Source organism: Sebastes umbrosus, chromosome 15 (assembly GCF_015220745.1).
Source record: "Sebastes umbrosus isolate fSebUmb1 chromosome 15, fSebUmb1.pri, whole genome shotgun sequence".
Taxonomy (NCBI): domain Eukaryota; kingdom Metazoa; phylum Chordata; class Actinopteri; order Perciformes; family Sebastidae; genus Sebastes; species Sebastes umbrosus.
In genome coordinates this window covers 25,626,024-25,769,199 of record NC_051283.1, presented here as the reverse complement: position 1 = coordinate 25,769,199, position 143,176 = coordinate 25,626,024, and the positions used below count along the sequence as shown (strand labels likewise).

The 143,176-nt window shown below is 41.5% G+C and overlaps 8 protein-coding genes across 24 annotated transcripts; 4 read left to right on the top strand and 4 right to left on the bottom strand.

Moving 5' to 3' along the window:
• Window positions 1-354: 354 nt before the first annotated feature.
• On the bottom strand, window positions 355-15,344 carry psmb2 (proteasome 20S subunit beta 2). Its single transcript, XM_037795327.1, has 6 exons — window positions 15,111-15,344; window positions 14,442-14,564; window positions 13,702-13,772; window positions 2,853-3,015; window positions 2,343-2,392; window positions 355-576 (listed from the first exon to the last, which is right to left on the bottom strand). Exons 1-6 carry the CDS (start codon window positions 15,199-15,201, stop codon window positions 475-477), a joined length of 600 nt encoding a protein of 199 aa, XP_037651255.1. The 5' UTR covers window positions 15,202-15,344; the 3' UTR covers window positions 355-474.
• A 1,565-nt stretch (window positions 15,345-16,909) lies between these two features.
• Window positions 16,910-19,180, top strand: cdca5 (cell division cycle associated 5). Its single transcript, XM_037795325.1, has 2 exons — window positions 16,910-17,546; window positions 18,427-19,180. The coding sequence occupies exons 1-2, from the start codon at window positions 17,097-17,099 to the stop codon at window positions 18,841-18,843; spliced, it is 867 nt and encodes a 288-aa protein (XP_037651253.1). The 5' UTR covers window positions 16,910-17,096; the 3' UTR covers window positions 18,844-19,180.
• Window positions 19,181-35,118: 15,938 nt separating this feature from the next.
• Window positions 35,119-38,365, bottom strand: LOC119503947. 4 transcript variants are annotated; one of them, XM_037796005.1, is made up of 2 exons: window positions 38,210-38,365; window positions 35,119-36,706 (listed from the first exon to the last, which is right to left on the bottom strand). In XM_037796005.1, the coding sequence occupies exon 2, from the start codon at window positions 36,682-36,684 to the stop codon at window positions 35,593-35,595; it is 1,092 nt and encodes a 363-aa protein (XP_037651933.1). In that variant the 5' UTR covers window positions 36,685-36,706; window positions 38,210-38,365; the 3' UTR covers window positions 35,119-35,592. The 4 variants fall into 4 exon arrangements, with proteins under 4 accessions (XP_037651933.1, XP_037651932.1, XP_037651934.1 ...); XM_037796004.1 differs by lacking the exon at window positions 38,210-38,365 and adding an exon at window positions 38,079-38,196; XM_037796006.1 differs by lacking the exon at window positions 38,210-38,365 and adding an exon at window positions 37,955-38,090.
• Window positions 38,366-44,909: 6,544 nt separating this feature from the next.
• LOC119503689 (claspin) lies at window positions 44,910-58,578 on the bottom strand. Of its 2 annotated transcripts, none has more exons than XM_037795579.1 (24): window positions 58,306-58,578; window positions 56,903-57,005; window positions 55,958-56,376; window positions 55,603-55,752; window positions 55,316-55,378; window positions 55,158-55,230; window positions 54,905-55,007; window positions 53,939-54,516; window positions 53,657-53,845; window positions 53,351-53,514; window positions 53,053-53,246; window positions 52,672-52,727; window positions 52,271-52,467; window positions 51,381-51,927; window positions 50,331-50,364; window positions 50,064-50,157; window positions 49,802-49,947; window positions 49,495-49,656; window positions 49,279-49,400; window positions 48,883-49,013; window positions 48,484-48,604; window positions 47,643-47,719; window positions 46,816-46,977; window positions 44,910-45,445 (listed from the first exon to the last, which is right to left on the bottom strand). In XM_037795579.1, exons 1-24 carry the CDS (start codon window positions 58,333-58,335, stop codon window positions 45,320-45,322), a joined length of 4,041 nt encoding a protein of 1,346 aa, XP_037651507.1. In that variant the 5' UTR covers window positions 58,336-58,578; the 3' UTR covers window positions 44,910-45,319. The 2 variants fall into 2 exon arrangements, with proteins under 2 accessions (XP_037651507.1, XP_037651508.1); XM_037795580.1 differs by having other exon boundaries at window positions 49,802-49,944.
• Window positions 58,579-60,971: 2,393 nt separating this feature from the next.
• ago4 (argonaute RISC component 4) lies at window positions 60,972-90,906 on the top strand. Of its 13 annotated transcripts, none has more exons than XM_037794243.1 (20): window positions 60,972-61,178; window positions 64,398-64,466; window positions 70,429-70,600; window positions 70,850-70,970; window positions 72,335-72,516; window positions 73,164-73,300; window positions 74,351-74,485; window positions 75,246-75,333; window positions 76,402-76,549; window positions 76,673-76,792; window positions 76,977-77,138; window positions 79,613-79,746; window positions 80,785-80,969; window positions 81,132-81,291; window positions 81,869-82,040; window positions 82,330-82,473; window positions 82,848-82,982; window positions 83,076-83,177; window positions 84,699-84,898; window positions 86,610-86,718. In XM_037794243.1, the coding sequence occupies exons 1-20, from the start codon at window positions 61,160-61,162 to the stop codon at window positions 86,716-86,718; spliced, it is 2,694 nt and encodes an 897-aa protein (XP_037650171.1). In that variant the 5' UTR covers window positions 60,972-61,159. The 13 variants fall into 13 exon arrangements, with proteins under 13 accessions (XP_037650171.1, XP_037650174.1, XP_037650169.1 ...); XM_037794246.1 differs by having other exon boundaries at window positions 60,973-61,178; window positions 76,977-77,105; window positions 86,610-90,906; XM_037794241.1 differs by having other exon boundaries at window positions 60,973-61,178; window positions 76,977-77,105; window positions 81,869-82,049; window positions 82,306-82,473; window positions 86,610-90,906.
• A 4,241-nt stretch (window positions 90,907-95,147) lies between these two features.
• LOC119504014 (claudin-4) lies at window positions 95,148-96,984 on the top strand. Its single transcript, XM_037796096.1, has one exon. The coding sequence runs from the start codon at window positions 95,844-95,846 to the stop codon at window positions 96,531-96,533; it is 690 nt and encodes a 229-aa protein (XP_037652024.1). The 5' UTR covers window positions 95,148-95,843; the 3' UTR covers window positions 96,534-96,984.
• Window positions 96,985-96,988: 4 nt separating this feature from the next.
• On the bottom strand, window positions 96,989-99,579 carry c19h1orf109 (c19h1orf109 homolog (H. sapiens)). Its single transcript, XM_037796097.1, has 4 exons — window positions 99,138-99,579; window positions 97,755-97,934; window positions 97,554-97,672; window positions 96,989-97,331 (listed from the first exon to the last, which is right to left on the bottom strand). The coding sequence occupies exons 1-4, from the start codon at window positions 99,407-99,409 to the stop codon at window positions 97,291-97,293; spliced, it is 612 nt and encodes a 203-aa protein (XP_037652025.1). The 5' UTR covers window positions 99,410-99,579; the 3' UTR covers window positions 96,989-97,290.
• A 1,062-nt stretch (window positions 99,580-100,641) lies between these two features.
• On the top strand, window positions 100,642-106,366 carry cdca8 (cell division cycle associated 8). Its single transcript, XM_037793874.1, has 11 exons — window positions 100,642-100,787; window positions 101,072-101,167; window positions 102,171-102,299; window positions 102,564-102,604; window positions 102,755-102,830; window positions 102,984-103,051; window positions 103,214-103,296; window positions 104,292-104,390; window positions 105,052-105,181; window positions 105,820-105,906; window positions 106,025-106,366. The coding sequence occupies exons 2-11, from the start codon at window positions 101,077-101,079 to the stop codon at window positions 106,058-106,060; spliced, it is 840 nt and encodes a 279-aa protein (XP_037649802.1). The 5' UTR covers window positions 100,642-100,787; window positions 101,072-101,076; the 3' UTR covers window positions 106,061-106,366.
• The last annotated feature ends 36,810 nt before the right edge of the window (window positions 106,367-143,176 follow it).

The window sequence follows — 143,176 nt, the reverse complement described above, 5'->3', positions numbered from 1 at the left end:
TTGCTTGAAAACAAATATATAATAATAAACATAAGAGTTCTAAATCACCATTTAAACTAAACATGATTTTTTTTTTTACTTCTACACTAAATACTACCATTATTTCTATGTAGTTTGGTCAATCAGGGAACAAAACTCTATGAGAAAACTACTTTTCCTTTTTCAAGTTACGCCATATGTGCATGCGTGTTTTATTACACGTGTACAAGCATGAGCAAGTGTACATTACACACACACACACACACACACTCGCTGAGTACAAGTGCAAAAGTACACAGCCAGAAGGCTGTTCTCTTTCTATGTGCAGATGAGTAGACTAGAGAGCAATGAGAAAGCACCACAGGGACAAAGAGCTTGTATCTCAACTGTGTGTCACTTTTTATTGGAACAGAAAGAGCAAGGAGGTCAACGGTACAAAAAAAAAAAAAGGAAAGAAACGAGGGCGTGAGGGGTTGGTGGTTAAGCAGTGAGCGGTCACTTGGTGCCGGAGGTGAGCGTCTCCAAGTCATGGATGCCCTCCTTGTCAATCAAACGGACGGTGAAGGAGGGGAGGTTCAGGATGAAGCGCTTGTTCAGCTGGAGGACGGAGAAAAGAGACAAGAAATGTTAAGATAACGGAACGAATGAGCAGAATGGATGTAGAATCATGTAAAGCAGAAAAATAACATCCAACAATAAAGTGGTATGCTGACTATTAAAGGCGAGCCACATTTTTTAGAAGCGTTTTTGACGCCCGTCACTCGCCCGACTCTCCAAACAGACACGCTTCCCTTTTATCAAATGCATCAATCCACAATGACTCCCAAGACTCCAAAAGGACCCCCCGCCACTCTATTTTCTTTCCTCTGGCGTGCTTAGTGAAGTGTAATCTCCACAAACAGCTGTTTAAAAATCACACAAATCTCCCGCTGTTTATATGTTGTGAACTTATTAACAGTATCTGTAATGGTTGATCAGTGCTCGCAGCGTGGCTACGAGCTCGCCGCTTTCCCTGTAGGAAGACATTCCATACCATAAATCCTCTGTATGGAGCACTTTGGTAATAAGGTCTGTTAACGACAACACGCTCTCATCCCAACTAGTCACATAACTGACGCTCTGTCAGGACACCTAGGCGTCACTTTACGGCCGCTGTAATGTTGTGAACACGGGACACCAACAGCGGTCTCCTGGATGAAAGCCCTGTGTTTGTTTGATATCATCTCTAATGAGTACCTTGATATGTATTGTTAATATTTCAATTGTGATTTTGTCTTTAAACAAGATAATCGACATAAAACGATTATTGCGTTTCACATAGACGCTCTTGATTTGTCTCGTGTTATAAATCCAGCACACCCCTTTCTTTTACAGCGATGCACTTTGCCCTGCACGACGGGTCACGGACGGCCTCTCGGGACGGGAGGATCCCCTCATAGGTCCTCTCGCCGGCCGTATTTCCTCAGTGGTGGAGCGCCGCGACCGGCTCCAGGTTGGCGTGGAAGGCGGCTCCCTGCTCTCGGTTTACCGTGCTTTTGTTTGCCATGACATCACCATTAATATTTATACACCCAATGTGTTTATGATTAAATTATTTACAAGAGCACAAAGTCCTTCATTAGGTCTAGCCTCTTCACTTTGATCTTAAGATTTATGCATTTAACTTTTAAAATGTACGCTACAAAATGTTCTTTCTATGATGCTTCCAAAGTCAACAAATAATTGTGATCTCAATATTGACCAAAATAATCTTGATTATGATTTTTGCCAGAATCAATCAGTACTCTATTATGATTATATGGTCTATAATGGGCGTTTAGAAAATATTGACTGTAACGAGCACCTGGATAATTAGGTAAGATGTATTAGCATAACGACACACTGGACCAAAGATGGAGGTTTGATTACTATTATTTTACCTTATTTTCATAGTCTGTACTGTACCAAAAATTTAAATAAAAAGTTTTTAAAAAAAAAAGTGAATCAATAAATAAAACAATGCTGATTTCTTCCCGTGGAGCCGACGTGAAAACTTTTTTTTTTTGTTCAGTAAATTTCAGCCTGGTGTAGACGGTTTGGCTGGCAGCCGTCCTCTAAGCTCCTCGCGGCCGAACGGAGGTCAGTCCGAAGGTCAGCGTGGATCGAACGGACGTCTGGTTTTTGATGTGGATTCCCAGTATTAAGAGTAAATCCATGTGAGCCGAATCAGAGTGAATTGTCCGACTTCCTGAGAGTACACTGAGGCTACTTTTCCAGAGCTACGTTGCTATTGGAGAGGCTGACCAACATAATGAACAATTAAATAAAATGCTTATTATTCTTATAAAAAAAACAAAAAAAAAGGAATCAGTTCTTGAACTCACTTCTTCGATGCACTTCTTCAGCAGATCCACCGCCTCCTCTTGGGTCAGATCTAGAACAAAAAGAAGAAAATGAGAATGACAGAGACATAAATTAGATAGAAATGAAGAGGAAAAACAGCTTTTATTAACGGAGAAGTTAAGTGGATGTTGCAGTGTGGTATTGGGGAGAAAGGGGGGGGAGCATGACGCCATGTGGGAAGAATAACAAGACGAGTTAATTGCTAAAAACATTTGATGCTAGTTTGTCAGATTTATCGGGATGTTTTCGCTACAAACCACCGTGGAATTAACATACAAAGTGGTGTCTTGTTTCTACACTAATCATTTGCCATTAGGTGAAATTATGTTTATTTAACAAGACCCCTTACAGTGACACGAGTCTGTACGGAGACCAGTGTGAGTCACGCTCTGCAGACTGGCATCATATTCTTTATTTCTCTGTCTTGTCTTTCCAGTCAGTCTCACAGGAACAATAAAAAAACATGCATGAGGCATTTCTCTGGAACCGACCTGGTCTGTAGTGCCGGTCAAGAATGGAGAGAGTGAGGAAGGCTCCGTAGCCGTGGGCAGCGAAGGGGGCCTTGGCCAGGGAAGACAGGTGGTCCATGTAGTAGAGACCGGGGCCGTCTGCGTCATCGTAGCCCGCCAGCAACAGGTTCACATGATACGGAGTCTGGAGACAAGAGGAGGGAGTAGAGGTTTAATATTCAGATCTATGAGACGGGTTAGCCTGGGATGCACACTAATTGAATTCAATGTTATTGTTGGACATTACACAACTGTTGAGTGGTATTCTTTACGGCAAGTAAAACAAAGTTGGACGTCATGTGTAATGCTGCGTTCCAGACAACTCGAACATTTCTGACCTCCTACTAGAAAAAGTACAATGAAATGCCGCTCAAAGTCGGAGTTCCTATTTGTAAACTCAGTGCAAATCCATCTACTCCTGTGTCTGACGTCACACAACAATGGAAGTGCACACTGTAAATGGTAAACTATCAAATAAAAGGCAACGTTAAGTATATTTGCCTATATTTAATTAAATAATAATACATACTATCATATAATAAAACCTGTTCTGCGTGTAAATTGATGTCAAAATAGGTCATTAGGTAGCTGGTTATGGAAAACAAACCCTGAAAAGTTATCTTCTCTGCACTGAAGTTGTTCGGTAAAATGTAAAAAATGACCGACACTTCAATTGTGTGTAAGAACCATCAGTTTATCACGATCAGCCATGGTGGTTGTTTACGTTGGACGTTGTGCACCTGGAACGCTTGGAGGTTGAAAGATGGAAATTTGTCTGTGAATAAATGCTACGAGGCTACAACTCGCTCCGCTCAAGCGAGCTCACGACGGGAGCCAACTACCCGTATCTGTAACTCCGGCTCAGACTCTCTTAAGGTGGACCAGCTTTTCTCCTTAAAGTGACGAGTTTTTCTCAGCTTTTTAATCAATTATTAACATTTCTTTTAACCGTTTTAACCGATAGCGTTAATCGGTTTAAATGCTCGATGTCGGTTAACAGTTAAATGCTTAATTATTAACATCCCTAGTATGGCTACGATGGCGTCACTGACTGTACATTTCATCGACCAGCTCACGAGATCAACACATTTTACCGACTGAAAAGCACAACTTCTCTTCCTCATCTAATTGAGATTTTCATTTAATAATTGACTTTGATTTTCCAGCTTAGCAGAAGAGACGTGGAGTGACGCACACGACGGCAACATTAACGCAGCATAAACAGCAGTGAGAGAGAGAGAGCGAGAGAGAGAGGGAGAGAGAGAGAGAGAGAGAGAGAGAGCGAGCACGGGGAGAGGTAGCTGGAGAGTAAAGGTGAAAGGGCGTCACAGGACAGAGGAGGTGAGTGTGTTTGTGTTTGTGTGTGAGGAGGGGGAAATCAGGGTGTCACTGGCAGTGTGACATCTGCTGGGAGTCAGCACCCCTGTTGCTCCCTCCATAGCGCCCTCCCTCCCTCCCTCTTCATCCCTTCTTTACCTCCCTCCCTCCCTCCTCCCCTCTCCACCGCCTTCACCCTGTGCCCTGGAGTAGCGCCAGGGCTCATTAAAAACTTCTAAAGTCGTTTCTCTTGCCCCTTCCTCCCCCTCTCCCCCTTCTTCTCTTTTTAAATTACATCTTTTACGCTTCCAGCCTCTTCTCCCTTCTCTTCCTCCAAAACACTAATTTTCTCTCTTCGTTGTTGCGAGCCACTGTTCCTCATTTTAAAAAATCCCTTTAAACATTTTTTGGGGGGGGATTTCAAAAACAACTTATGGCCTATATTCTTGACGGCGGTAGAAAGCAGTGCAGTGTTTTTTTTTTGGTTCAAATGCAACATGATAAAATGTAATATTGCATCGCCGTCGTGCAGCGAGGCAAAATATGATTCATATGACGCCAGGCGAGTTATGATCTGCACACCTGCCCTCTCATTTCAATTTTATCTCTGAGCCAACCTGCTTATTTCTGTGACTTGTGTGTTAGCGCTTGTGTTTGCCACGAGGGCAATGAGGATCGTTATGCTCCCTGTGGAGCGGGCTTTAGTCGGTGTGTTAACGACGATTTTGAACGCACACACACACACACGTGAGAAAGAGAGTGTGTTTGTGAGTGTGCAGAACGGGCGTGAATCTCAGGATGAATATCTTAGTGTGTGTTTGTGTGTGCTTTAACTCCTCCGTGAGCCTGTGAACGCCCCCAGTGGCGTCACCCCCCATCCCCCACCCGGCAGACACCTGTCTCGCTGGTTACAATGTAACAATAATACGGACTTGGCATCAAAATAACCTTCCCTTCCCATGTCACCTCGGAGGGAACCAGGCACCTTGTTAACCCAGCCACCTGAACTCACACCCATGTTTCGCATGCAAACAATACGCATCATATGTTTTATCCCCCCCCCCGCTGCGAGTCTTGCACTCAGCCAAACAAGGGCACGAAATCAGTGCCACGAAACAAAAGCTTCCACCTGTGCGTTGCTACCGTCGCCTTCAAGCAGACGCAAACCCGCTCTACCTTTTGAGGGAATAGTTTGACATTCTGGAAAATACATTTATCTGCATTCCTGCCTAGAGTTCGATGAGAAGATTGATATCAATCTCATGTATGCATGGTAAAAGTGTAGCTGGAGCCAGAAGCTGCTTAGCTTAGCTTAGCACAAAGACTGGAAACAGGGGGAAACTGCTAGCCTGGCTCTGTCCAAAGATAAAAAATAGTAGCATCTTGCAATTTTTAGGTTGTAGCTGGCTCAGTTTTTAAGCTAGAGTAAAGATACTGATATCATATGTTACTAGAAAAACCTAAGGGTTCCATTGGTACCAACCATGTCATACTAGCTTGTTGTGAAGAAGGCTAAATAACGTTCCAAACTTGCGCTACATTTTGGTGAGGAAAAACTGGCATGGCCATTTTCAAAGGGGTCCCTTGACCTCTGACCTCAAGATATGTGAATGTAAATGGGTTCTCTGGGTACCCACGAGTCTCCCCTTTACAGACATGCCTACTTTATGATAATCACATGCAGTTTGGGGCAAGTCATAGTCAAGTCAGCACACTGACACACTGACAGTTGTTGTTGCCTGTTGGACTGCAGTTTGCCATGTTATGATTTGAGCATATAATTTATGCTAAATGCAGTACCTGTGAGGGTTTATGGACAATATATGTCATTGTTTTGTGTTGTTAATTGATTTCCAATAATAAATATAAACATACATTTCCATAAAGCAGCATATTTGTCCACTCCCATGTTGATAAGAGGATTAAATACTTGACAAATGTCCCTTTAAGGTACATTTTGAACAGATAAATGGATGATTAACTCTGGACAATCATGCGATTAACCGCAATTACATATTTTAAGCGATTGACAGCCCTAATTATATGCCATTTCTGCCAATAGATCCCCCTTAATGCAACATACTGTTCCTTTAAGAAGCTGTAACCAACAAATGTTTGGCATTTTTGCTTGAAAACGGACTTTGATGGTTAATTATCAAAAGAGTTGCTGATTGATTTCCTGTCAATCGATTAATTGTGGCAGTGCTTAGTGTTAATCAGTTAATCAGTGAGCTTTAGAGGTGATGGTAAGCGGGTTTCGTTAACATTGGACATAGCCAGGCATAGCCACTCTTTGTGCTCAGCTGAGTTAACTGGGGTTTCGGCCGGTAGCTTCATATTTAGTGTACAAACATGAGTGTGACACTAATCCTCTCACCTAACTCTCGCCAAGAAAACAAATATTTTTCAAAAAATGTCGCACTATTCCTTTAAGACATCGTCAGTGAAGGATTCAGAGCAAAATCATCTCTAGTTGTGACACAAATTAAGGTCAGGACGCGACAAATCATCCCAAACTCATCCGCAAACTCTCTCTCTCATGTTCCAGCACTCCCTCCCTCCCTCCTTTCCTTTCCTTCCTCCCACCTCCTCCCTCCCTCCCCCTATTTGTGCACCCTGCCCCGGGGCATGTTCTCTTTATTGGCATTTCTCCTCAATCTGCTGTATTAATTGTTCATCTGTGCGGGAGCAGGGGAGCCGTGTGCAATATGGCGCCAGTAATTATTTGTACCCATTGTGTGCCCGTGCTACAAAATATTTTACAAACCCATATGGGGCCAGCTGTAGATCATCACGGCGCAGAGGCTAACTGTTGCTGTGTGGCCTTATAGGAAGAAAAAAAACCTCAACATAAACCGCTAAAACTTTACAGATTGACATAAATTCGACTTCTTCAGCAAACTGCAGAGCAAACATCCACGTATATAGAAAAAAACTGATGACTGCAAGGCTTCTACATAATCTCCAAAAAAAATGTGATATTTATAAACCACCTGCCTCCCCTGTGAGTTCTGCTGTATCTATTTAACCTCACGTCTCAGCCTCCTACACATACCTACACCTGCCAATTCAATATCAATTTAATCTCTATTTATCTTCAATATCATTTTTTTTTTTTACAAATATTATAGTACATCAGACAGCAAGCTAAAACCAACAAGAGGCAGAGCAGATGCTGAGTTTCTACGTCCCCAAAACTTTGCAGTTGTTGTTTTGCTCTGTGCTGAATTTCATGTGTATCATTATACTGATCTGCACGCAGCAGAGTCGAGGCCTCAGGTGATTATGCTTACCGCTAGTTTTTTTTTCTCTCCTCTTTGTCTCCTCTCTAAAGCTCGAGTGAATGCAGTACTCCAGAGGTTAGTGGAGTTGTTTTTCTGGACGGCGGGCTGGTAAGCAGCACACGGTCGTATATGTGAACAGGGTTTCGCTTACTCTGCGCCGACATGCTCGGCTGGCTTTAGCTAACTACACCTCCCGGAGGTCTGCAGCCACTGGGGTATGACATCTTTCAGACTAAAGGACTCATCTGGAATTTATCCTGCAGGAATAAGGCCATCAGAATTAACTATATACCACTGATTCATTTATCAGACAGTGGTTTTTAACCTAAGGGTCTGGATGTGCCAGTGGGATCACGTGATGGAGGTGGGGGGGGGGGTGGTTCAGAAGATGATTTAAGGATGGTAGGGAAAAAAAGATTTGATATACAAAAACAGATCATTATCTTTCCGTTCTGTCTGGGCTAAACTTTAATCTGCTATGATTTAATCAGATTAATTAAAATAAATTCCAACATATGCAGTCAGTTCCCCAGACAGGAACGCGGGAGCATGGTCGTGGACCACAGGCGGTTTTCATCTACCTACATCTGCATTAAATATTGTTTTAGTCAACAAATGGGCTTAATCTATGCCGTACATGTTGCTGGAAATGTTTCTAGAAGTTGTGGACCAACAACAACTCCACAATTGGTCTTTAATTTAGGGCGATCAATCGGTTAAAATATTTAATCGCGATTAATCAAACACTTTTTTACCTGCTGGAAATGAGTTTTAAAAGGGAGATTTGTCAAGTATTTAATACTCTTATCAACATGGGAGTGGACAAATATGCTGCTTTATACAAATGTATGTATATATTTATTACTGGAAATCAATTAACAACACAAAACAATGACAAATATTGTCCAGAAACCCTCACAGGTACTACATTTAGCATAAAAAATACGCTCAAATCATAACATGGCAAACTGCAGCCCAACAGGCAACAACAGCTGTCAGTGTGTCAGTGTGCTGACTTGACTATGACTTGCCCCAAACTGCATGTGATTATCATAAAGTGGGCATGTCTGTAAAGGGGAGACTCGTGGGTACCCATAGAACCCATTTTCATTCACATATCTGGAGGTCAGAGGTCAAGGGCCCCTTTGAAAATGGCCATGACAGTTTTTCCCCACCAAAGTTTGGAGCGTCATTTAACCTCCTTCGCGACAAGCTAGTATGACATGGTTGGTACCGATAGATTCATTAGGTTTTCTAGTTTGAGTCCGCTACAACCTAAAAATCACAAGTTGCATTAAAGAAATGAATGGCTGTCATTATAGCAAACTACATTACTTAAGAGTTAATTTTCCTTGGAATGACATTAGAAGTATAGATGTAAAATGTTCAGTAAATTACATTTTTGTTCTTATTAACATTTTATAAAATGATCCAGATTATTATTATGCAAGTTGTGTAGAGCTGAAATGATTAGTCGCAACAATATTTGGATTTGATTGTTGACTGAACATATTTGAGAAATGGGGTTGTTAGTCGAACAAAATAAGAACTTGATAAAAGTGAAGTTTTGATGGGCTTTTTTTTTTTAATACTGTTTTCTGGTACTTGATAGACCAAATGATTAAACTATTAATATAGATTGATCAATGATGCAAATACTTAACCATTAATTAAAGTTGTGTCGGAGCAACTGTACTAAATTATTTAAGTAACGCTCACACTTGAGACGCTTCTTCAAAGAGAATCATTATTCACCCAAAAACAGGTCGGATTCGATCTCCTGCCCGTTTGTTAAAGAAATGTTACTTCTAGTTGATATTAAACGATTCAAGACTTTAGCAGACGGTTTCACATTCAAATGGATAACACACATTACATATTCTACATACTCGAGATGTTCTGGAGGGGAAAAAAGAAAAAAAACACCATAAAAAAAAAACCTGTTTATACAACATAATTTGCAAATGTCCGTGTACTCTGGAGGTTGATGAATGTGAGAAGAGCATAGCTGGAGGAAGGTGTGGGATGCAGAGGAGAAACTGCTATTGCTTCAGTTTCTGAGCACTCCTGAGAACGCAGCATTAGTAAATCCTGCACTCATAAAACCAAATTCATCACCGTGAGGCACGAAAATAACGATACACTCGCAGCTTATGGCAAGACATGAATATAAATGTTATCCTCCACAACATGTACAACCTTGACGGAGTGAAAATGATCCTGATCCTATAGGTCCCTCCTGTGTGCACGTTGTATATCGTATCTGTGTGCATGTTGTTGACTCCTACTCGTTCTCACACTCCAGTCTGTGTGGTGTTGTCTACTGGGCCTGGTTGTTCCCCCCTGGGACCCCCACACCTCCTCCTCCTCCTCCTCCTCCTCTACCCCTATCCCCCGTTCGATGTGTCCCACATTCCCTTCTCTGCCACACTAATTGTTTTTTGTAATTATTTTCACCCTTCTGCTATTGTGACAGGCAGCGGCTGCATTACTCTTAACAAATTAGCGATGGAGATACAACGCGCGGATACGAGAAGCAGAAGTGACTTGAGCGGAGTGCATTCCCACATCTGAAACCACAAACACCAACATGAACTATGTACTACAAGGTAAAAAACATATGTAAAATGTGTAGGGCTGAAACAATTAGTCCATTAATTGATTAATCAAAGCAACAGAAAATTAACAGGCAACTATTTTGATAATGGATGCAAGCCATTTTTAAGCAAAAATGTTAAACACTATCCTGTTCTAGCTTCTCAAATGGGAGGATTTTGCTGCTTTTCCAGTCCTTTAGATGTCATCTTGGGCAGTGTTTAATTACGATAGACACTTTTTAACCATTTTCTGAATCAAACAATTGATTAATATAGAAAATGATTGTCAGATTGATTGATAATGTAAATAATTAGTTAGCTGCAGCCCTATAAATATGCATCCTAATGTTTTTAAAAGCACACATGTAGGCCTACATGCTTATTCTGTAGATGCTCAGATTTGGGGGTGACAGAAAATCTACATGACGTGCGTTATTAGGGCTTTAGATTATATTTTAATCAAGTTCCATAAAGTTCCTTTAGTGCTTTTCCCCTTTCCTTTAGTGTGTTATATAGTTTTTTGTGCACGTAAAAGGTCTGCAAAGTTACAAAGTCCATGCCAGAAAGAGAAAAGTAAAGTGTGTTTTGAATATTAAAGCATGTCAACGTGTTCTAGTAGAAACACAAAATACAAGTATGAACCTGAAAATAAGCGTAATAGGTCCTCTTTAACACTGATGCATTGAGCAGTTTGGCATATTTTGCTCCAGTTTAAGGATTTTTTTGTATGTAAAGCACTTTGAGGCACTTCAGTGAGTCCTAATCTGTTGTTTTGGTCTTAGTCAACTAAGATTTCTTTAGTCGATTAGTGATTTTTTTATGCTTTTTTTCATGCTGAATACTTATTTTCAAGAAACTTATGAGCACGTCTCTGGTAAACACAAGATTTAAAGTGGTACTTTTGTGTGATTCTTTGTGTAGAAACTACATTTTACAGATCTGTCGATTAAATCAATTAGTTGGCAAAGAATAGCTTTGGGCAAGGACAGCCCTGGTAAGTACAGTAAGTAAGAACAATTCAGAGAGTAAGTCTCCGTGCTCCGTGTTTTACAGTATAAATACTCTTAAATCTAGTTCTTCTTGCACGTGTGCCTTCCACTGTACTGCCTGCCTGGCATAAGAGTGTGTTTTGCTTCTGCAGGGCTCTCAGGTCTCTGCGAGGCCTTAAGGACACACATAATAATTTAAAAAAGCACTGCGCTTTTCAAGACGTGTTCAGCATAAATAAACAAGCCAACTCACAAACATGCAGACGGACAAATTAGCTGGTTAACTTGCCTGGTTGTAAAGCCAAGCTTGCGTTAAATAACGAGGAAAAATTCTGCACCTTGCCATGTTTTTTTTGACAGCAGATTTTGGTATTAAAGGGTTGAAGGTCAAAATCATGGTATTTTTTTTTTATATTATATCCAGAGCAACTGTGCAGTTGGGGTGGGAGACAGCGCTGCAGGCTCAGGTGTTGTCACAGAGTCTCAAAGGGGGTAACCTCCGTCACCACTCACAACAAGCTGACAAATGTACCTGGCTCTGTCAAAATGCATCTAGTGGCTCACAAACAGACATGTAATTACAAGTGAGACTTAATTCCCACCAGAACGTCTCTAGTACTACATCACAGCAGTGTCACGTCGTCAAGACGAGCAATGCCTCTGTTGTGTTTGAGTGTCTAGTTTTAGACAACAAAACAAATCCTTTCAAGCAGAAATTAGAACCCATTTTTCACATGGATGAGTAAACCTACCACATATGGTTACCGTCCCTGCCATTTGAAGTGAGTGTTACTTTAACTTATGGGAATTAATTTGTGATTCTATCATTCGTTCCCTACAGCTAAATGAGATTGCAAATGCTAACAGAGGAATGTAATTAAGTTAAAATAGAAATTAAAAGATTTATAGGTACGTTCGCTCATTACTCCACGATGAATATGCTTAATTCAGAGGGTGACCACTGGTGCAGGGGATTCATTCGCTACCGTTTGGTTAACTGAGGGAATATACAATGATTACAAGTGTTGTAGTGATGCAGCAGATGGTGACGGGGAAGTTGAATTTACATTTGTGATGACACCACGAGGCTGTTATTAAACTTGTTTTCTGTGAATAACAATGTGTGGTCTTATTTTAAAAGATGATTTTCAAATTTCAGTAAAAAAAAATGTATACAAAGGAAACGTGTTTACATTGCTTTGCTGGTAGCTTTTAGTTTGTTTTGACAAAGTAGCTGTATTAAAGTTAAGTTCAATTAAATTTGGCTATGTTCACATGTTAAAATCATAATTAACGCTCTACCCCTATCTATCTAGCAACTGGTTATTTACTATATATGTTCTGTTTAGAAGCCTGTCGAGTTGTGAAGATTATTTTGTTAAATAAATATGTGCATATCACCCGATTTACACCAAAGAGCTTATTTTCTTAATCAGAATTACAATGCTATAATTTTATTGGCTATCGGCCGCGAGGACCCAAAGTGGACTAAACTTTATAAAGTTGACCCACAAAAAGACATCATCTCTTTATGTTGTAGTGCGCAGATTGGAGGTTCAGACAAGAAAATGTGCCCCTCAACCCAAACAATTACTTTGGTTATTATTATAGCCGTATGATCTCTCAGTAAACTGTTCACTAAAACAGACACAGTCTTTCCAGAGCATGAGAAAACAATTCTCACAAGATAAAAACATTACTAGCGCTACTTTAATGGGAAGCTGATGGCTGTTTAAAAGGGCTGAGAGTAAAAGACGTTTAGATAAGACCAGTGCCGACAGGAACAAATGATTTCAAACAAACACATAAATAATAAAATGGACACATTTCTAATGTCAAGCAATGCAAGCTAAGATAAATACATAGCCTTTTTCCACACTTTGTTATGTAGTTTTTTAACGCTTTGGCTATGCAAGCTTGATTGTTAAATCTTTTTTAAAGACATTGTTTATTTGATGAGTCAAAATGGATCACATCAGTGTAGCGTATGAACCCCACAAACCAAGACAGCTAAATCTCTACAGTTTGTGTGAAGGTGAACTACTAACTGCAGGCTGGATGCTCAGGTTTAGAGAGTTTTAAGTGTGCTGTCACACAACACTGATCTGAATTTGTCAACTCATAGTTTGAGCTGTTATATCCCAACTCAATTTAATTTAGGGTTGCACAATTTTGAAAAAACATCTCATTGCGATTATTTTGACTGATATTGCAATTGCGATATGATTTTAGAGGGTATGATCATTTTTACATCATTATTCTCATTTTCATTGAAAAACATTAAAATTATTATGGTGTGATTTTTGTAGGGATCTGTACCAAACAAAGATGTTTTCTTCAGTCCGTAGAACATAATGTGTACACACACGTCAGTCAAATTGCAATTTCGATAAAATTCAGATTAATTGAGCAACCCTAATTTAACTGTATCACTTGTAGTTATAGTGTAGTGAATAGTCTACACTGTGCCCACAAAGCTGGTGTGCCACACAGTTAAAAAGGAGACACATTTCTCTTGATAAAACTACAAAGACAGCTCAAAGTTCATATGGTTTAAAAGGCAACTTAATGTTGATAAGTAAAACATATAAATTCTGTGTTGTAAACAATTAGTACTACAGTATATGTGTATAATGATAGGTACCCTGCTCCGAAGGTAGTCTGCAAGATTCTTTCGCGTGAAGTTTGCTGCTGCTGCTGGACTGAGTTCATAACCTGAAAAAAAACAAGAGGCATTAGACACAAAGTTTTAAGGTCCGAGGATCCTTATTTGTCATATGTCAATTCCAGCAAAGCAGTCATTGGCAATGAAAATCTTTGGTCACAGGTTCCTTCAACGATGCTTATAAAATATGTATATATAAAAGGGGAAATCACACAAGTAAATGTAAAAGCAAAATGATAATCTAAGGCCTAAAATAGTGCAGTTAAAATAAATATAAACATAAGTAAATATAAAATAGTAATGTAAATGTAAATTTGTAATTTTGTAGATGACAATATTTTAGATGGGAAAACTGTATGTAAACAGGATGTAGTATGTATATGCATGATGAGAAGTAATATATGTACACAGAGGTGTAAACAGGAATGTAGTATGTAATAATGAGATGTACTAATATATATATATATACATATATATATATATACACACAGAGGTGTAGACAGGATTGTAGTAGTTTGTAAAGTATATAAAAGATAAACAAGGTGAGTGCTTCTTCAGCACATGGTTTGCCTTCCAATATGACATCATTGTCAATGACTAGACATTTTGGAGTTGAACTTGAGATTTCCAAGGAAAAGGAAGGATAGTTTTACCTCACAAGCATCATGTTTAACAAGCTTAATCACAAACAGAAATAGATCTACTATGGTCCTCCTCACCATTCCTCATCTTGTAGAGCTGCACATTCTTCTGGATGTACTCTGCAAACTGTGCTGTGTCTCCAGCTTCTCCAACACACAGCAGCAAGATCTTCTCACTCAGTTTGAACATCTTGTCATAGTCTGGAAAAAGAAGAAGCAAAGAACAGAATATAAATTGTTTAAGTCAATGTGTTAATACATTATTTAAGTGGCCATTTCCTGACAGTCAGAATGATCAACCTTCAAATCAGACTTCTCTTTCACTTTCACATGTCAGCTTCAGCAACTCATGCTAACCATGCTAACTTTAGTTTTGATATTCAAAAACACAAAATGTAGTTAACTCAGATCAGTTCATGAAACGTATTGTATATATACTGTTGGGTTAGGGTTAGCATCAAAGAAAGACAATATCCTAACTACATAAACAGAATGAGAGATTAATCCTGTTAATGAGGCTAACATTGTGGTTAGCTTTGTTAGCTTCACTTTATGTGGTTATATTGTGATAATAGGGGACTTTAAACATTACACAGCAATACACCATACAAAGAAACAACGTTAAGCACAACTTATGAGTAACACAAGCTGCTTTAAACGTGAATAAGAGCTGTGAGAACATGTGTTGTTAGCAGGTTAGCAGCTAGCTGAATGCTAGGCTAATGCTAGGCTAACTCGTTGTCTCACCGTGTTTCATCTGGATGATGCTGCTCGCTGCAACATTATCAGCTGCGACGAGGACGAAGTCAGGTCCCTGTATCCCGATTAGATACTCCATTCTGTGATAACAAGTATTGATAAATGTATCAGAGCCTGAGAGAGCAGATTAGCCTGTTAGCCTGTTAGCCTGTTAGCCTGTTAGCTGCGGCTGCACACAGATTACACAGCAAAAGTTAGAGAGAGACGTTGGCGCAGGCTGTTGACGCAGACTGGTGACGTCACCACGTCAACTGTGTTACGTTTTTTTACGTTTTTTTATTGAGAACTTCACGTTACAATACGTCATCATACAGAACAGTCCACAACTACAAGGGAACAGACAAGCCTGGATGTTGGCTTACAGTGCATAAGAGTGTGGATGAAGAGAGAGAAACAAAAAACAAAAAAACTAAAAAAAGTAAGGGAATGTGGGAATAGTGCTGATAGTGCTAGGTCAGGGGTCAGCAACTTTTACTATCAAAATAAAATAAAATAAATCTGTCTGGAGCTGAAAAACATTTGAACATTGTGATGAAGTTTAACACAGTTTATAGTCTAAGTATATAGTATATAAGTCTAATGCAGTGAGGGCCAAAGTGCAAATGTACTACGGAGTATTAGGACCACATTGAGGGAAATAAATTGGAGATTTCCAGAATAAAGTCATAATATTATGAGAAAAAAAGTCGTAACTGTACGAGAAAAAAGTTGTATTATTAAGAGAAAAAAGTCATAATATTACGAGAATTAAGTCATAATATTACGAGAATAAAGTCGTAACTGTACGAGAAAAAAGTTGTAATATTACGAGAATAAAGTCATAACTTTACGAGAAAAAAAAGTCGTAATATTACGAGAAAAAAGTCATAACTTTGCGAGAAAAAAAGTTGTAATATTTAAGGAATAAAGTCATAACTTTACGAGAAACAAAGTCGCAATATTACGAGAAAAAAAGTCGTAATATTACAAGAATTAAGTCATAACTTAACAACAAAAAAGTTGTAATATAAAGATAATAAAGTCTTAACTTTACGAGAAAAAAAGAAAATAACACGTACAATTACTACTTTATAATATTATGACTTTATTCTCAAAATCTCAGATTTATTTATTTTTCCTCAATGTGGCCCTAATACTCCCTCGTACCATAGACCTACAACAATGATAAATAAAAATGAAAATGTAAACAAAAAAATTATTTCCAGTAATATTTTTTTTAAATCAACAGGGAGTCACTGGAGAGGAGATAAAGGGCCGCTTGTGGCTCCGGAGCCTCAGGTTGCTGACCCCTGTGCTAGGGGCTCTCTTCAAGGTTAAGGTCCTCAACTAACATTGAAAGCTTCATAGCTTCATTCTTTTTCTTCATATGTTTCAGAAATGAAAAGTAAACACACAGCTCCTTATGAAAAAACATAGACATTTGATCTTGATTTCAGGAATCTATTTTTATGTATAAAAAACTTTCCAAGAGTGATTATGGAATTGATTGCCAGGTCATGTACAGGATCTTTCACAATTGTACCAAATATAACATTTTCCTTTGTTATATTAAAAAAAATTAAAATAAATGCAAGTATTTAACTGATTAAACAGGGATGTTATGAACTGTTGTGAGAGTGGAATTGTGAATAATAACTCACATTTTTTAATGTTTTAATTTTGTAAAAATATGGATTTATTTTTAAGTAACACATACCTGCAATTAAAACAAATATGTCTCTATATAATAGCCTGAGAGAGCAGATTAGTTTTTTAGGCTTCACACAGATTACACTGCAAAAGCATGAGAGAGAGGTTGGCGCAGACTGTTGACGTCACAGCAAAAACTGTGTTACGTCCTTTCTACGCGACTCGGGCGGGGAATTTGAGCGGACTGTTTGTTGGTGTCACGCCGTGTCGGTGATAAACTCTGTCGGGTTGTAAAGTAGATTATACACAAGGATAATCAGATATTTCACCGGGAAAGTGGTCAGTATGATGGAAGAAACGCCTCAGAACATAATGTCTGAATCTAATAATGTTAACGGCTCTCAGAGAAGAAGATCCCCGAGGTTTAGTTCACCTCCTCCGGATACAAATGACACAAAGATGGCCTCTGCTGCTGTGAAACGCTCCATCACTGTGAGGAAGATAGCACCCAGGAAAACAGTCGCACCGTCCGAGAACAACAAGGAGAACCACCAGGAGAACAACCAGGAGAACAACAAGGAGAACAACCAGGAGAACCACAAGGAGAACACGCCGAGGCGGTCTGAGCGCAGCCAGCAGAAGCTGAAGGTTTCCACCCCGAGTCCTGTCCCGGGTTGTGGAGGCTCCTCTTCGGCCAAGAAGAAGAAGAAGAAGGCCGTTATTCTGTCACCGATCCTCCCGTCCCCGCCACCGCCGGCTGTGGTTCAGAGGGCAGAGCTGGTGTCCCACCAATCGGTAGGTCGGTGGTTCGATCCCCGGCTGCTCCAGGTCACATGTTGATGTGTCCTTGAGCAAAGACACTTAACCCCAACCCAGTGTGTGAATGAAATGTCTATAAAATGTCAGATAATGGTAAAAAACAAAGTCATTCAGTGTTTTCCAAAGCCCAAGATGACGTCCTCAAATGTCTTGTTTTGTCCACAACTCAAAGATATTCAGTTTACTGTCATAGAGGTAAAGAAACCAGAAAACTGTAATCAGAATTATGACCTTTTTCCCCTTAAAAAATGACTCAAGTTGATTAATCGATTATCAAAATAGGTGACCAATCTAATAGTTGACAACTAATCAATCACATCTCAGAATACATATGACTGATTATATTATAAGCAGTTTTTTTTAACTGGTGTGTCATGGTATAAGCTGGGATATTACTTGAGATTTCGCTTAAATATATCAACAGACTAGAGCTTCAACGATTAATCGATTAGTTGTCATCTATTAAATTAATCAGCAACTATTTTGATAACCGATTAATCGGTTTGAGCCAATATTTCCTGGTTTCTTTACTCCTCTATGACAGTGATCTTTGAGTTTTTTGGACAAAACAAGACATTTGAGGACGTCATCTCGGGCTTTTGGGAAACACTGATCGACATTTTTCACCATTTTATAGACCGAACAGCTAATCGATTTGTTTTGATGTCACTAAAACTATCACTGAAAACATTGACAATATCTCAAAATGTCAAAGGTTGGCACCTTAGCAGCCTCTGCCATCAGTGTATGAATGTGTGTGTGAATGAGTGAATGCTGACATGTAGTGTAAAGCGCTTTGAGTAGACTAGAAAAGTGCTATATAAATACAAGTCCATTTACCATTTACCCCCAACAGCCGCCAGCAGCAGCAGATCCAGAGGACGCGGTGTGGTCCCAGAAAGTGCGCCGCTCCTACAGCAGGCTCAGCGACAAGTCCTTCGACTCTCGGGACACCATGTTCGGCTTTGAGAAGCTGCAAACACCCGAGGTGTTCCGGAGAGTCGAGCGGTCCAAGACAGGTCTGGAGGTTTCTTGTGCATCCTTGCTGTCTGGTGGTCTGAACTCATTCACATCTTTGCTTGAGGCGGAGGATAATGGTTCAGCAGCTTTCCCCGAGCCGGACCTAAACATCCCCGGAGTGGTCATGGTGAAGGAGAAGAGGAAGAGGATGAAGAAGGTCCAGCAGATCGGCACCACGGAGCTGAACGAACTGGCTGCCCAGATGAACGCAGAGTTTGAGGAGGCTGAGGAGTTTGAGTTGCTCGTGGAGTGAATAATGTGACTCCTACAGCATGTTATTTGTCTCAAAAACACTGACTCTGGAAGGACAACACTCATCTGTGTGCCTCATACTCAAAACATTCATGTTTTTGTGTATTTCCTGTTCTTTATATTGTACATTTGAATTGTTTTGGAGTTTCATATGTTTGGTTAAATGCTCTTGATGTGGTTATTTAGGACGTTATTATGTGGTCACATCATGATCAGTAGATTTAGTAAAAGTTAAAGCATGTTCTTTGTTTTGGTTATTATTGAAACATTATATATGTTTTATTCACTGTGATCAAATATCTTATATTTGTCATGTTAAAGGGACTGTTTGTAAGAATGAGAAATTGGTTGTAACAGCGACACCTGTGGCCGTTAAGTCAACGAAAGTCAACGTCCTGTTGCTCGCCCCTGTGCACGCACTACCTGAATGTGAGCGAGCAACCGTAAAAACAGGCGACACACGTCAGCTAAAGCCACAATATCATTCTATATTTCATCTGCTTGGCAGTAATGTTAGTTAATGTGTTGGAGTTTGAGTCTGAACAGCGTAGCCACACACGAGCGCGCATGGGACACAGACCCGGATTGATTATACGCGTAAGAAGTTACAAACAGTCCCTTTAAAGGTCCAACTTGGATAAACAGTTACACAAAACACATTTTATAGGTTTGTTTTTAACACGTGCACATTATACATGGACGGAAAATATTCAACAGTTTAATATGGATTGTAATCACATGTGGAAGCTGTAGTTTGTAAACTTTGAAACATTATTTGCAGGGAATGGTAGGATCTGAGAGTTATAATGGGACAATTTTATGTAAATTGAATAGACTGAATTGGCATTTTGTATTTCTTCACAACATTTGAATCACTGAACAACAACAGAAGCAGCAGTTCAGAGGTCTGTAACCAGGATACTATACCCTTAAACAATGTTTACATCCACAGGAAATATTGGCGTACAATTTCAGAATAACACAGCACCTATCAATGTTGTTCTTGGGTTAATACTTTTATGCTACATCTGTCCTTTCTTAAACATAAAAGCTTGTAAATAAATATTCAACTTATTAAATCTCCAGAATTGCAAGTAGTCAAAATGCTGTCTATTTTGCAGAAATCCTTTATTCTGCCAAAATTTGTTGTATTTAAAATTTCACACAGCCTTTGTTAAAACAAAAAAACATTCAATTATCTTCTCAGTCTAGGTTCAATAACATTCTCGTGTTTGTTGTAGGGCTGCAACTAGACATTATTTTCATTGTTCATTATTCTCTCGATTAATCTAAGAGCAATTCTATTGCTATTAGGGCTGGGTATTTTACAGAGTTTTGTTATAGATACCAAAACAATACTTTTTAGTATTGTGGAATATCAACATCTTTCAATGTTTTTCTAAAAAAAAATTTTTTTCATTTAACAAAAGAAGCCAAAAAAGAACATTTCCTATAGGTAAAAGTTTTCTTTTTCTACTAAAAGTTAAGTCTAAATAGTGGCAAAATGATCGATTATTATTGAATATTACAGAAGAGTGCAAATCTGAGCATCTGGCACTTTTACGATAAAACCAAAGTAGTGGTACTAAATGTTGAGGTTCAGTACCGAGCACTATAGTTGCTACTATCTCTTAATAATGCATGTGATTTCATGGCGAAATGTAAAAATAGATGAAATCATTACTGTTTGGATTAACATCAAGAAACCCTACTCTTAAACAAAAATTAATTATTTTTGTTCTGTGATGTTGAAACCGTAATGTTTAGGAACAAATAATGAATGAATCAAACTACCAGAGTACCAGTTAAGACTCCATAAATACACACACAGCACAGTCAGAGGCAGACATGACGGTTGATAACCCCACACGCCCCTCCTCTCTCTCGCCCTCGTTAGTGCAAATTATGCAACACATCCACTTACACCTTTAAGAGGCTCTAGAGGAAAACGTTTTACCTGTCCACCACTCTCATTAAATCCAGACAGATCGCCCACTCACTCATTCAGTCTGCCTCATCACAATCACTGGAGACCTTGGTGCTGTGTGTGTGTATGGGAATGTGCTGTTAGTCAGCATGCTCGGCTAGAAACCTTATTAGGGCCCTTTACAGGTTAACATGATCACTAACAAGTGGCGTCATCTCCACAAAATACCAGCTGTACACATCCAACTAGGGCTGCAATTAACCATTATTTTCATTCTCAATTATTGTCTTGATTAATCTATTAGTTGTTTGGTCTATAAAATGTCAGAAAATGGTGAAAAATGTCAATCAGTGTTTCCCAAAGCTCAAGATGACGTCCTCAAATGTCTTGTTTTGTCCAAAGAACTCAAAGATATTCAGTTTACTGTCATAGAGGAGTAAAGATACTAGAAATTATTCACATTTAAGAAGCTGGAATAACAGAATTTTGACTCAAACCAATTAATCAATTATCAGAATAATTGGTGATGAAAACTAATTGATTAATCGTTGGAGCTCTATGGTAATCATAATGTTCCATCAATCATAATTTTGCCACTATTTAGACTTAAATTTACTCAGGAAAAGTTCTTGTTTGGCTTAAATGAAAAAAAAAAAAAAAGGTTTTGTAGAGAAACATTGATATTTCACAAAGTAAGCTATTGAAAAGTGCAGTTTTGGTAATAAAACTGTAAACTACCTAGCCCTAGTAGCAACAGAATTGCTCTTCCCTTTACTATCAGTAGATGAGATTTAGTTGTTTTACTCTCTAGATAACACTAAAAGATTAACAGCATGAAGTTTACTTCCCCAGTTACTCTTTACTGTAGTCATTATTAGTATATAACCACTGCTGTTTTTATAGTGACCCGATTAAAAACCCAGACTGAACTGCTCCAGCTGTCACAGCCATATAATATTAGGTGGAATAAATAAACCTTGAAGATCTTTATTTAAATTTAAAGTAGCAGAGGATGCTGACGAGTCTTCGCCTGTTATAAAAACAAAAACACCTCTGAATAAACTCTGAAGCAGGTTATTTACATCTGCTGAGAGCACGTATACACATGCCGGTATAGTATTTGTGAGTGTGAGTGAGAGGAAGAGAGACGTGGAGGGATAATGAAGGTGTAGCAGCCAGCAGAGTAAATCCACAATTTGCTCACGCATTTTAGGGTGTGCAAAGCGTGCTCTCTGTCTTCTTCCTCAGGTGCCATTTCATCTTCATTTGGCATTTCAGCTCCCTGGGAGAGATAGAGACATGTTTTAACTTTTTCTTTTTTTTGTGCTGGGTGCTGCACAACACATGCATGGTGGCTCGCTCCCTTTTTTGTATATTTTTAACAAGGCATTCATGTCTGCTTGTCACTATGTGAGAGGAAGTTACAAACAGGGTGAAGTAGGTGAAGAGGAGGAGTGTTTTGGAGCTGCCAGAAACAGTTATTGATTTACAATGCTGCTGCTGCTGCTGCTGCCTTTTGACTCTGTTCATGCTGATTTTTGGAGCTTTTACACTCATATTCATGTGTTTTTTTCTTTTTTACCCTCTCTTCTCCTCTCTTCTCCTCTCTCTCTCCCCCTCCCTCCCCACATTTCACTCTCGGCAGTTGTCGCTGGTTCAGCTTGACTGCTTCGTTAGGGCTCATCATTTGCATTCAGATTAATTATCTAATTACCGACAAATGTCCGGCGGCCACCCCACACTCCGGCTCGTCAGCTCTCAGCCTGTAATTATTTTAATCATTTACTTTCATCTGGAGCGTTCTTGCCATTCTCCTGTGTTTAGAGGCCATTCTTAATTACCCTGCCAAGACACTCTTTTCATGAGAGGGAGGGGAGGGAGGGAGGGAAGGAGAGAGGGGAGGTTGGTTGGAGGGAGAACGGAGCAATTGGGTGAGGGAACATGTGTGTGTGTGTGTGTGTGAGAGACCAATGGGGACATGATCCAGAGGCTTTGACAGCACAGAGGAAGCTCCCTGCTCTGCTGGATGCTCTTTCCTCTCTCTTCTTTCTCTCTCTCTCTCTCTCTGCATACACACCACCACCACCCCCCCAACCCCAACCAACTTCCTCATCTCTCCTCTCACCCCCTCCTCCACGCGCCCCGCTTTTTCCCCCACGTTATACTTCCTCCCTTTTTTCCCTTTATCGCAAGCACACACAGGAATCGCCCGTGGGCTTCAGTGCTCTGACTGCTAATACACTGACACACACTTACACACACACACACACACACACAGAAACAGGCAGACAAGAGAGAGAGAGAGAGAGAGAGAGAGAGAGAGTCATGCGCCCTGTTTGTGGCACTCATCAGGATGCACACATCTTTCCACTATCTGCCTGGAAAATCTATACTGCTCTCAGCTCGTCTGTCTGTTTCTGTCTCCCACCATCCCTCCATCCCTTCATCCCTCCATCCCTCCATCCATCAGGCCTGCATGGCTGCACACACTGCTACATGTCTGTCTCTCTTCACCTCTTCTTCTCATCCCGGTGTTTGGACAGGCCTCGCGTCAGGCCTGCTGCTCCCCGTCCTCCATGAGGGGACGACGGGTCATCTCTTTCTCCTCCCCCACCTCCCCTCACTGTGTGTGACCGCTCCATAATGATGCTCTCACTCACCCCTAAAGCCACTCACCCTCCTCTTTCTCTCTTTCTCTCCCTGACTGCTCTTGTTAAGAAAAGCCAGAGTGAGAGAGAGATACAAGCTCTGTAATTGGGCTCTTGAATATTTAAGTCACTGGGGATGAAAGTTTAATGAAAAGATGATTATCTACCAGTTTATCACACCACTGTTTCATATTTCATTTTCATATCCCCGTTTTCCGAGACCGCGTTGTCCGTTCTGGCAGCTGTGGGTACAGTTGTGTGCAGTTGGAAAATACTGAGCAAAAAAAGGAGGAGAAGATGTGAAGAGGAGACACATTGAGGTCACGATACATAGGAGACACTTTAAGGAGACATTTTGTCCACACTTAGGTCCAAGAGTGGTCTTTTGATTCTCACTTTTTATAGGATTTTGTCACATTGACCATCAGCTGTTTCTGCAGTGTAGCTCTGTTGTTTGAGTTTTGGTCCAGTGCATGTTGGAAAATGCAAAGCAAAAAGGAGACAAGATGCACAGTGGACAGATATAATGTTTTTAGTGTAGGAGGAAGCATTTAAACAAGATGCTGGGGGGACATTATGTCAACACTTTGGACCAAAAGTGTCTTCATTTCTTGTTTTTTTAAGGCTGATTTTGGTCATATTAGTCACTGGTTTTCTCTCTACTAAGAGCAATGTTGTTCACTGAATTGTCCCATGAATCGTCGTCATGAGGGGTATACTCTTGTTGCTGGGGGAATTGTCCATTTCGAGTTATGATCCAGTTAATGTAGCCTAAATGTTAAGGCCAGAAAACAGAGGAGACACTTTTGTCAACACTTGGGGCCAAAAGGAGTCTTTTATTTCTCACTTTCTTTGTGTTATTTAGGTTGATTTGGTCGCATTTGTTTCTTCTTTATGACCAACGTTTTTATTGATTTGCATACGTTATCATTTGTTTTCTTCTAAGAGCAATGTTTCTCCAATACATTGTCCCATAAATTGTTCCTACAGTAGCTATACATTGTAGATTTTGGTAGTTATAATCCAGAGCAGGTTGGAAAAAATGGGGTTAAAATGCAAAACGATGCATGGAAGAAAAATGTTAAAGAGGAGACACATTAAGTAGCCTAGATGCAAAAGGATCAAAGGTGTCTTTAACCATAAATCTCTTCTTCTAAGAGCGACGTCACTCACACACATTGTCACATTTATCGTTGCCATGATATTAGATAGCTGTTCATACAGTAGCTGTGGACTGAATTATAATCCAGTATGTGTTTGGAACAAAGTCTGAAAAAGAGGGAAAGATGTCAAGAAGTAATGCTAAAGCAGTCAGAGGAGCGGCCACTGTGGTCATGAATGACAATTACAAGAAGCTAAACGCTAAAATGCACATACTGCATGTAATTTAACAGACTCATAAAGCCATCAAGTCAACATTAGCTACGATAATCTACTGGTCCAATGTTTCCTCATACAACGGTTTGTGTGATATCTTACGAAAAGTTATTCTTCATTCTGTGCGTTTTCCTATGAATGTCCAGCAATATGTGACGCACATGTCAATTTCCACTTCGGTCTTTTCACTTTTGTTGTCACAGGAAACAACTCGGTTAGGTTTAGGCAACAACACTACTTATGCCAGGATCAGACTACACGATATTTTTGACGGTTGCGATGGTCACTATGTGATTAGATGATTGAGAGTCGTAAATTATTGTCATGACTTGGCCGCAACACATGACAGACTATACGTTGGTCCCCTGTTCCGACAATACACACTCTCCCGGCACCGCCGTCTTAATATACAAGGCCCGACGATGTAAAGGGGCCCATGAGGCTCCAGGGGAAAACAATAAAAATATAATTCACAGGGAGAAGCGAATTCGCCACCCACAACGGGATGCTTCATGCGCAAAGACGCAACAGCGGTGTTGTTTTGAGGTAGCCATGTGTTTCTGTTTACAGCTGTGTGCGTCTGTGCTCAGCCGGTCAAATTCACCGCCGTGACGAAACACGTCGTGGAAAGCAAAAAAAAAAAGAAATCAAACAAGCTAGACTTTCTGTCGGGATGTCGTGAGGCGTCCCAGACGCGGCGTCGGTTGTCGTGTACTAAGACACACTACACGAGATAGAAACGACTGATTTTCGCACACGACGCTCATTTATCATTCGAGATCCGCATCTTCACCTTACGACGGCCGTGTCGGGCTATAATCGGGCTGATATCGTGCAGTCTGAACCGGGCATAAGTTAGGTTTAGGAAAAGATCGTGGTTTAGGTTAAAATAACTCTGGAAGTGGTGTAACTTGATGTATGTCGCTCTTTATACTTCCTGGTTCACAATTACATGGATTAGGCTACATAATAATTGATTTTGTGGGATATGTACGAATTAAAGTGCATTACTTTTCGTAGGTATAGCTATGAACGGTGAATGAGAACAGCCTGACTGGTCATATCAGACCACATAAGGCTGTAGCGGCAAAACCTCTAAATTTTTGTGTTATTTAGGTTGATTTGGTCACACCGGCAGCGATCAATTACTTCTTGTAAGAGCGTATACTGTATGTATGTTGTTCCATGAACAGGGCAGAAACAGGATTTTTAGAAACATGATAAAGTCACGAGTCCTCCAACACCCCCTGCACCACTTTCAGGTTAATACCAAAAACAAAAAGATCTCCATTTGAACCCTTTTTGTTTATTCAGTTAACTCTTCATTTATACTTGCTATAAATGTTATTACTCAACATGAAGATTTAGGTGGTGTTTCAAAGCCTTCTCCTCACTGCCGGGAATAAAATGAATCAAATTTGAGGGCTAAAAGTGCTAAAAATACAACAATCAACTTATAAAAATAACCACCATTTGAACATTTTTAATAGAAGGCCCTAACCCTTCTTCTTGCCAGGTTACCAAATTCACAAAAAAAAAATAAGATATAATAAAAAGATACTGAAGGCGTGACCTCAGTGTCATCAGTGGTGGCTATACGACTGTGTGCATTATACATATGTTATTTTTTTTGTGGTATAAATCTGATCTTTTGTCGCCTTCTTTGCATACAAAGACGTGCTAAATTTCTCTGTTTAGACATTAATTAAGAGATACATTCAGTGCCAATAAACACTTTGGCTTAAAGCATCAGATGGTGACTAAACTCACGGATTTTCATCCCATTCTGTCGCCTCCACAAACACCCTGAAGACCGTTCAATAAAAAAAGCACAAGGACACTCTTTCCCCTTTATTTAATGGTGCGGGATAAACAGACGGCTGTTTGTTATTCATTCTCATTATTCATAATGGTGGCGACATTAATCCCCTTTTTGCTAGAAGATGGTGTGAAAAGAGCGGCGTTGTGCCGTACTTTTCGCCAAACCCCAGTGGAATAACGGAGTGCGGAGAGTTTTAAAAGGGGATTATGTTGCGGACCCACACATAGCCTCGGGGCCACAGTTTGGAAAAGGGGGATACAGTTTGTACGACAGAGATTAGAGACCAAGGTATGGTGCAAAAGGGCCATTTCCAGCCTTTACGTGGGTCAACTATCTTCTCTGATAAATTCGTTCTGGTCTTAATACACAGATTTTATTTTGAATGCATGAAAATGGAGATAAGAGGTGATGCTTCCATGAGAGGCCTCTGACAAAAAAGCGTATATAATTTGCATTCTTTGTGTTATTTGATTAATTTTTTGGCAAAGTTGCAGAGATAAATTCATGAGCTGCATTATTAAACAGCTTTCAGACCGCCATATGTTGATGTGTGCGCTTCAAAAAAAATCCAATAACCTGTATGAAAGAAGCCTCTGGGGAGCGGAGTGAGTTAAAGAGTGTGTTAACCCTGCCTCGCCAGTTACTTGGCATTCACTTAGTCCCGTAAGAAACTCGCTCGGAAAAAATGTGGGGATCCGTATCATTCTGGCTGCTTATCAGTTTAATCCGCGATTTCACGGCGCCGAGGCGGGCGACGACCCCGAGCCGCTTGTCGCTTTTGTGGACGGGGTGTCACCGTTTAGCCCTATCTCTCCGCTGCTTTTGAAAGTGGGAGTGGAAAACCTGGGGAGACCAGCTCCATCTCTGGGTCGTCGGGGGAGGGGGCGAGAAAAGAAAAAGAGCAAGTTAAATGGAAGTGACAATCTGCAAACATTCCTGCCGGCAGCTGCGGTTTGCATTCTCCACCCTCTGCGTGGTCATCGGGGGGCCCCCCCCCGCGCGACCCCCTGCGCCCCGGCACACGCACCTGCCGCTCGCAGCCCTCGCTTTCACCGACAGCCAGATAATCTATGGGCGGGTCCGGGGCAGGGGCTCCCCTTCAATGCGCTCTTGAGAAAACCCCTTATGTGTGAAAAAGCCCTCTTTTCTCCGTCTTTTGTCCAACACAGTTTTATGGGACAACATTGGGCATTATGAGGTTTGGGGGATTTTTCACGGCACTCTATAGAAGGGTATAATCCTTTCAGGCACGGGACGAATAAAAAAGTTTTAACCTGCTGTTTTCATATTTATTAGCTGGTTAAAGCAGACGAGGCAGCTGAACAGCACACACACCCTCCTCCTCCTCCTCACACACACAAGCTTCAAGTCCTGGAATCACTGACTATAGACGCTGCGTTTGGAGAGGGTCCTGTAATGGACCTGATTGCTTTAACTGAATTAGTGGAGAGAGTCAAGTGGTGACTGACACTGAGGTCATGAAGGCCTTTCTCTGTTTCAGTCAACAGGTTTGTTACAACACATTATTAGATGTTTTGGTTCATAAAGTTTCACATTTTAAAAGAGGATTTGACCTGTTTTTGTTCCGTTTTTGTCAATTAAAGTTCAGTTTTTTGTCCATGCTTTTCAAATTTAGGCTCAAATTAAGCCAATTGAGAGTAATTTGATTTTCTAAATCTGTTGTTGATGAGACAGTTAATTATTTCAGTTCAATAATTGGGCTCTGCAGGAATGAGCAAAATAATAATAACGCAAAATGATAATTAATAGTGAGACGTTTAATTAAACAGGTACGTTTCCCTTCTGTGTTATTCATATGGGAACTTTCTCTTTCAATTATACTCAACACATTTTTTCTTTTTTTTTTGGTCCTTTGAGATCAAACTCTCCTTTTTTTCGGGAGAGTTTTTAAGCCAAAATATCAGCTTGATTATTGTATTATAACAAACAGTAATAAAGAAAAGACCAAAAATCATTAAAAGCACAAAACTTCTACACATTGAAACACCCACACTTCTCCATTTTGAGCACTAAAATACCTGTGACTTTTTTGGATTAAAATAATATAATATAACTAGTGTTTGTGTGTTTTTGTAGATCACAAAAAAAGAAAAACTTTTAGCAAATCATTAAAAACATTCAATTTCTACACACTGAAACACCCACACGTGTCCATTTCAACCATTAAAATGACTTTTAAAAAAAATAAAAAATGTAATATCACTAGTGTTTGTGTGTGTAGAACGGAAAGAGTACAAAACTTTTAGCAAATCATTAAAAAAACACTCAATTTCTATGCATTAAAACACTCACGCACGTCTATTTCAACCATTAAAACGCCTGTGACTGTACATTTAATGAAAGTAAATAGTTAACATTATTGTTAATATTTTATTATTTTTGTCTGTGATTTTTCACCAAAACAACTGCTAAATGTGATATCATACTCCTCTGACTCTATTTATCTATCTATCTATCTATCCATCTATCTATCTATCTATCTATCTATCTGTATGTGTTGTGTTGTTTCTCCTCTGACGACAGGTCTTTCTATCCAGTTCATCATACACCGGCCTCAGGGCCGCAGCCTCCCCCTCCACCCACCCTCCCTCCCTCCTCACTCCCTTCATCCCTCCCTCCTCCTCTACCTCCCTCTCTCCTCCCCTCCTCTCCTCTCCCCTCCACCACCACCACCACCCCCTTTCTGTCAAAGCTGATTGTTTCCACGCCAGCAGAGTGCTGCGGGCGAACACACTGTCACACTACATCAGGCAGAGGCAAGGAGGGGAGAGAGAGAGCATGATAGGGTGTATATGTATATCTGTGTTCAGAACAAGCAGCTAAAGCTTTCAGCAGGGGCTCTCCCCAACTTTCCTCATGTCAAGGGCATCCAAACACAAGAGCACAGACCTCCGATGGTGTCCTGGGGAATCTGAGAGGACTTTTAGACGGGACAGAAACTGTAAACTATACAGGGGGAGGTAAATCTGACAGCGGGGGAAAGAATTAAAGCTTTTACGCTGCAGCAGCCATGAATGTGCAAAATAACAAGGCCTTGCTTTCATTACAGGGCAGAGAGGAGGTGAATTTAGGCAAAGGGCGTTACGTTTTGCTGCTTTTTGATAAGTGTGTGCTGATAATAAAGGAAGAAGAGAAGCATTATTAAACGTTAATGAGTTCACTTGACCCACAGACTTATTTTTATATCCTAAAACTGGGTCAAAATAACCAGCTATTGTTGTTAGACACAACCAGCTCAACCTTAAAACTGTCACATATGTATTGTTTGTTGTGCAAAAGGATGCAAAAGTGACATTTAGAACTACAAAGGATACACATATTGTTAACAATCAGTGACAAACTGATAAAAAATAAGCTAGTTTGACTGACAAAACTTTATTTCAAATTCTTAGTTGACATCCCAAAGTTTCCAAAGATGCCAAATATGTGTGTAGAACATTTTGAATATTTACTCTTCAATGAAGAGCTGGAACAATCCGATACAGAACATATATATATACATGTTCTACTGTCAGACGGAGAGGAAGAAGAAGATCTTTCTGACCTTAAAGATGCTTGAGGGGAGAATTAAAGGAGGGTAAAGTGGTTCATAGAGGGGCAGCAGCACAATATCACATTTTTCAATGTAGAGCCACATTTCACAACACACTCTCTCTCAAATAATCTTTTTTTTGTTAAACACAAGTAAACATGGGAGGAAATTATATAATTTAACATGGACGTATAATTTCCTACCAGATTTCCTGTTTTTTATGTGTTCGTTCTTTCTTTCTTTCTTTCAACTTGAGCATGAAAAAATTCTGTATCTAAGGAAACTCATTCAATACATGGACATAAAATTGCAGGATAAATGATCTCTTTCATTCTTTTCTGTCTTTCTTTCTTTCTTTCTTTAATTCTTTCTTTTTTCTTTCTTTCTTTCTCAAAAAATATATCTGTCTGTATAGTCCCAGGAAAAGGTACCTTTTTAGTATTTATTATCTTTTATTACGTGTTTTTTATCCTTCTTGTTTTTATCTTATTGTTGTGTTTTTATCTTGTTCTATTGCTGAAAGTTACCAAACAAAATAAATCGTGAATTTTTTATCTTGAGGTCGGAAAAAAGGTCGGCTACACAAAACTTAAAAAATAACTCTAATTATAAAACAACCATCCTCACACAGCTTCCCAATCATTTTTAGCTTGTGACCTCTTACTAAGACAAATCTATACTTACAACCTCGTGTCATTGCATATTGAGTCTACAGGCTGCGACCAGTTCAACAAAAACAACTGAGTTTCTTCTTCCTCGTTCCATCTAAATATTGTTCACAATAAAATACAGTAAAGATTAGAGGAACGTCTGAAAGAAAGTGTTTTCCTGCTTTCTCTATCCTGTTAATCATCCCCTGACCCCTCCCACGTGTTGATCTCAGGTCAGGTAACACTGCGTTATATCATTCAACATGTAGTGGAAAAACAATCTGGTGCATCCCAGTGGGAACCCTCTGATGGATCCCAGGTGGTCCCCCTGTTTAGTGCACCACTGCTCAGTGATCCAACCTGGTGGTGCTCGCTGCATGCTGCCTCCTGGTGTCCCAACACAGACACAACAGCATGAGACGGGCTGACCTGAGAGAGTCTGTGATGGAGTGTCTCCCTCTAGTGGACACTGTCCACTAAGAAGCTGCTGTGTGTGTGTGTGTCCTCTGGGTCACAGTGAGTGGATCTGTGTCCATGAAGTGTGAAAAAACTGAATTTCTCATGCATGATTTTTTTTTTGTTTTGTTTTCAGGAAATGTTTTGTAAAGATTGTTTTGTTGCTGTGTCAGGACACGGGGTCAGGTGATCTGAGGTCAACCCAAACCAGGGATCAGCAAACTGCGGCTCTGGAGTCACATGCGTCTCTTTAGCTCCTCTCCAGTGGCTCCCTGTGGATTTTCAAAAATGGAAATGAATAACTGTTCTTTGTTTACATTTTCATTTTTATTTATCATTGTTGTAGGTCTATGGTACGACGGTACGACGGAGTATTAGTAGGAGGTCAGGTAAATATGAATGTGATTTCTTTAGTGGTACGTGAGATTAGAAAGCTAAATATAATGTATATTTAGATATTTAGGATACTTTCTCTCATTGGGAGGAAAAATATTGAAATCCTTTTCAGACATTGAAACGTAGGAGTGTTGTGACCTAATCGGTGAGGGCTGGAGTCTATAGGGAAACTCGAGTATCAGACGAGGTAATTAGAGACTGAGAGACAAGTATTTCCACCAAAAAAGGGACTTTATTTCATATGAACATCCCTTTTAATGTCATCAAGTGGAGTATTTTAGACGTACTGGATGAAGACGGTGGAACAGATCTGTGGCTGCAGAGCAAACAGGGTAATGTTCGTCCTCCTCCCTTCCCAGTTATAGGAGCACTGATTGAGCTCACCTGGGCCTCGTTGCCTCTAAACAGCACAGGTGAGCCACTCAGAGCTCATTGGCGTTAATGGCAGACATGAACACTTAGTTGTGGAGAAGGTGACAGGGTCACACAATACCCGGCTGTGCTCACCTCTCTGCTCTCCACGAAGTCTTGCATGAAACATACCTGTCATATTCATGTATTGTATTCTTTCCATTTGACTGAATTAGAAGGTGTGCAGACAGAGAAAGACAGAAGCGCAGCTATATATGTGTGTGTCAGTGCGCCCGCAGCAGCAGGAGTCCCGACGGTCACACCGAGGCCAAGAGGAATGTGTTCCGGTTGAGGAGAAGTATAAATCCTATTCACAGTTTACATCCTGTTTGTTTATGCCACATGGATATAATTATTATTATAGAGTTGCCTTTCTGTTGCAAATGTTGGCATAAAGCACCTTCTTATAAGTTGTAGCTAATGGTTTTAGTGTTGATTAATAAACTATATAGATCAATTTATACGCCATCGATAAGAACAAATGTTTGTGAACAACACTTTCTTTGTGTTTTCAGCTCTTTAGTTCATCGGGGAGATCTGCTCATGGGACCGTTTGACCTCTGACAAAGGTCAAAAGAGCATCTGGATGACAATCTATTTATTTATGTAACTTTAACTACTAAGTAGCAATTTATTGTAGAGACGAACGTGATTAGGCACAGATGACTTATTAACTGTTGGGTTATTAGAAAGTGAAAAATATGTGACCCTTTAATACTTATTGACATTTATGGCTGCAGATTTGATGACTTTTAGAAAGATTTTATTTTATCTTATCTGTTAATCGCCAAGAGATATTTCCAAGTTGATCAAATTCATGGCTTATAAGTAATCAATTTCTCAACCATTAATGAAACAATTAATAACACCTTATAAACTCCTTTTAAAGAGTGCCTTAGTAGAAAGAAGCACGGACATTTGGGTTGACTTTGTGTTTTGTTTTGAGGGGATATTACTGAAATGAACACTGTCACTGCTCTATAAATAGTGAGTGTTTCTCCTGAGGTGAGACTGATCAGATAGATATGTTCCTGTGATTAAAGCAGTTTGTTAGTCTCATTTATCTCCATGTGTCATGTGTCTTTGTTTGGATGCTTTTTATAACCTTCTCCTAACTAGCCTGAAATCACGTCTCGGTGGTTTACAAAACCTCCATCAAAGGCCTGTTTGTTCCTCTTTAATGTCCTTTTATTTATTTTTTAAAAGGTGGCTGCTTTACGCGTCGCTTACACGTCCCTATCCCGGTGTTAAACCGTGTTATCCGCGCGCCTTAGACGCGTCTCAAAGCCTCCAACCTTCAAGCCAGAGAACAACGGATCAATATGTAAATGGACTCAGACTTTCTGCGTCCAGGAGAGGCGATAAGCTTCAGAGAAATAAGAGTTAGTTAGGAGGCATAGCCGGGGATTAGTGCAAACTTGCCCCGGGGTTTGGCGCTCTTGCGCGTAACTGGACTGGGCGTCTGTTCAGCGCGGCCGGATAGGAACCTGCAGGGCCCCGGGGCGCAGACAGACAGGCTCCCTGGAGGGGAGTGGGGGGCCCATGCATCACCACGACTCGCTCAGGATGGAGATTATAGGGTGGCAGCGGTGGCTGGTATCTCTCTGAACACGCATACACACATGGAAGGAGGTGAGATGATCTCTGGAGCGCCCTGCGGCACCAGCCGTGCCCACAAAGATTGACGCCTGAGCCTCACACGGCTATCACACAACCCGCAGAACACACACTCCCACAGCCCCCGTGTGATGAGCCGATACAAACCAACTTTGTTCGGCTGACAAAGAGGCAATTGTTAGCTTGGAAAAGGTCATTTGCCCTAAAGGGCTCTCCAGAACAGCTAATACAGCTCCAGCTATAAGGAAGATAAAAAGTGCCCCTTCTTTTTAGTCATATCTGCACTGAGGGAGCTTTGATTAAAAAAAACCTGCTCTCCTTGAAATCAACATGCTGATCTGGAATGAAATGAAAAGCTCTTAAGGGCTCTTAACGTGGTGTTATCAGCCAACTCCTGGACTTCCCCTCACATTTATCTATTTAAAGATCTGATTACGGAAACTCAAATTGCATTAGATCAGGTCTTATGAATGTGAAAAACAAATAGACCGACACAGTCTCACGGAAGTTCGTGAAATAGTCCCGAAATGTAATCTGTTTGATTCACGTACATAGACACAAATTTCCCTTTTTTTCCGTAACGCTCTGCATGACTTTCAACAACGTATTTTGACGCACGTGACAATTTCCGCCCCAGTTTTTTCAAAATAAAACTACTTAGTTAGGTTTAAGAATAGATCGACTTCATTAGGTTTAGGCAACAAATTACTTAGTTAGGTTTAGGAAAAGATCTCAGTTTGGGTTATAGTAACACTGGAAGTGGCGTAACTTAAGTACGAAAGTTATCTGAGAAAAACTACTTAGTTAGTTTTAGGAAAATATCGCGGTTTAGGTTAAAATAACTCCGGAAGTGCTGTAACTTAAGTACTGAAGTTATGTGACAAATAAATCAACTTTAACTTCTGGTTTCACACGGGGCACGAACACCGGTCTCCTGGGCAAAAGTCCTGCGTTTCTGACCTTTTTAAGTACGGAAGTTATGCGATATAAAATACTTAGCTTTAGGAAAAGATCCCGGTTTGGGTTAAAATAACATCGGAAGTTGCGTAACTTAAGTACGGAAGTTACGTGACAAAAACGACTTAGTTAGGTTTAGGAAAAGATCGCGATTTGGGTTAAGTACGGAAGTTAGTGACAAATAAATCAACTTTAACTTGTGGTTTCACACAGGACAGGACCGGTCTTCTGGGTTAATGTGTGGTGTTTTTTTACCCGCCCCGACCTCCTCCCTACACGGCGTTCGCCGCTTTTTATACTTCCCAGTTCGCAATTACGTGGATCACATACAAATTGATTTTGTGCTGACCATCACCAAAAAAATGTGACATTCGTGTCTATGTACATGAATCAATACATAACATTTCGTGACTATTTCACGAACTGCTGTGCGACCGGGCTGAACAGACAACACAAAACAAATCAAATTTAAGATGAGTTTATTTATTTTTTATTTACCTATTATCTCTCTATATATACAGCACAATCTCAGGGTATAAATCATCTCCAACAAATCTACATCATATCTTGAAATACTTTTTGGGTTTTTTTACGCACAGGTCAAGAGACAAACAAGAACAGCGCACAGACACAGAATATTTGTTGATATAAACATCATATTAATCTCACAACAGTCTCGTTGCTTTGACCAGGATACATTTTGGTGTAGATACGGGGGGGTTGAGTCCAGTGTTCAGATGATGAAGATGAGTCTCTGGGTGGGACACCAGTACGGAAGATCATTACAATCAGCAGCATGTGAAGCTTAAAGATGTCAGACAGGATGATGGGAGATTGTCTTTTTCAGGTGAAATGTCTTCAGGTTTGAAGCAAACAGAACAAAAAATGTTGTTTTTAACCACTTCCTGTTTCACTTCCTCCCATCTTTCTCTCTCTTCATGCCTGGCTGACGGCTGCAGCGGGTGTGGCGTTGGCCACGGCGGCGGCGGCGCCCATGCGCAGCAGCTCCTTCCTCTGCGTGAGTATGACGTCGAAGCTGGACTGCAGGCGGTTCTGCTGCTCCTGGATGCGGCCCTGCAGCGTGCGCACCCAGCGGATCAGCGCCAGGCGGCGGTACATGGTCAGCTGCACCTGGTGCTTCTCCATCTCCTGGGCCTTGAAGCGCTCGCGGTCTCGCAGCGTCCACACCGCGTCCATCAGCTCTGGCATCTCGCCGTCCGAGTCTGAGGACCGTTCGTCGTCTTCTGCTCCCTCCTCCAGCAGGTTTCCCAGGTTGCGTCCTGTCAGCGATTTGCGGCTGAAGCTTCTGTGTCGTCCGGGCGGTTCTCTGTTGATGTTTCTGGGTGGCTCGCTCTCCTGGTGGTTGGATTTTGGTTCCCCGACTCCGATGCGGTCAAAGCCTCCCATGAGCGTCCCTTCGCCTTCGTTGAGTGAAGACATGCTGCCGCCGGACCGGCAGCGCTCAGAGTCAGAGTCAGAGTCGCTGTCGCCCCATTCGTCATCATCTTCCAGCGCCGCCATATCTTCCTCTTCCTCCCTCCCTTTGAAACCCAAGCTGCTCTTCCTCCTCTGCAGCTCCATCTTCTCTCGCTGCTTCTCCTCATTCTGGCTCATCATCACCCTCTTCTCCCCCTCCTGCATCCTGCCTTCCTCCGCTCCGTCAGGAGGCACTCGGCCATAGCCGTCGTCCCCGCACTCGATCTCGGGCAGGGGCTCCAGGGGGCTCCAGCAGGGCAGGCGGGAGCGCGGCGACAGGACGCCCGAGCCGTGGTGGTACCCAGAGGACGATGACGACGAGGAGTTCGGAGGGTCGCGACCTAGAGGGCCCAAGTTGCGGGGACGCACCTGGTTCCGGTTCTCGTCTCCTCCTCCTCCTCCGGTGACGTCGTTGTTGTCTTTGCCCGGCAGGAAGTTGAAGTTGCCATCTTTGTCATTCCTCCTGTTTCGCAGCGAGGAGGAGGAGCCATGGTTGGAGCCTCCTTGACCTCCGTAGGCCGAGTTCAGAGGTTGGTCCTGATGGTGGAGCATCACGGACCTCGACTGAGCCTCACTGAAACAACAAGGGACAGAAAGAAGAAGTTAAGAAGAGTTGTTTTTTTGTAGTAACGTATCATTTTGGTATCTGTACCGGGTCAGGTATTATATCGGAACTAGTACCCAGAAAACACCTGATATCTAGAGATCAAAAGAGTGTTTTTAAACCTCGTCTGTGTTGTTGTGTTGAAGTTGTTAGTGGGTAAACTTCCACATCAGAGTTATAACAGCAACCCCCTTTTAATACAACAAGCTATCACATTCATACTGTCCTCACTGTCTCGCTGTTGTTCGTCTCACGAGTTTGACTTCCAGACAAAACACAGCTTATTAATCTAATGCGGTTGCATAATAGTGAACTCTCGAATCTCGCATGATGATGACGCCTTCCCTGAAGCTCCTGAAGAGTCCTCAAAGCCAGCTTGTGACTTTGACAGAAATTTTAAAGTCGCTGCGAGTTAATTTTGTGTACAAGCATTCATGAGTCAAAACCAGCAGCTGCGTATAGACGATACACAAACAAAAGTCATCGGCGGCTGAAAAAAGCTGTGGCACACTTTGGAAAATGTTCATCAATATCTGGTAAAAAAAGAGCTGCATTAAAGATAACAAAATGCAAAAACAATTGGATATACATGCATGAGCCATAGTTCAACCTCCATCCACCCCCAACAGACACACACACACTCCTAGGTCACACCAAACTCCTTGTTTATAATGTCTACAACTACAGGCTGGTCTGCACACTCCACTTCTATTAGCATCAAATATTTACATGTCTCCCCAGAATGGAAATTTCTCTAATCCTGACTTCAGGCTGCTGTCAATCAATCCCCCTCTCCTCTCCTCCTCTCCTCTCTTCCTCATCCTCATCCTCTCCTCTCTAAGCGCGTTCACGTGGTGCTGAAGGACAGCGACCGTCGCTCTGTCGGGAGCGCGCATGCAGCAGACTGATGATCACGAGGATGAAAAAAAAGCCCGATTCTTCTCTGCGTAAAAAATCATCACATTTATCACTCCAGAGCAGAAATTTTACATGCAAAATAACCAATAATGTGTCAGACTAATGCATACCCTGTTTTAAGGAATATATTTACATGCATATATGTGCATTCACACATGCAATAACGCGATGAAAACATGAGAATAATAATACCAAAACAGTCCTGCAGCTGTCGGCTGGGTGTTTCGGATCAAATGAAGCCTGTTTTTGCGACAGAAAACACACAAAATGCGACCAATGGCGTTCATGTTTACAGCTTACAGTGATGAAGGTTAAAAAAAACAGTTTTTCATCCTAATCCATCCAGAAAAACTCCATATTTCCTCTTAAATGCAGAAAAAGAGCAGGATTATTTGATGCACGTTGGGCGTTATGTAACGCTCACCCCATATCTCTATAGCTGTGTCCTTCCTCTCTCTCAGAGCTTCACAGTCTTCCTCTCATCTCCTCTAATAGCCGCTGAGTCAAATGACTGACCTGGCTGAATATATTACCATTATAAGTTTATCTTCTTACCTTTTAGCTGGTTTTGCTGCTCGGTGCTGGAGAAGCTGGACGATGAGCCCTCCCAATTTTTCCCTCCTCCTCCTCCTCCTCTTCCTCAGACCCTCCTATGTGATGTTTATTTTCCTCTTCCTCTCTCCTCCTCCTCCCATCCTCTCTCTGCTGCTGTGGTTCTGGGAAAAATAGCACAGGCTGACTAATAGCACTTCCTAAACTGGGCTGGGACTGCAGGAAACGAGGAGAATGAGGAGAAACAATGTGAGATGGTTGATGTTATTTCACTGTAATTTCACAGCAACAGGCCTCCATGCATAGCTATCAAATTCAAATTCTAATTCAAATAAGCTTTATTGACATGAATGTTCAGGTTATGTCATTGCCAAAAGCTAAATTACATATTAATGAATAATTACATTTCACAAAAAATAATCACAAAATAATCACAATATACCAAATGCATTTAAAGGGACTGTTTGTAAGAATTAGAAATGCTTGTTAACAGCGACACCAGTGGCTGTTAAGTCAATGAAAGTCAGCGTGGTGTTGCTCGCGCTTGTGCTCGCTCTACATAGACATGAACGAGCATCGCTCAACACAGTGAGGCGACACACGTCAGCTAAAACCACAACATCACTCTATATTTGAGCTGCTTGGCAGTAATGTTAGCTGACCAGACGAAGGTCTCTCCATGAATCAATGCTGATCCTAGTGTTGGCTTTTCCTGCTTCAGCCTCCCGACCGCGGCCGGAGGGAACAGGGGAGACACCGGCACCCGGTCAGAGACGATAACGTTTCTCACTGTGGAACCCCGTCACTTCACAAGACACGGGAAACCTCTGTTGGTCTGGAGGAGCCGCAGCATTTATTTCTGCACAAATGTCCACTGTACATTCACTAGATATTCTCAGAGCTACTAACTCTTCTGCAGTGTGTAGTGTGCGCGCATGCACGTGAGGTGGAGTGAGCTGAGTGAGAACGAGCACGGTGTGTGACTGACCTCCGACCGCGGCCAACACTGTTTTGCAAGACTGGCTTCACTAGATATAACTGCGGTTTTGGAGCTTCCGTGTAGTTTGTGTTGGAGTCTGAGTCTTAACAGCGTAGCAACACGCGAGCGCGCATGGGACACCGACCCGGATGATTTATACGTGTAAGAAGTTACAAACAGTCCCTTTAAATATACATTCTTTTACAGATGTAGTCAATCAGAAACATGTTCGGAGCTTGTAGCACTTCTTATTGTACGGCAACAGTCAACATATTTTGCAGCTAATATTGCACATTGATATTTTCTCCCCATATCAGTATGTTATTTTCTGAGGATCGGGGAGATGGATGAACTCATGATATATATGTTGTTTATTTTTTCAAAGAAAACATCTCTCACATCCTTATATCTCTCACAGCACAGTAAGAAGTGAGATTCTGTCTCCACCTCTCTTGTATAACAACGAGAACACATCAGCCTGGCCTCCCTGGGTAGTCTATTCTGCCTGTGATGGCGTGTTTCTATAGCCAGGCCGTGTCCACTCAGTCTGTACATTGTCAACGTTTTTCTAAGTTTACTATCAGATTTGGTTGTTTCGTTCCAATATTTTCTTTTTGTTTTGAGATGATTTGTTTGGACCAGATTGTTTTGTGTCTGTCCTGAAAGCCCCGGTGTTGGGGGGGGGCAGAGCTTCAGGACTATAGCTATCTATATCACAACCCTAACAGCCACATGACGACATGGTGTTAACCTAATTACATCAGGTTTTACAGTGAGTCTTCAGTTACCTCCGCCCTCTGGCAAAAAAAAAACACACACACAGTTTTATAACACTTATACATTGAGACTATAGTGTGTTACAACAACAAACACCAGCTAACTGGGTGAAAAGTTAATTTTTGTTGGGTAATACTTTCCTTTAAAGGTCCCATATTGTAAAAAAAAGTGAGATTTTCAAGTCTTTTATATTATAAAGCAGGTTTAAGTGCTTTATAAATACTGTTAAACTATCAAAACGCTCAATATACGGAGGAATACACACAGCCCGTATTCAGAAAATTGTGCATTTGAAACAAGCCGTGTCCATTTGTGATGTCACAAATATACAATATTTAGACCATTTCACAGTTTTAAACGTAAATATTCTAAATGTGTCCCATTTTATTTCCTGTTGCAGTGTATGTGAATAACATCAGCTGACAGGAAGTAAACATGGACCCACACCGTTGCCTAGCAACGCAATTCCGTTGCAATTCCGTTGCAATTCCGTTGCAATTTCGTTGAAATGCACTAGAACGGAGTGTTTCAGACAGAGCATGAATACAGGTATATTCAGGCAGACAATATGAGGAAAATAAAGTTTTTTTTTTAACATTACAGCATGTAAACATGTTCTAGTAGAAACAGAATACAAGTATGAACCTGAAAATGAGCACGATATGGGACCTTTAACTGACTTTGGTTTACATTGTAGTTAATGGAAAGCCCGACGCTAAAGGGTGCCTCGTCACACCGACAGCCGTGACAAAGCCTCGGTGTTTGACGCCCTGGGAATGAGAACAGACTGGTAAAAGACGGCTGGACTCTTATTGCAAGGTATTTCCGTTCTTTGTTTTCTGTAACATGAAAAGTACCAAGACTTTGGTTTGGTCAGACCTTCAGAAGGATGTCTGTCTACAGAATCAGAGACCGTTTCATTGCCAAGTAGGGTTGCACATACCAGGAATTTGCTTGGTGTTTTGGTGCATAACGATAACAAAGGTGCAAACGTCAAGAGACAATAGTATAAAATAGAAACATTTACAATAGAAAACATCAAAAAGAAATCTGTAAGAATTAAAGTGGAAGAGCTGTGTAGGAATGTGCAAAAGTTCACAAGAATATGTGCATGCAGGGGGGATAGTAGAGATGTATCTCTCTTCATATTGAACTCAACAAGCAAGCAAGGTCATGCCCGTCCTCTGGTGGTGGTTGAACTGCATTCTGGGAAATGGAGGAAATCACACAGTGAGTTCGAAGTAGACAAATCACAACACTAAACACCAACACTTTGTCGACATCAAGCCGAGTGTCAGAGGATGGTTTAAAAAAAAACAAAAACTTATCACAACATATCTACAATCACAGGTATGTTTAATCCATCATAACTGTTACCCACAATGCAACACTGACTGACAGGCAACATCATATCTCTATATTCCTCTCAAAGGGAGCAGGATTGCAGGTTTTTGTTGCGCGTTATGATATTCCTCCAAACTGGTGACTGACTGCCTTTTGTGACTGTCAATCTCAGATCTAAGGGGCACGGCAGTTGAATGTGTGTTAAAGTGTGCATGCAAGTGTGTTTTTTAGAGGTGTGTGTGTGTGTGTGTGTGTGTGTGTGTGGTATAGACTAGAGAGGCTACATCAGACAGACTTAACAAGTGTTCACTGTCTCTCTCCACCCTGCTCTCATCCCCCTGACATGTCGTCGCTGGCGGCAGAAAAAAAACTTGCGTCCTCCTCCTTCTTCTCCACACACACACACACACACACACACACACACACACACACACACACACACACACACACACACACACACACACACACACACACACTTCTATCCCTATATACCCCCCCACCCCCCTTTCTCCTTCAACAACATCCCCATTCAAGTGCATCAGCTCCAGGCGTCCTTCCTCCCTCCCTCCTCTCCCTCCCCTCCCTCCCCTTCCTCCCCCCTCCCCATCGTTCACTAGTAGCCTAAGCACATAAAAAATACATCAAACACAGCCGTCCGCCCAAGGCCTCGTCACACGCAAAATCATCTCTCCCTCCATCTCTCCATCTCTCTCTCTAAAAAAGAAAAACCCAAGTTACAAAAGACAACTACAGAGGACACTGATGGAAGGAGAGATAGGCTGAACTCGGAGGACTGAGGGTCGTCTGTGTGAGGAGGCCTCCTGGGGGGGGGACAGATTATTGTAATGCTAAAACACCAAAACACCCTCTCACACACACACACACACACATAGACACAGGAAAGAGGAAAAAAAGAGGAGCATGACTTACCTTGTGCATAATAAGACCTTGTTTGAATTGCACACAGCCTGCAGCACCCTGACCCACTTCCCTCAGCTCGGCTCCACATCTGCTCCAGCACCAGTCTCGGCTGTGACAGCGGCCGAGGGCGGCCGGCAGCGCCCTACGGGTCCACTCTGTCAGATCCCCGGCTGCCGAGATGCACGGAGACTGTAAAAGAGAGGCCTGCTGGACCTCCAGCTCGCAGCCAAGCTCTCTTACAAAAAAAATCATCCAAGACGTGCTAAATTGAACCTCTAATCCAGCACAGGGTTTTTGTTTTTTTGCTTTTACACACGTAATTATATTTTTTATTTTAGGCACAGATGTGAGCAGACACACACACATACAGTGCAGACGTCATGACACAAGCAAGCACACCCCTTGGGTGCTATACAGCTCATGTTTCTCTTCAATTATTCCACCCTCTGCCCTCTCTCCTTCTCATAATGTGAATAAAGCCAGATCTGTGTCCTCTAGATATTTAGAAGCCGGGCCTCGGTGCCAAAACATGTAACCTTCCTCCTCTTTCAAGTGTGGAGTGAATTGGGAGTTCAGGGGGTGGGGGGGCGGGGGGGGGGGGGGGGGGGGGGGGGGATGGCTTTACTGCGTTGACCTCGTAATTTCCTCTTGGGGTTAAACAAAGTTGTGAAATTGAGTTTGGAGAAGCAGGGTGTATGGTGCTGATGCAGGGAAAGAGAAGAAGCTGAATTACTCTCTAACTTGCAAAGACATTATTCCTATTAAATTCTAATTAGAATTGATTTCTTGACCCGGCAAACAGACCCCGAGGAAGTCTTTATCTAGATTAATTGTGTTGTAATGGCTCAAAAGTAATGACAGAGGCAGCTCCACGCCAAATCATATTACCCCCTTGCCCAAAGCCTCTTTGCCCAAATCTCACAGAAATCCAGTGACACTTTCTTAGACAAACAAATCAAAACTGAGGCGGAACCAACGTAGACAAAAGGTAAAAAGTGTAATCGCTGCTTTAACAACACCAGGATTAAGCCAGCCTGCCTGCCTGCAGGTACGGCAGCTCGCTACATAGGCGGGGCCCACCATGGGGTTCATTCCAGACCCTCCTGGCGTTGGCCCTTAATGATGTGTAATGGGGCCTCCTGCGCCCGCTCCTAACCCCGGGACCTCTCCTCCTAATCACCGTGGCTACTAATGAGATGGAGAGACATGAAAGGGCTCGTTAGAAGACCCCGGCCTATTATTAGCCACTTACCAAATCATTAGTCTCTAAACTGCAATTATGCTTTTAAAAAACCAGGAAGAAAAAGTGAAATAAAGAGTCTCAAAGATTTACAGCAAAGGACAGGTGGAGGAGTGAGGCCTTCACTTAGGGACAATAAGAGATGAAAGCTGTGAAAGTTGTTTGTTGTCTGTTTTCTTCTGTGTATTCATGACATCAAATAGTATTTTATACTGGTTTCTGGTGGCCTTTGGTGAGTGCAGTCCCGGAAGACACTCAAGTCTGGTGATATTAAGCGTGTGCAGGGAATGAAGATGAGATAAGCACTGTCTTATCCACTAGAGGCATGATAACTGTATTTGAGGAGAGGTGGTGTCCAAGGGTGGTATGGGAAACAGTTTCTTTTAAATGTAATGTCTAAATCGCAAGAAGAAAAAACCCAGAAAGGCTTTTTAAATTAGCTATGTCATACATGAATGACACAAATATTCATCAAACACTTCTATTTTGGGTTTCTACTAGAACATGTTTACATGCTTTAATGTTTAAAAAAACACTTTATTTTTTCTCATATCGGCTGTCCTGAGCTCCAGTCTGCTCTGATTGGTCAGCTGGCCCACTCTGTGCGATTGGTCAACCAAACCAAACACTTTTTGGACTCCGCTCTAACTAGCTTTGTTTGAGGGCGTGCCGAACTAGCCGCTAGGCAGGTATTCTGCAAATGTGTTACTTGGTGACATCATCACGTTACGGAACAAAAGGCAGGCACTTCAAGCGAGGCTTTTCAGGCAGTTCAGGAGCAGTGTTTCTGTCGGGGAGTGTAACTCCCTTTGGTGTGGGCTTTGCATCTTTTCAGACCTTTTACATGCACAAAAACACTACATAATACACTAAAGGAAAGGGGGAAAGGAGCATAATAGGTCCTCTTTAAAAAAAGACAAATCCTCCAAAATAAAAGTAGCAACTTTCCAGCCCCAAACACACATCTTTAATGTGTCTTTACAGATGGACCCTGGTCGTATTGTAGTGTACTACCGTTTGCTAATTAGCACTAAACAAAGTACAGCTGAGGCCGATGGGAATGTTACTTTTGCAGGTATTTAGTCATAAATTAAGGTATTGGATAAATGACGCTAGATTAAATGTCAGAGATCACCAGAGTTATGACAATACAAGCCTGAGGGGGGACATAAATGTTTGCACCAAATTTCATGAAACATCCATCCAATAGTTGTGGAGATATTTTTACTCAAAACCACAAGATGATGTGATAAACCTCATGGTGACGCTAGAGGAGAAGTCAGTAAGATTCATCATATTGGGGAACATGGATATCTGTGACTAAATCTCATGGCAATCCATAGACGTTGGATATCATACCTGTTGCACACACATACACCTTGACCACCTGATACCGACAGCTCACATCCGGTCGGACAACAGAAGACAAAAGCAACGTCTTAAAATACACTTTTATTTACATTGTAAAACAAATACATTTAGCATACAAAAACTCCCTAATCATTAAAATCAAATCAATCCTATTTACATGATAAAACATTTTTAAATGGACCTCTGTCAGAAAGTCCAGATTAAGAAAAAGGTAAAACATCAAGAGATGCCTCAGTGTGTGCTTTAGTTTGCCATATGAAGGCAGTGTAAACATGCAAACACACATACAAGCACCCGTATTTGTGTTTGAGAAGCGATACAGAGGACGTCTACCAGCCGCCGACATTTCACCGCCGCCTTCATTGTTCAAGTCTCACTGGCTTGTGAAATACCGGATGTGGCTGGTAAATACTGTTTTTTATCAGTTGGCTTCCCAGCCTGCTGATGATGATGATTATCGTTCAGTTAGTGTGTCGTGACCTCAGTGGTCCAGGAAGTTGAAGATGCTCCTCTGGGGGGCTTTAGTCTGTGCTGCAGGTCTGTTCTCCCTGCAGACCCTCTTTGCTGTCGGGTTCACCGCTCCCACCGGTCCTCTCTTCTTCATCATCTGACGATCAAACATAACACAAGTTAAAGAAATGAATACATTTATTTTGTGGTAAATAATGTATATTTAAAAAAACAAACAATTAAATGCAATATAGTTAATGGTGGATCTTGTGCTTGGAAGAAAAACTGCTTTTTGAGGATGTAATAGGAGTGTGTGGGCTTTGGCTCCACCTAGTGTCGTACATGTAGAAGACATCAGAATCAGTACATGCACCCATCACACTCACATGACTATCACACTGAGCTATCTTCCTCCAAGATCTTTGGGAAGTATTTTGTTTTTGTGCTTATTTTAGAACAGTGAGATCTTGTCAAAGACACACAACCAGACTGGACTGGAAAAAATCAAAGTGGGTGAAGTTCAGCGGCAGTGAATTCTTCTTTTCATTCAAAAATAGCTGGAAAATATGAGTGACTTTATTTGATGTTTGTTGTAATTTTATGAAAAATATTGAAGACTTTTAAAGAACTGAAGAAGAACAGTGAAGCAGCACCACAAAGATCAGCGTTGAGGTTCCCACATCGGTGCAGCCTTTCGGCCGCTAGTTGCAAGTCTCACCAGTTTTGCAACATGACATCATTTCAACTTTCACTCATTTCGAAACACTTCAAAACAAACATTCATCATTCTTGGGATCCGTGCACGAGCACGCCAGAGTCCTGCAGGATTCACAGATTTTTTGTTGTTGTAATTTTGTGAAACATGACGCTGCCACCATTTGCAATCCGTGTGTTAGCAGTACTCGCAAATACATATGTGGAACAATCAATGGCCAGTGTGAGCTACGACTTAATGACCCAGAGTTTGACATGAGAGGATTGTGTGTGTTTTTTTTAGCAATAATGCCATGAAAACACATACTTTTTGTGATGGATTTGGAAAGTCAGATTAAAAGATTAAAATAAGAACTTCTTTGTCTAACATTTAATGCAGGATACTGGGCATTCACATTCTCATATGCAAGACTGCACTCTTCTAACACTCGTTGCATGTTATCTAATAAGCACAACTACAATCATTTTGCTGTGTAATACTACCTTATTATTTGATCTTTTGGCAGCAGTTTGCTTCTCTATTGCGTACACTGGAGCACTGAAGGATCACAACACTGTTCCCCTGTACACTGGTTGCTGTATATGGAGAGAATGACCTCGACCTCGCTGTTATAAGCTAATAACAAAATGTCATAGTGAAATATTACTTTGACCAAGCCCCTTAGTGTATCACAGATATCTGTCTCTTCATACATTGAGTTTTTTTTCTCAGCATGGGTGCACTGTAGGACTCAATGGTGTCATTGTTGATCGCCGCTTTGAGCAAACGGGACGCTATCCTACATCCGCAACGTATATGAGGACAAGACTGACCTGTTTCTGTGAAGCGTCTGAGGTTGACTTATCCTTCTCAGGAGACAGAGTTTGAAACAGGAATCCTCTGCTGTTCCTAGGAGCCAGAGGATTCCCATCTGAGATCGAGGCCAGCTTCTGGAGGACGGATTTAGGCTGACTCAGGAGTGACCCTCTCCTCACCTGGAAGAAATTAATAAGACATTAGTCTCACATTCACCCTGTACAGATCACAGGGAAAATATATAATATACATGGTTGGTAAAATATTTAAAGCTAATTGCAGACATCCACTCACACCCCTCATTCTGATCTTTTTCGGTGAGGTTTTAATTTTTAATTTAGTAGAAGTACAAGGAAAACTGATCTTTATTCTCCACTGGCCACACTAGCTGGTCCTCCAAAGGCCAATAACTCACTGGATCCTTAAGCTTAATGGCTGCCTGTCTGCCAAAGTGGCTGGTAGAGTAAACAAACCTCTCGATTACAGCATTTGGAATACCTATCATAGAGACATGTTCTTGGCATAAGAGCCAGAATAATGGCTTTAAAGCTTAACCAACAAGTGATGAAGTAATGCTGATTTTTATTTAGTCTAGTGCTACCTGTTTTGTTGTGCTGTACAAGAAATAGCTTCTGAACTGTAAAGTAAAGTGTGCAATTATTGTGATTTGTCTTAAATTGGAATCAAGCTTTAACAGATGTGATAAAATGAGAAAATCCCCCCACAAATAGTTGAACAGATATGATATAAACAAAATGAAACTGAAGAATAAAAAGTCAGAAAAGCAAATGGAAACAAAGATTCTCCCATTTTAAACGATTGGGGGATGTTGACGGTGTCGTACCTGTAGGGGCTGCGAGGGTCTCTGGAACGGGTTGAGAGCTGAGGTCTTCTTCTCTGGTTGTGGTGCCACAGGGGGCTCTGGGATGAAAAGTTTGAAAGTTAGATATTAATATTACCAGTCAAATAATAATAAAATAAAAAAACCTAGTCCTGCAATGTTTTAATCTTGATACATTGATGTAAAGGTCTTTTAAAGTTTGCTTTGAAAGATGCTATATAATTATTATAAATCATACAATTTAATAGTGTATAAAAAGCACATGTCTTCAGTTTTCTGGTACAGCTGTACAAATAGTCACCCTTTAAATCTGACTAATGTTCAGTTGTAGAGCCCACTTTTGTCATTTGGATGTGAGGATGTAAAGCGGCCACTAACAAAAAACTCATGAATATTACATGCAGCCACTCAAGTTTTATACACATTTCTTTTTCCCAGGAACGCAAGAATGCCTCAACTGTCTGGAAATAAACGCTCTGAAGTGACTTGCCATTTAGCAATGACAGTATTATTGGCAGCCGTTTCCCTCTTCTGTGTTTAGTTTGCTGGGACACATGACAGTGTTTTGGTGCAATCAGTGTGTGTGTGTGTCTCTGCTTTATCTCTAAAGCTCTGGAGCACATCAGGTGAAGTGACTGACAGTCTTCTCAACTGACAGCGCCAACTAGATCAAAAATCAACACAAAGAATGTGCCCCCAAACTTTGAAATGACCTGTCTGGTGGTTGTGCGTTCTAATGATTTACTATACAAGTCTATTACTGTATGTCTTATTGGACAAAAGCAAGCCTGGGTGTTATTTAAGTTCACGGGATTCTTCTTGTGAGGCCTCGTATCACACCGACCTTTTCTCTGCAGAGTCTTGGCAGTCAGTTTCTTGGCCAGCTTCATAAAATGACTGTCCTCCTCTCCGATCTTCTCATCATCCGCGTCCAAATCTTCCCCTTTCTTGGCTTTCTCTTCAGACTGTGAGAAGAGACACAGAGAGAGGAATGAAGACTAAATAACAACACTCCCCCCTATACAGAGGAGGGGGATGACTCAACCAAGTATGTCCTGAATGCACACACGTTTAGCTTTTTCTTAGTACGTTTACAGATTAACTAGCTTTTAAGACTGCACTGAATTTACAAAAAGTTGAATTTTAAAATCAGTCAATACAACAAATGTATTTTTATTAATGTCTTTTCAGTATTGTCTCTGCATAAGGACTCTAACACACCTTTAATATCCCGACAACATACCTGTTCTCTGAGCCACTGCTCTCTCTCCAGTCTCTCTTTCCTCCTCTGGACCTCAGTTGGGTCCACGTCATCATCTTCCTCCACCTCTTCCTCGCCATCCGCTCTCGTCCCGTCCATGTTGAAACCATCATCTGGAGGAAGAATTCAAAAAAGGAAACTCTGAATGGCTTGTTGGAGCAACTTTGAAGTTAAGTTCAGTTAAAGGCAGGGTTGACGATGTTCTCCAGTCTACACTTGTTAACTACATTTGTTATATTGGTTGAAATAGTCGATCCATTACTTATGAGCTCTGAAAAAGGACCGGAAAAGATCCGTCATCTGTAGCTGCTGTAAATTCTTAATAAAATTCTAGCATATGGTATTATGGGTGTTTAATCCCTCATCCTGTGAACTCACCAATATTTTTCCAGCGGAAGCGTCGAGCTCGTCCCGGGCCATCAGAGTGCAGGTCGCCATCAGCGAGGTAACGCTCCTGGTAGAGCCTCAGACGGCGCTTGTCATCATCCATTATCTGCTTCCTGTAGGAACAACGCCGGTTATGATTGGAGCCACGGTGGAGGAAACTCTCTGTATTTGCATTAAGGCAGTTTAAGCTTGGGACATTATACTCACATGTGGATCTTGTTGACCTGGTCCTGCAGCTCTTCATCGGAGGGAAGCTCCTCGAGAAGCTCATCTTCCTCGTATTCGCTCCCTCTGTCGCCGTCCTCGTCGTCGCTTCCCAGGTCACTGCCGGACTGCTCAGCCTCTGACTCCAGGTAGTCGGCCAAACACCTGTGAACAGGAAGCAAGAAACTATTAACACCTGGGCTACAGCAGTGTGGATCATCTGATAAAAAAATTACTGGAACTAATTTTTCTATAATGTGAGAAGACAATAAAACATAAACTACATAAATAGATTTGATTTTACACTTACATTTTCTTCTTCTTCTTCTTCTTAACCCGTTGTGATGCAAAGACACCCTGCATCTCCTCCTCTTCTATGTCATTGTCTTCATCCTCGTCAGCATCTGCCTCTACATCTTCGTCCTCCTCTCCACCATCCTCATCATCATCCTCCTCCTCCAATAAACCCACAATTCACGTGTCATTAGCATCATAAACACATACATTTAGTATGTTATTTATACTTGGAGTGGAACTTTTATAGCTAAAAACGTAACAAGAGACAATCTCACCGGTTCACTGTGACTTTCCACATCTGACAGAAGCCGGAACTCGCAGTCCTCTTCCTCTTGCTCCTCCTGCTCTTCCTCCTCTGGCTTCTTTTTACTTTATAGAGAGAAATCACTGTGAGAATCTTACATCGTATATTCATATTCCCTTAATCCTTTAAACTGAATTAATAGGGACACAAGGAGAGCAGTTTTGTACAGAATCAGAAAAAGTAAATCAACATTTACATAAATATTTTGGGATAATTTCAGCAGGTCTTTGAACTGTACCTGTCTTGTGCTGGCGAAGCCGTGTGAGCAGAACCTACAATGAGAAGCAAAGGAGACAAAATCTAAATATTGTGTCACAGGAAGGAAAACAATGAATCGAAGGACATATAGAAAACTGCATCCACTTGACTGATGTGATACATCTTTGTAGTATCGTTTGGTTTAAATGTTGTGTTTTATATTTTTGTATTTATGTGAAACGGTGTACGTCTTTTTGGGACGCAGGACAAATTTCAGAAAATATTTTTACAGTCAAGTGAAATCAAATAAAAACGATAGTAATCCCAACCAAAAACATTTAAAAAAGTAAGTAAGAGTTTTCGCATGACTGTCATCTCAACTACAGCTCCACTACTTATTGACAAGTTATAATTTCCCTTCACAATAAGATCTACTGTTTGGTTTTCAATAAACTGTTAAGAAACTTATAGCTAATAGGGATGGAAAAAAAAAAAATTGATACAGCATAGTATCGCGATATTTTGCATGTCAATATTGTATCAATACAAGGACGTCAAGTATCGATCTTTTGCTATACCGTATAAACCATTAACCTCTAAACAATTCGGCCGCTATTCTGTCTTTCAGAGGTTGTAGCGCTCTCAGTCTTAAAGCTACAGTGAATATACTGGTATAATATGAAACTAGAAAACCTAAGGAACCGTTGGTATCAACCATGTCATGTTAGATTGTCGGGAAGCTTGCTAAATAACACTCCGAATTTAGGCTGAATCTTGGCAAGGAAAAACTGGCATGGCCATTTTCAAAGGGGTCCCCTTGACCTCTGACCTCAAGATGTGTGAATGAAAACTCATAACATAAAACAGAGACACACTGCATAATTTGCAGTTGAAAAAAAAGGTAATAAATCGCATATACTCAGCATATAGCAAAATGTTTAAATTCGCAATAAGATCGTGGGGTGATTCCCACCCCTAATAGCTAAGTGAGTTACTATTAGCCAGACATGAATCAAATTTTAACCTGTCTGCAAAACGGATATTGTACGGTGTAGGTGACTCAAAAGGGGGACAGCAAACACTCCCTTACCTGGACTAGGAAACTTCCCCGAGCACAGCCCCAGCAGCTGATCCATGGTGTTATCAGATTCTTCATCCTGTCCTCTCTCCTCCCTCTTGTCCGTTTCCTTCTGCTCCTCTCCGGCCTGCGTTGGTGGAAACGCTCCAGAGCACAACCCGAGCAGCTCGTCCTCCTGTGATGCTCCGAGGCCTACGGCCCTGCCAGAGCCGCCGCTCGCCGCCGTCCCAAAAACACCTGAGCACATCCCCAACAGCTCCCCCATGTTGGCATCCATGGCGTTCTCATCCAGGCTGTCCAGGATCAACTGTCTCTTGTGGGAGCGAGGCGCACCGGGCCGCGGCCCCACATTAAGGAAGCCGTCTGAGTCCAGTAGCTGGGAGTTGGTGTCGTCCTCCAGGGAGAAGCGACCTTGGGAGTCTCCTCCCAGACCAGGGCCAGAAGAAGAAGCTGCTCCGCCCAGCGGCCCCGAATCTGCTCCTGGGGACGGAGGTGCATACAAGTCCTGGGAGTCCTCAACGGGGAGGCAGAGAGAGCGCTCGGACAGTTTGCCTGAACTCTGATGGAGGAAAAAAAGATGAGAAATTAAAGCAGCAAACATGATATATAAATGCTGAAATGATTTTCTCTGTCTTTGTTTTGTAGTTGCTTCTCCCCATTTGTATTTAATGCATTCCAGTTTATCGTGCCATGAGTTTTTAGGAGAGGTCTTTGTATAAACTTATAGCTTCATACCATTCCTGCACAGGCTCTTGATAATGGGAGTATATGCAGGTGCAAGTGTACATTTGAACATGAATGTCTGAGTACATATCAAATGACTGAGCTGTAACCCATTTGTTTAACCCTGTGCAGGTTTGGCAAAATTCAAACCCCCCTGATGATGTCATTTTTAATCTTACCTTGGAGGCAGAGCCGAGGAAGCTGGGCCTGAAGAGGCAGGGGGACGGGGAGCGGAAAATGGAGGAGGAGTTGGAGATAGTTCTTCCAGCGGAGCGCTGGTGATTGACAGGCTGGTACGAGGTTATCATGGATCCTGCCAGCTCAAAGCTGCTGTTGTGGCTGTTGTCCTTCACCAGGGACAGAGAGTCGTCCTCTTCTGGAGACGACAAGGACGAGAGAGAGTGAGTTGCACATTTTTTGCAAAAGTGTTCTGCCAAATAGAGCACTTTCAAGTGGAATGGAGAAACCAAAAACATCATCAGCACTATATTTAAAACATTTTCTCTCATTAATAGATAAGGATAACTAAACATTAGTCTGTTTGAGTGTATAAAAGTGTGGACAAAGTCACTCTACTCACCCATCTTATTGCTGCTGCTGTCCTGTCCAGAAGGACCAGACCTTCTGACACCATCACTAAAAAGGAGAACATTGCAAATGAAGCTTTACTACATATACACACACAGAGTAAACATACAGCGCATACAAATAATAAACTACAACAATTATAAATGATGAAGTTTTTAGTGGTTGAGACATGCCAATATGCAGCTATTCTATGTATTTTACAAGGTGTTTTCCCCTAAATAGGCCAATCAGGTAATGATAAAGTAATAGACTTACTCACAATCTGTCAGTTAAGTTAAGGCAGTTTTGTTATTTGAATTATTTTAAGGTGTATGCTCTAGAGTCACTTACAAAGACACACACACACATAAGCAGGAACTCCAAACAAACTTACCCGGTGCGAGAGCAGGAGTTGCCGGGGAACAGCATGAGTGTGCTATCTGTATTAATCAGGTCAGAGGGTCTGTTCAGCGCCACAGGAGAGGTACTCCTGATACTGTGGGCCACACTGCCCTCTTCATCTTCGTGCTCCTTCTCCTCCTCCTCCTCCTCCTCACCATCATCACCTCCCAGTAAGTCATCTACATTCTGGTAAAAGAGAATAACGGGCTTGATGTGAGTACAAAAGGGATAAATGCACAAAATGTATATAAAGCAATTTCCAAAGCAGCGAGAAACAAACATCCTCTTACCTCTTCTTCCTCAGACTCGTCGGTCATCTCTTCCTCCTCCTCTTCTTCATCGCCACACTCTTCATTGTCTAGACGATGCAGCTCGGCCTTGCGTTCCCTCTCCTCCTGCCTCCTCTGGGCCATGGCGAGCTGCAGGCGCTGCTTCAGAGTCAGCAGCTTCTCTCCTAAGAAAAGACGGGACAGAGGAAGTTGTCCGTTGATGTTGCTATAAAAAGAGGTCAACAAATCTGGTTTCCCAGTCTGAAATACACCTGTCAAAGTTAACTCATTTCCCAGAATCCCTGGCCTCTCTATGTGTATCCATACCTGGTTTGGTTGCAACAGGCTCCTCTGCTCCCTCTTTAACAGTGACCGTGACCGACTCGCTGTGCAGCTCTTCCTGGCCGGACGGGGCGGTGTCCTTACGGACGATGTTGAGCTGCATCGTTCGCTCTCCTTGAGGGCGAGCCGGTGGCTTGACGTGACGAAGGTAACGCACCTTCAGGGCCTCCACGCCTAGTTGAAGAAGAGAAGTAGAATAGTAGAAGGGTTTATTCTGATTTATTACTCTTCTAACTGGGCTGAAATCCTATAAGAATCAGCACTTACCACGGTTGAGCTGTGGAGGCTCGAGCTGAACAAAGGCTCCGTCATCCGGACACAATTTAGCGACAGGTGGGGGGTCCAGTCCAAGCATCTTCAGCCTGGAGAATTTGTCCTTCTTGGGTTTGGTGGGCTGCTGCGCGGAAGGCTCTGCTGCAGCTGGATCAACGCTCCCACACTTTGCATCTAAAGGTTCCACCAAAGCCCCAGATACCGGCTCTTTTTGCAGGGCTTCAGACATTACTGCAGCCTTGCTTTGTTCTAAGAGAGCAGGACACGTTTCTTCTCCAGAATCAGAAGCAGGTCTCACTGCTCCATCTGTGGTGACGGACTCATGTAGACTCTCTGAGAGGTAAAGCATCGGTCCAGATTCTTGATCTAGGCTGGCTTGGCTGAGGCTCTCCTGCTGCGGGGACGAGGTGGCGGCAGGTTGAGGTATGGGCGGGATCTGAGTGGACGACATATCTACAGAGGGAGAGGAGTCCTGCTCTGTGGACGGCTGCAGGGGCTCACTGGGTGGGTTGGTGGGAGGAGGAGGAGGAGGTGACGATGTCTCCATCATCATGGCTGAATACTTTGTAGATCTGAAGAGAATAAGATTATCATGTAAGTTTATTATGGCAGCCTTGAAACTTTTGATTGATTGTTGATTGTATGTGGGGGACAGAAATAAATGCAAAACTTGAAATTAACTTAATTAAATGTGAAATTATACTAAAGGGGAAACTAAATGCTGCTGACTTTGGTAGGTAACTAGTCTGGTAAAATAAATCTGATTTGTCTGGTAAAGTTGAAGGTAATTTTTGGCTCATGTTGCTAGCTGTTGCCCTGACATATGTGTGTAGGGATGTCACCATACCAGAAATTTAGTAGTTGATACCAATTACTTAATTCCACAATTCTCGATACCCAATTCGATACCACGGTACATCCCTACAGTACATGCGTGTTATCTGTTATGTTTGTCTTTACTTCAACAACGCCATGGCAGGACCCTCTGGCCTGGCTCTCTTCCTGAAGAACTGGTCGATGGTCTTGGGCTCAGGGATGTGGTACGGCAGGCCAAGTGTAGACTCTACAAAGATAGAAGAACACGTCAAAGATGCCGTCTCAGTAGCACGGAAGACATGAGAGAGTGATTTAGAGAGTAATTATCAGAAAACAGTTAACACATTGCCACAATAAATCCAAAAAAAGACAATAGATGTGTTTATTGTAAACTGACCTCTGACCAGCCTCTGAGTCTCACTGTGGAGCTGCTTCATTGCCTCTTTGCTCGCGCGAGCAGCTTTCCTCTCCTGGAAACATCACACATTTTTGGTATTATTTATTTTTTTATTTACAGCATTTAGAATAAATTCAAGCATTTTGGGCAATGCATACCACACGCTGGGGTTTCTCTGGTGCATCTTCATCTTCCTCGTCTTCCTCATCCAGGAGAGGATCCTGCAGCGATATTTAACACCGATTACATACAAAGGCCTGTCTAGACAACATCTGCAAACTGGTGTTGTGCCACAGCAGTTCACCTAAACAGCTGAGCTGTGGTAAGAACACAAAGGAAGGGCTTAAATTCCTGCTAACAGCTTTTACATATAAACACAGTGCTTGCTTTGAGTATTCCTTCTTAAAAAATGTAATGAACGATTCAAAAACGCAAATTTTTGTACCTTGTGTTTTTTCATCTTTTGCTTGACAGCTGCTCGGATGGCCTCCAGAGACTCTTCTTCCTCTTCCTCATCGTCCAGACCGGTGTCAAACAGGTCTGTGTCGCCCAGCAGACATCCACTGTCATTCAGAGCACGAGGGAGAGGCGCATTCTAGGGAAATGCAAAAGTTATCTTTAAATTATAGAGTATAATCCACATCAGGGACTCTTATTCTATAACAATCATTTGATTCTGAATTACTTAATTTGATTATTTGGGTTCTCCAGTACAAACTTATCACGACATAGAAGTGTCCAATCTTTTTGTCTCTCTCAGGAAAAGAAGAAGAAAACTCCACTGAGAGAGCTTCACTAACCTCGCTCATTTCAGAGAACCTCTCCTTCTTCTTCTTCAGCTTTTCCATCGCTTTGCTGCGCTTCTCCTTTTTCTCCCGGTGCCTCTGGCTCTTCTTCCGTTCCTTCATCGAATTTGCTTCCTTCCTCACCTCCTCCTGTTGCTCCTCCACTTCTCCACGTTTCTCTTGCTCTGGTTCGCTGTCTTCGCTGTCAACGGGAGCACGGCTTATTCTCTTGTTCTTCTGCGCCCCCCTCTCTTTCCTCTCCTCCTCTGCCTCTCCGGTTTCCATCTCCTCCCCGCTGGAAGCAGATAAGACCAGTGCTTCGGCCATGTGTACACTGTTCTCCGCAGTTGCATCCTCTTCCTCGCTGTCGCTGTCTCTAATGGCATTACGATGAGGCTTTCTGTGAACTGTGATGTCTTCATCGTCGTCAGAATCTGAAAACGAAATAACAATTTAGAAAACAAATATATTATGCACACATGCAGAGACACTACAACCAAAATAACTGGTCATCTTATCTGAAATTGGTTCTGTTGTTTGTCTGGTGTATTGTGCTTGTATGTTATTTTTTTTTGTCTCTCTCGACCCTTATTTTTTTGTATTTACACTTTACACTTAAAATTTGATTCTTCAAAATAAGACAGAGTATTATATTTAATCTGTACATGCAGTCAAGTCCTTGAGGCACTTCTTTTTTTACATAGCATTTACTCTTTCACACCTTTAGAGAATTTGCACAGTAGAGAATCATGGGATGCCATTCAAATAGTACCGTGACTGCTGCACTCATCGTAAGCTTTGTGATTAAGTGTCCACTAAATACCTAAAACTGTATGTAAATGTAAACAAGTTTCCTGCAATTGTATAGACATTAACATGAATGGAGCCCTCATTTACACAGCCAAAGTGTCCCCTGCCCTGCCCCAAACTGGATTATCATCCATTGTTGTGTTACTTCACCTGGAAGAGCTTCTCTTTTGTTAGCCGTCTCTGTGACCATCTCCTCTGCTGGAGAGCCCATCCCGCTGTCTGAATCACTCCCTGGTGCCGGGAGCCCCTCAGCCTGGGAACAAAAACAGATTTCACCCATCAAGATGTGCAGTTTCTATAGTATAGGGGGAACTGCAGTCTGTTTGGGCTATTTACATGAGTCTACACATTCAGTGTAATGCAGATAGAGAGATAGAGAGATAGATAGTAACTTTATTGATCCCGAGGGAAATTCAAGTTTCCAGCATCACAGTTCCATAGTGCAAACATATTAGTAAAAAGGCAGTAAAAAAGTTAGTAGTGCAAAGTAAAAAAAAAAAAAACAGATATAAAAATACAAGGAGATGAAGAAAACTATTAAAAAAGTGAATATAGTGCAGAAGAGACTGTTAAAAATTAATATAGTGCAGGGTAACTCCAGCAGCTTAGTCTGTGAAAGTGCACTGTGTGCATTATTATACATACAGCCTTAATCTAAAAAGGCACACACGGCCAGATTCTGGTATTCAGGGTTGCTTATTGTGCTCTGTGTACTGTAACCATACTTTAATGAAACCCTAAAGAGGTACTAGGTATTAATGTCATGGTTAAAGTGGCAGACAACTCAGTGCATGACCTTTTTTTAGGATACCAAAGTTATAGCATGTCTGTATTTGTAAAAAAAACACACAGAATGATTACTTAGTTTCTCTAGTTAGCATATTCACACGATTGTGTGACTTTAAGCAGCCAAATGGATGTTATATTACACTAGTGAAGCCTTGATTACTAATTGGCCTTTGTAATGCTCATTATAACAGTCTTTTACTCATGTATTTTATCCTGGTCTCTGTCTGTGGATATGTGTGATTTTGTTGTCTGCTCTGTTGACCTGTTTTTATTCTGCCTATGTCTGTAAAGCTCAGCTCATGTTGTTTTAAATGTGCTATAGAAATACACTTGACTTGACTTGTAATAAACCAAACAATGAGCACCTACATGTATGTTAGCTGGCTAGCTTCCTTTCAACGTGTTGTAGTCAATGTTACATGAACCATACATGAATAAAACATTTCAGACACAAGTAATTGATTTCAGTGAGTAATCCAAAAGATTATAATCTTTTTAGAGGTATGATTTTAACAGAGGTAAACAAAGTACGATGCTTAACAAACCAGGCCGAGACTACAACCAACCACCCCTAGCTAGCTAAACCAAACCTAGCTAACTAGCTAACTGGCTATCTATCTGCAGTTATCTAATGTCTTTTTAGCCAACTGTAATGCTTTTAATCATGCCAGGCTTTCTTCATTACTCATAACTAATATCAGTATTGTGCATTACATAGATATGTAAATATAAACACCAACTGATAAGTGAGCTCAGTTCCTCACCTGTTGTTGCTGAGCGACCAGCAGGCTCATCTTTGTCCGTTGGTGATAGTTTAACGGTCTTTTCTAACAATAAACCAGCGGAGACAACGCTTCGTTGAATCTCGACAGCCACAACAGACGTCTAAAAGCAAAATGTCTACGAGATTAATGCTATTTTATACTTTTAGAGTACATTTAGTAAGCCTTTTAGTCGGGCTGTTTCTCTTCCTCCCGCCTGTTCCCTTCAACACACCGAGTACAATTTTTCAATCTTTCGCGCGCCGTGACAGCTGGCCCCGAGGTGTCAATCGAGCAGTTCTCGCAATCCTATTGGTCCACTGGGGACGTTTGTACCCGCCCACTGTGACGACACAGCTTGGTGAGAGTTGGTTTTAAATACCTGGAATGCTCAGGCGGGCGGATTTTTTTTTTCATTACAAAATGCAATACAAAGTGGAACAAGTGTAAATAAAACAAAATGTAAACAATAAAAATGACAAGCAAGGTGTAAAATGTAAATGTACACAATGCCAGAAATGTAAACAGGTAAACAATAAGATAAGATAAGATCAGATATTCCTTTATTAGTCCCACAGTGGGGAAATTTGCAGTGCACCGCAACAAAGGGGAAAGTGCAGATACAAGAAGCATCAGTAAAAACAAAAAGCAAGATACAACACAGTAAAAAAAAAGCAAAACAAAACAAAAGTGAAAAAAAAATGAACAATTTAAACAATATAAAAATATATACAGTATTTACAATAAACAGACTGATATTTAAGTTACTTTATATACTGCTAGTTAAAACTAGCTGGCTAAATTCATTATAAAGCATCATAATTAATTTGTAACTACCATAAAACTGAATCACTGAAGTAATTTCTTAATTAATTGACAATAATGAATTGTACTCTAGTACCAAGCAGTGGCCTACAGTTGGTGCTGTTCTCAAGTATCTGAGCACAGCACTAAAGTACAGTATATGAGTGAATGTGCTTTATATTGCTAAAATACTTTCTTCACCACTGCTTTTCTCCAAAGTATTATTTATTCATAATGCTTTACTTCACCTTGTGTTGATTAGGTAACTTGTGTGTATTTACATTGATTTTTTAAATTTTTTTTTTATTTGTTATCACAAATATACATACAACAAGGCACTGTCAAATATCATAACAGTAAGAAAAACATCTTTAGGTTGAACATGGGCAACAACATATATCAAAGATAACATTTAAAGTGATTAAAAATAAAGTAAAACTGGTCAAGGAACAAGTAATAAAAAAATAATAATATGTAATAATAAAATAATAAATAAATGAATAAAAACAGAAAAAGGAAAAGAAAAGAAACAGGGCTCATCTCAAATTAATTTGTACATATCAAATAAAGAGAATAATTTAACAGCTTTTTTGTCAGTCATAATCAACAAAGATTTACTTAGCAGTTTTAGTTCATTCTTCATACTAGTCCAGGGGTCTGCAACCTGCATCTCCGGATGCGGCTCTTTAGCCCCTCTCCAGTGGCTCCCTGTGGATTTATAAAAATGGAAATGAATAACTGTTTTTTGTTTACATTTTCATTTTTATTCATCATTGTTGTAGGTCTATGGTACGACGGTACGACAGAGTATTAGGGCCACATTGAGGGAAAAAAATAAATCAGAGATTTTGAGAATAAAGTCATAATATTATAAAGTCATTTTACGTATTATTTTCTTTTTTTCTCGTAAACTTCTGACTTTATTCTCATAATATTACGACTTTTTTCTCGTAAAGTTTTGACTTTATTCTGGAAATCTCCGATTTTTTTCCCTAAAAACCTAACTAACTAAACCCTGTTTTTTGCATTACAATGCAATAGTTGCACATCGGTCACATTAAGGGAAAAAAAAATCAGAGATTTCCAGAATAAAGTCATAACGTTTCGAGAAAAAAGTCGTAATATTACGAGAAAAAAGTTGAAATATTAGAAGAATAAAGTCGTAATGTTACAAGAATGAAGTCATAACTTTACGAGAAAAAAAAATAATATTACAAGAATAAAGTCATAACTTTACGAGAAAGAAAGTCGCAATATTACGAGAATAAAGTCAGAACTTTACGAGAAAAAAAGTCGTAATATTACGAGAATAAAGTCATAACTTTAGGAGAAAGAAAGTCATAATATTACGTGAATAATGTCAGAACTTTAGGAAAAAAAGTCGTAATATTACGAGAATAAAGTCAGAACTTTACGAGAAAAAAAGTTGTAATATTACGAGAATAAAGTCAGAACTTTACGAGAAAAAAAGTCGTTATATTACGAGAATAAAGTCAGAACTTTATGAGAAAAAAAGTCGTAATATTACGAGAATAAAGTCAGAAATTTATGAGAAAAAAAGTCGTAATATTACAAGAATAAAGTCATACTTTATACTTAGACTATAAACTGTGTTACCTTCATCACAATGCTCAAATGTTTTGCGGCTCCAGCCAGATTGTTTTGGCTCTTTTGATAGTAAAGGTTGCTGACCGCTGTACTAGTCAGACAGGTTTAGTTTTGAGGTACAGCAAAAATACCACATTTGACCGTTTTCTCTTGTCAAGTGTATTTACATTTCGATGATACGTCAGTGCGGTACAGCAAATTACGCATGCGCAGACTGGCTTCTAACTTCGCGCATGCGCAGTTTCCCCAAATCCCCCAGAAACCAGCAGCAGCGTTGGTAGCTCAGGTCAGTTAGTTCAGTCAGCAGTCATCAGCGCATCTATCTATATATTATCCCCCCTTTTCTTAAATTAGACACCTTTTAAGCTTCGCGATACCGCCCCCAATATCAGCGTCGGTACGGAGCCGCCAGGCCGGGACAGAGACGGAGAGAGAGGCCTCGGCCATGGAAGCGCTCGGACCCGGTAAGGAATATAAAGAGAGAAAGAAACTAACGGTTACTGAGGCGAGAGAGAGCCGTTTGTTGGGCGCGTGTGAGGCGGATGCGTTGCGTCACTGGAGACCGCGGATTCAAAGCGAGGCCTCCGGAGCAAAAACAAACTAAAGGCCCAGTTTGTGTGTTTATAATGTGACTTTTATTTACACCGTGTTTAAAATCGGTTACCTAGTAAACGTGTGCGCGATTATTATGTGTCTGCTCGTCGTGTTTCGTAGGCATTGTGTGCGTGTGTGTGTGTGTGTGTGTGTGTGGGGATTTAACTAGGACCTTCCTTCCGCGTCGTGGTGGTGTGTTTACGTTGTTTGTTCACGACGTGTTTCCACCATAATACGCTCCTAATTCCTACAAACGACTAACACACAAAACCCCGTCGAGTTTGTCCAAAAATATACAACCTGTGTCAAATATTTTAGCTTTAAAAAACCATTTAAATTTGTACCAACGCCATCAGGAGGAGGAGGAGGAACAGTGCGTCTCTTCGTCTCTCCGTCTCCGTCCAAGATGACAGCAATAGGGTGGGAAAACAATCATAAAACGTGCAGTAAAACACATTATAAGCAGTTTAAATGAACTGTTTTTGTGACAAAGTAATCTACTGAGAGGTTGTCATTGCTTCAACCCCGCCATGCGACTGTGGTTAGCACACACAGCAGGGATGGATGGATGGCGCTTTTATCGATCAGATCTGCAGGGCCAGCTCCATATTATTCCTCCTATATGATAACAAAGGCACTTTGCAGCGATGCAGGGATCTAATGATAAATGCATGCAGAAAATCAGCTGTATTCCTATATAACACCCAGCGATGCAATGCACAATGCACATGCAATCATTGGCAAAATGTGTCTTTTACCTCCATTTATTTCAACATAGTTCCTCATTTTGATTGTGAAATGCACCCTTACATGCACGAAGAATTGAGAAAATCAAATTATTTTTTTTGCCATAGTGAAGAATTTGTTTATTTTTGTTGCTGTATAGAACAAAAAAAGATGGTTGCATTTAAAAAAAAAACTAGATGCATTATTTTAAGTACATGCAAGAATTGAGTGCAGCTTGCAGAGAAAATGAATTTTTTGCCTACAGTAAAGATTTTGTTTATTTTTGTTGCTCTATAGAAAAAAAAAGATGGTGGCATTTAAGAAAAACCCAGATGCATTATGTTAAGGGATGCAGGGATCTAATGATAAAGCATGTAGACAGAAAATCAGCTGTTTTCCTATATACGTAATATATATGTAAACTGCTCAGAATTCAAATGTACTTAGGTGCAAATGACAAATAAAACTCTTGAATCTTGAATATACACCCAGCGATGCAATGCACAGGCCATTTTTTTATTATAGGCAAAATGTGTCTTTACCTCCATTTATTTCTACATAGTTCCTCATTTTGATTGTGAAATGTGCCCTTATACATGCAAGAATTGAGTGCAGCTTGCAGAGAAAATCAAATTTAGTTTTTTGCCAAAGTGAAGAATTTGTTTATTTTGTTGCTCTATAGAAGAAAAAAAAAGATGGTGTCATTTCAGAAAACTTAGATGCATTATTTTAAGTACATGCAAGAATTGAGTGCAGCTTGCAGAGAAAATCAATTTTTTTTGCCACAGTGAAGAATTTGTTTATTTTTGTTGCTCTATAGAAAAAAAAAATAGATGGTGGCATTTAAGAAAAACCTAGATGCATTATTTTAAGTGCTTAAATAAATGTTAAAACAGGTGCTGCAGTGTGAGCATCCAGGGGAATGTTTGTGAGATATTGTACAATCATCCACAGGTGTGTGTGTGTGTGAGCTACACACACGTAATCAGTGCAAGCCATCCAAGTTCTTATCTATGATAACAGCAGCTGCTGCTACATTGCAAAAAAACACACCTGGTGCTTCCAGGATTTCCTCAAGCCCATAGCTACATTTCTCAGGGAGGACTAGTGTTTAATGCATGTTTACCTTTGTAGAGTGGAGTGTTTTTATGTAGGTTTGCTATATTGCAGACATTATTTACTCACGTTAATTAATAATGATAAATAGGGATACAGCAGCATGGTTGTATAGTGTCCAGTACCAGTGTCAGACCTTTTTACACTCATGTTGGCCTATACTAGGATGCAAGTTTTTTTTCATGTGCTTTTGAATGCCTAACGTATTCAACAGATGTATTAAGTGACATACACTTTTGATAAGATCAGTTTCAATTCTGCAATCAGCAAAGGGATACCAGAATGATGCTTTTTTAAAACTGATAGACAAACAACCAATAGCAATCCGACCCTGCGTAGAAATGCGCAAATCTCGAGAAATTAGTGTTGCAGATTTTAATTTGAAAAGTCAACTTCCTCTGGTTCAGTTGTAGGGTGATTTCTTCAAACCATGTCTGGCTGTCTTTCCAATTAATTGTCCAAATTTTAAGCACACAAAAAAAAGAAATGCAAATTAGGCGTGTTTGGAGGGAATAAAATCGGCTATGGCGTAGTTTGGTCAGACGTTGGCGTTATAGGCTACGCATGGCTGTAATCCGCCAGTAAACACAGTAGAAGAATTAGTAGAGGAAGTGAACCGGAAACAAAACAAATCGCCTCAGCCATCTAACTATATCTGCGAGAGAAAAATGGAGTGAAGTCTTCAGGAATTTGTTTCAATTGGGCAAATTTGAACTATTCTTTAATGTCAACTAGTATTGACTAGGGCGGTAAATCGCAAGTTTTTTCACGATACAATATTATATTGATTATTTGGACAAAAATATATTTGCTGATATCACAATGTCTGCCACGATACAATTCAGATTCAATTCAGGGGCTCGCGATTGATATGAGGCGATATCATTATGCCTATTTAACGACATATATTTATATCAACTCACAAAAAAACAACTAAAATATGATTTGACAATTTTATTACTGGGCTTTTTCCAGACATTTTAAATTTCTTTCTTAATAAAAAGAATAAAAATAGCCACATTTCTCATGTATAAGCACTGTATGAATGTTAAAGGAAGGAGCTGCGCTTGGACGGAAACGGTGACACAGACGTGGCATGTTGGATTTCAAAATAAAGGCGTATCTCGATATTTTCCCTTTGCAATCGGCGATATCGGACTGTTGATCGTTGAATTGATATATTGATCCATAATCGATGTATCGCTGTACCCCTATTGACCATTTTTCCATTCTGTCCGGCGACAAAGACAAGCCATCACACATAATGGGAATATCCGAGAAGACTTCTACGGGGGAAACGGCTGATCATCAGACACGTGAGTTAAATGTTCGCTAGGTCAGAACTTATTCGGCAAAGGCGTTTTTCTATACAGCATGTAGCGCATCAACTCTTTTTTTCCGACAAAGACAAAAACCACCTCAAGCGAGCGTAAAAACTTAGCCATTTCCATACAGCTTTTCTAATGAGATAATTCAAAATGTGTGTAAAAAATATGTGAATGGAAACACGGCTAGTGTGTTTAGAATTCTTTAGGCAGGGTTGTGTGTAATGATGTGATGTAGGCCTGGGATGTATTCACAAAGCAGCTCGTTTCATCTGTTCTTATTGTTTAGGTGCAACTGTTGAAGTTGAAGTGGTGTTCAGAATTGAAGCGGTTGACACAAATGCATAGATTGTCACAGGAAAGACGTAAATGAAGGCAGTCGGACAGCAATTTTACTGAAGGTGGCGTGAACTGAGGCAAAGATGAGCCCACTCGAGTTCAAAATGACATAACTTGAGCGAGAAATTCATGATTATCCCAAAATCTATGACTCCGCTGCATGCAGAGACAGGTGCATGAAGGGCAAAAAGCCTGGAGGAAAATAAATGACGACAATTCCCGGTAAAATATGGGGATGTTTGATTATGATAGCAGCATGAGCTATTACGCATAGACTGGATATGTGTGTTGTTTCAGCAGCTGTACTGCCTGTCGAGAAATGCATCCATTGGCTGTATGTAATGTAATCTGAACTCATCAGTTAAAGTCAAAATCAGTTGCTCCTGAAGCAGCAGCTAAGAAGTAAACTTCTCCGCACTGAGTGGCGGATAGTTCCTTCTTGTGAATGGGTCCTTCTCAGTAGCTGAGCCTTTTCCACAGTCCAGTGTAGTACCTTTTAATCCAGGTGATTTGTAGGTGTGGGCGTGAGCGCGCTCCCCGCTCAGTGCTGTTAGTCTCTGACTCATCACCCGGCCAAGCCATCATCCTCGTGCTTAGCTTAAGCCCAGCTGTCTCTCTGCTCGATCACACTGTGGTTACTAGGGACACGCAACAGCATTACTAGTAGGCTCTACAGTGCACGAGGAGTAAACCCCCTCTCATCAAGTGTGAGCACACCACACACACAGTCTCATGTTTTTTTTAAACATTAGATGAGTGAAGAGAAGCGTAGTTTGGACAGGCAGGCGATAATCTTTGCGCCGTGTTGTGTTGCTCCTTGAAGACGCTGGTGGTCAATTTTGGATCCAAGATGCACTCCCGACTACATAAGGAGCAGAAAGACTTGTTTGGCTCCGGTGCATCTGTCATTTTCTGCGCCAGGAAAAAGCTAATTTCACTTCCTCTGTGACTCAAAGTAGCTGCAGCGCTGTCTCACTTGGAGCAGAAGTGTAAAAATTATGCAGGAAGCTTGATGAGTTGTTTTAAATGGAGGACTAAATGCCACTTTTGGACAAGTCTGTAGGGTCTCTTTATGTCTTCTCTAGCTCTGTTTAAAATGTTTTATTGATAGTTCATTCTGGAAAGGATTCACACACTTGTTCAGATCAATTCAATAATGCATGAAAGGCTGCTATAAAACACACTAGCATAGAAAAATGTACATTTTTATCATCAAAATATGCATGTGACAAAGAAAGAAGGGCGTATTCAGAAAAGAAATCACTTAAGAGGGAGTGTCTTCTAGATGGACATAATGTTCTTCTGTATATTTTTTTAGCTTTCATCTAATTTCTGATTAAGTAGCGCTCTGTAGTGTTGGATAGCCGGGACGATCATGTGATGTTCCTCCTGAATTTTTTCATATTAGAAGAATTTTTTATGTCTGCTTGCTTGCATGTGCCCGTTTTTTTTCCCCCCATGAACGTTTGGGGCACTAAAATATTCTCTGTTGCGTGAATGTAGGCCAAGTTGTGTTTTTTTTTTCTCATGCAGTACAAAATACTGAAGTGACCCAACATTTACCCCAACATTTACTCTAGTTTCTTTTACAGCATACCCCTCGTGCTTGCTTGTTGTTGTTATGATGTCTTGAACTTCATTAGAATTATCCTATACATACAGGTACATATGTGAAATTTGACCTCTGCCTTTAACCCATCCGTAGGTGCAGTGGGGTGCTGTAAAGCACCCGGTGGAATTCATTTAGTTAGAGCTGGAAATATCAATTGATTAGTTGATGCAGAAAAATGACCATTTTCGCGAGAAAAAATAGTGAAATAATGCAAGACATTCACTGTTTTTTAGCTTCTCACATGAGCGGATTTGCTGCTTTTCTTTGTCATAGAGGATAGTAAACTGATTATCTTTGAGTTTTGGACTATTGGTCACAAAAAATGAGACATTTGAAGAAGTCGCCTTGGGCTTGTGATTGGCAATTTTTCACTATTTTCTTGATGCTTCATAGACTAAATTGATATATAATAGAAAACAATCAGCAGATTAATCAATTATCCTACATATTGCAGCCATACATTTGGTATCTTTTCCACTGTTTTGTTGTCGTCATTTTGTTTGCGCACATAAACTAACCTGAGACGGTGATGAATGAAGGAAAACAACAAACCCAATTAACTGAAATGGTGTTAGAATCACATTTAGAGCTGAAACGACAGGTCTATTTATCTACTAGGTTGATTGACAGACAATTCTGCAACGGTTTTGCTAATCAAATTAATCATGTCAGTTATTTTTTTAAAGCAAAAACAGCCAAACACTTCCCATCTCCAGCTGCTGCGTTGTGAGAATGTGTTTCTTCATCTTATGTGATAGTAAACAGAATATATTTAGGTTTTGGACTGTTTGGTCAGACAAACGAGCAATATGAAGACATCAGTTTGGGATTAAGGACATTGTAACTGCTCTAAACTATTAATTCACTAATGAAAACATTATTCTTAGTTGGAGCCATAAACTGTTTATTTAAAGACCCTCAGTTGCGGTTGGTGTCGTTGGCTGCGGTTAGTAGACGGGTTAGTAGAGGAAGGATGAGTTCAGGCATTTTGTGTTCAGACACGCGCATATCTAAGCGTAGTAGTGTGGCAGCTGAGGAGGCTATATATAGGTACATCTCTGGTTTTGGTGAAAGTGGAAGAGGAAGACCTCGAACTCTCTGTGTGCTGCTCACATGGAGTAAATCCCTTTATGTAGTACCTGTATATGCAGTAGAGAAAAATAGAAACCCATGTACAATGTCATATAATTCAATACACGCAGGGTTTCTGCAGATCTTAAAGTCTTGACGTTTAATTTTGATTCCTCAAAAAAGGCCTTAGTAGATAATAAAATTACTTAACTTTTCTCTTGCCTGGCGAAGGCAGTAGTAGTTTGTTACTGGTTGCAGACTGCTTAATAAATAATTCTAGATCATATCGTCCCTACTGGCTTTCCATCATGCTTTCATACTTTGGATGGTATGATCTAGAGCTGTAACAATTAAAGAACGAATCAACTAGTCAATCTTCAGAAGATTTTGATAATCGATCAGTCGTTTAAGTTATGTTTTTGAGCAACAATGCCAAACGTTCTCTGGTTTCTGCTTCTCCAATGTGAGGATTTGATGCTTTTAATATCCTGGTAAGCTCAATATTTTGGTGCATTCTGCTTGTCTGTCAAAACATATTCAATTATTTTCTGACATTTTATAGACTAAACCAATCATTCCCAAAGACCGGAGATGTTATTAGGGTCGCCAAATTTTTTTTTTTCAGAATTTCTTCCATATGAGGGAGCCTGAATGCTCGTATTGTTCTAATAATTGCAGCCTACTTATATCGTTGAATCAAATATGAAAGGCTAGCGTACATTCTGTTTGTTTACTGATGAGATGAAAAACACGAGAGCCTGTTATTTATTTGGTCTTATTTATAATGTATTTAATGTGTGTATACATTTTCAATAACACGCATAAAACAAAGTTGTGATTTATCAAACGATTACTTCTAATTGAAATGGCTGGTTTACCTTTTCAAGATAATATAAGGTTATGGCAGTAAAAGTAGTCAGGAACGTTCATTTCTATAGATGAGGCTTATTTTGAATTGGGTCGCGATGGTTTGTTATTTTTAAAGAGTGGGTCCCAAGAAAAAAAATTTGGGTACGAAACACTGGACTAAACGATTAATCGAACATGTCAGATTAATGCATAATGAAAATAATCTTTGAAACAGGTGTTAAATTGCATCTATGTGGTATTTAAAAGGTCTTTAAGTCTGTGCAGAAACCCTGAGTACAGCAGTTCTTCAATATGCATTAGCTTTGTGAAAGGTCAACCTTGTATAAAAGCTGTATGGTAATTTCTGTGGTCATATAGTTCGCGGTTGTGGTGTTGTATCAAACACTTTTGTCCTCCCCCATGTACTTACAGCCGAAGACAGGATGTTACACAAACACATTTTCCTGCCTGTAAAGCTTTCAGCAGACACCATCAACACAACGCACCAAAATGGAGGCATAAAGGAATGCACTTGAGCTTACTATTGAATTGCGATGCACTTGCAGTGCCTGCGATACATAATGTAGAACTATACACACACGGTGCTCGTGGTATGCCTTTTTGTTGCCATCGGTAACAAGGCCAGCGGGACAAAGTAGAGTGAATCATCAGATGTTTTTTTTAATCCAAGTCGTGACAAAGACAAACAGAAATGTGACGAATAGCTTCTTATTCGAGACTGTATCGCGAGCATAATAACGATGTAGAAAAGCCGAATGATAGTATAATATATATAATCAAGCTAATGGGTTGTTTTTGTGTGATGGAGATGGAGGAGGAGGAGGATTGGGTAGCGGGGAGCAGAGGAGGTGATTTGGGGCCCAGGCTAGATGAGGGCATGTTCGGGAGCGTGTTTTCAGGAAGCGATGGGGAGGGTCCCGATTGTCCGTGCTCTCGCGCTTCACTTGCTAACTGGAGCGTGTGGGTGCATGGAGTTCAGGAGGACCCCCGCAGTCCCTTAGCTGTCAGTTAACAAAAGCTTTAAGCAGCCTCCTCCAACCTCCCTCAATACCACCAACACAATGTTATTTTAATAGCGGTTGTATATATATATTTTTTTGCCTTCGAGTGTGCTCTGTCTTTTTTCGTCTTTCGACCCGACTAAATTCAGATCTACTGTGTGTGGTTCCTCTTTAAGCAGACGCTCTTGTACAGAGTGATGCATTGCCTTTTTTTAACGGACAGAGCAGGCATTACAGGGCCTCCTTTCGCTCATGCTAATGTAAATAAGTAGCGGGATAACTAAAGACGTTGTGTTCCTCCCATGCTCGCAGCTTTTTATGCTACAATACAAGATTCACAGGCACCACACCTGTGTCAGTCACCTGTGTACATGCATACACTGTATGCATTGTGTGTGGTGTGCACCGCGTGCAACGGTAATCCCAGACCCTCTGCGTGGCACCCCCTCCATATGGCCCTGCTGCTGTCTGTCTGAGAGGAGCTCGCTCTTTGTCTCGGCGTGAGGGGTGGGCGCCCTGTGTGTCTGGGTGGAGCTGGGGGCGGGCCGGAGGATAATTGGGAGGTCATTGTTTCGCCAGCCCCTTGTTGACCCATGTAGGTCAGGGGCCAGAGTTACGGATCAATCAAACCGTCTATGTTATGAGCGCCTCTGGGTCAGCGAGGCCATTTCAGTGCATTCAAGCAGGTGTCACTGATGAGATGGTTTGCAACAAGCTTGGCGTTACGCCGTGCACATTCATCTTTTTTTAAATCTGACATCTAATGCAAAGATAAGCACTCACGCTTTCACTGTCGCCTCCTTTGTTCACATTCAAAATAAACGCCAAACATGCTTTATTTGAAGGGTAGTTCTTTTGTGGCGAGGAATCCATGCATTTCTTTCAAGAGTCTGGTAGATTAAGCCTTCGCTGAGAGGAGGAAGTTGACAAATGTTGTGTGAATTAAACATTTTAAATGAAAAAGGTTACTGATATTCTTAACTTGCATGTCAACAGTGTCAATAAAAGCCCTCATAAACTCTGGTAATTCACAATCAGTTTTTCTCTCTGTTCTCTCCAGGCCCGCCCGCCCCTCCCTCTCTGTTTCAGCCTCCGCGGCGTCCCGGCCTCGGCACGGTGGGGAAACCCATCCGGCTCCTTGCGAACCACTTCCAGGTGCAGATTCCCAAGATTGATGTCTATCACTATGATATCGACATCAAGCCTGAGAAACGGCCTCGGAGGGTCAACAGGTAAATATTACCGAAGATGCACATGGGGACGGGGAAGTTTTAATAATTTAATTGTAAGCTACAGATGCCAATTGCATCTGTAGCTTTTATAACCACTGACTGCCCGAGGAGAAACTCGTCTACTAGGTGCAACATGTTTTAGATACTAATAAATGGCGAAGTGAGGAAAAAGAAACTTGCAGTATGAAAATGTTAAGTTACTGGTACGTCTGTGTTTTTGGCTCACCTCCCGCTGTCCCCGTCTTCTAGGGAAGTGGTGGACACCATGGTGCGGCACTTCAAGATGCAGATCTTTGGAGATCGACAACCTGGCTACGATGGGAAGAGGAACATGTACACAGCACATCCACTGCCAATTGGGAGAGATAGGGTTGGTATTTCAAACACATCTTGACCCCTCGTGTCATCAGCATGTACACAGATTAATTTGTTTGTCATGTTGAAGAATCAATAGTCTCTAAAGGATTCATAAAGAGAAACAGTTTTCATTTAAGAATCTAAACCCAGTGATTTGTTAGTATGTTAGGCGCGAGATGGTAGGCATATAAATGGTTTAGTGGATTAGGTTGAGTGTTTGTGGGTTTGTAAGTGAAAGCTTGCCAGCTGAATCGGTCTGGAAAGTCTGGACCAGGAATGTGAGACCAGTTTTTGATCCTCAATTGAAGTTATTTGCAAATGCTTACCTGACCGCAAGTGTTGATGTTTGGCAAAAAAAAAAGTCTGCGATTTGAATTAAAGCTGAAGTAGGCGAGATTAGAGCAAATATGATTTTAAAAAAAGTTATTTTTATAAAACGCTATATTGTGACAGCAGTGCATGAAAAAGGTAACCTGAAAAAAAATCATGTGCCTCTGTGTCCTCTGGTGCTCCTAACGGCATCTACAAGATTTTACAAACTGGAGGAAAACAGGCAGTAAGAGCTGATCTGCCGTCGATGAGAGCCGGCTGTCAATCACTCACGAACTCCGACCAAGCGGTCAAACTAGGCAGCGCTGATCAAATATGAATCAATATTATGTTAAATGAATGGCTATTTCTAGCCTCAAATGTTTTCATCTTGTAGTGTGAGGTTTAGCTGTAAAATGAGAAAGTTTGTGACGCCGCCACCATTGTGAAATCTGATGAAGAAATGTCAAGTTCTGGTCACATGACCGTAGCACAGCTAATAGGAACCGTCTCTCTCTGAAATAACCTGTGATTGATCAAAGTCTTTCGTCACAGGCTAGATTTTTTTAAAGCCTGAAAACAGAGCCATGAGGAGGAGCAGAAGTCTAGTTTTCTCTCAGAACACTTGAATTACAATATGCTGAAGGGTTATTATGGAATTTTTGCCCAATGATGCCAAAACTATACTGCCTACTGCCACTTTAAGCAAAGTATAATGGAAAAAAACTGCCTTGTTTTTGTTTAAACTACTACTGTACTACTGTACATTCTCATCAGAATTTCCCCAGCTTTTTGCTTCTTGTTTACACCTGTCGACTCTGTGTGGCTGTGCTCATGTAATGTTTTAACATCTTTTGTCATTTCAAAGACAAACCTATTTAAGGATTCTTTGTGTTGCTCTCTTTATTTCAATCTTGTCCTTGGGTATTTATTGCCTTTTATCTCTCCCCCTCACCTGTTCTTCAATCCATTCCCCTCCGCTCATCTTTTATTTCTTCCTTTCCATTTTGTCCCCTTCCCCTCCCCTCTGTGTCCTCATCTTCCTCTCTCTCTCTCTCTCATCTTTAGGTGGATCTGGAGGTGACTCTGCCTGGTGAGGGTAAAGATCAAACGTTCAAGGTGTCTTTGCAGTGGGTGTCTGTGGTCAGTCTTCAGATGCTGCTGGAAGCCCTGTCGGGTCACCTTAACGAGGTCCCCGAAGATTCGGTTCAGGCTCTGGATGTCATCACACGGCATCTGCCCTCCATGAGGTACCGACTCTCAAACCTCTGCCTTCTCACAAACACACCACCCACATCTTTTTTTCTACATCTGTTGACAGACTTATTGCTTTTCATCTTTTATTTGTCTGTATTATTTAATATCCTGCCGTCATGTGTCTCCGGGATCAAATAATATCACAATCAAATTACGTTTTGGATTATGGAATTGATTACGGAACAGCAGCTTTTTGAACCACAACACCATAACAACTGCACCACAGGGCGCTGCGTCACTGATATATTTGTGTCCATCTCTAAATGGATTTTAAAATTTCTGTTGAATTTGATTTGGATATCACATCACACTGAAATGGTGACACTTCTGCAGCATGAGGGAAAATCAATTCACTGCACACAGATAATTAAGTGCACACTTGTCAGATTTAATACCATTTTATATTAATCTGCAAACCCCTCGCAAACATAAAATGTGTCTCTTAATGGCCCTCCAGTGCTTTCATGTCTAACCTGATTCAGAAACCAAAATGTATTTTTGAGTTATAGCTATGATTCGTCTATGTGTCTATGAAAAGTTTTATATTTAGCTGTTTAACCCAAATATTTTCCATAATAAACAAATTTGAATATAAATCTGTCTGATTATTAAAAAGTAATCTTGTGATCTGTGTGCTCAGGTATACTCCTGTGGGGCGTTCGTTTTTCTCCCCTCCGGAGGGCTACTATCATCCTCTGGGTGGAGGCAGGGAGGTGTGGTTTGGTTTCCATCAGTCTGTCCGTCCTGCCATGTGGAACATGATGCTCAACATCGACGGTAAGACCTTAGATTTAATATTTGCTTTGTATACATCAATTTAAAAGCATTCTGTATCAGGCTGATATTTGATGTGGGTGTTAACTGACCAATATAAATAATGGTATCGTGTCTTAATCCTCTACAAGATTTAATGTATTTGTCTGCACACGATCTCTGGTAATCAGCAATTGATTGTGTTCATTTTATTTCCACTATCTGCTACAGTACAGTAACCTCCCTCCGCCAAAAATAGGGCTCCCCCAGAAGCCCCAGTGTAATTCGAACACTGTAATTTACCATGCATATAATGTTTTTTATGTAAAATATATAGAACATTGAATGACATCAGATCTAAAATGAAAATTTCAAAAGTGGCAGATACAATTTCTGAGTATAATAATACTTGTGGCAGGCAGTGAAAAGAGTTAATTTCAGACCCTACCCATATCTATTACTCAAATTGAACTTCAGGTTTGTTTTCAATTGTCTCTCTCCCAACAATGCATCCCCCCCTTGCTTTTGTTTTTTTAAACACAGGGCTGTTACCAGGCTGCACATCCATTAAGTCAGTTGAAATTGTAAAACTCAGTATTTCACAAGGCATTTTGGCACTAAAACCAGTTCCTTAATCTGTTAAGAGTGAAGTAGGTAGCGGGGATGTCTGCTTGACACTAAAAACACTAACTGTCTTACTCTACGAGACAGGGACTCATTGTCCTATAAAATACTTTATAAACACAGGTCCTGGTGTTTTACTTGACTGAGATTATTTGCTCACTAGATAGTTTGTTTGTTTGTTTGTATCCACTTGGTTACATTGAGGAGACTAAGTCATTCTTGTGGAAAGATATTTAGTCGTTGTTAATGAGATCAGGACATTCATTACGGCTGCAAGAAGGTGCTTTTAAAGCTCCTATTGTAACCGCTGCATCCCCACAGCAGAGATATACAGAGATATACAGCATCATGGACTCATTTGGCTTACTTGTAGTTGATTGATTTATGGGGCTGATTTGCTGAATAATTCTCATATCTGTTCCCCCCCCCACCCCCCCTCACCCCCCTCAGTGTCAGCCACCGCTTTCTACCGCGCCCAGCCTGTGATCGAGTTCATGTGCGAGGTGCTAGATATACAGAACATCAACGAACAGACCAAACCACTGACGGACTCACAGCGCGTCAAATTCACAAAGGAAATAAGAGGTGAGCACTCGATACCAGCGCACACACACCCCCGCACACATACAGTACGCTGACCTTTACCAACAAGTCAAACATACACACGTTATATACACAACTTCTGTGACTCACTGTGTATCAAATTCCACACAGAGATTACCGAGAGGTGTTGGCCTGCGAGGCACATGCATGTTTGTTTTCATGCAGAGTGTAAGAACTAAAAGAAGCAGCGCCCACTCACACATAATCATGCTGTAGACCCACTACACATACACGCTGCTTAGCCTCCACCAATGATGAGCACTTGTTCTTAACCTAAGGGTTATAAAGGATTGTGTTTCTCAAAAAGATGTGTCCATGAGATTCACACAAGTATTCGTAACTTAATACAGCTTTTATTGCTACAACTCCAGTCTCTGTCTTCTCTTCTGTTATTGTAAATACTCAAAGAACCAACCTTGCAGGACATAATGGGATTTTTCAGACAGTGTGGAATTTCGATTGCATATTTTCTACGGCAGACACTCGTAAGCTCTCTAAATTTTCTGTTTCCGTTTGTGTTTTGGGTCGAGTTGTGACAAATGTGTAAAGGGGAAACTGGAGAGAGCTGAAACACTCCGTCTACAGTTGGGTGCCCAGTCAGCATTTGTCTTTATCGTGGTCTGAAAACGGCAGTAGAGGAACAGGAGATTCCAACCTGCTAATTTTAAAGATCTCAAACTATTGCAGCAACTATATGCAACATCTTTAATGTTCTTTCTTGTATGTTTTTTTTTTTAAAAAGGTTTGAAAGTGGAGGTCACACACTGTGGTCAAATGAAGAGGAAGTACCGTGTGTGCAATGTTACACGCCGACCTGCCAGCCACCAAACGTAAGTGCCTACACATCAGTTTGTTCACCCTCATATGTAAGCAAAGGCAACATTGGATGTGCTCGGGGTTTCACAGAATAGTCAACTATCAAAACCACTAGTCAACACTGGGCATCGTTGCAGACTAATCTGCGGTTCGGTGCCGGCGACACGGCAGTGCCTGTCCAAATGAGCTTTTGTGCCCCCTCTCAAAATTCATTATATTATAGTAAACATTAAAACCTGTATTGAAAAATAATGAAAACTGCAACCCATGGGGGTGGGTGGGCTCGGACCACAAGGGCTGAGTGGAAACGTCCAGAGGCTGCATTACACACAAGCTTGCAGCCGGGCACTGCTGGATAGGCGATGTTTAATGCACCGAGACAACAGCGTCAAAACACGGAGAGATGAGCACAGACAGAAGCTTGTGTGCACCGTCTACACGAGGAGTAAAAACGGCACTCGTGGACTAATCACGACTCATTTTGTTAGAAGAAACGCATCAAACAATCGGAAGTGTGTGACAGAGGAAATATGATGCTCATGACATGAGTCCACGGCTGCTGCAGGGTGTCACTGTGACCGGAGGAGCGCTGAGAGCGCTCTGCAGGTTGAGTCACCTGTCGCCTGAATTTCCTTAAGATAAATAAAAACATTTCCACCATAAATTGGTGCATAAAAATTCACCAGAATGAAGGAAATTAAGTGTTTTTGACGCTCAAAATTTCCTGGGCAGGTATTAAAGCCGTGGCAATATCTCCCGCGGTGCCTGCAAGAAAGCAGTCGCGTTGTTACTGCAGTCAAACAGTTGTATTTCAGACCTTTTTGACGAATTGATCATTGTTATTTGGTGAATAAGAATGTGATATCTCCCGCGATTAATCACTGCTGGAATATCTTTTGGGAGTAGCCGACTACTACTAAAATGCAGCAGTTGTGTACTTAAGTGTACTAAAAAAGGCATAACAATTTTAAGACCTTGTAAATACACAATTAATGCAGCTTTGGTCATATTTTCCTTTTTGTGTTTTTCTTTTATATACTTTATTCTGTGTGCTTCACTTCACATTTTCCATGTATTCACAGGTTCCCGTTACAACTTGAGAACGGCCAAGCCATGGAGTGTACAGTAGCGCAGTATTTCAAGCAGAAGTACAATCTGCAGCTCAAATATCCACATTTACCGTGTCTGCAAGTAGGGCAGGAACAGAAGCACACCTACCTTCCCCTGGAGGTGAGAAAGAGGCTGTTTTGAGGCTTAATATCATTATTTTAATTCAGGGTTTGACGATCACCGACACTAATTTTCTTGCTGCCGTTTGTTGAATTAATCAAATGTTTCATCCTGCTCCTGTAGGTCTGTAACATAGTAGCAGGCCAGCGCTGTATCAAGAAACTGACCGACAACCAGACGTCCACCATGATCAAAGCTACAGCTCGCTCAGCCCCCGACAGACAGGAAGAGATCAGCAGACTGGTGAGTGCTGTTTCCCTCTTGGGGTGGGAGTAAGAAAAGCAACTGGAGCAGATGGCATTTGGTTGATTTTTCTCTAAGGACTTGTGGTTTTTGAGTTGCTGATATGAACTCAATCAGCTTAAATGCTGAATAAGAGAGAAATGGACAAGAGAAATCAGCGTACAACTTTCTCCTCGTTCCCCAGGTCAAAAGCAACAGCATGGTCGGGGGCCCGGACCCCTACCTGAAGGAATTTGGCATTGTGGTTCACAATGACATGACAGAAGTGACGGGGCGTGTCCTCCCAGCGCCCATGCTGCAGTATGGGGGCCGGGTGAGTACAGACACAGGGCGGGACTGTGGCAGGGTGAGTACTGGGCAAGGGGCTGCTCTCTTGGGGCGCACGTTCTTACTGGGGATTGCACACAGGGTGGGGGGGCCATCAGAATGAATGCTGGGAATATGGGAGGAGATCCAGGTTTGCACAGATTTATGATAATGAATTGAGTGGATTTCTGAGCAAATTTGAGGTGGATTCATAATTAAATACTTAATAAATAAAAAAATGTCTCTGCCATTTAGTAAAAAAAACATGAGCTCAAACAGCAGAGTTGCAAAGAGAGACAGGCTATTTTAGGCGCCGTTGGTTCCCGGAAGAAATGTTCTTCTATCTCGTGTACATGAAAACATAATGGGAGAAGTTAACTACGACTCCCAAGGTGCATTTTGGTAAGAAACATCCGATCACAGAGCGTCAGATTCTGTTATGTTTTCTGCTCACGGCAAGTAAAAGCTTGGTAAGGTGTTGTACTGATGATACGATCTGCACCTTAAATTAACTCACTGGCTCAATTTTAGATGAATTTTGCTGCAGCGCTGATTCGCGCCTCTGATTGGCTTCTTTCTCCATGGCAACAGCGGCCAGGGCTCGTGGGTATTGTAGTATTTAGAGAGCCGTCCACCATGCACAAACAGATGGACAAAACATGATTTCTTAGAAAGGAATTAAAGCAGGTGGCCATAACATTCAATCTATAGGATTGTTACATTATCCAGGAGGGTCCTGTGTTTTCCATGTTGACTAAAATCAAGGATGTCATTAAAAGGGAAATTTCAAATGGGAATAACGAATAGGGGAAAACACCTCCAGAACCAGCGTCTCCTCCGATTTTGCAACTCTATATTAATTGATGTGGTTTCTAGATACAGTATTCAATTTAAATATGTGCAGACCTGGAACTTTCCCTGTGTTATAATCCTGTGGCGCATCTCTGCAGTCTGTTAAGTGCATCTCTTTAAACACTCTTTCCTTCACTGACACAGCCTCTAAGTATGTAAATATTATGGTGCATGTGCTGTAGACGAAGGCTGTAGTGTCTGAAGGAATGGAGATGAGGAGCGAGTCACCGCAGACTGCTGAGATTCACCCACTGAATCTCAAATCAGCATTTGCATCCAACTTGTCAGTTAGAGGCTGAAATTGAGATTCAAGGATTGTGTGTGTAAATGGGGGGGGGAAATGGATGTGCTGCTAGCAGGATGACGATGAGACTCGTAGCCACCCAACATTAAAGTAAAATCTGTTTTAAAAGATTCACCTTTAAAGCCTGTTTGACTTTAACTCCCATCTGAAATTGGAAAAGTTCATATAAATACTAGAAGGCGCTGGCATATAACACCCCCATTCAGAGGCAGCGGTCAACGATTCTGCTACGATAAGATGAATCTTTATGGATCCCTGTGGGGAAGTTGGTTCAGTGTTTTGGCCAGCTTTTCCCCTTTTTACTCTAATACTAAATTTACAATTGTTCTTCACAGAATTAAAGCAGATTGATGCTTGAAAAAACAAATGTTCTTGTATTCCAGTGCCAAGTTTAAATCCCACTATTGGCAGCCTGAATAACACTTTGGTTAATATATACCCAAGAAGATCCTATCACAACACACACACTCTCTCTCTCGCTCTCTCTCTCTCTCTCTGGCGACTTGCCTGCTGGGCTATCGAGTCTAATCGGCTTCCAGTGAAATGCCCTTAAATGTGGACCGAAAGCTTCCCCCATTTCTCTGATCGCTTGGTATGAATGAAATACACCCAGCTTTCATTTTAAAACCACATGGCTACACACAGTTACATCAGAGTATTCACAGAAACCAAAATGAATACTCCCTGAAGTGACTGTATGAACATGTGCGATGTCTATTTCCTGTGCACTGTGATGGAGTTTATATATTATTGACAACAGCGTGCAATATTTATTAGGTAGTTTTAATCCTGTGACTTTGATCATGTTGAAGATTTTTTGAGACGATCTTGTATTGAGATGGAGAAGCTCTTAACTTTTCTTGTTGCACCACTCTCAAGCAGTTCATTGTGGTCACTTGTTTTGACGAATAGATGCTCTTAATGGCCTTTGGCAAATCTTGTTAACTTAATTGAAAGCCACTGCCCTTTTGAATTTGTATTCACAACCACACTCAAAAGCAGGAGCACTCACCTAATGACGCTTCTTCGATTTAGATACACTACTCTTGTGCGTTGTTCATGTCAGGACTCCCTAACAAGGGAAGCCATAAAACCAGGATATTAAGATTCTATCGCTCTCTATCTCTAAATAAGTCTCAGATTAATACTTCTTGCACAGTATACCACGGTGTGTTCAATGTTTCAAGTCTAGCTAACACAGTGCACAGTGTCTGTATGCCAGCTGGGTGTGCTTGTAATGCATTATGTCTGTCTCTGTGTGTGGTGGGTAAATCAAAGTGTGGGTTGCGCTGTAGTACCTTTTGTATTGGCTCATCCAATCGGGGGGTTGACTAAGAGAGTAGGGACTCTCTCCGCAGAACAAAACCGTGGCCACGCCCAACCAGGGCGTGTGGGACATGAGGGGGAAGCAGTTCTACGCCGGCATCGAGATCAAGGTCTGGGCTGTGGCCTGCTTCGCTCCGCAGAAACAGTGTCGAGAGGACCTGCTAAAGTGAGTCACGGCGTCAACTGTTTTGGCTTTGTAATGAGGCTTGTACCAGACATGTACTTGAGAAGGGAAAGTGACAGAACAAGGCAAAATGCTGATGAGCCTTTTAAACATTGGTTTGTTTAAGGCCAGGCTTGCGGCGTGGCTCCATGGACGGAAATGTCTGTTGGTCAGTCGGCCCACCGCTTTGGTCCAGACTAAAATATCTTCCAACAACTGTTGGGTGGATTGGCACAAAACGTTGTACAAACATTCCTGGTTGACAGATGATTTAATGACTTTGGTGATCTCCCTGACGTTTCCTGTAGCGCCACTTGTAGGTTTGAGTGAAATGACCCAACAACTTTGGGATGGATTGCTATGAAATTTGGTACAGACATTCATGTTCCCCTCGGGATGAATTGTAATACCCTTGATGACCCCTTAAAGGAACAGTGTGTAACATTTATGGGGATCTATTGGCAGAAACGTAATATAATATTAACCCTCATCCTCCCGTCAAATCATTCCAATTTTTCATGAATTTGTCAATCAATTTGTTCCTAATGACTTCATATCATTTCCTGTTTTAATTAGTGATTTTTTAAAAGGAGGACTCCAGTCAAAAGCACCTAATTGCAGCCTATGCAGTTAAAATATCTGAAATAGAATAGATAGATGGTTCCTAATTTAAACTATCACACATTTTGAAGGAGACAGATGCAGCAGACACAGATTTCCTCACGTGCTCTGTCTATTTTTACACAATATGTAAATTAACTTCAACCTTCCTAAGATAATAATAATCTGTTTTTATTTCCTCAGATGAGATTAATTACATAACAATGTTTTGAGAAGAAATAAGTAATAACATTTTGCTCTGATGGTTGTTTCTTACAGTAGTGTAAACATGTCAGCTTGCTGGTGATGTTAGCATTTAGCTCAACGCCTCACAAAGCTGCTAGTAATAAATCTATTTCTCCCTGCTGCATTGAATTATATAACCCCTTTGTCTTACTTATTACCGCTGATTTCTGATGAGCGTTTAATGCTTTTCATCAGGAGCTTCACTGACCAGCTGCGAAAGATCTCCAAGGACGCCGGGATGCCCATTCAAGGCCAGCCATGTTTCTGTAAATACGCCCAAGGAGCCGACAGTGTGGAGCCCATGTTCAAACACCTCAAGATGTCTTACGTAGGTCTGCAGCTGATTGTGGTCATCCTGCCTGGCAAAACACCAGTCTATGGTAAGACATTGAAATTCATAATTTTGCATTTATAGTGAATGAGGAAACCGTTTTAGATATGATGATGGAAGGATTAGGCTCTTTTTTTGATTCTACAGCAAATGCTTTTTATACAAAAAACGTTTGTGATATTGATCTTGGGTTATCTCCGTTTGTCTGCAGCTGAGGTGAAGCGGGTTGGCGACACCCTCCTTGGCATGGCAACACAGTGCGTGCAGGTGAAGAACGTAGTGAAGACGTCCCCCCAGACCCTCTCCAACCTGTGCCTCAAGATCAACGCCAAGCTCGGAGGCATCAACAACGTCCTGGTGCCTCATCAGAGGTCAGCATGGATTTTTAGTCATTTTCTTCGTTGCAGACTTCGATGGGAGTGCGGAACACTTCTTGGCTTTGACTTTTATTGATTGGTCAGATGCTTTTTGAATACAGATAGTCCCCCGGTAATCATGTGATAAAGAGCAATCCAAGTTGAAGTAATAATCTGCATAATTTTCATCTATATTTAAGAAAACTATTTACAAAAGCACGCACATCCAGACGACAAATCCTCGGTGCTGGAGAGAAAAACATGTAAAAGACAGAAAAATGTGTCCGCACACTAATTAATTTAATTGATTAACACCGATGGTAATCAATTAAATGATCGTGGAAGCAGTATCTAATGTGCGGACTCCGTCATTTGGATTTTTTTGCTCACATAATTTTCCTCATACTCAACTTCTAAACCAAGAACAGCACGACTGAGAAATCTGATGTACCCGCCTGTGATTTCCTTTTGTAAGATAAGATAAAACTTTATTTATCCCGAGGATAAAGTGCTGTGCTGCAGTTGCAATATAAAATGTGGTCCAAGATGACAATAACATGTGTTTTTGTTGTGTCCTGCTCTTGGTGTCCAGGCCCTCTGTGTTCCAGCAGCCTGTCATCTTCCTGGGTGCGGATGTCACACATCCTCCAGCGGGTGACGGGAAGAAGCCGTCCATCGCGGCGGTGGTGGGCAGCATGGACGGCCACCCCAGCCGATACTGCGCCACGGTGCGAGTCCAGACGTCTAGACAAGACATATCGCAGGTAACAGAGGTGTGTCCATATGTGTGTGTGTGCTTATTAGTGAAAGTGACATTTGGATTTTCATGTTATTGATATCATATTAATTCAGTAATTATAGTCATATGTCTGTTTCCTGTCTGTTTGTACTTGCCCAGAATCAAATTGCCTTCATGGATTTAATAAAGTTGTATTGGATTGAATTAAATTGTGTTGAAGGACTAATAATGAATCTAAATATTGCAGGTTGTATTTCAAACTTCGCTTTACTTTAAGTTTCCGTTAACAGTGCCCTACTCCTCCGTCTCATCAGGAGCAACTCTTCAGCCAGGAGGTAATCCAAGATTTGACCAACATGGTGCGAGAGCTTCTCATCCAGTTCTACAAGTCCACGCGTTTTAAGCCCACACGAATCATTTATTATCGCGGCGGCGTGTCTGAGGGACAAATGAAACAGGTGAGAGCTTCTCAGCATGTGGCAGAGAGTTATTTTCACGCTTATCTCCGGTTTATTTCTGCCATATTTCTTGGCGCGCAAGTCCCAAGTGTGATCTACTTGGCAAGAACGGCAGCTGTGATTCACTTTGAGAGGAGGCTGATAAAACCTGTATATATATATTTTGGATTTGCACCTTATTGTTATCTTACACTTTTTATATTGCACTCTTTGTACTTTTACTTTTCTTCCCACTTGCAACTGCTGCACAGCAATCTCCCTCAGGATAAATATAAACTTATCTTAAAGTGCCACAGAATAATGATATGTACAATTGTAGTATATCACGGCAACATGTTGCGTAGGATCCCTTTCAAGTGTGTTTGTATTTCCAGGTGGCGTGGCCAGAGCTGATAGCCATCAGGAAGGCCTGCATCAGTCTGGAGGAGGATTACAGGCCGGGCATTACCTACATCGTGGTTCAGAAACGTCACCACACTCGTCTCTTCTGTTCTGACAAGGCTGAGAGGGTCAGTAGATGTGGTGGTGTTTTAATCGTGTCCTATTGGACAACACTGTATTTTGCGAGTCTTAACTGTAATCTCATTGATCATCCGTTGCAGGTGGGGAAGAGCGGTAACGTCCCAGCAGGCACCACGGTGGACAGCACTATCACACACCCGTCCGAGTTCGACTTCTACCTGTGCAGCCATGCTGGAATTCAGGTGAGTTATACACGCTCACACACGTTCCCCAGGTTTTCCCAAAAGTGGTGTGCTGATTTTAAATGTTTTAATTTTATAAGAAAACTAGGGCTATCAAAGTTAACGCGTTGACGCAATTTCCTTTTAACGCCACTACTTTCTTAAGTGTCAGTTTTAAAAGCTAGAGTGAAGATACTGCCATCATATGAAACTAGAAAACCTAAAGAATCCATACTAGCTTGTCGGGAAGGAGGTTAAATAACGCTCCAAACTTTTTGACGGGGAAAAACTGGCATGGCCATTTTCAAAAGGGTCCCTTGACCTCTGACCTCAAGATATGTGAATGTAAATGGGTTCTGTGGGTACCCACGAGTCTCCCCTTTACAGACATGCCCACTTTATGATAATCACATGCAGTTTGGGGCAAGTCATAGTCAAATCAGCACACTGACACACTGACAGCTGTTGTTGCCTGTTGGGCTGCAGTTTGCCATGTTATGATTTGAGCATATTTTTAATGCTAAATGCAGTACCTGTGAGGGTTTCTGGACAATATCTGTCATTGTTTTGTGTTGTTAATTAATATCCAATAATAAATATATACAAACATTTGCATAAAGCAGCATATTTGCCCACTCCCATGTTAAAAGTATTAAATACTTGACAAATCTCCCTTTAAGGTACATTTTGAACAGATAAGAAATGTGCAATTAATTTGCTATTAATCCCGATTAACTATGGACAGTCATGCGATTAGTCGCGATTAAATATTTTAATTGATTGACAGCCCTAGGGAAAACTAATGCATCTGTGCATTGTGTGTTGGACTGAGCTAGTCCAGTTTTCCAAGTCTCTCTTGCAGTTTTTGAAATGGTGTATGGATTTGGCTCATGTACGAAAAAAATTGTCTTCAAGGGTACAGCAATTTTGCTCCGTGGTTACCACGGTAATGATGCTTAATGACAATAAACGGTCTGATTTAGATGCTTCTTTGACCCATTAGATGGTTTGGCTGTTATTTAAAATGATACACGACCCACAAACTATCTCTTCAGTATGAAACACTTGTCCCCTGTAGTTTTATTAGGATGGATGTAAACTGTGGCTGCAGAAAGACACTTTCAGTGGTTTGTGCACATTGCAGCATTTGCCTCTTGCTCTTCAATTGGTTTTGGAGAACGGCTCTGTTTTAGCAAACTTATTTGGCAGCATGATGCTACACTTGTATAAATATAAAGGAATTCCTGTATACAAATAGAAATTAAGACCAACAAATATGCCTACGGCAGGGGTTGTTAGTTTAACCAATGAGTGAACTAGTATCAATTGTTTGAGATTTGAGACAGAAGCAGTGTATTCAGCTGGTGTGTTATTCTGAAAAAGGGTCAATTAAAACATTTAATCTCACACTGTGTCTGTCAAGATCCACAGTGGGGGTCTAATGCAAAAAAAAATCAAAACTCAAGGTTTTTTGTATCACATTCCATGAAAGTATCAGTAAAGTATTGGCATGTAACATGTTAATGTGGCGTCTCCCTTCAGGGAACCAGTCGTCCCTCCCACTACCACGTCCTGTGGGATGACAACTGTTTCACGGCCGACGAACTGCAGCTCCTCACCTACCAGCTGTGCCACACCTACGTCCGCTGCACGCGCTCCGTTTCCATCCCGGCACCAGCCTACTACGCCAGGCTAGTGGCTTTCCGAGCCCGCTATCACCTGGTGGACAAAGACCATGACAGGTGAGGCAGCCCTGGATGTCTGTGGTTTATGTTCAAGACAGATCATTCATTAAGGGTGCTCGGGCTGTCTGAGCCGAGGCTCATGGACCTCGGGATAATGTTTTTTAAATTATTATATTTTCTAGTTTTGATGTTTAGAGGACGGCATTAGGATTGGGATCCCGCGGGAGCAGATGGTCATAACTTTGCAGTCAAAATACAAGCTGTAGTGATAACCAGAAGGATAGAGTCAACAAGTGAAGTTGAAAATAAGATTAAAGCCGGTCTCGAACCGCTTACCGGCTGCACCAATCCCGCTCTGAGCTGGTTTCTGTATCAGAAGAACTCCCTTAAAAAAAACAAGGAAATAACAGCGCGGCTCTAATTACCGATCAAATCTACCAATAACATTAGATTCACCATCTTTCCTGAATCTGTCCAAGCATCTCCTGTAATTCGGCAAACACATAACCCACCAAAGAGCTTCTGTTAAAAGTATTATTTTATTGTTCCTCAGTAACGTGACATGGACGGAGAGGAAAAGCAGTCCGACGAGAGTGACTCTTCTCTCTGTCTTCACACCACTTCGACACAACACAACGCTTTCTACAGTTACTGTGGTGTTTTGCTGATTTTAGCAGCTTTTCTCTCATCAACTTCTCAAAGAACTTCATCTGCGTTTATTATCATTTGGTTGGTTTTTGTTTAGGAAGCCTCTCGCCGTCTCCTGTGCTACTACTCTGCCCCTTAACTGTTATGGTGTGACGACAAGGGTGCTGTTTTACAAACAAAAAAAGCCTTATTAAACGCTGTTTAATAAATGATATGTGGTTGCGAATATACACCGATCAGCCATAACATTATGTCAGCATGGGCACCCTGACGCAATACGCAACAAACTGCACTGTGTGTTCTGACACCTTTCTATCGGAACCAGCATTAACGTTTTCAGCAATTTAAGCTACAGTAGCTCTTCTACTGGATCGGACAACACGGGCCAGCCTTTACTTCCCCATGTGCATCATTGAGCCTCGGGTCTGACCCTGTCGCCGGTTCACCAGTTTTCCTTCCTTGGACCACTTTTGGTAGGTCCTGACCGCTGCAGACCGGAAACATCCCACAAGAGCTGCAGTTCTGGAGATGCTCTGACCCAGTCGTCTAGCAAGCACTATCTGGCCCTTGTTGTCAAAGTCACTCACATCCTCACGCTGGCCAATTTGTTTTGCTTCCAACACAAAGTACAAAGTTAAAAATGTTCACTTGCTGTCTGATATATCCCACCCACTGCCAGGTGCCATGGTAACGAGATAACCAATGTTATTCACTTCACCTGTCAGTGGTCTTAATGTAAGGGCTGATTGGTGTGAAGTTTACTGTCAAAGAAATCACAAACTCCAGTACAGGGGACAGCAGATTACTGCATACTATGTACATTTTTTTATTAATACATTCACATTTGTTTTATTAATAAAAAGAACTTTAAGTTCCATGTTCTGTCATCTATTATTCCATTACTTTTCCTTTTGTTTTAGGTTTTTGCCGTAGTATTGTATTAGTATCGAGATATTTAGGCGGAGTATCCTATCATAGATTTGGTATTGTGACACTAACCAGAACTCAGCTCCTGGTTCTGGTTTTCTGGCGTTTCCATGTACCTTCCATCTCCTGTGTTTTTGTGATGCGATATCCTTCCTGACCGTCAAAGTAAACTCTCTCTTTCTCTGTCTTGCAGTGCTGAAGGAAGCCACGTGTCGGGCCAGAGTAACGGCCGGGACCCCCAGGCGTTGGCCAAGGCAGTTCAGATCCACTATGACACCCAGCACACCATGTACTTCGCCTGAGCTAGCGAGCATGTCAGCCAGTCCACCCGCGGATTCCCTTTCTTCTTTTTCTTCTTCTGTCTTTTTATCTCTTATTTGCCAGTCTCTCTCTTTCTCTCTCTTCTTCTTCTTCCATATCTGTCTCTCTCACTTTGTAGTCTTTCTCTTTACACTCACTCTACATTTTTCTGAATCTGCACCAAAGCGGCTCTAGGACAGGGGTGGGAGGGGGGGGGGGGGATCTGCTGCGTCTCAGTACGTGCAGCAGGTTTTTATTTCAAGGAACAATCTCCAACCAGCGTTCCCAATCGAGCCGCCACTCAAACCAGCAATCCAGCACTGCAAACCCCCCGAGGGGTTTCCAATGCACAAAAAGGAAAAAAAAAACAAAAAAAAAAACACGGAAAAACAAAAACAAACCATACACACACATCCTACAAGTTGAGCCATTATTTTTTGAGTTTGTTTTTGTTTTTTCTATTTGAATGTCTGCACTCTTGTGTTTGTAAGATACACTGAGCAAGGGAGTGGACTGGCACAGTGTGTGTCGGTCAGCGCAGCTCTTTAGCTCTCCCAGCTAAGCAGGACTCTTATCTACTTTTACCTCAAAGCCCCTTTGGGCAAAAATCTGTCACAAGGTCTTGGGTTTATTGGGTGGTCGGGAGGGGAACTCTACACGAAAAGAGATGGATGGGGAGTCGACCTTTTGAGAATGATATATATATATTTTTTTTTCCTTTTTATGAGCGTGTGTTTTAACTTTTTTCTCCTTTTACGGTCTTTAACAAGCGAGGTGACCTGGGTGTCCATGCCCATTACTATTTTCCTCCCATCTTAGCGAAGAAGTTTGTGTGAGTGCGTTTGTGTGTGCACCCTCTGTATATACATGTACTGCTGTATGAGAGTGTGTTGTGTGTGTGTGCATGCGTGTGTTTCATGGCAGGCCACTGAATTGTAAAGGGAAATCAAGGAGATAACTGCTGTAAATGCCTCAGATTTGTTGTTTTTATATTCACACATACAGTACATATAAGCATATATTTACATCTATAGAGCAACTTTGAGACATATGACTAAAACAGGCCTCATAGAGGCCGGTGTGGGTATTTGTAGCAGTCCTGGGTCACTTGTTAATTGAAATGCTTTGAGTTACAACGCGTGTTAGCCTACTGCTAAGGCATTGCGGGTGGGATTTTTGCACCTCTAGTGCCTCAAAACCATCATTGAAAATCCCGGAAAAAGCAACTTAATCCATTTCAAGCTAGCGAGTGAAGTCAGGTCTGACTGTGTAGCAGTGGTAACCGTGGTCTGGCCCGTGACTGGCTCAGCATTGGGACCTGTTGAACGGCTGACGGCATTAAACACAGAGTATGGTCTTTATCAACCTTGCTGTCTGTGTGAAAAGCAGGATCTTATTTTTCTTTGGACCTGATTATCTGAAAGATTATATGACGACACTGCTGGACATTGCTTTTTCTTTCTTTTTATTTGTTTTGTAGAAGTAGTAATCAAGGGCCGGAAACCAACGTAGTTTTTCGAGGTCTCCTTTGCTAATATTGGCCAATTCATTGCACTGACCCGGGACGCTAGGCAAGCAACAGAGGGCACTCTCAATCTCTCTTACCTTTATGCATTTATACATACGAATCAAACAAAGCAGATTTGTAAAAGTTTAATATAAGATGTTTTGTGGTTATCTTAAAAAAAGAACCAGTTGTTTAGAATTAGTAGTTTACCATTGATGTCGTTGTTGTTATCGTTGTTGTCAATGTTGTTACTATCGTGATGAAATTTTATGGTCGGCAGCAAAGCCAGTTCTATAGTTACTAGTGCGACTTCAGGAATAGACTTCAGTTGTTGAGCTGCAGGTTTAGGGGGCGGGGCGGGGGGGTAGGGTAGAGTTTGGTTTTTTTTTCTGTAGCATTCTGGCTAACGGTGAGAAGAAGTCAGCCCCAGGATGGATGGATTCATGCTTCCTCTGTAGGTTCTGATGCGAGTGACATTTCGCGGCAGATTTGAGGTATTGTGTAGCACTCCGACTGGTAAAAAACAGGTCTGCCGCTGTTTGTGTATATATATATACGTATATATATACCGCTCAGCTGGTATCGGTTGTTTTTTTTGATCAGATAGATGGAGACAATCAGGGATTGTAATCGGAGTGAACCTAGATTTAAGGGATTTGTTTTGTTTGCGGTAGGCAATGAGTTGAATTTTTAGACTTTTTAAAAAAAACGGTTTCTATTAACTCTGTGTGTATTTGAAGTATACCCACCTTTAAAGTCTCTGCTATTTGACGGTGTTTGTTTCATATTTTTATGCATTTTTAACACTGGATTAAATGAATCGACAATAAGCATAAGCACTGCCCTTGGACCCCCCCACCCCTGTACAAACACAATGCAAACTGTCACCACGGAAACCATAGTGACATCAGCAAGGTGGTGACAGTTGTGCATGTGGTGTCCCCCGGTGGTGGAGAAAGGTGTAGGACAAGGAGAACAGTCGACGTGCACGCCTCATCAGGAGGGGACCGCTCAGCGAAAATTCTTTTGTAATAAACCACCCGTAAAGCAGCAGGTTTACTATGAATGAGTTTGAGCACCGGCCTGTTGAAGGCGTGGGCGTTGGCGTCGAGAGAAGCAGGAAACGAGGAGGGCTAGTAGTAGTAGTGGGTGTGGGGGGGTATGGGAGGGTGTCGTCCAGGCATTGCATGCAATAACTTTTACTCTTTGTTGAAAGGGGGCAGATCGGTTTTTAAAACGTGCACTAGTTTCACCAAGCCAAGTGGGCTGTGATTTGAATATTCATCTCTTAACGGGGAATGATTAATGTTTTAAACCCTCAAATATTTGGTCATTAAACTCCAGTCAGATAAATGATCACTCCCTGTTTGTAACAATGACATTGCAAAGCAATATTAACCCAGTTCTAGTTTTCAAAATGTGGAAAAACAAAGCTATAATTCTACTCATTGTGGTTGTTGGTCTCTCGCTATATTGTGTATCTGTACTTTTAATTTTTTGTTTTTATTTTTTTGGTTTATTTTATTTGCTTGTATCAATCAGTGGGAATGTGCATTTTGGTGGAATAGCTATGTAGGCTTTAGACAATTTTTCTTTTAAAATGTAGACTTTGCTCGCCTGCATGCCAGAGTATTGTCCTTTTAAAAACGAAAAAAAAAAAAAAAAACTTTTTTGGAATCATATTTATGAGAAAAAATATAATTTTTTTTTTTTTTTTTTTTGGGTAAATGTTGATCAATTTAGTGGGACTGTTTTAGGCTAGCAATATTTGTCCAGTCTCTCTAAGATTGCGTTTTAAAGATTCCTACACAAATGTCAGTAATTTTTGTGAGAGGTACAAGCTGTTCTCCGAGGCGAGGGGGCCCGGCTCTTTGCGTCGTGTCCAAATTCAAACGAGGTACTTTCTTCAAACGCGGACCGCGTTAAAGACCGAAACCCCTCTCCTCTCTGCCAGGCTACCCGTAGCGAGCATCCATTTCGTCTCCTCCCGGTTCCCTGGTTTGTACCTGTAGGCCACGCCTATATCGTTGGGAGGCTCTCCTGTCTTCATGGCAACTCTGCTGACCCCTCACAAATGCACTTCCCTCTTTGTGAAACGGTCCCCATGGCATCATAGGGAGCAGGATTACCTCTTTTTAACCTTTTTAAAAAAAAACAAAAAAAAAAGCTCCATAATTCTTTCTGTGCCCCGATAGAGAGAGCATGAATTATTTTTAAATTCCTCTCACTTTGATATATTGTTATATCTTAACGGATTTGTAATTTGACATTGTGTATTGTGTATTTTAATTTTGTTTTTTTCCCTCTTTGGTTCTTTCTTTTTTTTTGGGGGGGGGTTTGTTATAGCTCTGCTCTGTTCCTTTTTTTTGTTTTGTTTTGTTCTGCTAGTGGTCTCTGAAGCTGTGTGTGATTGTCTGATAGCAATAGAATCATGGAATTGGAACATTCCAATTCGGTGAATGGAACGTTTCGATTCTGTGAATGAACGGAACCCCTTTCTGACCGGTTGTGAGAGGGCGGGGCCTGTTCAAGCTCCGCCCCCCCAGCAGAGGGCCATTCACTCGCTGTTATTGCTATTTTGTGACATGTTCAAATACATTTTTTTCTTTCTTTTTTTTAGCCTGCAGGGAATTCTTGTGTTAATGTGCAAAGTAATAAATTGGTATTTTATGCCTATAACGTAGCTGGTGTGTTCTCGTCATTGATGACAGATGGCATGTTGTTATGATGTTATTGAAAACAGTATATCCTTATAGAGCTAGTAGTTGGCCATGTTAACACCAAGGTCTCCGTGTGCATGTATTTAGTCACTAGATGGCATTCTTTACCAAGGACGGTGAATGGGATCACATGATTACTTGGATCATTAATGTTTTACTCTTCTATCCATTTCCTCACCTTGATGGCCATCTTAGAACAGACCTGTGTTCTTTCCATGTTAACCGGTGTTGATGCAGTCATACTGAACTTCCTGTTTAAGTGAGCCCATGTCAAGAACAGCTAAGAACTTATATCTGTCTTTACTCTTGAGACAGTGTATGGGCCTGAGGACCTATGGGCTTTACTAGGATACTGCTATATACCCATATACTGGAGCCCGTGGCCTGACCTAGATATGTGAAATGCTGAACAAATGTATCATTGTAGCTGTTAACCAGTGAAGCAGCTTGAACTGTAAATAATGTACTTTTGTTGTGGCACCATTTAACATCCTGGCAGGTACACGGGCAAAACAAAGGAAGGACTTGGCTCTTCTTGTGTTCTGTGAAGAGGACCTATTATGCTTTTGTGCTTTTCCCCTTTCCTTTAGTGTGTTATATAGTGTTTTTGTGCATGTTAAAGGTCTGCAAAGTTACAAAGCACAAAGTTACTCTCCCCCACAGAAACTCTGCTCCTGAACTGCCTGAAACGCCTCGCTTGAAGTCCCGCCTTTTCTTCTGTAACGTGGTGATGTCTCTTTATGAGTTCATCACCAGCAGTCCACACTTAAACAGATGTTACGGGCTGAAAAATTGTAAGAAGATTTGTGTGCTTTCCCTTCTTAAAGGAATACTTCAGGAAGAAAACAGTTTTTCTTGCATGCCTCCACGCCGAACAGAGAATGATGAGACTTGGATTATACTGCACGAGTTGTGTGAGAGTCTGTAAACTGATGTTTTGATATAGTTTTGCTGTAAACGTGGCCCCCATTTGCTTCAATTCATTGAGGATTTTCTGTTTTTTATTCTCCGTTAACCGTGGAGGCATGCGAGAAAGAGTTTTCTTCCAGAATTCAAGGTAACATGGGGAGAAACTGATTAAGGCGTGAGGTATTCCTTTAATACAGGATGTCATTGTAAGAGAAGCAGTGGTTCAAATAAGGTTAAAAGAACACACACAAAAATAATTCAACACATATTTACTGTAAAACTAAACATGAGCATTTGATTGACAGCTCTGTCATGTTTAAACTTAATTTTATTAATCATCAATATTATTTATACTGATGGTGGGAACATTTGGTGGCTGAACTTACTCAAAAAGCCGACTGCATTAAACATTAAATAAAAAAAAACTAGTATTTTATCTTGCATTAGTCCATAAATGTGTGTTATTAAATTACACGTACATAATTTAAAAGATGATTTCTCACTAAATTGTTTCCCCTGTAGCTTTGGATACCATGCTGTGGCTGCTGTGCACCTCCCTCCCCTCCTGGTGCCTCAGGTAAAAGAGGTCACGCAGTCAGCGTGTATGAGCTCTCTGGAACAAGGGAATTCAAGGAATTTCCAATACATTCAATATTTTGTGTGTAACAATGTCATTAAACAAGAACAAACCAAAATGTATTACCCATGTTGGTGATATCCCTCTATTATAATGAAGATAAGGCTGCACGCTTTCACTGCTCACACCTACATCTGTCTGTTTATTCTTTCAGCCTGGATAGCCATCATTGGTATGTGTCACCTTCCTCTGCCTCCCTTTTGTGTATCATCCCCTCTAGTCTCCCGTTTCCTGTGTCCTGGCTGGTTGTCATGACCACCGTTACCAAGGAGAGCGGAGGCTACAGAAGAAAGGAAACCTGAACCTCAGATCTTGATGCCACGATATTTAATTCATCGGCACATTCGCACACCAAGGTTTCAGTGTAATGCAGATGGAGCGGGAGCGCTCTTGGGGTGGAAGGGACATTTCAGAATATGAAGACAAAGAGGTGCTGTCAGATCCTTCTGCTACAACCAGGGTCCTTCTTTTTTTTTTACACCTATTTAAAGGGGCACTACGGCCATTTTCAAAATTCATTCATGTTATTCCTATGGTCTAAGACAGTCCAGAAAATATTAGTAAACATGAACAACTCTCTCCCAAATTCGAAAAACTAGATTGCTAAAACTCAAACGTGTGATGTCATCAAGTATAAAGTGTGGAGATGCTTCATAAACAATGAATATGGAAATATATTATAGATGACACTGAGAGCACCCATGGGAATGATCTGAGTATATAGAACATTTTCTGCAAACACTACAATAGAATAAAGCTCATTTGGGTATACAAAAAGAAGAACCAATCAAAATCAGTCTCCCATTCATTGATACTTGATGACATCACAAGTTTGAGACTTACTTCTCTGGTTTCTGGCTTTAAGAGAGAGGAGCTCATGTTCACACATATTGATTGAACTTTACTAGGCAATGGAAATAACATTGGAATTCTTAATTTAGTTGGTGTTCCCCTTTAACAATATATTGATAATAAATCACCAGATGTAGACCTGTCATCTTAAGTCTGTTAATGTTTCAGCCACAGTTTTGCAAAATTCAATTGAAATGACACGAAACAATTAAGATTAAACCAAAAATAAAATCAATATTGGGTTAAAGGGATGGTAGGCTCTGTTTTCAGGATTTAAAAAAAATCTAAACTTTGGCCAATCACAGGTCATTTCAGAAAGAGAGCGTTCCTATTGGCTGTTCATTCAACGGAGGCAGCTGTCAATCACTCGTGATCTCCGATCAAACGGTCAAAACTAAGCAGCGCTGATCAAATATGAATCAATATTCTGTTACTGTAATGCCTATTTCTCTCCTCAGATGTTTTCAGAAACCTCTTGTAGTGTACTGTTTAACTGTAAAATGAGAAAGTTTGCCCCGGCTGGTGGGCGGTGCTTGGTATTTCCTCAACTGATCTCCACTTTTCTCATTTTACAGCTAAACAGTACAACACGAGATGTTTCTGAAAATATTTTATGTGACAAATAGACATCACAGTAACAGAATATTGATTAATATTTGATCAGCGCTGCCTAGTTTGACCGTTCGATCGGAGATCGCGAGTGATTGACAGCTACTCAGAGACGGCAAGGCTCCAGCTTGGCTCTGATTGGTTGTTTTCCTCCGGTCTGTGAAATCTTGCAGATGCTATTAGGAGCACCGGAGGACACCAGAGGCACATGCTTTTTTTCAGATTACCTGTCTCATGCACTACTGTCAGGATATAGGGACTGTTTTAATTATATTTGCTCCACTTCTACCCACTGCTGCTTTAAGTGTCAGAATTCAGGGTTTTGTTATTTCCTTTGTCCAGATGACACAATCGTAAAACAGACTGTTTTTTTTTTACCTGTGTATTTCTCCTGTGTCTTTTCAGCATTTCAACCAGTCGTTGTTCCCTATACCCCCCTTTTGTGAAGCAGCTTCTCTCTTTCATCGCAGACAAAAAGGAGCAAGTGAAAGCTCATTTTTGTGAATGCTCCTTTAAAATACATGCGAGTTTGCGTGCTACGAAGCAACACAAAGTGGTGTAATCCTCATTGTAGAGGCCCCCACCGTGTTGTCTTTGTGTCAACTGATCCACCTACGGACGACGCTCCATCCTCGGCCATCCCTCCCTCCCTCCTTTTGTTGTCTCACCCTCTTTTTGCCCTTTCCCTCCCTTGCTCCTGCATCGCTGGGGTTCAGTCAGTGTTGCTCTTGCAGGTTTGACCGTCAACGGTGGTGCTGAAGATGGGAGGAAGTGAACAGATGCTGTACTTACCCAGAAGTCCTACTATACGGCCCTGATTTGTTATTTATACCCTTGTTTGGAGCCAGACTGACCCATTTGGGCTGCGTTGCTACCAAAGGAAGCAGCTGGGGGTTGGGTGAAGCTGAGCAGCAGCTGAAGTGGCCTCGTCAAGGCTTGGACCTCAGCGCCGTTTATTGTCCACAAGGAGACACTTCAACTGGCAGCAGCAGCAGCGTCTGATGATGAGTTCTGCTGTCTGTTTTCCTCTGGAAACCTGCGCTTCTTTTTTTAAATTAGAGACACAGCTTTAACAGCCAGTCTCCTGCAAATTTAATGTGGATTCTTGGGAAAATCCTACTCAAATAAGTGTCTGGAATAACCTCTTTTGATTGACTCTCAAACAGCTGATTGAGGGTGTTTGTTTTTGTTTATTCCATGAGGACTAAACGTTGGATTTCTGTCGACGAAGAGGTAAAAAGCTACGCCGATTTCTATTCTGTGTAATCAAGCATCACCCTTTTCAACCCTGCTGTGACAGGATACACGCACAGCAGCATCAGAATCCAAGTATCAGGTTATATCAGGCTGATCCATCTGAGGTAAGGCTACACCATACCACGAGTGTGACACTGAAGTACACTGCAGCTCAACAATTGGCCTCCTGGATTTGAACCAGAGCTGAAGGCAAAGACAGACAAAAAAAAAAAAGAAAGCTTGGCTGGGATCCATTTCATCCACAAGGCCGATCGATCCCGCCACAGGTAGCTGCACAGCCATCGGCTGGTCAATAATGCATTGACTCAAACTGAGGAATGAATAGCAGGGGAAAGTGCCTCTGATCCTTTGGAATAGGTGGACAACCGTGGAGAGGAAGCAAGTGATTATTTCTGGGTAACGCTTGTGAGTTGAGGACACGTGGAAGTGAAAAGCGGTGAGCAGATGTTGAAGAGGAAGAGGAAAAGAGAAGGAAATGGCTGCTGACAAAGTGGCGTTGGGGCAAAGACCGTAGGAAGCCAGACAGGAAGTAGACAAAAGGAGTAGACTTCGAAGACAACAAAGAAGGAGAACAAACAAAAGAACTGTAGTAGACAAAGGGGAACCCTCAGAGGTTGGCCTAGAAAAGGTGTCGTCATGGTGAACACCGGCATGCAGCTGATCAGCTTCACCTGTGCGGTGACCGGCTGGATCATGGCGATCGCTGTCACGGCCCTGCCTCAGTGGAAGGTCTCGGCCTTCATCGGCAGCAACATCCTGACCTCGGAGATCAAGTGGGAGGGCATCTGGATGAACTGCATCTACCAGACCACCGGACACATGCAGTGTAAGACGTACGACTCCATGTTGGCCTTGCCTCCGGACATCCAGGCGGCCCGCGCCCTCATGTGCCTGGCCATCTTCATGGGCTGGCTCTCCTGCACCGTGTCCTGCTGCGGCATGAAGTGCACCACCTGCGCCGGCGACGACCGGCGAGCCAAGGCAGGCATCGCACTCGCAGGCGGGGTTCTCTTCATCCTGACCGGCCTGTGCGTGCTGATTCCGGTCTCCTGGACCGCCAACACCGTCGTCCAGGATTTCTACAACCCCAATGTGCCACTGATGCACAAAAGAGAGCTGGGTCAGGCTATTTATCTGGGTTGGGCGTCTGCCGTCATTCTCATGATCAGTGGAGCCGTGCTGAGCAGCACCTGCCCCCTCATGGAGAGGAGCGGCAGGTACCGCAGGGGCTACATAGGCCGGAGCTTTGCTAATTCACCCGCTTCAGCACCAGATCCACCAAAACCCATCACGTCTAATAGTGTACCATTAAAGGAGTATGTATAGGAAGAGGAGGAAGGAACACTAGTAGGCGGAGAGGGACGAAGTTCAAGAGTTGACTTTGCTTGTTTCCTAAATTTGCCGTCTCAAGTTTTAAGTCTATACATTTAAATATATATATTTCTTAATATATTCAAGCTATATATTTTGTATATCTCTTTGTAATGTGTTAAAACGTGTCTTCAGTACTTTCACACGTGTGTTTGAAATTTGACTTTTTACTGCACTGTGATTTCCAGTAGTGCCTGAAGAAAGCCCATTGCCTATATCGTCAGATCAAGTTATGACAGTTATGATGGCTTTAATGATGGCTGGTGTTGTGAAGATTTGCAGTGATTTCTTAAGCAGATATTCTCTGACAGTGTCATTACCTCTCGATTTGTCACATAAAGCCTTGACTGAGTGTGCCTACATCGAAAAGTGTGAAATAAAACAAGTTTGTTAAAGCGTGCTTCACCGACTATGTTCTGCAACTGTCTTTATTTTTCATGATATGTCCCCTTTAAGTATGAAATGACGCCATAGGGTCCTTTTTTTGTGGAAAATCAGTTCAATATAGTAACTTCCTCTTCATCTTCACTTACCATATAAAATCTGGTATATGCACATTTATATAAAAAATAAAAATCCAGTCCTTTCCTTAAGGTCCACAGGAATTAGGTCCATCTACACATGTGTGTATGTTTGCTCTTCTCTTCTTCTAGCCTCTTCATCAGTCACATTTGCTGGTCAGAGTTCCAATAAATGTCACTTTTGACTGTCTTCATTGGGACTCCGCAAAGAAGGACACTTTGCAAAGTGTATCTGAAAGAAGACAGAAGTAATCAGTCCACCTACAAAATCTTTAGCACCCCCCCGACTACTACAGTAACACTGACAGCTAATGAATGAAACAACCACCATAGATTTGGCTGAGCGTTGGTCTCAAGTTCTATAAACTGACATTAGACCAAATTAAAATGGCTTTGCTAGGGTAGGTGATGAACAGAGCAACATTACAACATTGAAAATGTCCACATCATATACCTGTGATGTGGTTTTCTGCACTGGGAGACTCCAAAGATTTCCATCTTTTGGGAGCCGATTCTAAAAGGGAGAGATCTTCTGCCCTCAGAGTCTGCAGCAGAGTCTTCCTCCTCAGAAATCTGAACACATGAGTTGAGGAGAAAAACAAAAAAGACCCCAAACGTAATGCAAACCCAGCGCTAACATGAGCAGAAAGGATACTGTTGTCGGTAGTGACGCTCGGCATCCTGCAGCCACTCCAGCATGTCGGAGACTGACGGGGCGGTGGCCGAGCGCTCGGTTACAGTCGACAGATCCAGACTGTCTGCGTTCTGCTCGTAAAGCTGGATGACTGCAGAGACCTGGTTACTGATGGAATCTCTGACCGACTGCAGAGAAGACCTGAGGGAAAGAGGGGTACATGGATAGTATAAGAGCCATATGTCAAAATCAAAAATCTAGCTTTAAACCCTTTATTATTTTAGATGATGTGGAGCATATTCCTAAATAAATGTATCAAATCATCACAAGAAAACTGACACTGAGTTTTGTTCTTGGGCTCTGGGCAGAATATAATGAAGTTGCATTAGCAGTCATGTGACTGGTACCTCCACATGGCATGGTAATAAAAGGCAACAAGATAAATACACAAGTCACAGACAAGTACACCTTCTCTCTTTCTCTCTCTCAGCAGGGGTCAGCAACCTTTACTATCAAAAGAGCCATTTTAGGCAAAAAAAAAAAAAATCTGTCTGGAGCCGCATAACATTTGAGCAATGTGATGAAGGTAACACAGTTTATAGTCTAAGTATAGAGTATATAAGTCTAATGCAGTGAGGGCCAAAGTGCAAATGTACTACGGAGTATTAGGGCCACATTGAGGGGAACAAAATCTGAGATTTCCAGAATAAATCCTTAATATTATGAGAAAGAAAGTTGTAATATTACGAGAATAAAGTCATAATTTAACGAGAAAGAAAGTCGTAATATTACGAGAATAAAGTCATAACTTAACAAGAAAAAAAGTTGTAATATGACGAGAATAAAGTTGTAATATTACAAGAAAAAAGTTGTAATATTACGAGAATAAAGTCAGAACTTAACGAGAAAGAAAGTCGTAATATTACGAAAATAAAGTCAGAACTTAACGAGAAAGAAAGTCGTAATATTACGAGAAGAAAGTCAGAACTTAACCGGAAGATGACTTTATTCTCATAATACTACAACTTTTTTTCTCTTAAATCTTTGACTTTATTCTCGTAATATTACGAAATTATTATCAAAATCTCAGATTTATTTATTTTCCTCAATGTGGCCCTAATACTCCGTTGTACCGTCGCACCATAGACCTACAACAATGATAAATAAAAATGTAAACAAAAAACAGTTGTGTTGCAGACCCCTGTTATAGGGGGGTCGCTAGAGGCCCATAGCTCCTATCTGCCCAGGACCCCTCTAAGAGGTTGAGCTGGCCCTGCTGCATGGCTGCTGCTGTCACAACGAGTGATTATTAAGCAAACACGTGTGTGGCTCTCTTGTGCATCATCATCACTAGCAGTCTTAACACTCTTCATGTGTGTTGCACTTCTATTTAGTGTCACTCACATCTTGTCGTTGAGTTGTCCCAGCACTGTGTCGGTGGCTTGTAGGAGCTTGAACCTCAGCCTCTCCTCCAGGTCAGGGAAGTCTCTGAGAGGTGTGTTTGAGATGTTGATGTTAGAAAGAGCTCTGGACTGCTCCGACAGGTTCCCCAGAGACACCATCAGAGGACTGCAGTCCAACAACACACTCCTCCACACTCTCTGGTTGTTCTCAACACTCTGGAAGCTTTTCCTCAGAGCCTGATGGAGTGAAACTAGAGCAGCAGGTTTGGACATCTCAGGACAAAATCAAAGCTGTGTGTGCAACAAATAAAACAGCTGTTTTGGAGTAATGCACTGCTTTAATAGGGTTTCTGTGAGCCTGTTATATTAGCTGCTAATAGCATCACATTTCTACCATGCTTCTTCTTCTTCTTTTGTAGTTTGCTGCAGACTAGACGCATCAGAGGTGTGTTGCTGCCCTCCAGAGGTCACATGTAGATCACCACTGGATGGATTAAATCCTCATGTAGAGTCCTGGGTGAAGAAAATAGTCCTTTACATTTGATTGTTTTTATTATCCTTTTAATTTTTTTCTTTTAACTTATACTTATATATTATTTTATTCATTTTTATCTTATGCACTTTGTGCTCTTTTATCTTGCTTTTATATATGTAAAGCACTTTGAATTGCCTTTGTGTATGAAATGTGCTATATAAATAAACTTGCCTTGTCTTACAGCCTTTGTTGTTGTTTCGCTGTTCTCCGTGCTGAGTATTTTTTTTTATATATATAATTAGTATTTTATTGTTTTTTTATATGAACATTGTCACATTTTGGTCCACAAATCAAACTCCTATATGCAAAATAATATCAATATAAAAATAAATAAATAAATAAATAAAAAACCTAAATTAATACATTTAAAAAAGAATATCTACAAAATCCTAGTATACAAATAAAATGCCAAAAAATAAAAAATAAAAGATAAATCAAATACATATTCCTACATTCAGCTGCACCATGGTCTAATCCTGGGGTCAGCAACCTGCGGCTCCGGAGCCACATGTGGCTCTTCAGCCCCTCTCCAGTGGCTCCTCAGCTATGTGATATTGTGGTTTTAGCTGACGTGTGTCGCCTCACTGTTTTGAGCAATGCTCGTTCATGTCTATTTAGAGCGAGCACAAGCGCGAGCTCGACGCTGACTTTCGTTGACTAAAGGCCACAGGTGTCGCTGTTAACAAGTATTTCTGAATCTTACAAACAGTCCCTTTAAGGGCAACAGGAATAATGGAGAGAATTTAATTATTATTATTATTATTATTCATAATATTTTTTTATTTTTATTTTTATTTTATTTTATATTTTTATTTATTTTTTCCTGCCAATCTCCTGCTCCACACTCCAGCCCAGTAGGTGACAGTAAGCTGGTTTGCCAACCGCCAATAAACACCAAAGAAGAAGAAGAAGAACATTTCCTTCCTCCAGATGTAAACACATGACGTATAGTGCTCTGATTGGCCGAGAACAATTCTTCGTGACGCGAAAGCAAACACGGGTTCTGATTGGCTGACATCACGTCTTGCCCCTCCCCCGCGCCGACATTTGAAAAACGGCTTTGTGAAGAAGAAGAAGAAGAAGAAGAGTTACCTACGAAGAGAAACACCTAACCAGGTAAGTTATAGTTTATAAAACATGTCTATAACCAAACCAATTACTTATAGTGTTTTATTACATGTTTGTCCGTGTGAAAGAAACAGTTAAATTGCGAAGTAAGCTAGGAAACTTATCAACTAGCAGACCAACTGACGTTAGCTTTAACTGTTAGCTTTAACTGTTAGCATGTTTACCAGCAGCATGTCGGCCGTCCCTTGTTTTAACCTGGTGATATCACTGTTTCGTGTTGTCTGCAAGCGTCTAGGTAAATGTTTCCCCCATCTATCTATCTCTCCATGTAGAAGACATGGCTCCCAGGAAAAGGACCACCAAACAACGGAAGAACAACCCCAAAACAGCCAAGCTGGAAGCCTTTCTGGAGGACTTCGACAGCGAAGGTGAATATATTTAACTCTGCAAGTTTCCTCTTGGGATGCTGTTCACATATTTAATTTGGGATGTAAATAAATCTGGGATTGTTTATATATTATATTTTATTTTATTTTATTTTATTTTATTATATAATATTATCATTCTATGATGTATGAGTTAATAGAGAAGTGAGAAAGGGGTAGGGGAATTTAAGTTTTACTTCTACCTACTCCTTTTCAGACACTATTACTCTTGTTTTGTTTGTTATTATTTTCTTATCTGTTTTTATTTATTTTTATGTTCGAAATAAAGTCATTCATTCATTAATTCTTCAGTATACATGGCACTTTGTAAAGCAGTCCATTGTGAAATGTGCTATATAAAAATAGCGTGTTTTATTTTGACTTAATTAGAAATTCACATTGAGCACCAGTCCCAGGCAGGCTTGCTGTAGATAGATAGATAGATAGTAACTTTATTGATCCTGAGGGAAATTCAAGTTTCCAGCATCACAGTTCTATAGTGCAAAAACATGTTAGTAAAAAGACAGTAAAAAAAGTAAGTAATATACCAGATGTAAAAATACAAGGAGATGAAGAAAACTGTTAATATAGTGCAGGGTAACAGCTGTGATACAGGACTATTAAAAAAAAAAGGTGAATATAGTGCAGAAGAGACTGTTAAAAATGAGTGTAGTGCATTATTTTCTGTCCTGCAGACTGTTGCTAGGTAGACTCTCCTCAGGACCATATCAGAATGACCCCTTTCATCATGTTATATTATTACAGAGCCTGACAGATTTTAGAGGGCGTCACAGCAGATATGGACACCGGATGAATATTGAATGATATATTGTTATACATACATACACATATGCAAATGCAACAATTTAAGAACTGTAAACTCTGTCAAACAGTAAATACCTCATACTTGTGCAATAATTATTTTTGTATTAGTGAAATAGCTACACTTTTCAGGGCTACAACTTTTTTTTTATAAATGACTGAAACTCTTGTTCTGTTTTCACAGTGAAGACCCGAGTTGGACAAATGAAAGAGAAGATCAACCAGCTGCTGAAAGATGTTGATAACAGCTACAACATGGCACTGATTAAGCTCCCCAAGGCCGTCAGGCAAATGGGCTGGTTGGAACATTTCAGTGAGTTGACACAAACGCTCTCAGATCAGTCTTGTGAAACCCAAAATCACAATTCCATAAATGTTGTTATAAGAAATACGGCAATGGTGCCACAATGGAGGGTTATTCAGCATTCTGTATCTGGTATTTTTGACACCTGAAACATGTTATAATTGTAAAACAGATGATCTGCACTGGTCTATATTGTGTAAAATGAGAAACAATTATATTTTTTTTTCCTTTTAAATATTATTAAATGAAAAACATTTGCGCCTCTCTCTGTAGTGTCTGAGAAACCAAAGTCACCAGCTGTGGATAATATAAAGGTGAGTTGATTATCTTTCTCATTATCTCATATCATGTGACACTCTGTGAATCATGATACAAGTCTAAGAATCTATTTGGCTTGTGCAGGTTCACCCTGTACTCTATTAAACACTCATTCAGTTCTTGATTCACTTCTTGTCTGTTTGCAGAGAGAAGAGGAAGCTGCTATTGTTGAAAGCGTTGTGGCTGAAGACCACGCAGTCCTTCTGAAATCAGTCAAGAAAAGTATGTTGAAACCACTTTTTGTGTTTTTCTTTTTAAGTATTTCTAAATGAAACCTGTCCATCAACAAAGTACCCAGTCAAGAATCTATGGTTTGGAAAATGAATAAGCGTTTGGAGTGTATTTCATCCCGTTGTTTTTGTCTCCAACCTGCAGCATCAAAGAAAAAAGGTGGAGCCAAATCCACTTCAGATGATGAAAACACCCCAAGCACAACTAGGAAGGTAATGGCTGCTTTTTTCATTCAAGCAACGCATAAGAGGAAGAATACACAGCGGAGTGTTTGAGAGCATCATTGATCATAAATATACGGAGCGGATGATTGCTAAGGAATGTCATTAGTGTGCCGCAACTTTATTGTGTTTAACGGCTTGTTCCTAATTCAGGGGAAAGCAACAAGGAAACCTCCAACTACATCAAAGAGAGCAAAGGCGCTGACAGTCAGCAAGCAGAACACCTCCATCAGACGGTAAGATTCTTTCTCTTGAACGCTTTCGCATGTTCAGTAGCCCAATAATATCATAAGCTGGGTTTCCACCAAAAGTTCCTGGGACTTTTAGCCCCAAAAGTTAGTGGGAGTTTTAGTCCCAGGAGCTACTTTTCAAGGAACTAAAAGGTTCCTTCAGCCCACTGTTGTCTAAAGACCTGTGAAGATTAGGTAAATTAGTCAGCTGATGTATGAAAAAGCAACACAACATGAGACGAGGGCTGCTGGTGGTCACACCGGTAAACACACTCTGCAGCTGCAGTTCAGAGTGTCCGTCTGTTTCATCTAAATATCACGCTGGAAAAAAACATTTTTGTGTCATGCGAGGATATTCACTGCTGCATATATTTACTGATGCACGTTGATTGTAATGAATGAAATGCAGTAGAGGAAAATTAAACTAAGAGCGTCTATCTCCACAGTAAATAATCTGTTCAATGTTTGATGGTTATTTTATTTGTGCTTTAGAACGTAACCCCCGTGAAACAATCAGAAAATTACTTTTCTTTCTCTCATTCACAGCACCGCCGCGCTGCGTCTCTCTCCTCTACCACTCGTTCTCACGATCTCTCTCTCTCTTTTTCTCCCTGTCCTTTTGAAATGAGTCAGGAAGCCGACAGCAGAGCCTAACTTTACTTTTAATGTTATCAAACAAACAGAAATGCTCTTCCCTTGTCCTAAAATGGTCCTAAATCAATACTAGATTACTTCCTTGTTTATGAATGCAGCGGTACAGTTGAAGCAGCAGTGCTGTGTGTGTGTGTTTCACCAATCAGTGACGGTCATCCCTGCAAACTCCACCCCGAAAGTTTCTGTACTTTCAGAAAGTACTACGCTCCCAACCAGGGAACTTAATTTAGACCCTTGTCCCTGCAGTCGAAACTTAACGGGTTCCTCAAAAGGTTCTTAGTTCTGGGGGAAAGTTCCTGCGGTGGAAACGGAGCTACATATACTAACATGCCTCTGTCTGGTTTCAGATCGAACAGGAAGCCAATGGTCACTCCTGCCAGGAGTATGATGGATACTTCTTTGATGATGGGCCCCACTCCCCTCGTCACCCCGCGCTTCGACCCAAGGTAAGCAGGCGTTCTACTTACAGCTACACCACAGCAGTTTTTCTGTCAAATACAACTGCTATTCTCCCTGTTTCTGTCACAAAGGATGTTTAATGCATTGTAAATTGATGCAGCTTTATGTCATATTTTGCTATTTGCATCAGTAAAATGCTGTGTAGTCTGATCGTTGGAGTTAAACGTCTCCACCGAAATGAAGTGATAAAAACCTGAGAGCAGCATGGGGAATTGTCTCTTAAATTTAAGCAAGTGCGTGTTTATCTAGTTGTGTGTGTGTGTGTGCGCTTTTTATGTGCTATACTCAGTATTTAACATTGAGGCAGAAATTCTTTTATAGTTATTGCTCTTTATTGTTGTACTGATTGTGATTTTATGAAAACACAATGGGCAAATAAACGCCCAAACTATTGCATCAATTCTCAGGATGATACTTAAAGCACTTTGCTTTTATAGATCTGATCTGCAAGTAGATTTGGCATCTTTATATGTTCTACATTATGCAGGCACTAGAGACGTGTTCTCATAGCTTTCTCACTAAAATGGAAATGCTGCTGTAATGGAGCAACTATTGCAATTTTTACTCTCTTCGATCTTTTTTTAAGTCGGAGACATTACACACAGTGAGGGGTTCATAATACTCACTGTTCAAGCTTTATTTCCTCAGGCTCCCCAAGACCCCCGCTGTGAGGATTCCCCGCCACAAAGAGAGGGTTTATAGCATTTCAGTCAACGGCTCTCCCATTGCAGCAGGAAATGAGGACGTTGTCATCAACGTCCCCATCGGCAACGGAGAGGTGAGTGGGCTCAGACTTCTGGATGCTACAGGACGATGTTTCATTTATGAAATAAATTGTTTGAACCATGAATGGAATTAAAGGTATATATGTGACATTTGTCGGTTGCTGTTTGTAAAACACACGGCATTCAAAGTTGGGCCCTCCTCCTCGGCTCAACGAGCGAACACTGGAGCACTTCCACATAAAAACACACAACCCGTTCTCATCCATCAAATACAGCTGCTTTGTATCTGGCAGAGCTAAAGGACTTGTGCCTCGATATCAGAAGCCGAGGGGGCGTGACAAAGCGGCGGTATTTAACGACCTGAACAGGCTGCACACCCTGCGTGCTGTTATTGGCGGTTACACCCCCACTTTGCTGAAGCCCAGAAACATCCTGAACACAAGCAAAATCATTATACCTTTTTATGTTTTATATTCAGATTCTTGTCTTTGAAATAGAACAGTTTGTTTGCTTGTAATTTTAAGTCTTTAGTACTGCAACATTTGATAATACTCTTGATAATACTGAGGAACTTCAAGTATGTGTTAGGCCTGTATTTATGTTAGATAATACCACTGTGTTTTATTTATTATATGACTTCTGACAAGCCGGCTAATTCTCTAATTAAATGTCTTGTAATTTGTTGCTGTAGAGCATTCAGCTTTTGGCCAGTCAGTTGGACTCAGTGGACCTGTCTCTGCTGGATGAAACCGCTCTGTCGAGCATTCGGCTGCTGCAGGTATATTAATCACTTCTGCAGCATCACGTGGATCTGTTTTGCTACACGATTTATTGCAGCATTAGGTGTGAAATATTTGCTTTTATTCTCATGGTTGTTGTTTTTTTTCCCTCGACAGAATCGACTTACAACCCTGTGCAGATCAGTGGAGTGACCCAACCATCTGCTGAACACTGTACATAACTTTTAAGACATTTTATCTTTATTTCAAAGCTTTGTGGTATCCTGTTTTTTTGGATTTTAGCATGATGATTATGTTTTGGTAGAATTTACTGGACAGGTTTCCTCTTTTGGACAAATCTATCTCTACCAAGCTGTACCTTTGCATGTTGACCACTAGGTGGCAGCATTTCACCATAGAAGTTTGTTTGTCAGGCGTAGTCAGAGCAGCTTCTTCTTTCTTCAATTGTAACCTGTCCTCAGTATTAAAAGCTGTGGTCACAACACCAACAATTGAAGTCAAATTTGTTTCAATACTTATTTCTCCTGCTTATGATCAAGAAAAATAACACTCACAATCTTGATATTCACTTTAAGAAGCTCAAACACTGATCAAGATCGTAGTTTTGGTATTTGAATACTTAGATGTACATCATTACATATTTAGAGCTTTGTTTATCTCATGGTGGCAGACAGGTTGATAAAGTGTCTTTACAGTGTTGCTACCAGAACAGTCCACTTTGTTTTGGGGTGTTATTTCCCTCAATAGCTTAACAAACTCTTGCTTTTGCTTATGTAAGAAGTTCTTCTTGCCCTTTCACGACTTTGTTTACACAGGGGGGCTTTAGTGGGTCACGTGACACGCTGTTGGCAGGAAGTGGCAGCCTGGCCCGCATGCTGGCACAGAAACCTGCACTCTGACCTTCGGGGACATCATAACGCTGCCAATTAGAAGCTTGTTAAGCTTCGTTAGGCCTGATGGGCTCGTTAGGGTTTCCACCTGGGATGAACCGGGGTCAGACCGGGCCTCACCTTGGGCCCAGACGAGTAGAACTCTTTGCTATTCCCGTCGGATTCTCGTGCATCATATGCTACCACGCCACAGCATGGGAACTCTGCGCCCCCCCAGCTGAAACGGGGCCCGGTCCCTTCCATCTGTATCCATCTTAAAGCGCTTCATCATCGGCTGTCTCTCGCCGTGCAAACTGTGTTGCAGAGGTAAAAACCAAACTCTGCATCCCTGCAAACGACAGATGTTGCGGTCAGCGGTGCGTGCAGTTCAGCTCCCTCGTTAGCGGAGCACCGAGCCCTCGCGCACCTGCTCTACATATCATAGAATTTTCCTACTTTTGCCTCTGAATGGATTGGAACCTCTTTTTTTTTTTTCATTCTCTAGGTGGGTGGAAAATTGCCATTTTGCACGGATGGCTTGGTTTTCAGTAAGCACGCAGGCAGTGGCGCAGTGACAGGTGCGGTATGGATGGGGCAGATTTTGAGGTCACAGAGCAACACTGCTACATAAATCATCCGCTGAGATGTTCAGGATGAGGGACTGGAACCCGAGATAGTGGAAGGGAGAGACACAGTACAGAGTCGACACTTGCACGAGCAACTCTGTATTAGCGTCCACTCTGTGCAGTTGTTTAAAGCAGTCCAGAGAAAATGAGCGATTTATCCCATTTTCAGTCACATATCTTGAGGTCAGAGGTCAGAGGACCCCTTTGAAAATGGCCATGCCAGTTTTTCCTCACCAAAATTGAGTGTTATTTAGCCTCCTTCCCAACAAGCTAGTATGACATAGTACCAATGGATTCCTTAAGTTTTCTAGTTTCATATGATACCAGTAGCTTTATTCAGCTTTAAAACTGAGCCCGCGACAACCTAAAAATCACAAGATACGTGAAAGAAATTAGTGGCATTAAAACGACTTTGACAGCCCTAAAATCAATCAGTACTGCTTTAAACTGTTAGCGTTCCATGGAGCTTTTTACCTGTCCTTTTGTGCCCTTGTTCCACAATAAGCCCCAACCCCCACCAATCCCATCTTTCAGCCCCTGACCCCACCCTTTCACCACCTAACCTCACCCTCATTTTGTATTCCCAAAATCTGTTATCATTAACACATGTGTCTGACACATGAATGTGGTGTATTTCTCAACAAAGCTGTTCTCCTCCCCAAACTGCTGGAGTTGCTGGTTAATTGAGCCCCCAGACCTGGGGAAAGTGCCAAATTTGCCGCTAAGACAAATGAACCTGGCAGAGGCATGTTCTTCTAGCGAAATTAATTCTCCGGTGCGTCGAGGCCTCCTATAAATCCCATCCGTCAAGTGCCCCACTAATCGATTTATTCCTGTGCCCACACCTCCGTCTGCCGCTGTCTCTCACTCAGTTCATACCGAGCCAGCCGGGGGTCGAGACTCATATTTTGCTAAGTTGGTTTGTCAGCGCGAACCCCAAAAAAATATCACCGAATGCTTTGTTCTGTCCGCTTTGGTGACGGAGAGTGAGGAGGACACGAGCTGACGGTGAAGTGAAGTGGCAGACGGGAGGAAGAGTTAAATGGGACTGAACGGCCCCCACATGATGCATTCTGGGCATGTGTTCGTCTGGTGGCCAGCAGGGTCCTGATGGCGTTTTGATGGGCGGCCCCTCTGTCGCTCAGGCACCCCTGACGATGGGCGGGGTGGAGGGGAACATCTGCTGCCAAAAAAAAATTGGAAATGAAGCCCTGAAAATAACGGGCTACTCTGAGGAGAGGCAGGAGGTTAATGCCATTTGCTGATTGCACGGAGACAAACTTTTTACTTGGTGGCTCTGGAATTCAGGCATTTGTCCGTGAGAGACGTGGCAGCGTTTGTTTACTCCGGGTACCTAAAAGAAGTTGGAGACATTAAACCTATTCTGTGATCCATGAAAGTACTTTCTTGATTTGTGTGATTGTCAGGTTTGTGCAGATGGTGTGGTGCGGAATGGGAGTGTGTTCATGGGAAAAACAACCAAAAAGAAAAGGCTCTTGGCTGCTTATGCTGCAGATACAAACACTACGAAAGGGTTAAAATATAGTAATTCTTTGAATATGAATCACTGTATGCGAGTGACCGTGTAAGTTGGAGCACCTAAAGGAGTTGAAATGTTGCCCACAGGCACCAAGGTCCAAGTTCTGGGGACATTTTCTGAGGCCTTTTTAGACCCCCAAAAGGTCCTGCTCGGGGGTAGTACTTTCTTAAAGTACCATAACTTTCGGGTTTGGGGTTTGCAGGGATGACCATTGCTGAACACACACTTGCAGGTCTTTAGACCGCGGTGGAAATGCAGACAACGGTGGGCTGAAAGAACCTTTTAGTTCCTTTTAAAACGTAGTTCCAAGGACTAAGAGTCCTGGGAACTTTTGGTGGAAACCTGGCTTTGGTATGTGCGCTGTAAATGTGTCGGTCGGTACTGTATGTAAGAGGTGACAACAGTTGACATTGTGGTTGAAGTGTAAGCACTGAAAGCAGTTAAACTGTCAGGTTTTAGGAGTTTAAGAAGACACCAACAAGCAGCGTTTCTGATTTTGTAAATATGTATAACTTTCTTTGTTAGCCATTTTCTGTCCATGAACAATTTGAGAGTCAAGGACACAAACTTGCACTTTCCTTACAGGACGAACCAAAGCCTGCATGCAGAGGGTTTTAATGTGGAAAGCACTAATAGTGGAAGCACCAACCTGAGCTTTGTGCTGTCATTCATTCCTATGCTGGACCTGGCCTGGCCAGGTTGAAAACAAGCTTTTCTTATTTGGTTAGAGGAATATGAGATGCAAATATCAGGAAGGGCGACAGAGCAGGGATAAAATAAAGTGAATTCTCAGCCCATTCATTACCTCCATCAAAGACAGAAAAGGAAAGTGACCATAAAATGAGCGTTGGAGCAATGGCCGGGATTGCCTTTGAGAAATAATTAAAGCCTCTTTGCAATGCTCCCCTGCCTCCGGGAAAAATCCCCATCTTCTGTATGGTCTACAATTGATGTTTGGTTTACCAGCCCCCTCTGTATAAAGCAGACCTTCAATAAACTATATCACCCTATTTGTGAGAGTAATACAGCCCAGTGCGGTCCTCAATTAGGTATAAATGACACAGCAAATTGGAAAATTAGGAGGAGAGGGGAGGATAATTTGCTCCAAAACAGGCTAAAACCAATTCATTAGGAGACCAGGAAGGAGACAAAGGGTCCGTTTCTGTCCTCCAACTGAAAAATCCCACTTTAAGTTCAGATGCCTTACTGTTCACCTTGCCACAGGCTGGGTATGCAGGCTGATCTTATCACTTAGTATGACTCATATGTGATAGTGTGTGGCGTTACAGGTTGCACTAACAAGTGACGTGTGAGGAGGACAGCCAATAGAGTCTCCCTCGTTCATGCTCTATTCTATTTTATATATTCACCAATCAGACAAATCTTAATCATAGTAGAAGAGATAACATCCCCCAATTAAATATGATGATTATCCATATTATGACATGATTAAAACAAAAACAAATAATGTGCTGCTCATGTTGCTGACAGCTGAGACAGTATGGATGGCTGGCTGGGTGACTGGATGTCCTTCAGCTGGATGACCTGGGTAAAGTTCACCACACTGAAGTGTCCTATTGTTATAGTGAATGTGAGCGTGCCCCACTGGCGAGGTCCACTGACGCTCTGCACTGCGCTCATACGGCGCTTTTAGCTGATAACGCTGCTCTGACCGACGCCGTCGTTGTGGAAGCGTAGCACCCACCCCCCAAATATTCAGTTTTTTTGCCCTTATTTCGAAAAAGACAATATTGCTGACATGGCTAATGAACATACCTCTAATATTCACGTTTACATGCAACCGTGCATATTCCGATGAACGTAAAACATCCCCATGATGTACGTCACGCTGTCCTACAAACAACCCTAAACAAGTCAGACAGCTACATAGTTGTCTTTTTCCCTGTTCTTACCATCATCATCATCATCATCATCATCATCTGGTCCATTTTGAGGAGCTCCTCATCACCCGGGCCGGTGGTGAGTCCCACGTCGACGCCATTCTCGGCTGTGTTTGACGGGTCGATGCCCTAACATGTCGTTTATCACGTCAGAATTTGGAAAAAAGGAACGGCAGGAACTGCTTGTGCCATTTTGCTTCTTTGCGTCAAAATACATTTTTTTCAGAGTTTTCCGTCGCTGGAGGACTTGTTCGGCCGTGCGAACACAGCCTCCCTCTTTCATTCCTTCAACCACCTTCTTGAAGATATCCAAGTCTTTCTTAATGTTTAAAAGTAGGTGTGTTTCTCCTTCCGACCAGAAATGTGGGCTTTTCTTTTGGGCATGCATCTCTCCAGTTGGCCGTAAACGGGCAAAAGATCGCGTGTCACAAACTGCCCTAAAAACCCCAACTGAGATGCATATTCTGAATGTGCTGTATACATGTACATGTCCAAAGAATGCTCCTAAAACCTGAATAAAATCAGTTCATCCCACATGTCTTTATCTGAAAATGCTCCATTCGGAATAAAGCCTAATTCAAAATATCCTATCGGAATATGCTGTTAACATGACCTGTATCAAATTCGGAATAATAGTGGAATATTAGTGTGCATGTAAACAAAGTCAATGTTAGCTCTGTCAGCATCGCGTTGTTTGTTACTAGCACCGTTAGCTGCTAGCCATGTTGAGAGCCATGCAGAGGCAATGGAAATGCTCCTAATCTCCCATTTAGCACGTTTAACACTAAACTAAGATTGTGAACATGGTAAATATTATACCAGCAAAACAGCAACATGCTAGCGTTGTCATTGTGAGCATGTTAGCACAAAGAGCGTATGTTGCCAAGAGGTGAAAGTCAATTGTTCTTTCCATTTCAACATCAGCACCCAGCAGCAAAACTACACTTTCTGCCATTTTGGACTGAAAACGACTACCGGACACCAGTAAAACGTCCGCCTACAAAGTGGCCATACGAAAGTAAAAATAAAACTTATTTCATATTCTACCGAAATGGCCTGTGTTGAACAATGAAATATAATAAATATAATAAGTGTTTTCAGTCCAAAATGGCGGCAGCAGCTTTTGTCAAAAAACAAGTTTCTTCTCTTTGCTTCTATACTCTTTTAAACTGTCTTGTTTTCTCTCAGGCACATTGGGAAGTAAATGGACAGTTTCTAAAAGTCAATAGTCAAGCTGTTGTCCCACCTTTCTACACCTTCGCTCACCTTTTGAGTTGGACAGAAACTGTGTTTTCAGTGTGAAAACAAACGAAGAGCCAAGCTGGCAGTTTTTCATTGAGTTTTTGGGGGCACACTCAGTGGTATTGTCAGTGACGGACCAGCTGAAGGAACCGAGCTGACACTCTCTAGTTCAGATGTTTTTCAACCTTGATGCAGGAGCGAGTTCACAGGTTTCATTTCTGCTGTTATTTCAAGTTCTATCTAAAAGATGTCACCATCACCTAGACCTTGATATTGCCGTTCAGCTATGGCTTTTGCTCTGTGACTTTATGAGATGTGCTTATAACTCATATGTTGTGTGTCTTTTCTTCATCACCTACTATTTAAACTGCTGTCAATTTGGTCATCTTAAAGAAAACAACACATCCTCCCTAAAACTGTGTCTCGCCGATTGTAGACGTGGTGTGTGGCGTCGGCGCCCGTCCAGGTGTGTACTTGTGATTCTGGGCACAAACCGGTGGCGATATGAAGTTAGCGGGGATTATATTGGTGCTGTGAGATGCTGATTACACACTCACACACACACACAGTGGCTCTTGGATCGTTTGAGAACCACCTGTCTCTTTTGGATTCACGGCGGCAGACCTACATGATAAAATAAGTTTGGGGGATCAATTTGTCTTCATTTCCAGCCTCTCTTTTTATTAGATGCGGTGGTGAGTGATATGATTAGGGGGGTCTGCTTCGAGAGCTGCTGCACAATGGGCCCTCCTCTTTCCTATTTCACATTAGAAAAGTTCAGCACAGGAGAAAAGAAACTGTCTTTGCAAAAGAGAATAGGATATAAATGTTGGTAGTTAATATTCCTTTCTATCATTTAAATGTGCAGTGAATAATTTCTATTAATACTCTTTGCTTTTGAACGGTCTGCCGGAGCCGGAGATGGAGCGATAACAACATTTGAAGGACTGGATCTGCAACTTTGAAAACTCCATTACTGTAACATCCTTTTGAAAGTAGTTTTGTGGTACGAGTCATCTGTCAATAAATAAACCTCTCCCCATGAAAGAAGGAGATGTTTGACTTTTTAACTTTGGGAGTTTTCAGCTGAACATAGTGCTCTTATTGATTTAGTCTCTTCCTTGGTAACGGCTGTTGCTTTACAGAGAGAGAGAGAGAGAGAGAGAGGAGGAGACAGGATTTAAATGCACAACAACTCTCTGTGACCTTTAAAGGGTTGGTTTACTTTACAAGACACAGATATCTCAAAAACTGGCTAAATAAAACCAAAAATAGCTAGCCTACAGGTTTTTGTAATTTGAAATGTCCCTTTAAAGGGACTGTTTGTAACTTTGTAAGCGTATAAATGTAGCGGGTTGGCACACATGCGCGCTCGCATATGCGCGTTTGCGTGTAGCCGCTGTACCCTCCTCCTCTGCCTGCTCGCCTTCACTCAGACAGCGCGCGCGTTCTCGCTCAGCTCGCGCCACCTCTAGACGTGAACACGCGCTCACTCCACACTGCAGAGAGTTAGTTTAGCTCTGAGAATATCTAGTGAATGCACAGGGGACGTTTGTGCAGAAATAACTGCTGCAACTCCTCCAGACCAACAGAGGTTTTCCGTGTCTTGTGAAGTGACGGAGCTCTACAGAAAGTTACGTTGTCTTCTCGTTACCGACCGGGTGCCGGTGTCTCCTCTGCTCTCTCCGGCTGCGGGCGGAGAGAGCAGGGAGACACGCTGCAGAGCCCCGCTGCCTCAGCCTGCACTTAGGCAGGAAAAGCCAACACTAGGATCAGATCTACATCATGTTCATGGAGAGACCTTCATCTGGTCAGCTAACATTACTGCCAAGCAGCTGAAATATAGAGTGATATTGTGGTTTTAGCTGACGTGTGTCGCCTCACTGTTTTGAGTGATGCTCGTTCAGGTATATTTAGAGCGAGCATGCGCGAACCCGACGCTGACTTTCGTTGATTTCACGGCCACAGGTGTCGCTGTTAACAAGCATTTCTGAAAGTTACAAATAGTCCCTTTAACGCTGCATACATTTTCAGCCGGCATGCATTTCGCGGCCATTGCCGGTGATCGATTCTGCGCAGGCCTGGCTCATCTTGAACGAGCCTATTAGGAACTTGCATGACTATGACTGTGTCACTTCTTGCGTGTGTTTTTCGTGACAAAAAGTAGTTTGGAGACCAGACATGCCCAGTGGGGATTCCTCCCGGTGAAAGATCTTGTAGTGTGTGACCCCCCCTGTCGCTGGCCAGTCCTGTAGAGTGGAAACCACAACGACTTAAAGACTCCCGATTACAAGACAGCAAGTTACGTAGTGTGAACAGTACAGCGATCTGACGACTTTGAAAGTCGTGTAGTGTGAACTTGGCTTTTAGTCACATGTCATTCTGTGTAATATAAAAATATTGATTAGTGCAGCTTTAACACACTTGCGTCTATGCACTTGGCGCCACAAGTAAGATAACCGGCCGTCACACACACACATAAGAGATTGACTATAAGCTGCTGGCCCATCACTCTCCTGATGTGTCTGCGGTCTCTGAGCAGAAATCCAGAGCGGAGCGGTGCGTGTAGAGCCAAGTGAGTAAAACGCTGACACCGGGGCGCCGTTAGCAGAGAACCCCGTCCCTCTGTCATGCATCACGGAGCTGTCGACCTTCAGACCCCTGTGTCTGTCCGCTCAGTCGCACAAACGTGCAAAGTGTTTTTAAGTGCTCGGCCCTCAAGTCTCTAGTAGCAGGTGGTGCCCATTTTCTTCGCCTGTTTTCCTGGAAAAAAACTCACACACACACACATATAACAGTAAAGACCCTGAGAAGCACACCATGCCTGGCTGTTACTCTAAGCTGCTGAGTTGCAGATTTTTCCCATTCCTGCATAATCAGTATATCACATTAACAGCGATGGGTTGGGTGCATTAATTTGAGTATGTGGCCTCTAAGAAGAAGGACAGCCACTGCTCATGGAACAGATTACCTGAATCCCAGTTGAGCGACTTTAATTCAAAACCAGCTTCAAGCCAATATTTTAACATTTGCACGACATTTGTAGTCATGCGTAGCTCTTGTTTGTGTCTTCAAATGACTTCCCCTCTCCCACATGCGCCTGCTGTTGTTTTTGACAAACAATACAGCTACAGATTCCAGTGCTGCAAAATTATTATTTGCATCGTGATTGGTTTTCTTTTGACATGACGGCGGCAAGAGAGCAGATTCAGCGTTCCCCCGGCATGTCTGAGCGCGAGACGTGCTTATCTGAAGTTTCACGGTGATCACGGCTACGCAGGGCTTATTCAAACCGACTGAGCGAGGCTATACAGTGTGGTTGCACCTGCCAAGAGCTTCAGTAATACAGCAGCTCAGCAGGTTTAACACAGATCACTGCTGGTATCCTGCTGAAAGACCCTTTTCTCTGTTCTCCCTTGTTCTCCTTTTACAAGAACCGACAGTTGACATGGTCTGCTACATGTACAACAAGCTTTATTTTCTTGCAGCGGAACCCAAAAGAATAAAAAACGTCGAGAGAAAAAGTTAATTATTTTTTTCATTTCAATTTAGCTTTTGGGAAGGCGGGTTCTGTAGAACACTGATGTGATTTAAATTGACTGAGGATGGTGTGGAGTCTCAGGTGTCTCCCGCTCTGAGACCGCTCATCTTCCTGCCTCAGCACTACAAATTAATACTACAGCTGAATCCATTTGAAAGCATATTGTGTATTTCTGTCTATTTTCAGAGTCACATGTTCTTAAATCTCAAAGAATACATGCATTGTGGTTAAAGAGATAGTTTGGTTGTATGAGGTACTTATCCATATCCACACTAACCAACCTGGTCTGAAGGGAAGGCAAATAAATACCATGACATTACACGGACATTCCACATGTCATGAAAACGTATTTTAGCCTTTTTGCGTGTCATTTGTACTCCACGCAAACATCAGCAGTTAGGTTTAGCCAAGAAAACCACTAATGGTACATGTCCATAGCCTACGTCCTGTCCACGCTTCCCATTCATTGTGAATGTAAGGAGCCGTGCAAATGCATTCTGGTAGTGTGGCGGAGCGATTCGAGAGACGGGGCGTCACGTTGCCCGCTTCTCATTTGCATAAAGTTGAGGTCTAGGCTACTTTATGCAAACCACGGGCGTCTGACGCGACTCGCTGCCTCTTGAAACTAACTGTTGTCGATCCAAAGACAGATTCAGCGACTGCATCTCGTTTTCAGAAACACATTTCGGTGAACTACTTTCGTGATATAAGAGAAGAAAGTTTGCAAATGAGCCACCATGTTGGTTGCGGTTTGAAAGCTGGGAGCAGCAACCAAAGAGGGAAAGCGTTCGTCCAATCAGGTGTCGAGTGCCTTGTGTCTAGTGGCAGCCCATCAAGCGTCCAATGCTGGGAAGCGAGGCAATCCCTCGCAATAAAATATGCCCCCGTGATTATGTACCATAACTTAAGTTCCGGCAAGAAAACCACTTAATTAGGGTAAGGGAAAACGTCATGGTTTAAGTAAAACGGAAACAACCACAGAAAACATGTACCTCATACAACCCCACTTCAAAACAGCCAAACTATCCCTTCAAAACCTTAAGAATAAAGCACCCTCACAGTTCATTGCTACTACTCTTTTAACAGAAGAGAGAGATGTCGCCATATGCAGTGTCATCTGGCCGTCTGCAAATATATTATCCAATAAAGAAGTCTCAGTGCAGCCTCCCTCCTCTCTGTCTGTCTGTCCTTCTCTGAAACATCTTGGTTTTTTATTGGGCAGCTGCTTTTGCAGTAATTAAAGCTGCTGCTTTGACTGCTTGCTTTTTTTTTCTTCAGACGAGTTCAAGATTGAAGACTAAAAGTTTTATTTGTCACATGCTCATACAATGTGTGCAGCCAAATCAGCTTCAACTTGGACAAGCAAAGGCTTGTAGATCAACATCTCTGTAGGCCGCCCAGCCAGGATCACCTGTAATGCTTGTGTGGTTGGGGTCCTTAGAGTTTTTCGGCGGTGCATGGTGGTTGCTCCCCAGATCCATATTCCTTATATATTTTTGCAGTCTATCTACATAATATTGCCATTCTGTTTCTCCATATTGTAATTTTACTGTTGTATATTAAATTTCTCTAAGTCCTGCTCCTTTTTGTTCCCTGTTAAAGCTTTTTTAGAGGGTCTAAGAATACAGGGTGTCCTTTGCCATACAAAGCCCTGATTTTTGCAAAGAGCAGCCGTTTTAGTCCAAAAAAAACGTCAGACTCGACTGTTATCAGCCCATTAAATGTAAGTTATTGGTAGCTGTAGGCACCATAGATGTGGGTCAGTAGGGGCCTGCTACGCCTACTACGTTGTAAAAGTGAAAGCGAAACTAGCATGAAACGTTATGTTTTGAACACAAACAAAACAGCTTGAAAAGATTGTGTTTTCGCTTAAAATAACTATGTTTGAGAGGTGAAAATTAAACTACAAAGACAACTACACGTTGTTGGTTTCACACGGGATGGTAAACCCAGTCTACTGGGTGAAAGCCTTGTGTTTTGTGGAGGAAACCCTGTGTTATGTCTCCCATCTATCGCCTGCAATCTCCACTAAAAATGGAGTTTCACCCTGTCTATACTGCAGCACCTGACTTCCGCTTTTGCTCCTGTCATAATTACTATGGTCGCTAGATGTCGCTGTCGTCTTCTTTTATTCCTTCTTTCGGTGATCGACCATGTGAATTGATGATAAAAACCTACCAGTAGGTGTAGCAGGCCCCTTCTGACCCACAACTATGGGGCTTATAAGTAAGGGATAATGTACAGCAAGCTGGTCATTGTTGTGAAAGAATCCCCGACGGTTTCTTTCACAACAATGACCCGCTAGCTGTACATTATCCCGCTTATTACACGGCTACTTACTTAAGAAATCAATAATATGACACAAAAACGGTCCGCCAGAGTCTGACATCAGAACTGCGCCCATAGCAACGGTCTGTTATACATAGCAACGGTCTGCTATAAAGAAATTACAGACCGCAGAACGCCGTAATAAACCAATCAGAATTGAGTATTCAACACAGCCGTGTAATAACCACTGATAACGCCTATTTAATTACCTGATAACAATCTAATTGGCTGGAAATACAGGAAACAGTATTGCTTCAGAGTTACTGAAACAATGACACAGACAGATCAGATAGATAGATATAGATGGATAGGTTATCCACTAGAAATCTCATAAGGAAGAATAAATAAACATAAAATGAAACTTCTCCAGACAGAGGAAGTTATTGGCATGTTTGTGAGGAGTGCCTGCAGTGAAAGTCTCTGACTCCCATCCTGAGATGTGGAGGGAAAAAAAAGTAGTAAAATCTCTGACGAGTTTGACTTTTGGGTGACTTTGCCCGTGAATGACGGGTCGTTCCGCTCGCTGCATGAAAGCACTGCGTCGGAAAAAAACGTGAAAAAGTATAAAGGCCAAGTTGAGAAATAAATCACTGCCATATTATCATATAACTGCTAATAAGGCACAAATAAAAAAAGTAATTTCGGGGAGCGTTCATGTGTGCCGATAGAAATTATTTAAACCACTCGAGGACTTGATGTTACAGAAAAGGGATTTTCTGAGAGCTGGTGAAGTATTTGTGTATTGATTTGAGACTGAGCCCGATGGCAGTTTTAATGCCCGATCAATACGTGTCAGGGCTACTGTATGTGAACAGGCAACATTAAGTGTCAGATGGAGGTAATGAAAGGAAACTGTTTGCTGTCAGATATGACCTTATTACCGGGTCCAGTTTAGATAGGTCAACATGTCCGCAGGTTATGAGCTAAGGTGTGATCATTAACTGTACAGCTTGCAGGGGATAAACTCTATTACTACGCAAAATACACCTTTATTATAAGATTATTTATGATGATTTTTGGCCATAAGAAATATGCAGCCTTTGCATATAATAACAAATAAAAAGATCTTTCATATGCTATATTCCTTACCTCGCTCCTCTCCTTATTTGGCCCCAATCCCCTGATATCTTGGTGGCTATATTACACAGCTGAGACTATCTTTGAAGGAATCAAGGCAATAAAAGGCTTTATTTACCCTTATCTGAAGCAGATCCCCCCAAAAACTCCACAGTATAATACAGACCAAGACACTTTGAACAGGCAGCCCACAAAAGGTTCCCGGTCTTGTCTCCTGGCAGGATTTTCTTCTTATTTTCGTTTTTATTAAAAAGTCTTATTCCTTGTCACTGTGCATTGTACATTATTGCGCGCAGATTTCTTGGAGGGAGTCATCTCCCATGAGCTGGTGAAGCTAATGGAGGGAAGGCACTGAGGAAAGGAGGAATGAAACTTCAGGCTGCTAAATCAGGTCTTGCCTTTGACCACTTAATAATGAAAAGCAATTACAGGCAGGCTTAGCAAGGGAGTTTGTTTTCTTTTTATTTGTCGAAGAACCCCAGTCGTCCTGGATGTCTAATGCACGTTGCCAAGAATAGTTTTGAGCATTGCTTTCTTAGTTCCACTGACTTTGGTGTCAGTTTTTATAGGTTTCTTTGTGCAATGATGATGTTTCCTTCAGTTGTAAGCCAGAGGTCTGCTTGTTAATTTGTCATTTTACAGCGAAACAGAGAGACAGTCGTGTGTTTCAAACTTTGAAAGGACATTCACACGCGGTCTGCTTTATAGGCAGCAGTATTTGACTAACAGATTAGTCCGTTTTCATCATTTTAGCAATGGGAATAATAACATATCTGATTTCAGATGATAGAAATATACAGTGTGTTTCTAATGTTGATATTAAAGCCACTATGTGCAGATTTTGTATGCGATTATACACGCATTACAGCATCAACTTTTGTCTTTAGAGTCTCTACAGTGATGCTAGCAGCTCTCTGAGGCTGGACCAGGAACCTTTTGCTTTTAGCTAAATGCTAACTTCAGCATGTCAGCATTGTCATAGTGAGCATGTTTCTCAGGTATTATGTTAATCATGTTGGTATGTGTTTGCATGCTAGCATTTGATATTCAGCACAAAACTAGTATGTAGTTACATGTACCAAAGTATTTAATGAATTGATTGATCTTATGACCCCCTTTACATCTGGCATTAAAATGCATTTTGGGTGATCGGATTTCAATCAGATAGCGCTTGATCACATGAAAGTACAGGTGTAACTGCACCCAAAACGCACGGTGGACTGATTGTGATCCGATCAGCCAAACCACCTCTGGAACGCACTGTGACCACATTGAACACGAGTGTAAATGCAATCCCGAGTTCCATTTTTTGGGCTCCAGAGCTTTGCTAGTAATCATCAGCGAATATTAATCGCTTCGGCCGGCCTGCAGCACGCTCCCAGCGCTCCGGTCACTGGACCATCGTGGCCAGAGAGATCACCGCCACCGCTCTGTTTGTGCTCAGCGTCTTCTCTCCTCATCTCTCTCTGTGTGTGTGTGAGTGTAGACGTACCTCAAAGTCACGTTTGCGGGCCCTCTCCCCATAAACGGTGGCATTTTGAGGCTGACATATCCGCACATTACGCACCGCCTCTCCGGCCAGTGCCCGGCTGCAAGCCGTAGTGAAGCCTCCAGAGGCTTCCTCTCAGCCCTTTCAGACAGAGCGATCGGATCTCAATATGGAGCCTGGAGACACATGTCAATGTTGTTCGTCTTTTGGCTGCTACTGTTAGGGGTCGCAACAGCAGATCATTGATCTGCACATTAAAACAAACGCACATTGATTTGGCATTTACGCCGGATGCCCTTCCTGACACAACCATCCAATAGTTGTTGAGATATTTCAGTCTGTACCCGAGTGGTGAACCTACTGACCGACCCCAACTTTGCCATACATACAGTATAGCCTCGCTCATCTCGCTGCTAGCGTGGCAAAAAAAGGAGGGAGATCCTGGTGAAAGTTGGTGCAGTGTGTTGCATTTGTGACACTGGAGGGAGCCAACTCTTCAAATACTACACATAGTGACTTTAAAGAGCCACTCACTGATTTTGGTATAGTGCTCAATAGTGCCTCCAATTGGTGATGATTTTAAAGTAAGCATATCACCAGTGAGCTGTGAGGATGCTACTGGCCACTACAGTAAGATCATAGAGTACATCTTTAGCAAAGCCTGGCAGCTGGCCTGCGTAGCACCTGTCTGTAGCCTGGAGTATATAATGCCTATAGTCATTAACAAGAAAGTGATAACTCCACCTGGCATTGTGTTAAACTGTGCTACTCCTGCTGTTATAACTGTGAACCCCTCGCTGCGTTGCATAAATATTTAATCCCACCGTGAGAGAAGCCCGGGGTTAAAATCCTGGGATGAGTGATTTACGGCAGACGGAGCTTTTTGGCAAATAGTGATGACGCGGGGTGACCTTGTTGCTTTTGGCATTCCTGCACCGAGATAAACACATTAAAAGTGAAAACGCCACTAGATTTGTGTGACAGCCACCTCCGCGTTCCCCCCGCGAGGTGTGATGGATGGTGCGAGCCCCTTCGCAGCGTGTCTTTTTCGCGAGCTTTCCATGACGGAAGGAGACGCGGCGAGGCGGCATGTTGAGATGAAGGTCATTTGAAAACTGAAGTGTCTAATTTACTCTGCGAAACAGGAGTTAAACGGAACTCTTGTCAACATAGCAATGATGATGTAAAAAAAATGCTCAGAGTGACTTGTGGTCAAAGATTCAGGCTGCAGGAAGCAGAACAACACCCCAGGCTGATGCTCATCCAGCGTGTCTTCCTCGCAGCAGCTTCACTTTCTAGGCTACGCCTCCTGAACTCAAACACACACTTTACCTTGATGGCCCATTCTCTGGGAAGTCGCAGAGACGCAATATAAATAGACAGGATTGTAGTATTCAGTCCCACCAGAGGTCCGAATATAACCTGCAATTTGGTCCCTTGAAAATATCTGTTATTGCAGCCTTTTATTGTCCTTGGACTGTTTCCGTGAATATAGCCCCTTTCTTCCCATGTTTCAAGCCGGGATGACTGGGATCTGCGCCCTTCATGTAAATATCCCCCCGTGACGTGGTTTCAGAACAAAGAGGAGCCGTATCTGGTGAGCTACCCTTGCTCCGAGCCTCGGGTTGAGACATTCCCAATGGGGCCAATCTATCACCATGTGATTTATAGGCTTTACGGAGAGGGGGGTGCAAGAGAGATGGAGGAAGAGAGGAAGTAGGAATGGAAGTAGAAGAAGAAGTAGTGGGAAAAGACTGCGAGAGAGAGAGAGAGAGTAAAATGAAATGCAGAGACAGAGATGCATAGCGTAGAAGTAATAATTAAAAGTCTTTATCCCCACGCTGGCAGCGGCTACAGTAAACACTCATACATTATTGTGTTGTTAATGATGAGCTTTATTACAAAATGGATTAACATCTGAGACGGAAAGAAAACTGTAAATTAATGTTGCTGCGGGTGAAGCGCCATATGCACATCGTATTCACAAAGTTTAATTGTTGATGGTGGGCTGATTAGTTTTATTACATCACAGCAACAGTCGCAGTTTTAATTGCAAACTCGGTTTAAAATGCACCGATAGGGTTGTAATGAATATCATTATCTGTCTGTTTTTTGTTCATTTAGATGAGATGTGCACAGTCAGCGATAAGGTGCTAATGAGAAGAAGGGCTGTTACCTTTTTGTATTTCAGGGATGGGGTTGTTTTATGTCTGTTGACAGGATAGCTCGGAGTTTGTGAAAGAACTGATTACACAACAATGGATCAGACAAAAACATTGTTATCGATTATCATGCTTATTAGGTGGAAACCAACTTTTTTTTGTAAGTAGCAGTAAAGGGATCTCATGCTTGTTTAGAAATCGGATGTGTACAATTTGATATAGCATGGTGGATATACGTAAGTACCACTGTAATCATAATGTTTCAGTCGTCTCCCCAGTGAGTTTAACCCTCCTGTTGTCTTCCCGTCGACCATGCAACTTTTGTTTTCTGTGGTCTGGTTTGACTGTTTTTAAAGCATACATTATAAATTATCACCCAATTCTGTATTACACCTTTTTGGCCAACTTCATTCCAACTCATTACCACAAGTTTTACACTTTTTGGGGGGAATTCATGGTCAATAAAACTAATTTATATGAAATTAAACCTAATTTGTTTAGGAAAAAAATGCAAAAACTATGAATTATTTGGACTATACTCAAAATTGGAGGAACATATGTTGATGGATTATCACGGACTGGTATATGTCAAAGTTTAGTCAGAATATTATAAATATTATAATATAAAAAAAAAAAATGTTTAATGACAGTGTGACACATTGCACCACCACATGTGCTATGATTTTGAATAAAATACCCATAATGCAATGAAAGTAGTGGTCATTATTTTATTTTTTGCAAAGACCATATAAGGGAACCATCCATGTAATTTTGGGGCAATTAGGTGAAAGACATTCATATTTATGATATAATGAAGTTTGAAAACGGGTCAAATTTGACCCAAAGACAACAGGAAGGTTAAGTATCCGTCATCCCACTGCATGTATGTTAAAAGGGAAAAAAAAACCTGACAGGTGAGTTAAAAACTACACTCCATGTGTGCATGATATCTCAGTCATTGCAAGGCTTAAATTAAAATTTTTATTTCCTCTCTTTCTTCATTTTTACATTTTATGAGTGAAGTGAAGGAGAATTATGTTTGATTCAACAGCTTTAGATGACAGTTTCATGGAAAGAGTTCGTATTAAGACAGTTTGTACAGTCATATTAGGAAGAGAAAGCATTTTATCTCTTTTATTAATCAAATCATGAACTAGATTGCCCCTAACTGAGTTCTGATTTCAGGTAAAACTGATAATAAAAATGAATAAAATACTGTTCCTGCATGCACTCGGTACTGTATAGCTGCCTGTACACCCTGGCACGTCTGCTGCCGTCCTTCCATCTTGACCTCCTATAGACAGAGTGCGGACCGCCCCTGCTGTGACCCAGAATAATGATGGCGCGGCTATCAGTCCCTGTCAGGCCACACAGTCAGGCCCGTTTCCACTAAATCCCAGTCAATCACTCGCCTCTGTATCACACACTCCCAGATGGCAGTCACCACCTCGGCGCTGTCCCGATCCATCATACGTCTGATTCTACGAGGCAGTAGGTGTTAAAGGTTTACCGGGGAGGGCTTTTTACTGTTCGGCAAACTCCACAAATCTGCCAGAGAGCAGGTTAGAGGTTACTCTGCCTACAGCTAGTGACCTTTGTCCTAACCCAGTTCACTGTCCATTACTCAAAACTACTGCTCAATAGGCTATATAACCTCTCTTCACCCCTGATGTTACAACCTCTCAGCTTTTTCTATCTGCCCTTCTAAATGCCTGGACACTAAACCATCCACACACACACACACACACCTACACTGCTTATTCAACCACCGTTGGCAGTTTACACAAATTAATACAGACTTGAGCATAGATAATAACAAAATAGTGTAGTAGAAATTGCTGGCAAAGTAAGATGCTCAAATAGAGAGGGAGATAGTACACACTTTTGCATTTTTAAGCTGCCATCTGAACTGCATTTTAAAGGAACGGTGTGTAGCATTTCGGGCTTATATGTTACCTGAAGGCCACCGTGGTTCTCCAACATGCTTGTGAAACTGCGGTAACGTGAGCTGCAGAGTGCAAAACCGTGATACCGCCAGCCGTCTGACTTCTGTTGCTCCTAAAGTAGTGTTATTAAGGTAAGGAGGACCTCTGAGCGAGGTTAACGGCGGTACCACGGTTTGGCACTCGGCGGCTCACGTTACCGCAGTCTTGGAAAGAGAGGAGTGAGCGGAGGGGTACTCAGTTGGTTGCAATCTGCAACCACACCACTAGATGTCGCCAACTCCTACACGCTGTACCTTTAAGACTAAATAATAGTTATTTTAGCGCAAACCATGATCTTGGCGTGTCTAGTAGGTAACCCTCAAATTGTGAAAACTTGCAAAAACTTGCAAAAACTCTTGCGAGACTCGCTACCCGATAACCTATTCTAACCTTAACCATCTCACCAGAGTTTCGTAATTTTGCGTGTTACCTTCTAGACATGAACCACGATCCTTTTCCTAAACCTAACCAGGTAGTTTTGTTGCCTAAGCCTAACCAAGATGTTTCCTGTTAAGACGGAAGTTTATTTTGAAAAGACTGTATGCATGTAACGAGCGGAAATTGACACGCTGTGTCACGCGTTGCTGGACATTCGTAGGAAAATCCACGAAAAATGAGGAACAACTTATATCATATGAACCGCTGTATGAGGATACGTTGCCTTTGTAATGTTGGCATAAATAAAAAAAGACCGATGGAAGTTGTACTCTGCAGGCATCTTGTGTGTGTATTTATGTCCTCCAAATGCTGCCTTGATATATACAGTATATGAAGACATGTGACCAACAATGAGGCAAATAAGTGACACCTAATTTCCTACACAGAAAGCCTACATGCACACATTCATGCATGCACTTACTACATAGATTTTCCATCAATGTCTCCTATAATTAACCCCAATATGAGGGTCCCTTTCAGACACCAGGCCATTTGTTATTTTAATAAACAACCAACCTGACCCTGCTGTCACGAACCTTTCCCCCTGTCCCAGTTCACCTCACAAACATCCCTGCAGTAGTGCCTGCACACAAACACAGGAAGTAAATCATCTGTGAGTGAATAAGGTTGGGGAGCGATGGCCTTTCAACTTTCTTTGACCTTTTTTTTTTTGGAGGAGGGTTGTTTTAAGGGCGTCCTCATGGGGACTCAACTGAATTAAATACAGTTTCACAATAAGAAGGAGAGGGCATATCTGGAGGATGTTGGGGAATTTTTTATTATTAATTGGATTGGAGAATTTTTACAGGCGTCAGCATAATGTCTGCGTTCCTGTCGTCTCATTACTGTCCAGCTATTTCAGCAACTTCCTCCAGATGCTGGAAGTTTCTATACATCCTGTTCTCTTACCGTCCAAAGTTTACTGGGAAGGATTTAAATCTTGCTTCACCTAAACAAGAATAAGTTATGCCAAAGTTTTAAAGGTCTTTTTAAAACTATGTTTCCTGTCAATTTCTAGATTCAGAGTTCCTGTGGGACCTGAAGTTGAATCTCTTGTGAGAAAGCTGAGAAAGCTGACAAGCCTTCTGCTCTACGTATAGCTCAAGAAATTCGGCGGTCACCATATACAAAAAAATAGACACAATACAATACAATTCAACAGCACCACAAACTGCAGCCTTCAAAATGATCATGAAGCTGAATCAGCTCCTCTGTAAACAGTGGTGGAATGTAACTAAGTACATTTATTACAGTACTGTACTTAAGTACAATTTTGAGGTACTTTACTTGAGTATTTCCATTTTTTTTGCTACTTTATACTCTTTCTCCACCACAATTTGGAAGCCAGTATTATACCACTTTTATTTGATAACAAAGAGCAAATGTACTACGGAGTATTAGGGCCACATTGAGGGGAAAAACATCTGAGATTTCCAGAATAAAGTGATAATATTACTAAAAAAAAGTCACAACACGAATCCCACTAACTTATTTTTTGTGGGGTTGTTGTATTACACCACAGTGGAACAGTACTACATTTTTTTTAAACCACACAAACAATGTTATACCTTCTTTTTCTTTTAGATGTCTTGTCTTACTTTGCTTCGCCAGATTTTATACGGGTCCATGCCACTGCTATAATAAGCATTTAGTGTTAAAGGTCCCATATTCTGCTCATTTTCAAGTTCATACTTGTATTTTGTGTTTCTACTAGAACATGTTTACATGCTGTTATGTTAAAAAAAAAAAAGATTTTCCTCATACTGTCTGGCTGAATATTCCTGTATTTACCCTCTGTCTGAAACGCTCCGTTTTAACACATTTTGATGGGATTGCAACAGAATTGCGTTGCTAGGCAACAGCTTGGGTCCAGCTGTCAGCTGATGTCATTCACATACACTGCAACCAAGAAATAAACCGGGACACATTCAGAATGTTTACGTTTAAAATGATGTCAACGGTCTAAATATTGTATATTCGTGACATCACGAATGGGCAGATATCCTGACAGCTTGTTTCAAATGCAGAGTTTCTGAATACGGGCTGTCTGTATTTCCCTGTGGATTGAGTGTTTCGATACTGTCACATTATTTATATAGGACTTAAGCCTGCTTTATAATAAAAAAACATGAAAATCTCACTTTTTTTATAATATGGGACCTTTAAATTAATTGCCCCCCCTGGTCTGGTCCTTGAGCTTTAAATGGGACACTGTTTGCCCGCTCTTTTTAGTGCATAGTTTTACAGACAAATCTAAATACTCAGAGTTCACCTCAACAACTTCACTGCTTGGCATTAACAAGCCTGATCAACATACACACAAAAGACTACGTGAACTGATGTGGCCTAAAATCTTCAGCCTAAAGAAGAACATGATATTGTAAGTTCAAAATATGAATCAGAAAGTCCGTTAGAGACACAGTGTAGAAAGCGTAAAGTGCAAGGAGGGTGAGTTGCTGAAGTTCTTTCAGAAGCCATGACAGATTGTGGGAGTTGTGTGAAGATTTCAAGCTAAAGTTTGAAGATCCATAGCTATAGTTAAATTCTTTAAACAGTGATATAACTTTTTACTTCATTATACTAATGCCGCTCTGTAAACAACAGATGCGATTTGCTGGAAATAGTGTTCTCAAGGGGGTTTCCACTGTTTACAGATACAGAAGAATAAACTGTCTCTTCTCTAATTTTGCCTCTTTTATGACCGTATCAGGAAAAAACAATAGGCACCAAATGTTTCAGTCTCATTAACTGGCACAAAAACAAGATAATACATACCAGAATAAGAACAAGCTAAAACAAACTGCCTAACAGAACAGAAAGGCCTTAGAGGAGGGGAAAGAGAAAGAGAAGATAGAGTTTTGTCTCCTCTGTGTATTGATTTGCATCATTACGCAACGACTCCCTATCTGTCTGTCTGACTGCAGCGTTTCATCATTTCTTCTGCTTTGCTGCCTGTCTGTCTTCTGAGCCATTCACATCTCATCGGTCGAACTGCAGTCCCCGAGCCCGTACCGCCTGTCTCAATCCAGACTCTCTGTTTTCACCTGAACAAAGACTTTATTTCCTGTGAAATAACCTCTGACAGTCTGTCTGTTACTGAACAAAAAGAGAAAACCATACTAAAAAAATCACAATAGCTGATCCTCTTCCTTCCACCTGAGTCCTGCCTGCCTGTCTGACCTCGGCCTTTTGATCTGCATCGGTGGAAGAGCTTCTCCTATACCTCAGCAGTGCTTGTCTTCTCTCTCTGAGCTCTCCGTTTGTCTGTCTGGTTACTAAACAAACTCCTCACCTGTGCCTTGACTTGCCACTGAAAAACCTCCTGTCGGTCTGTGGGCTATTTTACCCAGAAATCCTTATTAGCTAATACACTTGTCTGCACCTGAGTAACACTTGCCTGCCTGACCTCCGTCCTCTATCTGCCCACACACTCGCCGTCTTACTTCTTTGGCGTGTCAGCGGATGGACGGACACACAGGTGACAGCTCTCTACTCGTTTATTCTTCATCCTTCCATCACAGTGAAGAAGGGCAGAGGGCAGCTGCATTGGAATCTGCACTGTTGATAAATAAGGAGGCAGCTTGTCAGCCCGTCTGTCTGCTTGTCTTTCTGTCCGTCTCTCTCGCAACCCACCTGAGGACATATGTATCTACTTATCTCGCTGTCAAGATGCTTCATGCTTTTCTTGATGTCCGTCTCTCAGACACAACGTTTACGCAATTTTTGTCTCTATTTCTGTATCTTAACTGTTATAAGTTGCTTTTGGTTTGTCCTCCTACCTTAGTAGTAGTCAGAGCCTTCCCAAATGACTGGTATGAACATTTCTGAGTGGTTAAGATATGGTTAGGTTTAGGCAAGTCAAACTACTTGTTCAGAGTTAGGGAAAGACAATGTTTATGGTGAAAAAACACTATGACTACTGGTAAGAGACTAAACTCTGGTCTGAAGTGTCATCAAAGAGTGTAATAAGCAAAGAGACAAAACTCTGGTGCTTTTTGACAACAGCCGCTAGAAGGCGCTGTGGTGGCGCTGCCGCCATTTTGGACTGAAAACGACATTCAGTCGGTCATGGATATATAAAGCATAAAATATCTGTAAATCAGGGGCTATTTTTTTTTTTTAGGTAAATCAATCCCCTAGTACGAACACTTTAATATCCCTCATTTAAACCATTATGTACTAAAAGTTGTAAAGGTCACTAATAGCCAAATCCAGAGTTTTCAATTCAAACTACATCAGGAAATCAATATATAGGACTGTATGTTTTTCAAGTGAGCTGGACAGCTTTTTTGTCACACATGTCAGGAGGACGATCATCCCGATTATTCTGATAATCCCGATAATGGAAATTCAGCATCATAAACTTATTGTGAGTGTTTTTATCACGAGGTACGATAAAATCCTGTATCATCCCGTCCCTATATACAGCATCACTTGCATGTACATGGTGCCTCTTGTGGTTTATTTACCTTTAGTTACAACATTAGAATACTGCTGTATCTATTTTTTGAAGCACAGTCAATTGTACTTGACACTAAAGAGCACTGACAAATTGCCCGATATTGATCCCTTTAATAATAGTATTTTTCCTATTGCTGTCTTTTGTTTAGATTCAGGGAGTCTTTATAGAGTCAACCCACAAACTTCTCATTCTGTCTGTTTTATAAGACTTCAAATGTTGCTGTAACAGTTACTCGATAGTACTCTCTACATCCTTTATCCCAAACCCCCCAAAACAACATTCCTCTTACCTGTCAACCCCTTCCTCCTCCTCCTCTCCTTCCTTCCCCCACTTTTTCCTCTTTTCTCGTCACCTCCAGACTACTTATTTACTAATGATGTGCTGCAAACGCTTACGCTTGTGTTTTCATGCTGCACTCTCCACCTCCCCTCTTCACCTTGCTCCTCTCCATTTCCTCATCCCCCAGCAGGCCTCCTCATCCTCATCCTGTTCCCAACCCCTGACTCCACCTCTCCTGACCCCCTCAAGGTGAAGCCTGAGTGGCTTTAATTGGCCGGTATCAATTAAATTCCGAGAGCACATGAACTCACGGGGGACAAGTAAGTGGACTTCGCTCCAGCTAGTTATCTCCGCTTCCTCCTCCTTCGCCTCCTCGGACTCCAGGACCCCGGTTCATCCTCAGACATGGAATTGATGCCTCTCGCTCCTCGCTCTCCAGCCAAATCTTCCCTTTCATTACATGGCCGTGTGTCTCTCTCTGTTTTCCCTATCTCTCTCTCCCTCATCCATTCCTGCCGCCACTTTTAAATAGATCCCTGCGGCAGTGACTGAGCCACACACGGCCTCCATCATGGGACCAAGAGGAGGCTAATGCCTTTTTAATGAGGCCTCGGCCACAATGTGACACAGTAAAGTGGCAGGAATCGGTGGCTGGTGAGCCCTTGGTCCAGGGTATTTATCACCTAAAACCCTCTGATCCACTGTGCCTGTGGGAGGGAGGGAGAGAGGGAGGCGGAGAGAGAGAGGTAGACGGAGAGTGGGAGGCAGGCAGAGGTTGAGGAGGAAAGAGAAAGTTACCAAAAAGTATAGTGAACAGAGATGGAGGAGAGGAAGTGGAGCAGATGGATGGGAGGAGAAAACAGAAGGTATATGGAAGTGACATGTTTTAAAATTTGTCGTAGGGCTGTCGCAGTGAAGGAATTTCCCCTGCAGTGATAGTGATTGGCTCAACAGCGCAATATGTGGTATTATTGTAATATTAAAGTACAAATGTCAGCACAAGGTGTAGTACTTGCTCACATATAGGGAGAGAGGACGGACCTGCCGTTTCATGTATATTCATTTCTCCTCCATCGTTGTTGTCCAGCACTTGTAGCCTACATGTACAATGTGACGGTTGGTTGTTGAGGTATTTGTCCCGCCCCTTCTCCATTGTGATTGGACGGCTGGGTAAAAATTGACACCGATGAGTGCAAGTTGAACATTTTTCAACTCATGGCGACCAAAATAAAACACCAAACGTGCAGCGCTCAACGCAGAATACCTTGTCACGCTGCTGCAGTGGCGCTCCCATTGCAAAGAATAAACGGGCGGTTGCTTGCCATCCCCTGGGGTTGACTTGTCAATAGCGCGGTATTGCAATATTGCACTTATTGTGACAGCCCTAATCTGTCACCAAGAAATAACAAACTTTATTAAAAAGAGAAACAGGCAGAAACAGAAGCGTAAGACAACCAGATGAAGGAGAAGAAAAGACAATTTGCTGGTCTTAGAAAACCGCGTTCCTTATTTTACCCTCTTCCCCCTCTCCTCATCATCTTAAGTGGCTCGTACCTGTTTAGCATCCCATCACCGATTGCCCCTAGAAGCTGCATAATGTGAAATCTTGATAATAACCATAATGCTTCGACAGTAATTAATATTCCTCCATACATATTGCTGCAGAGCCCGAGAGAAAGGCACTGAGAATGGTTCGCCTCCAGTTAAGGGAACTCACATTATTATATTCCCACTTCATTCAATATTAATGCCCATTGGGGCCAGTATTCTAATATGAGCTCTGGTGAAATGGCCTTAAGTGGCTGAATAGCAAATAAGATAGATTAGCAACAAAAGAAAACCACCTATTTTATTATTAACGCAGATGATTGAAAGTAATGGGTAAAGGCGTGAAATCAAAGAACCTCTGAAATATGAACTGGTGGAATCTCCTTAAAGTGCGCTCGCTAAGGACTTCAATGACGGACTATTATTGCTCTGCACCACATAAAAAGAGTGTGAGGTCCAATAAAATGGCCGTTGTAAAAATCACCCATTGTAGTTACTTGCTTCAATCTTTCCACATTGCTGCACCGAGCTCTGAAGCGGCGCCATACGTTCTCTCTCACACAACCTGATGCTCGTGAAGTCATTATCCCTCATTATGCTTCCTCAGAGGTACAGTAGCTTTGTATTCTTTGCAGTGATATCTCTTAAGATTTTCATTTTATTAACCCAATTTTTATACATGGATGCCCCTTTTTTTAGGAACAGCCATTCAGTGTATTTGCATGCTATAATTGCCTCTCTGTGTAGTAGTTTTTCATCGTTATCTGCCTTTCCTGTGTGGGATTCAGATTGCACACCCATGCACGAGGAATTCACAGGAAACAATACATGCCTGTACTAGATGTGATGTGAATGACAAACACCGGTACTGGGCATTTGACTGTCTCAGTCTTCTTTAATTAAGACAAGATGATGTAATCCAGTGGCTCCCAACCTATTTTCCTTTTCTTATTCCTTGAAAATGTTGTTTTTGAAAGTCTCAACGTCAACAAATATGGATTGAATATTTAGTTAATTACATGACTTTTTGGACTTTACATTGCTGTGGAGTTATTGTAAATGTTTGATTCACACAAGTCTGAAACAATCCTACGCAGCCACCACTTGAAAATCGAATTCTACAGATAGTATAATTCTAATAATATTAGCGTAGCCTGATCTTAACCTGACACTGCGCAGAAATACCAGGTTTAACAGAATGTGGCCTACTAAGAAGCAAAAAAATATAACTTTTTAAATAGTTTTATATACAGACTTTTGTATAAATTATCCAAAAAAGTGTGTTATTATGATTTACATACACATGTGCAAATTTAATTTTGACAACCTGAGAAGAGACAAATCCTGGCACATACCCTGTGATGTAATTAATCAATCAAACTTTATTTATATAGCACCTTTTGAACTAATTAAATGCACTTCCCAGTGCAACTTCGGATGTTAAAAGTAGTAAATTGTTAATAAAATTAAATAATTCATAATGATCAACAGCTGCTCAAAGTAGTAAAATGTTGACAAAACATAATAGAGTACAATAGATATAAAAAAATAATAATAGAATGAGTATAAATAATGAAACCATAAAAAAATACTACATAAAAACCATACTAAATGGATGAGTTTTTAGCTTATGTTTAAAAATATCAATATTTTTAGCTCATCTCAGATCGTCTGGTTGAAAGCAGACAAGTTTTTGTTCTGCTTTGTGGAACCAGAGGATCTGAGGTAGTCTGCTGCACGGCCATGTAGCGCCTTACAATCTAATACAATAGTTATAGAATCAACACATAAACAGGTAACCAGTGTAAAGACATTTAAATAGGTGTGATGTGTGCTCTCCTTTCGGTCTTAGTCACCCCTCGCGCAGCCCAATTTTGATTTAATTGTAGATTTATTGTATTCCTCGGTAGACCAGAAAGGAGAGCGTTACAATAGTCTAGCCTGTTAGTTATAAAAGCGAGCATCAGTCTCTCAGAGAGAGAAATGGCTTCACTTTGGAGATGTTCTTCAAATGATAAAAAGCTGTTTTTGTGACACTCTGCACCTGAGCCTTGAAATTAAATTCAAAATCAAAAATCCCTCCTAGATTTCTTCCTTCCTGCCTCGGGTTGAGTCTTAGTGTATTCAGTTTGGAGGCAAGTTTCTCTCTCTGAGCCTTTGAACCATTGATCAGACTTCTGTTTTATCCTGGTTGAGCTACAAAATATCAGTGACATCCAGGTTTTTATATCTAAAATGCAGTGAAAGAGTGAGTCAGAAGTTGCTCTTCTTCTGTTTGTCTGACAGAGTAGCTGCTCAAGGCCACAGGAAACTACAGGTTTTACAAAATCAACTAAGACTGAACTCTTCATACATTTCAAAGCTATTTTTTAACTTTTAGCCCACAGGCGGTCTACTGTCTCTTGCTTTAGCTATAATAGTTCCACAGTAGCCTCTAACCCTGTAACTTATTCATTAGATTTCATTCTCCAAGTACCTGTCTTACATGTGTGCTTTAGATTCTATAGTTATACCCTCTAACTACTAAAATCCAAAGCTCTACTCTAAAGATTTCTCTTAATGTCTATCTTTAAAATGAACCTCAATGATAAGCCTAACATTCACAGTGAGGACATACCTTATAGAAATGTCGCCATAAAGCAAGGCACCATGCTGCTGCTGCTGCTGCCGCTGCAGAGAGATGCAAGTGGAGCAGAAAATGCCACGACGGGCAGAGAAATGGCTTGTGACAGCAAAGTTGTCGGTGCAAATCTGAATCTGAAATGACTCAGCAACTACCATCAGGGTGCCCTTGAGCAAAGCGGTGAAGCCGCTCTGTGGTCGGCCGTCGACCGCTGTGATTATATTAGACAGATCCGTGGTTGTAAAAAGTTTGTGAACGCGATGCTGGGAAAACTCACGCAAGACAATGGAGAAAACAAATAAAAAGTGAAGTGTGTTTATCTGTACTGATGCAGCTGTCCCAGAGGTCCCACTTTTTACAAGCTTATCGCTCTGCCGCCGCTGCACTGTTGCTCCACCCTCCATCATGGACTCTGTCGCTGCATTTGTGACACACAACGCAGACTAGAAGTCTGTTTTACATCAGCATGGGAGGTAAAATGGACTAGATTAGGTTGATGCCCCTGTGGGGACATTTGTCTCCGACTCCAGACTGCATTCGCTCCGTCAAAAGTTTAAGGCAGAGTGATGATGCCACAGAAGAATTGATGTAATGCTGTCCGGTGTTAAAAAGAAACCATACCAGGGATTCTCCCGGTCAGACACCAGCTGAGCTGTTAGACGGTGTTAGTATTGGTTTTAGGATACGAAGATATGCCCTTCAGTTTCCTGCTGCAAGCGTGTGTTCCAGACAGTCATTAATGTTGTATGAGTCTGTGGAGGGCCTGGGGAGGAGAGAAGAGGAGAGGAGGAGAGGAAGTAAAGAAAGGGAGGGCAGCATAGGAGGAGGAAAAGGAAGGAAAGGAGGAAGAGAGAGAGGAACTAAAGTGACTGCAGTAGAAGGGAAGACTCTCGGTTGAGCATAGGGATGCACCGATACCGGAGCCGATACTGACTCAAATAGCTGGATCGGATACCAGTGACAATGGGGACGATCTATTAAATTCAATTCTATGTAATTTTTTCCAAATTGTTGGTGTACGATTTATTATTTTAGTATTAAATAACACTTCACTAAATATATGTTATGTTATCTATGTATTTATTTGTTACATTTTGTTTTACAAAGTTAGGAAAGGTCAAACCTGTTGTTGCCTTACACATAAAAGACTGATCCCAGTCACTTCCACACAGTGATTCAGCTTATTAATTAAACACCAACACGGCCGATACTGAGTACCGATCCGATACCCAAATCCCAGGTATCACTATTGGTATCAAGACTGAAAAAGTCGGATCGGTGCATCCCTAGTTGAACTGATGCTTAAGTTCATGCAATGTGTCTTGTTTATTATCTTTAATAAGTCAGTTTTATGTGCGTACATGAGTTTGTATATGCTGTAAATTCAGCGTGTGTTGTTTTGGGATTAAAAGATATGAACTTGGCCTCAGTTCAGAATTTAATGAAATGTTTGGAGATGAGAGAGAGTCACAGTATGTCTCCTCCTGAATCAAAGGGATTTTCGTTTTGATCAGCTTTGGACCGCTGTAATGAGCGTTTGAGATTAAGGAACCTTGCTCTCTGTGCGTACGTGGTTGTGAAAGAGGACATCAAAGTAATGATCTGCCTTGCATGACCATGTATATACTGCATGCTGTAGGTTTAACCAGGCACTCAGAGGCTCAATAAGTTCTGCTTGTAAATTAAAACAACGCTATTTACATTCATTTACAATTCCTAGCAGCTCATGGATTTCACAACAAGCTGTCCGATTCAACCATGGAGGGCATCAATTTATCACAATTTGTTCAGGTGCTCATAGCCTGGTACTGAGTGGTCGTTTTTCATTCTTCCTGGCAGTGTAACATATTTGGAGAATCCCCGAAATCTGTTTGGACAAAGACCTGCTTGCAAATCAAGTTGTATTTTTTGAGAATCAAACAAAGTGTTGACAAAAAACAACATCTCATTGCCTTTTTGTTTTTTTTCCCAATCTTCCATGCTTCAAAATGTAATCCTTTCCACGCTTATTCTTTCATCTAGGGCTGCAAATATTGTATTCAAGGCTGTCAAAGTTAACGCGATAATAACACGTTATCGCAAATTTGTTTAAACGCCACTAATTTCTTCAACACATTAACGCAATTTGGGATTTTTTTAGGCTGTAGTGGGCTCAGTTTTAAACCTAGAGTGAAGATACTGGCACCATATGAGACTACAAAAAACCTGAGGAACACATTGGTAACTAGCTTGTCGTTAAGGAGGTTAAATAACGCTATGAAGTTACGCTAAATTTTGGCGAGGAAAAACTGGCATGGTCATTTTCAAAGGGGTCCCTTGACCTTTGACGTCAAGATATGTGAATGAAAATGAGTTCTCTGGGTACCCACGAGTCTCCCCTTTACAGACATGCCCACTTTATGATAATCACATGCAGTTTGGGGCAAGTCATAGTCAAGTCAGCACACTGACACACTGACAGCTGTTGTTGCTTGTTGGGCTGCAGTTTGCCATGTTATGATTTGAGCATATTCTTTATACTAAATGCAGTACCTGTGAGGGTTTCTGGACAATATTTGTCATTGTTTTGTGTTGTTAATTGATTTCCAATAATAAATATAGGTATATATTTGCATAAAGCAAACATATTTACCCATTCACATGTTGATAAGAGAATTAAATACTCAAAAAATCTCCCTTTTAAGGTACATTTTGAACAGATAAAAAATGCGATTAAACATTTTAATCGATTGACAGCCCTAATTGTAATCATTGTTTTCATTATTGATTAATCTACTGAGTATTTTCAAGATTAATAGATACATTGTTTGGACTATAAAATGTCTGAAATGTTTGAAAAATGTCTGTCACAGTTTCCTAAAGCACAAGATGTCAACCAACACTCAGAAACACAAAGACGTTCAGATTACTATCACATCAGACAAAAGAAAAGCAAAGCAAATTGCTTTATACCCAGCCACTACAAAATATTCCTCCTGAATCTAATTTGTTCTCATTCCTAATTCATCTAATATTTACCTTAATGTATTCTGACTCAGCTCGCCTCATCACTCATTATTCTAAATTAATTGCCGGGAAACCAGGAGGAAAAAAAAAAACACATCCAGAGGCAGAAAAGCACCAGTCTTGGCAACAAACAGCGTTTCTCTCAGGGCTGATGTGGGGCAGTGATGAATACGATGGCTTCCCTGTCATTAATCAGACCGCGGCTTGTCTCTCTCTGGGATGGCCCCCCGTCCAAAACACCCCGGCCCCCCCTGGAGGGGCCTCGGAGGGGGCTCTGCAGAGACCGCAGAGATCCCTTTTTACCCCTCTTCCTAGCTCCCCACCCTCCTCCATCTGACAGCTATCACCCCCATCCTGCAGTCCCTCTGGTGACAAGGCTCTCCCTCAGCGGAGATGCTATAAAAAGGTCCTGGTGGTGAAGCTGGGGAGGCTGGGGAGCAGGGAAGAGAGCAAAATAATGAAGAAGAAAGGGTAAACAAAAAATTGGAAAAATAGGAATCAGGAGTTTAAGAAGAAGTGGAGGAAATAAGGAGGAAAAAAATGAAGAAATAGAAGTGAAGCAGGGGAATATCAGGGTGCTCCTTTCTTTGCAATCCCCCCAACTCACCCCCTCCTTCCCCCGTTTGCTCCCACCGACAGAACATACTGGCCTGTCTTTAACAAGGCGCCTGTCCTTGGGAGATTTCTCTCATCATCAATCAACTGCAGCCGGGAAGTCACACAGGGCAGAGAGCGGGCGAGAGAGATTGAGAGTATGAGGGAAAGGCAGAGAGAGAGAGAGAGAGAGAGAGAGATGGGAAGAATGAGAAGGAAAAAGAGATAAAGAGAAGGAGGGTGAAATTGATTTAATTAAGAGATGGAGGAAGCAGTGAATGAGGTGAAGGAATACATTTCAGGAAATTCTCTCTGCTATGCCTCTATTTCTCATGTCATACACCGCTGACAACAGACTCATTGAATATGAAACAGTTGCTGCACGCAGGGCTGTGGCGCAGCAACATGTTGTGACAAAGCACAGAGCACTATCAAGGCCAACAGTGTTGTTTTCAGAGGACTTTTTCTCCTCAGATATGCCAGGTAAAGGAGTTTCCTCATCGATTTATTGCCCCGATCTAAGTTTCGCTCTCTAATCTTTCGTTGTTGTTGTTGTTGTGTCTGCTCATGTTTGATGGTGGAAGACCAAAAGAGAATCCAGGTTTAACATCCTTTTACGTCCCGCGCAGTCAGGCAAGGTAGAATTCATTGCAGTGCTGATGAAAAATTGCCCCCAACATTTACAGTACGTAACATGTTCAGAGAGAGATTGGACGTCTGCCAGCATGAAAGAGATTGTTCAGGTTTTAGAGGATTTTACTTTACTCACCCAGTGTCCGAGGAACTTATCGCATGTTCATCTTTTTCATGTTTCTGCATGCAGTTTTGGACAAAGGTGTGATTTGCATTTAGCAAAATTACTGTCTGTGGCATCATCAGCATCTCAAAACTAGGATATGCAATGTTTCCAAAGGCAGGTCTAGAAACTGCATGTTGTATTATACATAGGGCTGTCAATCGATTAAAATGATTGTCCATAGTTAATCGCGATTAATCACAAATTAATCACACAGTTTTTATCTGTTCAAAATGTACCTTAAAGGGAGAAAGTATTTAATACTCTAATCAACATGGGAGTGGACAAATCTGTTTGCTTTATGCAAATGTATGTATATATTTATTATTGGAAATCAATTAACAACACAAAACAATGACAAATATTGTCCAGAAACCCTCACAGGTACTGCATTTAGCATAAAAAATATGCTCCAATCATAACATGGCAAACTGCAGCCCAACAGGCAACAACAGCTGTCAGTGTGTCAGTGTGCTGACTTGACTATGACTTGCCCCAAACTGCATGTGATTATCATAAAGTGGGCATGTCTGTAAAGGGGAGACTCGTGGGTACCCATACAACTCATTTTCATTCACATATCTTGAGGTCAGAGGTCAAGGGACCCCTTTTGAAAATGGCCATGCCAGTTTTTCCTTTCCAAAAATTAGCGTAAGTTTGGAGCGTTATTTAAACTCCTTCGAGACATCTTCACTCCAGCTTTTAAACTGTGCCTTGAAAACAGAACCTAAAAATCGCAAGTTGTGTTAATGCGGTAAAGAAATTAGTGGCATTAAAATAAATTTGCGTTAACGCGTTATTAGAAGCGTTAACGTAATAATATCACTATGAAATTGCATTAAATCAAATGTGCTTTCAGACATTTCTCAAATACAGTCAAATCAATCAACTGCAATTCAGAAGCTTGCACATGCAAGAACACACACACACACACACACACACACGCGCGCACGCACACACACACACACACACACACACACACACACGCACACGCACGCATACACGCTTAAGTCACAATTGGGGGCGGACATTTTAATACCCCCACTAAGGGGTCACCCCTTTCTGAATGGTTTAGAGAGATTCTGGAATGTACAAAGTAATTTTTTGAGTGCCCAGATTATTAAAATCGGTTGAGATTTTAATTTAAAAGAACTTTTGTTCAATCAGTTATTTTACCTTGCGATTGGGGACAAATAATTTAAATGTCACATTTGGGGTCTTCAGCTATACACAAATACACAGACTGATAAAAGTCACCTTTGGGTGCCTTAATTTCCAATTGGGGACACATGTCACATGTCATTATCTGCATGTATTTTAAGCTATGTTTAGTAAGGAAAACATGTTATGTGAATATGAAATTCATCCTTTGATCGAGTAACACTGTACTTGAGAAGCTCCTGAGATATCATGAAAAAAACCCACATTAAACTCAATCAACGTAAGCCCAAAATGCAGACAGCTACAGACCTGGCCGACACCCTCTCCCGGCACCATAGACAATCCCCATAGGCCTCAGCTTTTACCTTAATAATACATACTTAGCATAAAGTCAGTGTTCTCATTTTTGGGTTTAAATTCTTGCAAGCTCGGAATTCAGTCTTTCAGATGCAACCTGCTGATATTTTCTCTGAACCCAACTGTAAATAATATTTATATCAGATATCATGAATAACAATCACACTACGGGTATCAGTGCAACCCTGCAAAACTGATTAAGACGGCTGGCAAAGAGAAGGATAATGGTTAAAGTACTGGCCAGTCCTTCCCATACCTACATGTCTTATGTAGTTACGCCAACCCAGGTGTGCCCAACCACAACAGTTGTTTCAACAAATTTCTACAGTAAACGCTGGGTATTAAAGCAGATTAAGAGGCAAACTGAATATGTCAGTCATAGTAGCACCACAATGAAAATCTGCATGTAAATAAACAAGACTTCTGTTTGCTGTTAACTTGTGTTTTAATAACACAATACATGAACATCATGTACAAACATGCCATAGCTCAAATACATGAACATCATGTACAAACAACCCAAAGCTCAAATACATGAACATCACGTAAATCCTCTTTACAAAAATATTAATTTAAAAAAAATATACTGTTTAGTACCTGGAGAACAAAAAAATGATTTGATCGAACAATGGTTCAACCAGACTTACATTTCTGCAGAGGGCCCAAAGAAAACGTGATTCCAAAATATTTAGAACCCAATTGCACCGTTAAAGGGACTATTTGTATCTTTCATAAATGCTTGTTAACAGCGACACCTGTGGCCATTAGGTCAACGAAAGTCAGCGTCGGGCTCGTCCTTGCTCGTTCTAAATAGACATGAACGAGCATCGCTCAACACAGTGAGGCCACACACGTCAGCTAAAAGCACAATATCACTCTAGATTTCAGCTACTTGGCAGTAATGTTAGCTGTCCAGACGAAGGTCTCTCCATGAATCTCTGCTGATACTAGTGTTGGCTTTTCCTGCTCAGCCTCCGGTGTCTCCCTCCGGAGATGGAGACACCGGAGGCTGAGCAGGAAAAGCGGATCGGTGACGGAGCTCTGCAGCGAGACATGTTATTGCCTCCCCGACCGGGTGCCGGTGTCTCCCGACTGCGCCTGCAGGGAGACACCGGCACCCGGTCGGAGGCAATAACATGTTTCTCTGGTGAGCCCCGTCACTTCACAAGACACGGGAAACCTCTGTTGGTCTGGAGGAGCTGCAGCAGTTATTTCTGCACAAACGTCCACTGAACATTCACTAGATATTCTCAGAGCTAAACTAACTCTTCTGCAGTGTGGAGTGAGCAGCAAGCACGTCTAGAGGTGGAGCGAGACAGCGATGACGCGCGCGGTGTGTGTGTGTGAGTGAAGGCAAGCAGAGGAGACGAGGCTCCGGCCACACCCGAGCGCGCATATGCGAGGCGCATATGCGACGGGCATGTGTCCCGACCCGGTACATTTATACGCTTAAAAAGTGACAAACAGTCCCTTTAATCTACAGTATGTTCAAATAGCCATTATTGAAGGAGAGAAGAAAAACATCAATATAACAGGAGACCCTAAACAAGAGCAATGAGCAAAGCAAATGAGCAAAATGCACAAGTTGACATTGAATTGAAAAGCACCAATAGCTATTCCTTAGCACAAGCCTTTCTCTTTAAGGCAGTGATTCGATTTCTGAAATAATTTTTCACTCCAGTCCAGTTTCTGTCTTTCAACTGCACGTACCTCACTGTCTTCCCACTTACGTTTGGAGTTACCTCGGTTGTCTGTGAAGAAAAGAGAGAGGGTGTTTTAATATCGCATTACTCAAAGCATTTTTTGTAATCTACCCAAAACAAGACAAGTTAATAGTATATGGTCTATGGTACACAACCACTGACTGACAACCTCTCTTAGCTGTACTGTGCTACTGTGTTAGTTCACTGAACGAGAGTCTGTAGCTGAACTGTAGCTCTCACTGTCACAAGAGACTGCTGCCGCTGAGCCATGGTGGTGGTGGCGCACATTTGTTTTGGTCTGAGATGCTGAATCTCGTATTTAGAAACATTAAATAAACAGAATTTAAAGGAATTTAGAGAAGTACAGGCTACCACTAACCTATCCCTGCAATAAAGCACACACGTTGTCACTGCAGTCAAACAGTATCTCCAGCTCAAGAAATCCTACTGGGGATTTAGTCCAATCAGATCGCGGCTCATTTGTAAATAGCCTCTCAGAGCCAAACCAGGACTCTGCTATTTCATCTACCCCAAGGTTGGTACCACCTAACCTAACCCATTACTAGTTGCATTTGAGACCTTTATGACAAGAATTGAGCATCGTTATTGGGTGAGAAAAATGTGATATATCTCCCAATTAATTGTCTACTCAACTACATTTTGGGAGTAGTTGATGACTACTGAAATGTGAATGCCTTGCTGTTATTAGACTGCAGGAAAATACCTGTCTTTGTCTTGACCACGCCCTTTTTAAGTCATCCACTGAACGATTCCCAGATCTTTGACAAGCTGACGATGTTGTAGCACATGTAAGAGGAGCTCTTGTCTAAAAATTGAAAAAAAGAAAAAGGAAAGATGGGAGCATTCCATTCAGTACAAATAACCAATGGATTACTGGTCATCGTTGATTCATCCTGGAATGAGGTATCTGATGAGACTGGTGACTAAAAAGAACACCAACTTATTATGTGCAATATTCAATTTCAATAAGTAAAACTTGCACCCCTATCGGTGTTATAATGCCTGATGTACGCAGAGCGTGTCAATGATCATGGAGTGTTAAACCTCACCCCAGTCTGAAGTTGCAAACATACCTGAAGATCATCATGGCAAGAGTGTGCCTCCAATGGGGATTGTGAATTCAGCTGATGAAAAGAAAGAAAGGCATGTCAAAAGCTAAGAAAGTGTCGATGAAAGAAAACAAAATATTTGGCTCCAGAGCAAGAACAAAAATTATAGCAACGTTAGACCAATGGTCATTTGGAAAAAACATTCATTAATTCATCATTGCCTTACTCTTACTAATGTCTAAGTTAGCAAGATAACATTTTGTTGTGGAGTGTGAGCTAGCCCCCTGCGCAGCAGGAGACAGCAGGCAGGACATTTTTCTCTGACCCTGCGCACTATTGACCTTCAGTCACTGTAGCACTCTCCGTCCCAATAGTGCATACAGATTAAATATAATGGGTGAAAAGTTTTCTCCAGTTTATGTGAATTAATCAGAAGACAAGTAAAAAAATGTATTGCGAGATGTTCTGGTATATTACTCACACACAGTTCTGCCAGTTGTTGAACCAGTTG

Bases quoted from the DNA above. Each gene is read 5' to 3' on its own strand.
- LOC119504014 (XM_037796096.1), top strand. From the start codon at position 95,844: ATGGTGAACACCGGCATGCAGCTGATCAGCTTCACCTGTGCGGTGACC.
- cdca8 (XM_037793874.1), top strand. From the start codon at position 101,077: ATGGCTCCCAGGAAAAGGACCACCAAACAACGGAAGAACAACCCCAAA. The intron at 101,168-102,170 runs GTGAATATATTT...CTGTTTTCACAG, and splicing joins GGAGGACTTCGACAGCGAAG to TGAAGACCCGAGTTGGACAA. The intron at 102,605-102,754 runs GTGAGTTGATTA...GTCTGTTTGCAG, and splicing joins CAGCTGTGGATAATATAAAG to AGAGAAGAGGAAGCTGCTAT.
- LOC119503689 (XM_037795579.1), bottom strand. From the start codon at position 58,335: ATGAGCCTGCTGGTCGCTCAGCAACAACAG. The intron at 47,720-48,483 runs GTCGGTGTGATA...TTTTCATCCCAG, and splicing joins CAAGACTCTGCAGAGAAAAG to AGCCCCCTGTGGCACCACAA. The intron at 45,446-46,815 runs GTCAGTCTTGTC...TTTGATCGTCAG, and splicing joins CAGACGCTTCACAGAAACAG to ATGATGAAGAAGAGAGGACC.
- psmb2 (XM_037795327.1), bottom strand. From the start codon at position 15,201: ATGGAGTATCTAATCGGGATACAGGGACCTGACTTCGTCCTCGTCGCA. The intron at 13,773-14,441 runs GTGAGGAGGACC...GTTTTTTTTCAG, and splicing joins GCTCTACAAGATGAGGAATG to GTTATGAACTCAGTCCAGCA. The intron at 2,393-2,852 runs GTCGGTTCCAGA...TTTTTGTTCTAG, and splicing joins TGACCGGCACTACAGACCAG to ATCTGACCCAAGAGGAGGCG.
- cdca5 (XM_037795325.1), top strand. From the start codon at position 17,097: ATGATGGAAGAAACGCCTCAGAACATAATGTCTGAATCTAATAATGTT. The intron at 17,547-18,426 runs GTAGGTCGGTGG...TACCCCCAACAG, and splicing joins AGCTGGTGTCCCACCAATCG to CCGCCAGCAGCAGCAGATCC.
- ago4 (XM_037794235.1), top strand. The intron at 70,601-70,849 runs GTAAATATTACC...CCCGTCTTCTAG, and splicing joins CGGCCTCGGAGGGTCAACAG to GGAAGTGGTGGACACCATGG. The intron at 82,050-82,305 runs GTGTGTCCATAT...TTCCGTTAACAG, and splicing joins ACATATCGCAGGTAACAGAG to TGCCCTACTCCTCCGTCTCA.
- LOC119503947 (XM_037796003.1), bottom strand. From the start codon at position 37,941: ATGAACGCCATTGGTCGCATTTTGTGTGTTTTCTGTCGCAAAAACAGG. The intron at 36,707-37,846 runs GTATTATTATTC...TTGTTGTTTCAG, and splicing joins ACAGCTGCAGGACTGTTTTG to TGAGGCTCAGTCGAGGTCCG.
- c19h1orf109 (XM_037796097.1), bottom strand. From the start codon at position 99,409: ATGTCCAAACCTGCTGCTCTAGTTTCACTCCATCAGGCTCTGAGGAAA. The intron at 97,673-97,754 runs GTATCCTTTCTG...TCATGTGTTCAG, and splicing joins GAGCGTCACTACCGACAACA to ATTTCTGAGGAGGAAGACTC. The intron at 97,332-97,553 runs GTATATGATGTG...GTCTTCTTTCAG, and splicing joins TGCAGAAAACCACATCACAG to ATACACTTTGCAAAGTGTCC.